This window comes from Delphinus delphis, chromosome 4 (genome assembly GCF_949987515.2).
Source record: "Delphinus delphis chromosome 4, mDelDel1.2, whole genome shotgun sequence".
NCBI lineage: Eukaryota > Metazoa > Chordata > Mammalia > Artiodactyla > Delphinidae > Delphinus > Delphinus delphis.
This window is the reverse complement of record NC_082686.1, coordinates 135920965-136065143: the sequence shown is the minus strand read 5'-3', so window position 1 is coordinate 136065143 and position 144179 is coordinate 135920965. Positions and strand designations below refer to the sequence as shown.

At 38.9% G+C, this 144179-nt stretch overlaps 1 pseudogene; it reads right to left on the bottom strand.

Moving 5' to 3' along the window:
- Positions 1 to 81139: 81139 nt before the first annotated feature.
- On the bottom strand, positions 81140 to 143511 carry LOC132424476 (actin, cytoplasmic 2-like; annotated as a pseudogene).
- Positions 143512 to 144179: the final 668 nt, after the last annotated feature.

Genomic DNA, 144179 nt, shown 5'->3' with positions numbered 1-144179 from the left:
ATATTTTAAAGGGGTTGAAGACAGAAAAATTTTACCGAACTGCAATAGATGGAATTGCACAGAAATACCCTGTGGATGGTACTTTTGTGGGGTTTTAGAGACTCCCATTGCCAGTGATCTGCATTTCCCTTGATAGCATCAAGGCCCCGTTAGCTGGTCATGTATGACCCTCTCCACTAGCCTCTGGGTGCTGGCAGCTGGCAGTTTATATCTCAGTTTGGACCACTTAACTCCTCTACACTGCTCTTTTGGGCAAAGTATTCAGGCCAGTCCCCGTTTATAAGGCCTAACTCTACCAACAGGAGACTCACTTATCAATTGTCCTGCCAAATTCAGGAAGTTCTGGCCACTCCCAGTACTTCTTGGTCTACTCTGCCATCCAGGGGCAACAAGCCAACCATAGCCTGTCACCTTTAGACAGGATTCAAAATGCCAATCCCTGTATCCTTCAGTCGTGACAGGAGACATACTGAGCTGCATGACATTCTCTCGAACCTCCACTCACTTTGAGATGAGGGGGAAGCTTTTCCTTCCCCTCCCCCTCTAGTTGGGGAGAAGGAGAAACAGCTCATTGATAACTTCATGAAAAGAGCTTCTCCCTCCCAGCCTTTCCAATTCCCAGTTTATTTTTTGACTATTCTTTGACAGACTGAAAGAGAGTGGTGGGTTAATTCTGGAAGAACAAGCTTCTCCCTCTAGTTCTGTAGAAATATTCCACCCCCCTAGCTTCTTGAGATGGGCCACCCATCACTTATTTTCAGAAACTCCAGGCCTCAAGAAAAGTTGAATTTAATATCTTCTTACCATTGCAAGCACAGGGCTGGGACAGAGTGAAGCATGCAGGCACCTAGGGCACACAAGTTAAGGAGGTTTCCCCCTTGGATACATGCAAGTGCAGTGTTCGCACCTCATGACCTTTGCATGACCCTTCTAAAATGTTGTGCCCCATGTGCCTCATTTGCCTCAACCTTGTTCCAATCTTGACAAGCAAACAGAGACCTACTAGAGTTAGCTGAAGCAGAAAAGGTATTTGTTAAAAAGACTTTCGTTTTGGTAACTCACAGAATCAAAGAGTGTTGGGGACATGGGTTTGGAGGCTATACTATGAAATAAATAAATCATGCCAAGGTTTCAGCAACAACATCCCAGACTGTACTGTTGGACAGACACACCCAGGCTTGGACTGTCTACCACTCTGTCTGGAACCGGATAGCAGACCAGTTCCATTATAACGATGGTCTTGCCATTTCTGGAAATGAATTTAACCACTGATGCTGCCATCACTCTCACCAATAACTATTCTAAGAGGTCCCTCCTTCATCACTTCACTACCTTCTAAGTCAGAGTGTGGGGCAAGTGATCTGAATGGCACAGTCTAGGTCATGTGTCCAAGGTGCAAAGAACTCTGAAAAAGTGAATATCTGCCATTTTCAACTTCTATACTGGAGGTAGGCTTAGATTCATAGGTGGGAGTATGTGTCTCCAAATACATGAAGGGAATTTAGATCCTGGGCACCCAAAACTAATGTCAAGTGGCCATCCATCAGTTAATCAATCCAGTAAAATAATTGGAAGTTGCACAAAGTTCTATGAAAGAAACAAAAATGAGGGTTAATAAAGAATGCAAGAGGAGGGATCTACTTGACATACAGTGAGGGACTTAAGCTGAGACTTAAAGATAAAAAGGATCTGGCTATGAAAAGACTGGTTACAGCAGGGGAGAGAACAGATGCAAAGATGCCTAGCGAGGGAAGGAGCTTGGTGTGATCCTGGAGCTAGTTATAGCCAGAGCATAAATGAGGGGTGGGGAGGGAGTTGGAGATGAGGATAAGAGTCAGATCACAAAGGGCCTTATAGGCTGGGGTTAGAGGTTTGTATCTGGAAAAGTCATTGTAAACTTGTAGGCAGGGGAATAAAATCATATAATTTCCATTATTTAAGAAAATCACTTTTGCTGCTATCTGAAGGAGTTGGTATGGGGTGAGTCAGATCAGAGAAGCAAAATGGGAGTCTGTGGAGATATACTAGGGGAGAGAAAATGACTCCAAATAAGGTAGTGACAGCAGAGCTGGAGATAAAATTCTGGATCTCATGTGTGTATTTGGAGACAGAATCAATGACTTGAATATGAGAAGTTAGGAAAAAAGAGGAAATCTGGATAACTGCTAGGTTTCTGGGTGGACTAATAGAATTTATGGTAACTTTTGCTAAAAGGGAGAAGTGGAAACCAGATATGGTGGTAAAAGTTCAAGAGTTCTATGGGGACACATTGTTTGCAACGTCAGTATGTCATCAAAGAGGCAGGACTTCGGCTCAAGCTGTTAAAATACCTCAAGAATTGCAACAAACTAATTTTCAAACATTTCAAGTAAAACTGGTATTAAACATTCCAGGACACTTGGAGTCCAGAACTATCATGCTGGCTTTTATCTTTGTTTTTTCCCCCTTATTTCTTAAAAATAATCAAGTGTTTCAAACATAAAGAAAAGTACAGGAATAAAAATTTAGGAGACACCTGTGTATCTGCCATCCAGATCTAACAAATGTTAACGTTTTACTATATTTGCTTCAGATCTTTTTTTTTTTAAATAAACAACACAGTACACACAGCTTGACTCCCTCGTCCCATTCCTCTTAACATATGATACCATTTATATAAAATTCTAAAACATTCAGAACAATTCTATGTATTTTTATGGATGGCTGCATATGCAGTAAAACTATAAAAACGAGCATGTGAGGACACGCCAACAGAAGAATATATTTTTTTGTTTTTCTAATTTACATTAAAAGTAGCTCAATCCCCACACATTAGGGGTTCCAAGAAATCACACCTCTGTTATTTTGGAGAGTGGTTTTCCCCCTCAGTTGAAATCTTACAAGAAACTTGCTATGGCAACTTAGGGACATTGGCGGGAACCTCTAGATTTCAGGTTATAAGGGTCACATGTAAGATGCTCATTGTCTGAATCTACCTAGACATCTTGAAAGCAGAAAGGCTGAATCTTTGCAGCGCCCACTCCCTTAAGCCAAATGTGCCTCTAGAATCTGTATCCCAGCTCCCAGTATCACCAACACTTCGTGTTCAGGCCCCCTCATCCGAGGTTCCAGAACCTTGGCACAATTGCATGGGCTCAAAGCAAAAGGCCTTCCCTACCCCTCAACCTCCCAGTTTCAGGAAATTTAATTCTTCCCATAGTTAGCCCTCACCTCGGCTCCTTCAGCGTTCTAAACCTCCAGCTTTGGAGCAACAGAATTCAGCCTCTCGCTTAACATAGGAAAGGCCTCATAACGTTCCCCCATGTTAAAGGAAGCTGGCATTCAGGACAATAAGCTCTATGACCCTTCAAAGAAAACAAAAATATCTGTCCTTCTTCCCCAGTGAGCTTATAGCCATGTTAGTAAGACACGGTTCATTTCTCAGACAGGTTATCTTGCTCCCCCTTGCGCTTGCCGATCATCCCCTCCTAAGGCTCTGGCCTGGGCTGTGCCTGGCGGCCACTTCCGGTGGGTTTTCTTCTGTGCCGCCATGTTTTTGCCCTCTGAAGGCATGGTGTCCAAATGCTGAGCCGCTGACATCTCATGGCTCACTTTTCACCACTCACTCCTCTAACTCCCACCACAGTCTCCCTTGAATGTCTGATCTCTTAAAACTCCAGTCAAGATCTCCCTTCTGTTCTTCATTCTCCTGCCATTCATTTCATTGATGAACCCCACAAATTAGCTGATTAATAAAAGGGGAGTTCTTCCAGTATACCAGGATTAGGAAAAGGAAAATAAAATACGTTTGGAAGTACTATACCTCTTACCCACTCATTCCTCCCCAAAAGAAACAGGAAACAAACAAATGCTCTAATTTATTCATGCCAGTGACAGAATCGAAAAATCCATCTCCAAATGTCTGCCAAAGCTATCTACACCTATATCCTCATGCCCTTCTTAATTAAACCTGCTTTTTTCAATAAAAGCCAAGCAAAAGAACATGGCTTCTTATTTAATTTCACTATGAAAATATTTCCATTTTACAAAAAAAAAAGTGTCCTCTTAATTCATTGAAAATCTGTATTGCAGGACTTCATGGAATAAATAGGGGACCTATCCACCACTTACAGCATTATTTCTCTGACACAATGAGTTTCCAGTTTCCACTTAGAAAGAAACTTTAACAATGTAACCCACTGGTGACTCCCTACACACGAAGTCAGGTGATAAAACAAAAATTCATACAATTCAGAAATATTTAAGGTTTCTGAAAATATTTTATTTATTTCAGCATAACTGTTTTATTTCCATTGTTAGAGAATTATGTAAGTGGCTTTCTTCCCATAACTCTTTTACTTACGGGGCAAACATTTCTTGAGTACATATTTAAGGCTCCCAGAACTAAATAAACAAGATAGGCAAAATTCCAGTGTTTTAGAGACTACTTTTCCCCCCTTTCGTTCTTGTTTTTATTTCCAAAGTTGCTAAATAATAAAAGTAGAATATTTAGTTCCTCTTAGACTGAGTTCATAAAAAGTTCATAACTACTAATATTACCACTTTTTAAAGCTTTTGAAAATAATATAAATTTATTTTCATATCTCTCATGCCTAGAATATGCACAACACACAATAGGCATGCAATAAATATTTGAGAATGGAAAATCATCTGTCTAGAATCCTTTTAGATCTAGCCCTACCTAAGGGAGAAAAAAGATAATTCACAATCTCTTCCAATCCTTAGATTGTATTTTCTCAGCAGCGTGGTGGTATTCCACGTTCCCTTTTTCCCACACTCTCCCAACCCCAAATCCCTAAAAGGCTGAATTCAGGAAGGCAGGACTGGACAAATCAAATTCCTCATTAAGAATGCCTGAAGAAATATGCCTAAAGATGAAATTATAGCTCTTAGGCCAGCATTCAAAACCCCGGAATAAAAGAAAAGAGAGAAGGAGGGAGCGAGGGCCAAATTATGCGATTTGACCAGTTACTTATCCAGCAAATGTTTCTGAAAGCTACTAACTACTAATTGTGGTAAAGGTTTTTAAGCCGGGACCCGGTGAGTCGCTCTCTCTTCCCCTGATGCTCTGTAATTCATGTGCAGTTTGGGGATGGCACTCTGTCTTAAATACAGTAATATTTTAGAGAAATTTGAACACTTTAAGTTAACAGGTATGCCATTTTGGAGCCATAAAAGAGATGCAACTCCAGAGATTTCAAATAATTTAATAAGGTGTAACCATTTTTCTAAAGTTCTGTGGTATTTTTTTCATCAGCCTAAAAGGCTCTACCATGTGGCCTAATTCAAGGCTGCAGGCAGGAGAAATTACTGACTTCATTATGCCTGCCTGGTGCTCTCCAGTAAAAGCGTTCTGCACCAGGCATTCTCATACTAGGAGGCTCTGTGGAAAGCTTTTGCCCTGACAGATCTCCTTTGGCTTCTTGTGAAAAGCAGCAGAAGGAAGGAGGTTATGTTCTATTGTGCACCAGGCCCAGAAGTTTGTGTCCCCCTCTTTCCTTTAGAAAAGGCCCACAGTGGGTCCTAGTCACACCTGAGTCATAATGGCCCTTGGGCCACTGAACACCATTCAGGGTTTGCTGAAGAGAGATTAATGTTTATTATTATTGCCATTAATGGTATTACTGTTATTGTTGTTATTATCCATTGCTTATTGGAAATGAGCATTCTGTGGTCTTTTGAAACATTCCACTGCTTTCCCTGCAGTGTGTAGAATAGCTAATGGCTTATCTACAAGAGAACAAAGAGTAAAAGTGAAGCCATCGCTTTTCCTTGACTTCTTTTGGTACAACTGGGCTTGTGTTTTTATTTACTAAGATGGATATGAAAGCAGGAAAGAATGGTGTATTAGCTAGAGTGAACCTGGCTTCTCTGAAAGAGTAAACTGCCAAATCTCAGTGGCTCAATGCAATGCAAGTTTGTTTGTCACTCATATATAGCCTAAGCTAGGTGTTACCCATGCGCAGAGAACAACCTTCTAAGCACTAAGAAAGGGACACAGGTGTCTTTCATTCTGAGGTCACCAAGTTCAGAGTGGAGGTTCCAAGCAGGTGAATGGGGGAAAGACCACACATGGGAGGTCTCAAAGCAGCACACACAACTTATGCTCACGTTCCATTGGTGGTCCTTAACAGCAAGGGAGTCTAGGAAATGCAATAGTGAGTAGTGAAGACAGGATTGGAACCAGAGCAAACTTACTTCAGAAATTTGTTCATCAAACATTGAGATGCTGTGTCAAAGTGTAGCAAGGCTCACTTACATATGGAATCTAAAAACAACTCATAGAAACTTCAGTAGAAAATTCTACTCATAGAGAGTAGACAAGTGGTTGTCAGAAGCTGGGGGTGGGGGAAATGGGGAGATATTGTCAAAGGGAACAAACTCTCAATTATAAGATGAAAAAGTTCTGGGATCTGAAGGTACAGCATGGGGACTATAGTTAACAACACTGTATTGCATATGTGAAAGTTGCTATGACAGTAGAGCTTTAATGTTCTCACCATAACACCAACAAAAAGAAAAAAAATGTAATTATGTAAGGGAAAGGATGTGTTCACTAAACTTAATGTGGTAAACATTTTATGATATATTCATGCATCAAATCATCACATTGTACATCTTAAGTTTACACAGTGTTATATGTCAATAATATCTCAATAAAGTTGAGGGGGAAAGTACATGGAAAGTTCTAGGTAACCTTCTCTGAGAACGTGACATTTGTGTGGATAGATACCACAATGGAAGCAAATCTAAGAGCTCTTTGCAAGTTGGACATACCTATAGTTTTTTAGTTTGTTATTGTTTCTGGAAGGTCTATATGAGTTCTACTAAAGGTAAGTTCCTCTTGAAGCAACTTTTACATTTCTAGAAGTGAATGGTACAGTGCTAGACCCAGAGAAGTCATTCAAATGCCATGTCTTCTATCTGGGGTATTGAATTTCTGAAGAGAGAAATTTCCAATATCTTATCTGAGGTAAACATCTGGCTGCTTGGGTTCTGTTTGCTGTACTGGGAGGTAAGGAGGTCAGCTCTCCAAATACAGACTTTCATCCAATTTCCTTCTGTTTTTATCACCACGGTGCACACCTGTGTGTCGCTTAATTGATGCATCTGAACTTGTAGTGCACATCATCTTTCCCATTATTCCCATGTATTTCTCTTTGCAAAAACCCTAACCTTGCCTTCCTCCACTCTACTTTATCAATTCCCACACTTCCATATACTTTCCATCTCCAGAATTTTTATTAAAACCTCTTACCTGAAAATGTCTCTCTCTCCCTCTTTGTTCTTGTGGGGATTTTTTTAACATTTTTATTGGAGTATAATTGCTTTACAATGGTGTGTTAATTTCTACTTTATAACAAAGTGAATCAGTTATATATATACATATATCCGCATATCTCTTCCCTCTTGCGTCTCCCTGCTTCCCACCCTCCCTATCCCACCCTTCTAAGTGGTCACAAAGCACTGAGCTGATCTCCCTGTGCTATGCGACTGCTTATGACTAGCTATCTATTTTACATTTGGTAGTATATATATGTCCATATATACACTACCACTCTCACTTCATCTCAGCTTACCCTTCCCCCTACCCGTGTCCTCAAGTCAATTCTCTAGTAGGTCTGCATCTTTATTGCTGTCTTGCCCCTAGGTTCTTCATGACATTTTTTTCTTTTTTTTTTTTTTAGATTCCATATATATGTGTTAGCATATGGTATTTGTTCTTCTCTTTCTGACTTACTTCACTCTGTATGACAGACTCTAGATCCAGCCACCTCACTACAAATAACTCAGTTTCATTTCTTTTTAGGGCTGAGTAATAGTCCATTGTATATATGTGCCACATCTTCTTTATCCATTCATCTGTCGATGGACACTTAGGTTGCTTCCATGTCCTGGCTACTGTAAATAGAGCTGCAATGAACATTGTGGTACATGACTCTTTTTGAATTATGGTTTTCTCAGGGTATATGCCCAGTAGTGGGAGTGCTGGGTCGTATGGCAGTTCTATTTTTAGTTTTTTAAGGAACCTCCATACTTTTCTCCATAGTGGCTGTATCAATTTACATTCCCACCAACAGTGTATAAGGGTTCCCTTTTCTCCACACCCACTCCAGCATTTATTGTTTGTAGATTTTTTGAGGATTGCCATTATGACTGGTGTGAGATGATATTGCATTGTAGCTTTGATTTGCATTTCTCAATGATTAATGATGTTGAGCATTCTTTCATGTGTTTGTTGCCAATCTATATATCTTCTTTGGAGAAATGTCTATTTAGGTATTCTGCCCATTTTTGGATTGGGTTTTTTTTTTTTTTTTTAATATTGAGCTGCATGAGCTGCTTGTAAATTCTGGAGATTAATCCTTTGTCAGTTGCTTCATTTGCAAATATTTTCTCCCATTCTGAGGGTTGACTTTTCGTCTTGTTTATGGATTCTATTGCTGTGCAAAAGCTTTGAAGTTTCATTAGGTCCCATTTGTTTATTTTTGTTTTTATTTCCATTTCTCTAGGAGGTGGGTCAAAAAGGATCTTGCTGTGATTTATGTCATAGAGTGTTCTGCCTATGTTTTCCTCTAAGAGTTTGATAGTGTCTGGCCTTACATTCAGGTCTACAATTCATTTTGAGTTTACTTTTGTGTATGGTGTTAGGGAGTGTTCTAATTTCATTCTTTTACATGTAGCTGTCCAGTTTTCCCAGCACCACTTATTGAAGAGGCTGTCTTTTCTCCATTGTATATTCTTTCCTCCTTTATCAAACATAAGTGACCATATGTGTGTCATAGATAGAAAGCCCATATCTCTGGGCTTTCTATCCTGTTCCATTGATCTATACTTCTGTTTTAGTGCCAGTACCATACTGTCTTAATTATTGTGGCTTTGTAGTATAGTCTGACGTCTGGGGGCCTGATTCCTTCAGCTCCGTTTTTCGTTCTCAAGATTGTTTTGGCTATTCAGGGTCTTTTGTGTTTCCATACAAATTGTGAAATTTTTTGTTCTAGTTCTGTGAAAAATGCCATTGGTAATTTCATAGCGATTGCATTGAATCTGTAGATTGCTTCAGGTAGTATAGTCATTTTCACAATGTTGATGCTTCCAATCCAAGAACATGGTATATCTCTCCATCTATTTGTATCATCTTTAATTGCTTTCATCAGTGTCTTATAGTTTTATGCATACAAGTCTTTTGTCTCCTTAGGTAGGTTTATTCCTAGGTATTTTCATCTTTTTGTTGCAGTGGTAAATGGGAGTGTTTTCTTAATTTCACTTTCAGATTTTTTGTCATTAGTGTATAGGAAGGCAAGAGATTTCTGTGCGTTTATTTTGTATCCTGCTAGTTCACCAAATTAATTGATTAGCTCTAGTAGTTTTCTGTTAGCATCTTTAGGATTCTCTGTGTATACTATCAGGTCATCTGCAAACAGTGACAGCTTTACTTCTTCTCTTCTGATTTGGATTCCTTTTATTTCTTTTTCTTCTCTGATTGCTGTGGCTAAAAGTTCCAAAACTATGTTGAATAATAGTGGTGAGAGTGGGCAACTTTGTTTTGTTCCTGATCTTAGTGGAAATGGTTTCAATTTTTCACCATTGAGGACGATGTTGGCTGTGGGTTTGTCATATATAGCCTTTATTATGTTGAGGAAAGTTCCCTCTATGCCTACTTTATGCAGGGTTTTTATCAGAAATGGGTGTTGAATTTTGTTGAAAGCTTTCTCTACATCTATTGAGATGATCATATGGTTTTTCTCCTTCAATTTGTTTAAATTGTGTATCACATTGATTGATTTGCATATATTGAAGAATCCTTGTATTCCTTGGATAAACCCAACTTGATCATGGTGTATGATCCTTTTAATGTGCTGTTGGATTCTGTTTGCTAGTATTTTGTTGAGGATTTTTGCATCTATGTTCATCAGTGATATGGTCTGTAGTCTTCTTTTTTTGTGACATCTTTGTCTGTTTTTGGGATCAGGGTGATGATGGCCTTGTAGAATGAGTTTAGGAGTGTTCCTTCCCTTGCTATATTTTGGAATAGTTTGAGAAGGATAGATTTTAGCTATTCTCTAAATGTTTGATAGAATTCACCTGTGAAGCCATCTGGTCCTGGGTTTTGTTTGTTGGAAGATTTTAAATCACAGTTTCAATATCAGTGCTTGTGATTGGTCTGTTCATATTTTCTATTTCTTCCTGGTTCAGTCTCAAATGCAGTTGTGCATTTCTAAGAATCTGTCCATTTCTTTCAGGTTGTCCATTTTATTGGCATATAGTTGCTTGTAGTAAACTCTCATGATCCTTTGTATTTCTGCAGTGTCAGTTGTTACTCCCCCCTTTTCATTTCTAATTCTACTGATTTGAGTCTTCTTCCTTTTTTTCTTGATGAGTCTGGCTAATGGTTTTTCAATTTTGTTTATCTGCTCAAAGAAAAAGGTGTCAGTTTTATTGACATTTGCTCTTGTTTCCTTCATTTCTTTTTCATTTATTTCTGATCTGTTCTTTATGATTTCTTTCCTTCTGCTAACTTTGGGGTATTTTTGTTCTTCTTTCTATAATTGCTTTAGGTGTAATGTTAGGTTGATTATTTGAGATGTTTCTTGTTTCTTAAGGTAGATTTTGTTGCTATAAACTTCCCTCTTAGAACTACTTTTGCTGCATCCTATAGGATTTGGGTCATCATGATTTCATTGTCATTTGTTTCTAGGTATTTTTTGATTTACTCTTGGATTTCTTGAGTGATCTCTTGGTTATTAAGCAGTGTGTTGTTTAGCCTCCATGTGTTTGTATTTTTTACAGATTTTTCCTTTAATTGATATCTAGTCTTATAGCGTTGTGGTAGGAAAAGATACTTGACACAATTTCAATTTTCTTAAATTTACCAAGGCTTGATTTGTGACCCAAGATATTATCTATCTTGGAGAATGTTCCATGAGCACTTGTGGAGAATGTGTATTCTGTTGTTTTTGGATGCAATGTCCTATAAATATCAATTAAGTCCATTTTGTTTAATGTATCATTTAAAGCCTGTGTTTCCTTATTTATTTTTATTTTGGATGATCTGTCCATTGGTGATAGTGGGGTGTTAACGTCCCCTACTATGATTCTGTTACTGTCAATTTCCCCTTTTATGGCTGTTAGTATTTGCCTTATGTATTGAGGTGCTCCTATGTTGGGTGCATAAATATTTACAATTGTTATATCTTCTTCTTGGATTGATCCCTTGATCATTATGTAGTGTCCTTGTTTTGTCTCTTCTAACAGTCTTTATTTTAAAGTGTATTTTGTCTGATATGAGAATTGCTATTCCAGGTTTCTTTTGATTTCCATTTGCATGGAATATCTTTTTCTATCCCCTCATATTCTGTCTGTATGTGTCCCTAGGTCTGAAGTGGGTCTCTTGTAGACAGCATGTATAAAGATCTTGTTTTTGTATCCATTCAGCCAGTCTATGTCTTTTGGTTGGAGCCTTTAATCCATTCACTTTTAAGGTAATTATCAATATGTATGTACCTATTACCATTTTCTGAATTGTTTTTGGTTTATTATTGTAAGTCTTTTTCTCCTCTTGTGTTTCCTGCCTAGAGAAGTTCCTTTACCTTTTGTTGTAAAGCTGGTTTGATGTTGCTGAATTCTCTTAGCTTTTGCTTGTCTGTAAAGGTTTTAATTTACCCATCAAATATGAATGAGATCCTTGCTGGATAGAGGAATCTTGGTTGTAGCTTTTTCCCTTTCATCACTTTGAATATGTCCTGCCACTCTCTTCTAGCTTGCAGAGTTTCTGCTGAAAGTTCAGCTATTAACCTTATGGGGATTCCCTTGTATGTTATTTGTTGTTGTTCCCTTGCTGCTTTTAATATTTTTTCTTTGTATTTAATTTTGATAGTTTCATTAATATATGTCTTGGCATGTTTTTCCTTAGATTTTTCCTGTGTGGGACTCTCTGTGCCTCCTGGACTTGATTGACTCTTTCCTTTTCCATAATAGGGAAGTTTTCAAGTATAACTTCTTCAAATATTTTCTTAGTCCCTTTCTTTTTCTCTTCTTCTTCTGGGACCCCTATAATTTGAATGTTGGTGCATTTAATGTTGTCCCAGAAGTCTCTGAGACTGTCCTCAATTCTTTTCATTCTGTTTTCTTTATTCTTCTCTGAAGTAGTTATTTCCACTATTTTATCTTCCAGGTCACTTATCTGTTCTTCTGCCTCAGTTATTCTGCTATAGATACCTTCTAGAGAATTTTTAATTTCATTTTTTGTGGTTTTCATTGTTGTTTGTTTGCTCTTTAGTTATTCTAGGTCCATGTTAAACGTTTCCTGTATATTTTCCATTCTATTTCCAAGATTTGGGATCATCTTAGCTATCATTACTCTGAAGTCTCTTTCAGGTAGACTGCCTATTTCCTCTTCCTTTGTTAAGTCTGGTGGGTGTTTACCTTGCTCCTTCATCTGCTGTGTGCTTCTTTGTCTTCTCATTTTGCTTAACTTACTGTGTTTGGGGTCTCCTTTTTGTAGGCTGCAGGTTCATAGTTCCCGTTGTTTTTGGTTTCTGCTCCCATTGGCTAAGGTTGGTTCAGTGGGTTGTGTAGGCTTCCTGGTGGAGGGGACTAGTGCCTGTGTTCTGGTGGATGAGGCTGGATGTTGTCTTTCTGGTGGGCAGGTCCACGTCTGGTGGTGTGTTTTGGGGTGTCTGTGACCTTATTATGATTTTAGGCAGCCTCTCTGCTAATGGGTGGGGTTGTGTTCCTGTCTTGCTAGTTGTTTGGCATAGTGTCCAGCACTGTAGCTTGCTATTCATTGAGTAGAGCTGGGTCTTGGCATTGAGATGGAGATCTCTGGGAGATTTTCCCCATTTGATGTTACGTGGAACTGGGAGGTCTCTGGTGGACCAGTGTCCTGAAGTTGTCTCTCCCACCTCAGAGGCACAGCCCTGTTGCCTGGCTGGAGCACCAAAAAGCCTGTCATCCAGATGGCTCAGAATAAAAGTAAGGAAAAAAGAAAGAAGAAGATAAAATAAAATAAATAAAAATTTATTAAAATAAAAAAATTATTTTAAAAAATTAAGTAATTTTAAAAAAAGATAGAATAGAACGCCAAAACCAAAATACAAATCCACCAATGATAACAATTGCTGAAAGCTATACGGAAATAAAGAAAACTGAAAAAGTGGACAGAGAGAACCCTAGGACAAATGGTAAATACAAAGCTATACAGACAAAATCATACACTGAAGCATACACATACACACTCATGAAAAGAGAAAAAGGAAAAAATATATATAAATATCATTGCCCCCAATGCCCACCTCCTCAATTTGGGATGATTTGTTGTCTATTCAGGTATTCCACAGATGCAGGGTACATCAAGTTGACTGTGGAGATTTAATCCACTGCTCCTGTGGCTGCTGGGAGAGATTTCCCTTTCTCTTCTTTGTTTGCAGAGCTCCTGGGATTCAGCTTTGGATTTGACCCCGCCTCTGTGTGTAGGTCACCTGAGGGCATCTGTTCTTTGCTCAGACAGGATGGGGTTAAAGGAGCAGCTGCTTCAGTGGCTCTGGCTCACTCAGGCCGGGGGAGGGAGGGGTACAGAGTGTGGGGTGAACCTGCGGTGGCAGAGGTCAGTGTGACGTTGCACCAGCCTGAGGCACATCGTGTGTTCTCCTGGGGAAGTTGTCCCTGGATCACGGGACCCTGGCAGTGGCGGGTTGCTCAGGCTCCCGGGAGGGGAGGTGTGGATAGTGATGTGTGCTGGCACACAGGCCTCTTGGTGGCTGCAGTAGCAGCCTTAGCATCTCATGCCCATCTCTGGGGTCCGCCCTGTTAGCCATGGCTCAAGCCCATCTCTGGAGCTCCTTTAAGTGGCACTCTTAATCCCCTCTCCTCATGCAACAGGAAACAGAGAGGCAAGAAAAAGTCTCTTGCCTCTTCAGCAGCTCCAGACCTTTTCCTGGACTCCCTCCTGGCTAGCTCTGGCACACTAGCCCCTTTCAGGCTGTGTTCATGCAGCGAACCCCAGTCCTCTCCCTGGGATCCGACTGAAGTCAGAGCCTCAGCGCCCCCCCTCACCCCCATCCTGGCGGGTGAGCAGACATGCCTCTCTGGCTGGTGAGTGCTGGTCGGCACCGATCCTCTGTGTGGAATCGCTCCACTTTGTCCTCTTCACTCCTGTTGCTGCACTCTCCTCCGCAGCTCCAAAGCTTCCCCCCTCCATCACCCGCAGTCTCCATCCGCGAAGGGACTTCCTAGTGTGTGAAAACCTTTCCTCCTTCATGGCTCCCTCCCACTGGTGCAGGTCCCATCCCTATTTTTTGTCTCTGTTTTTTCTTTTTTCTTTTGCCCTAACCAGGTATGTGGGGAATTTCTTGCCTTTTGGGATGTCTGAGGTCTTCTGCCAGAGTTCAGTAGGTGTTCTGTAGTAGTTGTTCCACATGTAGATGTATTTGTGATGTATTTGTGGGGAGGAAGGTGATCTCCACGTCTTACTCTTCTGCCATCTTGAAGCTCCTCTCTTCTTGTGGGTTTAAACAATATTCTTGAAAGGTTTTTAAAAATATATAGATTCCTTGACTTAATACTTGAAAATTCAAATAAATCTGAGTTAGAACTTATGTCTATCTTATATTATTAAAAACATTTAAATACACAGAAAATAGAAAGAATACAACAAACTGCATGTAGCCATCACCCAGATTTAATAATGATCAAGATTTCAGATATTTTTCCCCATGCTGAAGTATTTTAAGGCAATCCCAGACATTGTGTCACTTTGTCTCTAATAGCACAATATGTATCATTTACAATTAAAATATTTTCTTATATAGCCACAATCTCATGAAATTAACCATAGCTCTCTGGAGTCATCTAATGTTCAAGTCCATAATCTAATTTTCATGATTATTTCAAAACGTATTCATAACTTTTCAAAACATGAAAAAGGAAAGAAAATTTTCTATTTTTTTTACAGAGCAAGTATAACATTGATACCAAAGATGATGAGAGTTGCCCAATAAAAGAAAATTCATAGATCAATCTCGCTTATGAATATCAACTGACAAAGATGTCATGCAAACAGGAGCCATAAGAAAACTGAAGTGGTTATACTAATAATCAGATGAAACAGACTTTAATACAAATGTTGTTATAAAGAAGGACATTTTATAATAATAAAAGAGTCAATCATTAGGAATATATAACAATTTTAAACATATAGGCACTTAAAAATAGAGCCCCGAAAATGCATTAAGCGAAAACTGACAGAATTGAAAGGAGAAACAGACAATTTAACAATAATAGCTGGAGACTTTAATACCCACTTTCAATAATAGATAGATCAACTAGTCAATAAAACAACAAGAAAGCAGAAAACTTGAACTACTATAAATCAAATATCTAACAAACATTTATAGATCGCTTCACCCAATAACAGCAAAAATTACATTCTTCTCACACATGGAACATTGTCCAAGATAGAGAATATTCTAGGTCATAAGGCAAATTTCAATAAATTTAAAATGGTGTAAATCATATAAGTATGTTCCCCAAGCACAATGAAATAAATAACAGAAATAAATCAATAACAGAAAATTTGGGAAATTCACAAATATGTGGAAATGGAAACACAAACTCCTAAAAAAATGGGTCAGGAAAGAAATCACAAAGAAAATTTAAAAAATATTTTGAATGAAGAAAATTAAGATAAAACATAAGAAAACTTATGGAATGCAACTATGCAGTACCTATAGTCAATTGATAGCTGAAAATACCATATTAAAAAAGAAGAGAGATGTAAATAAATAAGATAATCTTTTACTTTAAAACATTAGAAAGAAGAAAAGAAAGCTAAACCTAAAGCAAGCAGAAGAAAGGAAATAAAGATTAGAGTAGAAATTAATGAAATAAAGAATAGAAAAACAATTGAGAAAAATCAATGAAACCAAAAATTTGTTTTTTGAAAAGATCAACATAGGGCTTCCCTGGTGGCACAGTGGTTGAGAGTCTGCCTGCCGATGTACGGGACACAGGTTTATGCCCCAGTCCAGGAAGATCCCACATGCTGTAGAGCGGCTGGGCCCGTGAGCCATGGCAGCTGAGCCTGCACATCCGGAGCCTGTGCTCTGCAACAGGAGAGGCCACATCAGTGAGAGGCCCGCGTATCGCAAAAAAAAAAAAAAAAAAAAAGAAAAAGGAAAAAGAAAAAGCAAAGATCAACATAATTAACAAATCTTTAGCTAAACTTTCCAAGAGAAAAAGAATGATGGTTAAAATCGCTAAAAACAGGAGTGGAAGAGGGGCATAACTACTGACCATAAAAACTACTGAAATTGATTCAAGAAGAAATAGATAACCTGAACAGAACAATAACAAGTGAGGAGATGTTATTAGTAGTCTAAAACTTTCCCACAAAGGAAAGCACAGACCCAGATTCCTTCACTGATGAATTGTACCAAATATTTGAAGAAAAATGTTACACTAGTTATGAACACTATGAATGTTATTTTTCCTGAATTTAATAACAGCAGTAAGATGACGTAAGAGAATGTTTTTGTTCTTGAGAAATATGCACACTGAAACTGTATTGATACTGAAAGAGAATTTTATAATTTGGGCATAGGGAAATTCTTCCTAACTATGACTTAAAATCTAAAAGCAACTAAAGATAGATAAATGTTATTATATACAAAAAAACTAGAGGCAAAACCAGCAAATATTAAAAAAAAATCCACTAGAAAATTTATGAAGTATTTTAAGCAATCCCAGACATTGTGGTTCTCTACTATACAAAGAACTCCTAAAATCTGAGGGGCAGAAGGAATATCCTAGTAGATAAATGAGGAAAAAACATGAAGAGGCAGCTCACAGAATAAAACATAAAATACTCCCTTTAACATATGAAACGATACTCAACATTACACCAAATCAGGGAAATAAAAATAATGCTACTTGAGGTTCTTCTTACCTACCAGGTTGGCAAAAGTCACAGTTCAACAAATACTCTGCTGACAAAACTGTGTGGATATAGGCAGTTTCTTACCTTATTGATGGAAATGTAAAAGACCAATGGAGAAAATTTTATTAATAACTAGAAAACTTATATATGCATTATCTTTCCAACCATGTACTCCACTTCTAAAAATCTATTCCTAAGTTAAGCTGGTAAAAATATATATATATCACAAAAAACAAAAAACCCTATTTATGTACAAAAGTCATTCCTTGCAGAAATTTTTTAAATATTGAAAGGTTATAAACAACCCAAATGTCCATTTTTGGGAGACATCCACACAATGGAATACTATACTAGGTAGTCATAAAAAGAAAGAAAAATCACTATATGCTGAATGCTGAGATGGAGTGATCTTCAGGACATATTTTTAGGTTAAAGAAGGTAAGAACCATTAAATATGCCACCTTTTATGTAAGAAAAATTATCTGTGAATACATGCAAATGTGAAAAATTGAAGGAGAATTGACATTTTAATCATGCTAAAGGAAGGTAAAGTGTGATTTCCAGTTAAACCTGGAGACATGGGAACATATGTGATTGTATTAGGGTTCTCTAGAGAAACAGAACCAAAAGGCTATAGATATAGATCTATCAAGAGAGAGATTTATTTTTAAGGAATTGACTCATGTAATTGTGGAGGTTGTCAAGTCTAAAATCTGCAGGGTAGGCTGGCAGACTAGAGACCCAGAGAAACATTGATGTTGCAATGCGAGTCCAAACGCAGTTTGTTGGCAGAGTTCCTGGTCTGTTTTCTTAAGACCTTCAGCTGACTGGATGAGGCCTACACACATTATGGAAGGTAATCTTCTTTACGCAACTTCTGCTGATTTAAATATTAATCCCACCTAAAAATACCTTCACAGAAACATCCAGACACGTTGGACAAAATATCTTGGTACCATGGCCTAGCCAAGTTAACACATCAAACCAACTCAGTGTCTGTCTCTGCTCCTTCCAGACACCAGACAAAATAATAGTAAAGGAGGAAATAATGATTACACGTGCTCAGGAGCGGGAGATGCTAAGAGTATGTGTTACAAGGTAGTGGCTTCTTTGGGAATCAAGGAAAAGAGCCAAAAATGAAGAGTTTGTAGAGAGAGATAAGGATGAGCAGGACTTCATTAGCAAATGGAAAGAGAAAGAGAGAATGAGCCAAAGGGCAACTTCTGCTCTCTCCTCAGCATATGGAACCAGGACAGGGCATTACTCTAGGGAAATGACAACGATATAACACAGTTTTCTTTTCTTTTTTTTTTTTTTTTAAGAACAATGATGAAGAATTTATCTTACTCAGTTCCCATGATAACCTAAAAGTCTCTGCTGAGTCTACGTGCAAGAATTAGTCCTCTGGTCTTCAAGGAGACCAGGAGAAAACAAACATGGACACTCAGTGTCTTTCCCAATGACTGCTTTCTTGCCAGCCCATGTGTATCCTTGGTGTGACCCCCCACCTCTACGCACTTGAGACACTCCTTTGAGTTTCTGCTCCTCTATCATTCTTCCCATCTACGAGTGTCACTGACATCTACTTCCCACGAGCAACACCTTCATCATTATTTCAAGGTTCACTTTTCATCAGGCTCAATGACTTGACTTATGAGATCTCCATGTTGAACTTGAGACTCTCGGTAGTATCCCAAACTCATGCTCACCCTGCTTTTCCTTTAAACAGGCCTGGATGTTTCTAGAAATGGAGACAAGTGTGTACTCTTTGCAAATGACAAACTTTAACATCTTACAGAAACTCAAATGACTCTTCAGAAAATTCTTCAGTATAACCTGAAAGATAAGAGGTGTAACATTTTAGTTCTTACTAACTATAAGATCATTTGAGGCATTACCACAGCATTGTCCTAATCATCTCTGTATTAGTGACTGTTCTGAACTGGGTCCTCTAGTACATGTTTTACTTGATAAAAGACATAAATTTCTCATTGATTTAGGGATATGTGACTTCTACCTTCAGCAGGAAACTCACCTGGGTATCTAGGAGTAAATATTAATGTGAACCAAGAAAGCCAATAATTTAAATTTTATTTAATTGTCACGAATGAAAAGTAACTGTTACTATAAACATTTGGCGAAACTATAAGAAGTACTCTAATATTTGGAGGAGAGTATTCTTAGTAGCCATTACATCACTATTTTCATTTCCCACCTTAATGATTGTATTCCATGTATCATAGTTATTATATTTGTTCGTTAGATTTTAGTCTAGCATAAAAAATCCATTACCAATAATATAGCTTGTACGTTTTATATTTCATCTTTGAGTTTTACTATCAGAGCTGTAAAAACTATTCAGTAACATTATAGCACTTTTTAAATATTAACTTGTTAGTTTTGTTTGTGTTTTTAAGGCACACAAGTAAAACTGACTCAACAGTGCTGTACACTGTTTTATTTAAAATTTGATATAATAAATAATCAATATAAAGCAGAATACAGAATACTGGTGAATATAGAAATGTTCTGGGCATAAACAGCAGCCATTGGGGGGGAGGGTCTTTGTCATCATACAATCCAGCACCTATAGCAGGGAAATATATGGAATAGGTAATTCTAAAATTTGTGGACCCCTCTCCTACATAGCATGCCTGCCTACCTGGCACTATCCTTAGCCTGGGTAAATCTTACCTGAAAAGGAGTCACTGAAGGCTTTAGAAGTTAAATGATCCTGTCCTCTCAATTACTAAAGTCCACTGCCTTGCCATAGCTTAAAACTTAGAAGATCTGAGTTGTCCAAGCACTCTGCCTGCATTGGAACTCACCACCTCCTTCAGAGCATTCTTGAGCTGCTCTGGACATACCATCTTTGCCCCTCAGGTCCATAGATCCTGGTCTGTGTCCCAGGAGGCTGAACTGTACAGGCTGTATCAACTGATTCCCTTGTCCTGACTTTCAGTTGAGTTTGACCAATAGGCATACCACGGGGAGATTGGAGTCCCTTGGCTCCATCCTTGTTGGGTCACCACAATTTTGTTTCATCCCTTTAACAAGCCACAGTTCTTCTCATGTAGACATTTTCTACCACCACACAAGCTGTCTCTGGGATCCCCTAACCATTTCCTCTATTTGTCCCTTAAGATCTAAGGGTAGCCGTGGCTTGCCAGCACTGCTAGTTCTTGGGTAGTCAACCCCTCACTGGTTTTCTTTAAACCTGCCCATACTGCCATAAAGAGTTCCTTTACTAAATGCTTCTCAGTTACCTTACTTGAGTGTACTCTATCTTGCTCAGATCCTGACTGAAACAGCACTGTTCCTGTCCCTCAGAGATTGAGGACTTAGGCTTGGGTCCAATCCTGGGAAGCCAGGAGGTCCAATGTAGGTGTTCACTGTCACAATACATTACACAGTGTCTTCCTCCTACCAGCATCTTGGGTTTCATAGTACAAATTATTGACTTTTCATGTTAGCATTTTTAAAATGTATATTTCTCGAAGTGCTGAAACCATGGCTAGTTAGGGACCATGATGTGAACAGATCATGACAGCATCCTGAGTTTCCTTTATGAACCTCTATTTCATGCTTGCAACTTTCTCTTATGTTGTTGGCCCAAACAAACATCTTTCTCACCAATCCGCATTTTCTCTGCTCTTATATTTCACCACATTGTCAGCCCCTCACTAAAAGGAAAGACATGCTTGTCAAGGTAACACTGGCATCCAAAAATGAAGAGATTTTAAGCAGCTAATTAATATTCACTGCCCATGCTCTGCTCGATTTCTCATAATAATTTAGCACCACATATGGTAGTTATGAATAAGCATCGATAAGAGGTTTCCTAATCTTTTCCACATGAGCCAGAAAAGAAAGATATTTAAAACTTGAGGGAGTCAATTAAGTTGAATGAGTCAATAAATACTAACAGTTCCAAACATGGGTCCAAAACTCTAACCAATAGAAATTTGGAGTTGAGGATTTGCTTTGCTGCAAAGTTATAGAGAAGTAATTATTGGTATTATTATATTACTGTCATTGTCAGCCTTTGGACATCCAAAGGATTCTTAGTGCTGAATGAACTGTCCAGAAAGGCAAGATAGATGATTACAAAGAGCTTTCATTCTGAAACGTCACAAACCAAATAAGAAGGGGAAAAGAAGAAAAAATTCTCCTTCACTGTTATTTTCTCATTTCCTCTTATCCCTTCTTATTACAGAGAACAGAGGCGGTAGGCAGAGAGCAAATAACTGGCATGTGTGCACAAATCCAGGGTGTCTGCAGTTCCTAAGCATTGACTAAGACGTGCCTCGTCTAAAACAATATTCCCAAACATGATGAAAACAGATACTAACCTGCTCAAAAATGCAATTAAACAGGTAACTTGAAATCCCAACAGAGGAGTTCATTTGAGAAATTTTGCTACAGCAAAAATCTCCAGAGGTCAGAAAGATTCCTCCAGATCTTTGGCTAAATGGTGCCCAAAAGGTAGCAAGAAAAACACAGTACTATCGTTTTTCTCATTTCAATCTTCAAATTTTCTTCTTTAAAATTCTCAAGCATTCAGAACTTATTTTAGCTGTAAATTTACTAAAGAGGGAACTCTTTAAAATACAGCCTACAAATGTATGTGCTATAGGGTTAAATACCTGAGGATTCGATGTTCACGTGAGGATGGATTTTAGTTTTACTAAGAAATGCAGGCACAAGAAAAAGAATAAAGCATCATGGTATGAAACAATTTATAGTGTTGGGAATGATACATTTATCTATAAACTATAATGCCAAATTATGTACCAGTTAAAGAAGAATGACTAATAATGTTTAGTAAACAATAAGAAAGACCCATCATATGGTGAAGGGAAACAGCTCCTACTTTTTCTTATTTTTTAAAATAAGCCACAGAGAAGGAATATTGTGTCACAAGGATTATTAATGTAACAGCATAAGAAATGGATTTTGGTCCTATATTTACCATGAACTAGTGGAAGGATCCTCCCTGAGCCCTCATTTTTGTCAACCTTAGAATCTGGAGGAAGAGCCGTGAGGGGGTAGACCAGATGATCTTTAAGAGTGCTTACGGTGCTAGAATCAAATGTATTCTAAATCTATTGTAAGTTCCATTTCACACATACACACACACAAAAGAGATAAAAATGTCAGTTGTTACCTTCTTCCTACGGCTTTGGTTTTGTTTCAGACCTTATTTTGGAAAGGGAAAAATAAAATCACAGATGAATCACTGCAAATTATGATACCATTCATGGATCTTATCAAAATCGGCGACTCATCCATTTTCAGCAGTGTTGCTAGCCATGGGGAAAATGTAATTTCTCTTCTTCTTCCAAAGGCCAAAGAAGCATGATCTCATCTTTTCTCAATCTATTAAAAAAAAAAAGTTATGACCATTCTTTTTTTTTCAACAAGAGTTTATGTGTTGAGCTGATAATTATTTTAAAAAATTTAAATGGATCTTTAAATTTTCAGAATCTTAAATGTAATTTTAACTCACAAAACTCAGAAAATGCAAACACCTTGTCATCTGCTGACATTACTAGTGTATTACTTAAAGAAAGAGTCAGAATCCCTCACAAGAAGGTCATAAAGCACAGTTGATATTCTTGATAGTCCTTGTTATTTTTCCAAAAAATTATCTTTTTGAGTTTTATTTTATTTATTTATTTTTTGTATAGCAGGTTCTTATTAGTTATCTATTTTATACATATTAGTGTATGCATGTCAATCCCAATCTTCCAATTCATTCCACCACCACCCCCGCCCCCACTCTCCCCCCTTGGTTGCTATGACCATTCTTTATTGGTTTGTATACTTTCATGCTTAGTCTATAAGAATAAAACTTCATGTCCATTTGAAGTCAGTCTTTCCAAAAGATTAATGTTCATGTCTGGATTTTCTAGCCTTGGAGAAGTAATATTTATTATAAAAATTATTATTTATTCTAATTTGTTATTACTATTATTTATTTAATGCCCAGTTTTATTTTGGTTCATAAAAATGTCAATTTTATGTAGCAGTAAGATGATCGAATTTTAAGTTAAGAACAGATATATTTGTGTCCATCTTTGCTACTTACAGCTGTGTGACCTTAGGCTTGCCATTTACATCATTTATCCTTAATTTATCACTGGTAAAATGAGGAAACTAATAAAATCTGTCAAATATACTTCCCAAGGTTATTGTAAAAATTAAGTAAAATAATTATGTAAAACCATTTAAAAATTGCTGAGCATAGTGTAACTAATATTTATAATAATTATTATTTTCCTAATTGTTTTGTTCTAAATGATTCTGTACTCCAAGGAGCACTGAAATTCTATACATATTTCAAGGTGAGATTAACTATTAATTTTAGAAATTTTGTGTATTTTTGGTTGTTCAGTTCTGCTTACACAGTCAAATTTTAAAGACTCAAAACATGTCTAGCTAAACGAGAACCAGTATTAATATAAAATGTGAAGAAATAGTCACACTGGCTCAGGTAACATGCTGATAGCTACAACACACCTTAATGTCCATGACTTATGGTTTGTTTAAATGTACAGTATAGAAATGTTCTCACAGAACTGAAATTTCAGTCAGAACTACTATAACTTAGTAGTAATTTAAAAAGAGAGTAAATTTAAAAAGAGAGTAAATTTTGGCAGTAATTTAAAAAGAGAGTAAATTTTCAAATCTAACCCTTAACCCAATTCTGTCCAAAACATCAATATTTTCCATTCAGCAAAGTGACTATTTTTTAAGTTTCCCTGGGCCTCCACAATGAAGGGAGTTTTTGGTTATCAGGTTCACTGCCAGGAAATAAACTGAGAATAGTGATTGCCATAGATCTATGGAGAGATTAAGAGTTTGCAAAAATGGTGGAAGATGCTATTGAAGTGCCAGTTCCATGTGCAGAAACACAGTGAGAAAGTTTCTTTTAGCTTTCTCAAAGAAAATCATTATAGTAATTTGGAAATTTAATAAAGTTCCTTGAATATAAACAGCCTGGGGAATTATTGGTTTTGAATTACTGGCAGCACTGAAGAGGGTTAAATACAGTTTCAGAATGAAAATCAGTTTTATTTTGTCAGGAAGTGAGTGAGCAAAGAGGTGCAAAGGCAAGAAAGAGAAAGAAAGAAGATCACTGGGGCTGATACCAAAAAGTACAACCTAAATTCAGAGATGACAGAGCAGGTGAAGATGTGCAGTGTGGCTACCACAATGTCACCTAGAGCTGAGAATCAGAGAGAGAGAGAGGGAAAGCCACAAAGCAAATGTGAAACAAATTCATGGCCATCCATCCACCTTACTACTTGAGTTCTGAATGAGATCTGATCTTTTCTCTCTCCCACCTCCTTTAATGCCCTCATCAGAAATAGTAGAAAAAGATAAAATCTTCAGAATTCATAGTTCCTTCCTTCCTCCCTGCAGAAAACTTTGTTGCAGTATAGTTTTAAAGAAAATTAGTTGTGAAAGTGTGGATCTAAGTTGAATGAAAACCTATAAGATTTCCTGATGAATTGAACATTAAGTGTGAAACATAGGCATAGAGGGATATCTCCAGATTCTGGGCTGGGTAACTGAGAAATTAGAATTGCCATTGGCTGAGATGGGGAAGGCTATGAGTTGAGCAAGTTTCAGGGCAGAGAGATCAGGAATTCAATTTAGGCATGACAATCCTCAGATGTCTATTATACGTAAAGGAAAGATGTCCAGTGGGTGGTTGGATCTATGAATATAAAGCTCAAAAAGGGGGTCTGGGTTGGGTGTTTCAATTCAGGAGTCATCAGCACTTAGAGATATCTAAAGCTGTGAGACTGGATGAGATCAACAGGCAAGTGAATGAAACTAAAAAGGGTCAGAAAACTAAAGACTAGGAAAACAGACCAGTTACCAGTGAGATGAGGGAAAGCCCAGGGAGCACACCTGGAAGCCAAGTCAAGAAAGAGTATCTAAAAGAAAGGAGTGATCAATGGTTACAAATGTTGCCAATATGTCATGTAAGCAGAAGACTGAGAACTAATTTGACAACATGAAGATCATGGCTAATTTGACAAGAGCAGTTTTGATGGAGTGGTGACAATGATGGAGGAAGCCTAACTATGCTGAGTTCAAGAGATAAGAGGAGAAATTTCTGATAGAGAATAGATGCTTCTGTTCAAGGAGTTTTGTGGTAAAGAGGAGAAAAGAAATAAAGTGGTAGCTGCTGCGAGAAGTGGGATTAATTGAAGGCTTTTTGTTATGGAAAAAATTGTAGCATGATTGAATATTGATGTTATGTGTGGCAAGCTCCTGGAACCAGGCTGTCACTTGGTAGCTGGTATTATCTGTATTTCCTATGAGCCCTTTCTTACACTAGGTAATCTGGGCTGTCAATATTTATCTATTGATATTTCCCAACTTCTAAGTACCTGTGAATATACGTGACAAGTTTAGCCTCTGCCCAAAAGACTACAAAGAAAACTCTTTCTCCGTTTGGGAGATCTCCTTTTTACTACATTCCAGGCAGCCAAACTATTTCAAGGAAAAACACCAAGTAGAGTTACCATGCTTGCCTCTAACCACTTTGGGTACATTGCCCCTGCACCAAGAGACCCATACTCTCCCAGAAATGCCACATTCCCTTCTCGATACAATGCCAACACCTTCTTCCCAGAGAAACAGTCATGGTGATGCTTATATGCTTAGCTTAAGACTTCCCACACACCTCAAATCTATGAAATTCTCATTACAGTTGAAATACAATGGAAAGGAGAAGAGAAAGACTGGAAGAAATGCTGTGACTAGAGGAATAGGAATGTGACTAAGTAAGTGAGAAGAAGAGTCCTAAATGTGTGACAGTAGGTGATTTACCTGAGTGGGAAGGAATCCGTTAACTCCATTGCAACTACTGAAGCTTACACAGGATTCAGTGATACAAAAAACATCTGTTGGTTTTGTCTACCCAGTGCCCAATCTCCATTTTCTCATAGTAGCCCCTTGGTTTTCACCTGGAAACTGTCACTCCATTGTCACCTACAGACTTGGTGGAATATAGATCTAGTTGTTTTGTCCTGCTCTTGGCATGCTGTAAGCAAAAATCCAAGGACGACTAATCAACTCTTCCTCTTGAAGGAAGCAACACCAGGAGGGGAAAGGGCTGTTTGCCATGGGAATTCCCTTAAGAGACCATCTAATGGATCCTGCCTCCCAGATTTCAGACCCATCTTCTCAGTATGCTCTACTACGACTGTACCTGTGCTTCACACATTCAGCCATTCCATTTCATCTGTATCCACGTTGTACCTGTTGCTAAGTACCTTGAGTACAACTTCCAGGTTGCCCTGGTCCCTGTCCATTCCAAGACTTGGATTTTTCAGCTCTTTCTTTATATCTATGAGTTATAACATGGCTTGAAAATTGATTCCTTTTCCCTCCTTTTATTCCTTTGGATTAAATTAAGCACAGCTACTGGCTATATATATATATATATATATATATATATATATATATATATATATATATATATATATAATTGCAGCCAAAGAATGCTAGAGAGGGTGGATTAGACTGGATACCTGATTACTACTGTTGACTTTCAAAACAATTTCTTTGAACATACCTCTTAGTAGTGTGGGATCTGCTCTTGTATACAACTCTAGGTCTCTCCATTACTTGTACTCACTGACTTGATATAATCTCTCGCTCTTGGATAACAATTGGAATCACCTGTGAATCAGGGACTGCTTGCCAAGCTCTCAATGACATGTCAGCAGATTAATGTTTTATACTCTGTTCCCTTATTTGCTCTTGGAACCAGTAATAGTTATAGAATAAACAGCACTGAAATACCTAATATAAGCATAGAAGGACTCTTGAAATCTATTATATATTCTAGACTGCCCTTTTGGGGTGGGGAGAGGTCCTTTGTCTATTAAAAATCCTTTTGAATATATAAAATAGAAATTAGTTATCTACATGCCACTCTTAAGAGCCTTTTGCTCTTGGCTATGAAACCTTCATTTGAAAACCCTTTCCTTTGAATTCTTTGCCACAGTTTTATGGGATGCTCATTGTAAACAGATGCCTCATATAAATTTCATTTTTATAGGTAGCTAATATACTAATATCCTACAGGGGTAATTTAAGCTTCCAGGTGTCCAGGTTTTAACTAGGCTACAAAGAAAATTTAGCCAAGGACAACAGAATGAAACACCTAAGCTAGAAATCTCATGGCTCTTTCATGAGGCACAAGGATTTCAACAAACTTCAAAATAATGGCACACAGAGAACAATCTGGCTAGGAAAGAGACTCCATTAACTGAGGTGAATCAAATTTATAGATTATGTTGGGGCAATTTAGAAGTAGGAAATCTTTGTGTCTATTATTTATAAACAGAGTTCCACATTGAAGCTTGGAGCAGTAAAATGTCCCATAATGAGATGGCGTCAAAACACCAACTCTTCCTACAAGGCTTACTATATTCTGAGACTATAGAAGAGGATTCATGATGTTAGAAAGTATATAATACAAAAATAGATTAACAATACTTATTATATGCACACACTAATTATATTTCTGCACATTCCTATTGAGATGAAATTTAAGCCTTTGCAGAAGAAGCCACCAGCCAAGCTTTATACCCATAAATTAGCTGGAAGAAGATCTTTGAGTCTTCTCTAAATACAAAAGTGGTCTTTGTTCAACCATATTCAAACATAAGGCTGGGAGTCCCCCCTTGTCCTGGTGCAGCAGATACTTTTACAGCTGCCTTCCCAACATACGTAGGATACTGAGCTCAGAATTGGGAAGGAGGTTGGTATAGTGGCTTAAAGGGCAAGAAGCTTTCTGGAAGAAAATAGTCCCTTCTCTCTGGAAATTGGGTATTGTAAGAACCTCTGCAAACGATTAGCTTAGCAACTGAGGTCTGTGAAAATGAAGGTGATAAAAATGAGATGTTAGACTAAGTGCTGAAATAATGTCTGGAATTAGGTGTCTTATGTGAAAATGCAGCATCTTTCTGCAGCTGGAGAATCCTTAGGCATAAAAGTGATGCTTTGGGGCAATGATCCAGCAGGTAAGTGTAAACTAAAAGAGCTGTAACCCCAATATGCAAGCATGGGATAGCACTGCACTGAAGTGGGAAGCAAGTGAAGGAGTTTTCAACTAGCAGACTGTGTGGCTGCAACAGAAGAAACATATCTGTTAAAAGAGAGACCAGGTAGAGGTCCAGAAGTCCTTCCCAGTGCTCTTCAAGGTGTGGTTTGGAAGCAAGATGAACTCCTTTGAGAGTGTAAGTCGCAGGAAGCTCTGACAATTTGGGGGAGCAGTTGGCCTGAAGAGCAATTGCTGGATTTTCTCCTAACCTGGTGTGATAGTGAATGTTATGTATCGACTGCTTTAGGCTATAGTGCCCAGCTGTTTGGTCAAACACCAGTCTAAGATGTCACTAGGAAGGTATTTTGTACATGCAATTAACATTTACAATCAGTTGACTTTAAGTAAACGAGATTACTCTCGAGAATCTGGGTGGGCCCATATCCCGTCTAATTAGTTGAAGGGCTTAAGAGCAAAACCTGACATTTCTTGGAGAATAAAGAATTCTGGTGCAAAACTCTAATATAGAAATCCTGCCTGAGTCTCCAGCATGCTAGCCTGCCCTACATATGGATTTCTGACCTGCCAACCCACAATCATGGGAGCCATTTCCTTAAAATCAATCTCTCTCTATTTCTCTCTGTCTTTCTCTGTCTTTCTATTTCATGTTTTTTTTTTTAAATGACTAGCCCTCTGTCCTCTCTTTTTGCATTCTAGAGTTCTCAGTTTCTGTACTCTATATATATATATATATATGTACACACACATCTATATATATAGTATGTAATTAGTTCTGTTTCTTTGGCGAATCCTGATATACCTGGGCAGGTGAGCTCTTGAATGATTTTTTGGAAAAATGCAAAATATATGACTATGTGTGTACCCCCAGCTGCTGAGACAGTCCATTTTGATTACAGATATACATAGCAGAGAAATATAGACTTATATTGTTCTATCCCTAGATCACTTAAACTTTAAGAACTCACAAGGAGTTAAAATAATTTACAAAGAGTACTACATTTTTTTGCTATAAGCATCACTCCTCTTTCATAACATGCCTCATCTCTCTCTTTTTAAGTACATTTTCTGTAAATTATCTTTGTAGCACTATTTTCTCCTCGAAATGAAACTACGAGAACGGGGAATCCCAATCAGGCTCTTCTTGTACCATATATTCAAGTAGCCCCAGGGTTTTGGCAGAATTCCTAAATTCCCTTCACGTTTCAGAGACAGGTAGACAGGTATCCAACAAAGTCTGGGGTTGAGTGAGTCTAGTGCACAACTGAGAACTCCAAGGCCCAAAGAGAAAAGAAAGAGGGCCCTTCCCCCGAAGAGACGGAAGAGCAGAAGTTCAAAACAAAGCGACCAGAGACCTTAAATCAAATTCATGCATTCATTCAAAACTTACGAAGCGCTTACTACACACAAGAGCCTCTCCTTGGTGTCACTAGGGGAAGGAGGAGAGATGACACAAAGCCTATGCCCTCAAGGGCACGAAGTAAAGAAAAACTGTAAAGCAAACTATAAAGTATGTATTCTGATCTCACTTTATACAGAAGAAAACTGAATATGAGAAAGACAAGGAATTCAACACTTCTAGAATGTACCTGTAAAGTAAGACAAGTATAAAAATAACTGTACACAAGATAGAAGCTATGAGGTCTCCTTCACCCCTGTGGAAGGGGGCAATGATGAAAGAGCCCACAGAGCTCAACTGCTCCGGAATCCCAAGATGCAGTGAGGCCTGCACACAGAAGATGGGCGTCCCCACACCAGAGCTGCGTGAAGATCGTTAGAGGCCCTCAGGCCCAAGGAGGTCACGGCAGTGACACCCAACTCCCTCCATCAGTACCACATATAATCAAAACAAAATCGTACTTAAATTTTTTAATTAAAGAAATCCAGCTAAGTTCTGATTGTTTCCTCCAAAAAATCATTTTATTGCTTTTCTTAAATTAACACATCCTTCCTTTCAAAAACAATTTTGGGGTTGTGCTTCTGTTTTACTGGTTCTTTAAATGCACTCTTAGTTTACACGTACCAGGATGCATAAAGTTTGATTGGCACACAGCCACTTTTACATCATCTGTGGCTGCTTTCTCACCCCCATGGCAGAGTTGAGGAGTTGCCCCAGAGACCGATGGCCCACAAACCCTAAAATATTCACCATCTGATCATTTATAGAAAAAATTTGCCAACTCTTTCTCAATAGAATAATTCAGCACAGGTAGAAATGCAAAAAAAAGGTGTGCAAGTGGTGAGTGCTTACCAGGGAAATAGGCTGACAATGTCCTAGGAAGCCTCACAGAGGGACCATTAGTCAGTTGGGTAGTTAGTTAAGTTAGTTAGTTTACCTTTATGGACACAACTTCAAATTCAGTCCACCCCCTGGGAGCAGATCACTCAAGGCTGGACTAAAGGTGATGAAATTGATGTGTATGCAAAGTATGTCCCATTTACCAGACCTCTGATCACATGATTATCCCGTCCCCACATCCACCCTATAGAGGCAATCATGGTCAAACTCACAGTCGGAACATTGCTTGATGACCACAGAATCAGAGGAAGGGCTGAAGTGAGCTGTAATGGCAGCAGGTGGAGAGAGCCTAATACAGGGATAGCCCTGTTGATGGAGCCAGAATTCCAGAGCTCTTGGGCTCCTCCACGGTGCATGCACAAATGGGCACTGCTAGCATTTACCTCTGTAATTGTCCTTTTACTGAGTTGCCAGCTTCTCTCCTTATGACACATCCTTTCTTTGGAAATCTGAACTTATTCAATGAGGTTGCAGTCAAGTTTTGAAGCCCAGTGTCTGGTCTATCCCATTTCTTTAGGTCAAGATTTGTTCTCATCAATTGCTTTTCTTTCTTAATGTTCAAGGGCATCTCTCTGTAGTCTTCAAGTTCAACTCAGAGGAGTTGATGGCATTTTTTGGCTTTTCATTCACACAAGTTGATAGTGGATTCAGCTTTCTTCATTGTCATGCACCTCACCATGCGAGTAATTACTTCCTCAGGAACTCATTTGGTGCCACAAGCATGTGCTCACCTATTCAGGAATGTAGACAAAGAGCTCATTTAGAGACCCTAAAACCTTATCAAATCCTGACTTATACAGGTAACCACATCAATAAACACATCAAAATCCTGCTGGGTAGTGACAGTCGGTAAATAAAACTGAATGTGTCTTTCCTCTGATTCTGACTTGGAATATACAACCCTCTTCCTTATACCTTTTACATTGTAGCACTTCTGCACCAGTGGCAAAGCCGTCAGCCCTGCTGACCACATCTATTCCACTTGGTAAGGCATATTACACCAGGATTATTGGGAGTTTTCAGCCATTTCCTCGTCCATGTGGTCAATAACTTAGCGTAACACAGACTATAACATTTATCAATTGCCTACTTCTTTTTATTATGTTGGCATGAGGCATTTTAGGCTAATGCTTGCTTTTTGAAGAAATATTTACAAGGCAGAAAGGTTAGTCATTTAAACCCCTTGAAAGATGGAAGAAAGAGAAAGAGAAATAACATTTTCAAATCTAATCATTGGGTTACATGTTTTCCACATAAAATATTTATTTTAAACCTCGAAGCACATACCTATTTCATAGATGAAAGTTGAGGATCAGATAAGTAACTTGTTCAAGTTCTCACAGTCAGTAAGTGCTGAATCCAGGAACACAAACTCAAATCCTCCTTCTTCCAAGGTCTGATCTCATTCTATCACACTGTGTTACCCTTTTTCAACATGTTAGCTAGTAGAATTGTCTGCTCTAGAAGCCATGGATGCATTATCATGAAAAGCATCTGGTTTAGACCCTGGTTTTGGTTTTAGATTTCATAAATTCACCATCACATGCACAGCTGTGTCAAATACTTACCAGAATAAGGCAAAGATCAACAACATAAATAAATGGACATTTCCATTATTTTCCCACAACCCTAACTCTCTAATACATACCAAGGACCACCAACTACAGTCCATATTCATTCAAGTAATACAACAAATATTTGTTGAGTACCTACTATGGGCCAACCATTTGTGCTGAGCTTCAGAAAAGATTCTTGCCATAGATTGACCCAAATGGCTAAACACTCTAACTACATAATGGCCAAGAAGCCCAATATAGGGAAGAACAAAATAAGAGTCTTGAAGATTTTGAAAAAAATATATTTTTTTAAATCACTGAGTTTTTTTTAATGTGTAGAAATAGCAGAAAGACACCAGAGTATGATTAAAACTCTTTTAACCAGCTGCAGCTGACACAAACCTGTCCCAAGAAATGCCGTTTGGGAGTGAATGCTCACGCTTACCAAATCACAGACACTCAACTATTTCCAGCCAAAAGATTCAATCAGACCCTGGTGGTGACATCAGCACTTGTTGACATCTCTGCTGCCCTTCTTGGAAGCTCTCTTTCTGTCTACTGACACGTGTCATGGGTATGGCAGCTAGTACCAACTACAGCATACCAGAATATAAAACAATTCAGATACCAAGTGGCAGTGTTGAATAGGAAGGGATTGGGAAGTTATTTGATCTCTGAACCTCAGTATCTTCTTCTAAAAAATGAGAATGGTACCCCTGTCTCAGAAGAGCATTAGAACATAAATGAAATAAGTTTGGTATGATGTTCATTCACTTAATAAAAAAATGATCAGACACTATAAACCAAGTACTGTGTCAGGCACTGGAGATACAAGAGTAAGCAAAACAGGCACTGCCTATGCTCTAATAGGTCTTTCTGTGTAGTGGGGCAAACAGACATTAAATGAATAGTCACAGAATGAGCTAAGCCATTGACATTTGTCAAATGTCATAAAAGATGCTATAAAGTGCAGAGTGCTTATAGGAAATATATAACAAAAGCTCCCTGTGGTAGGTTGAATAATACTGCCCCCCCCCAAAAAAAGGTGTCCATGTCTTAATCCTCTAAACCTGTGAATATGTTCATGGCCAGAGGGACTTTGCAGATGTGATTAAGTTAAAGATCTAGAGATGAAGAAATTATTGTGGCTTATTTAGGTGGGCTCAAATGTAATCACAAAGGTCTTTAAAAGTGTAAGAAGAAGGCAGAGGGATATTTGACTATAGAAGAGGAGGTTGGAGTGATATGATGAGAGGAGGATTCCATCTGCCATCACTGGCCCTGAGGATGGGGGAGAAGACCAGAACCTAAGAAATGCATGTGGCTTCTAGAAGCTGAAAGAGGTAAGTAAATGTGCCCCTAGAATCTGCAGAAATGAAAAATTGCTAAAATCTTGGCTTTAACCCAGTGAGGTCTGCGTCAGACTCTGGACTTACAGGGCAGTAATATGATAAGTTTCTATTATTTCTAGACACTAGATTTGTGGTAATATTTTGCAGCAGCCATTAGAGAACTAATAAAGTCCTAAACTTCATGGCAGGGAGAAGGGTCCCTGCCCTTCATGGCAAAGAGAAAGCCTCTTTGAGGAATTTAAATGAGACTTGACAGGTGAGTTGGAGTGCCTGGGCCACTCCCTCCTGCCCCTCCCTCCTCATGTCATATCCCTCAGCCTGGCACTGATGCCTAGGGTTTCCTCTGGTGGCTGTTGTGTTTTCCTGGGACAGCTGGTCTAGGAGGTCATATTCCTGACAGGCTCCATGAGACCAGGGGGCTCTGACTAGGACCTCTTCCCACCCTGCATCCCCAGTTCATCCTTTCATTCTTTCAATAAGAATTTATTGAGCACCGATGATGTGGCAGGTTCCATTCTAGGTGCTGGGTGTACAGTAGCAAACAAAAGACAGAGTCACACCCCAGTGTTCACAGCACCACTATTCACAATAGCCAAGACATGGAAGCAATCTAAGTGTCCATCACAGATGAATGGATAAAGAAGATGTGGTATATATACACAATGGAATACTCTTCAGCCATAAAAAAAAAATGAAATAATGCCATTTGCAGCAACATGGATGGACCTAGAGATTATCATACTAAGTGAATCAAGTCAGACAGAGAAAGGCAAATATCATATGATATCACTTATATATGGAATCCAAAATAATGATACAAATGAACTTATTTACAAAACAGAAATAGACTCACAGACATAGAGAAGAAACCTATGGTTACCAAAGTGGAAAGCGGGGGAGAGATAAATTGAGAATTTGGGATTAACAGATACAGACTACTGTATATAAAACAGATAAACAACAAAGACCTATACTATATAGCACAAGGAACTGTATTCAATATCTTGTAATAACCTATAATGGAAAAGAATCTGAAAAAGTATATACACACACACCTATACATATATGTATATGACTGAATCACTTTGCTGGATACTTGAAACACTGTAACTCAACTATACTTCAATTTAAAATTTTTAAAACTTAAGAAATAAAAAAGAGAGAGTCAGGGTTCTCAGTGGTGGAGTATAACTGGGGCTCATCTTTTTGCAAACTATTAACTCTACTTGACCATAATCATTTTTTAAAAGCAGATTCACACATGAAATAAGTTGATGTAACCTTAAAAAGTGCTTTAGTCTAATAACCAACAAGGACCTACTGTAGAGCACAGGGAACTATACTCAATACTTGTAGTAACCTATAAAGGAAGAGAATGTTAAAAAAAAGAATATATATATTTATATATATATAACTGAATCACTTTACTGTACAATTGAAACTAACACCACATTGTAAATCAACTACATTTCCATAAAAATTTTTTAAAAGTACTTTAGTCTTGAAAAATTCCAAGAAACAAGTAGTTGGGTCCAACTGAGGGCCCCATGAGAAATTTTCAAGCTCTAGTCTAGATGGCCAGAAGAGTCAATTGACCTGGCTGTATCCTGCTCCTGGCCACAATGTTTGCATGATGTTAAGAGAGAGAGTCACAACTCTGGCTCTAGGAATTGCCAATGCTAGACACACAATGAGCCCCTGGATTTAAGGATGGAGGAGGTCCTCCTCAAATCCTAGTGGTAAGGCATAAAAATACACTTTATTTTCAGTCTCAAAAGTGAGAAACTCATAGATGGTTGAAGAGATAACAAGCACAAGTGGCACCACCCCAAACAGTTGCACATAAACACAGTTCATGTACTGCACAAAGTGCAAATTAACAGGTGTTAATTTCCAACCCCTCATGCTTTTGGAGGGAGGAGTTGTTTTGATTTTTATTTATTTATTTTACTTTCAAATCATAAATAAATCAATCATGAACATAATACTAGCCCAGCCCAGCATAGGCATGTGTTTTACTAAATGGACCCTCCAAATGCCCACCCACATTTTAGGAAAGCATCCCACCCCACTCCAGAAAGCCGAGGACAACGGAGATCTTGGTGGAGCATGTCCTCATCAGACCTTTCCAAGCACATGACAATCATGCCTAAGAAGGAGAATTCTGAAGTAGCTTCAACTGCCTCTTGGTTTGAAAAGGTGACCTGCCAGTCCCTGGATATTTGGGTGGGAGACATTAATCAAGCGTTCCTTTGTCAGTGTTAGTTAAATATAGTTAAATGATCCTACCTACCGGGTCTGTTTAGACCTGTCAAAAGTAATCTGCCCCTTCCTGAGAATTGCCAAACAGGTTTGCATCCCAAGTGACTCAGTCATTTATTCCTGTTTAAATACAAAGCTTACTTACCTCTGTAAGTCCTGGCTCATCCTTAAAACTCCACATGTGTTTAACATGCCACACTGTATAAAGTGGTGAGAACTGTTACGGATTCTTCTCATTTCTCTGAAGACTACAAAGAATGTGGCTAAATCTTCCTCCGGAGAGTTAGGGAAAGTAGAAAGTAAATTGAGGGCAAACCACAGAGACAGCAGATAGGTGTTCTCAAGATTGACTTGGAAGCATAAACTTGAATGACATTTTACCCTTGTTCACCCAGAACCAACACCAGGAAAGCAGACATTATCCACGAATGTGCAAACGAAAGGTCAAAAGGCATAATTTTAAAATGTCTGGTTTGTACCCCATGATGAAGATCTACAATAGACAAGATAAAAAAGAAATCCCCTGGGTGAGCTGTGGCAAAATTGGAAGATTGAGATTGACATATACTCATTACTATATATAAAATAGATAACTAATAAGGACCTAGCGTATAGCACATGGACGTCAATACTCTGTAATTGCCTATATGGGAAAGGAATCTGGAAAAGAATGGATATATATATTTGTATGGCAGAGCCACTTTGCTGTACACCTGAAACTGGCACAACATTGTAAATCAATTATACCCCAATAAAAAATTTAAAAAAGGAAAAAAGAAATCCCTTTTCACAGGGACAAGTATTTTTAAAATTGGAACAAAGAGCTGTTCCCTTCCTTGTCACATGGGCACTGTTTGCTTTTTTTCAAACCACCAAATTGTTTTGACTATGTTTCCTCCTCTTTGGTGCCAGGATCTTTGCACAATGGGACTGCAGTGAGAGCCATCATCCCAGTTCCAGCAGCAGGAATTAACAACTTTCTACCAGAATTGCCTTCTAGATGTAAAAGCGTTAGAAAAGTTCACTCTTTAATCCACAATTTCTCTTGTAGGAATCTCTCCTAATAGACTGGCAATACAAAGAAAGATTTAGGTGCAAAGATGTTCATCCTTGTTTTGTTTATAATTGAAAGAAAAAATGAAATATAAAATAAAAGAACATGCCCACCTATTCAACAAAAAGTTGTTGGTTAAATTAATTACACTGCAGCCACAGAAAAAGAATATTCTGTAGCCATCAACAATTGTTTAGAGAAATGCAAATCAAAACTACAATGGGATATCACCTCACACCAGTCAGAATGGCCATCATCAAAAAATCTACAAGCAATAAATATTGGAGAGGGTGTGGAGAAAAGAGAACCCTCCTACACTGTGGTGGGAATGTAAGTTGGTACAGCCACTATGGAGAACAGCATGGAGGTTACTCAACAAGCTAAAAGTAGAATACATATGATCCAGCAATCCCATTCCTGGGACTATAGCTAGAGAAAAACATGGTTTGAAAGGATACATGCACCCCAATGTTCATTGCAATGCTGTCTACAATAGTCAAGACATGGAAGCAACTTAAAGGTCCATCGACAGAGGACCAGATAAAGAAGATGTGATATATTTATACAATACGATATTACTCGGCCATTAAAAAGAATGAAATAATGCCATTTTCAGCAACATGGATGGACCTAGAGATGATCATACTAAGTGAAGTAAGTCAGACAGATCAATAAAAATATCATATGATGTCGCTTATATGCAGAGTCTTTAAAAAATGATACAAATGAACTTATTTACAAAACAGAAACAGACTTACAGATTTAGCGAGTGAATTTATGGGTACCAGAGGGGAAGGGGGGAGGGATCAATTGGGAGTTTGGGATTGACATGTCCACACTGCTATATTTAAAACAGATAACCAACAAAGATCTACTGTACAGCAAGGAAACTGCTCAATATCCTGTAATAACCTAAATGGGAAAATAAGTTGAAAAACAATAGATACATGTACATGTATAACTGAATCACTTTGCTGTACATCTGAAACTAACACAACATTGTTAATTAACTATACTCCAATATAAAATAAAAATTTTAAAAGAACCCACAAGGAAATTCACACCTGTTAGGATTATTATTAAATAAATAAATAAATATTGGCAATGGTGTGGAAAAAATTGTTTATAAGAAGTTTTTAAGAACAAAACAAATTAGTTTTTACTCATTCCCACTTTTCTGTACTTCTTTCTAATTTTTTCACAATGATCATGATTTGTCTTGGTTATGAGGAGACAGAAAAATATCTGAAGCTGACCATGATAGTTTTGATACATAACACAATAGACAGCACTGAACAGGATTCTTTAAAAACAGTTACACCCGAGACTCAGTATTTCTTATTACCCAACCAATTCTTCATCATTCAATCAAATCTTTTATATCTGGTCACGTTTAAGAACTACCAAGTAGTATTGCCTCTCATTCTTTTACTTGTTCTCTGTTGGAAAAAGCTGATTGCCAATTTGTGTTATCCTCTTGGGGAAAAAATGATATTCTATAATTATTTTGTTAAACAAGTCCTTTACTTCCTTACTTTGACTTTGCACTGGAAGAGACCCTCTCATGAGTTGGTGCTCATATAAAAGGAAAAGTTGCATTTATAAATTCACTAAAATGCCTTTAAGCTGAGAATCTCCCCCAAAGCACCAGGTACAGACTGGGTTTCAGGCTTGTTCCAAATTCCTCAGGGATTGAGATTGTAATCATATAAGACTTGCATCCGAGACTTGGAATTTAGGAATATTTCCATTCCCCAAATTGAGGTAAGATGATGCCTTGTTTCAGCAGGAAGTAGCCAGAGTGGCCATTGCCCATTCCCTGAAAGATTTGGGAAAGATTGCAAGAAAAGTGGGGAAGTTGAAACCAAGTCCCCTTAAAACTGAGTTCCTCTGCTAAGTGTATGATTAACTTCTCTATCCAAAATATTATTCCCTTTTTTGTCCAACACCTGTTCTCCTCAAGATTGAGCAGTATCAAAGAAAAAGGGGGATTGAAACTGAGAAGGAGTCTGTGGCGCCCTCCTGGGTACAAACTCTTTCTGTGTCCCCTGTTTCTTATTTGCAGGAAAAAGGCTTCAGCCTCCTAGACATTCCTGAATACCAAAGAGCAGATTCAAATAGTTGCTAATCAGGTAAGTAAGGGAATGCAGAAACAAAGGAGGAACAATCAAGAAATTATTTAAACAGTTGTTTTTTTTTTTTACTGTAGTGGTTGTCATGCCTTTCCTAATAGATTATAAGCTCATACTGTCTAGAACAATATTTTAGAGTTGGTATGTTTCAATAAAGCCTGATGAACATATAAATTAAGATCTTATATCAGTGAGTTTTCATCTTTTCTTGCCTCAAAAAGCATTGCTTAAATTAAATATTATGCTGCACCCAAATATTTTAAATAAGTCAAAGAGGAGCTTGTCCGATTAAAGTGGAGGTGAGGAAGGACCAGGCTGACAATGACCATATAATTTATCACTCAAACTAGGACATTCTTGGGAGTGAGAGGAGACACTCTTAATAATTGCACTGAGGCAAAATATTTTACAAATCATTCCTTTCTGCTTTAGGAAAATTATAAGTTCAAACTTCCCAGAAGCAGTAAAGGAAATAATTGGAAATTGGCTACATAAAGTGGAAACTCCAATATGAGCGGGGTGGGGGCGGGGTGCAGGTACCTAACTGAAGTCCAGAGCCAAAGCATAAATTGGACAAAAAATATATTTGCAAAACACAGACAATGGGCTAATTTGGTCAATTTAGAAAGTACTTGAACAAACAATGATGAAAGGATGAACCTTCCCAAAATGTGAAAAGATAGCTGCATAGCCAGCTTATAGGGGAAAATATGCAAATGGCAATAATCAATAAAAATATCCCAAAAATCCTTATCATGCTCATAATGAAAGAAATGTTAATCAAAACAAAAAAGTTCAATCTAACAATAAGCTAATGTTAAAGTGTAAGAATGGCTGATATTAATTAGCCTACAGGGAAGCAGCATCATTCTTAACACTGACCATAAATGTATTAACAGGTTAAAACTTTTTAGATGGCCATTAGGCAATAGCTATTCAAATGAAACTATGTGTTGTTTTTGACCTGACAATTACAGAGCTAGAAATCATCTTGATTTTGCAAAAGCAAACCTATATACAAGTACCATGAACCACAGCCTGTCATAGCAAAACAGTAACCTGGAAACAACCTGTCTATCAATTACAGAAGGATTAAATATTTTATGGAATGGGATATCCATATGGTGGAATTCTGTGCAGCCTATAAAATAAAAACTGTGGTAGTTTTGTATGTTCTGATATGGAAAACCTCAAAGACATATCATTAAGGCCAAAAAATAAAAGCAGGGTTAGAACACTGTGTACATTATGGTTTTTATTTTATTCTATACATTGCTAAGAGGCAACTTGTAGATACTATGTAAGTATGGGTTTTTAAGCTCACATCAGAAACCATGACCAGTGTTTGTTTTTGTTAGAGGGATTGGGTAGAGGAGTGGGGGCGGGGTGTGTGTGTGTATTTACTCTCTGTTTTGTACCTTTTTGCCTTGTTTGAATTTTCTAAATATGTTCATGTGCTCCTATTATAAATGTTTAAAGTGTCAACAGAGGTTATCTGTGTGGTTGGATTACCATGATAAATATTATAAAAGGTGGAGAAAGCTATGTTTGCAGAAAACAAAATGGGAAGCCCAAGTCAAGAGGTATTCCAAGCTTACAAAATCATGCCACCGCCATTAACAATGAAAGAGTTTGAAACATAAATCCCTTCCTTTGCAAAATGTTTAGCATTTGAGCCATCCATTCACCTAAATGTTTGTTACAATATTGAAATTGCAGATGATGCCATCCCTTACCCTCTAGCAAGAGAATGAGAGACATACATATAAGGGGCTGTAGGAGCAGAGAACGCATCCATGATGGATGTCAACATATTCAAAGAAGAACCTAGAATATCCATCCCACACCCATCTGTATTCCTTGTCCTCAGTAAATGGGAGAGACCACTGCTTCTATGGAGCCTTTCCTGATCTCATTCTCTCAAAGCAGAAAAGCTACAATTTTGCATGAGACCAAAATATCAGTGCTTTGACCTGCCACATCCTTCAGAGAAGGTACATGGAGAGACTTTCTCCACTTACACAGTGAGGATCTTCTAGAAAGCTACCCTCATGGAAGCCAGTGTAGACTACCAGCAGCCCTCAATATACTCTGTTCCCAGTCAGGTAAAATATTTAATGTGGGAGGGAGGGAAGGACACATCCAAAACACTAGAGAGTAAAACTAAATGGACCACTCCTCTTTCCATATAAGTCCAGTTTCCTCTAGCCCAGTAGATATATGATGTATTATATATACAGAATTTTTGTCATCCTTCTGTTTAATTTTCCAACTGAACATTTTTTTCAGAAGCAAATTACTTGTATTTATGGTATCTTCTACAAAGTCTCATTCTCGCCCAATATTTTTTAACAAATAAAAATTCCTCAGCAGTCCGATGATGGACTTTGTTATTTCACAGAAAGAATGTTCACTAATATTAGGAATTAGGCAGCTACTATTGTCCAGCAGCATGCCAGATGCTTTACATAAACCATCATGCAGAATAGGTAATATTACACCCACTTTACAGATGAGGAGACTGGGGCTCAGAAGGGCTGAACACTTTGCACATGGTCATCCAACTGGTAAGTGGCTGAGTAATCTAACTGAATGTGTTATGGTTGCTATAAATATCAGCAAAGTTAAACTGAATAAAGATGAACGTTCCATAAGAGTTTGACTTCTCTTATCATCATGCATAAGTAAAAGACTGTATTCTACACAGTCGAGTGAATGTAAGAGTCAAAGAAAAGAACTCAGTTGCAGGTCCTTGCACATACAACTTTCTGCAGTGATGGAAATGTTTTATGCTGTGCTGTCTGATCGGGTAGCCATCAGCCACCTCTGGCTACTGATCACTTCTACGTGGCTTAGAATGAATGAGGAACTGCAATTTTTAAAAATTTGTTTTATTGAAGTATAGTTGATTTACAATGTGTTAATTTCTGCTGCACAGCGAAGTGATTCAGTTATACATATATAAACATTCTTTTTTATTTTCTTTCCCATTACGGTTTATCACGGGATATTGAATAGAGTTCTCTGTGCTATACAGTAGGACCTTGTTGTTTATCCATTCTATATATAATAGTTTCAATCTGCTAATCTTACACGCCATTCCTCCCCTCCCCTCTCCCCCTAGGAACAGCATTTTTCATTCTATCTATTTTAGTTAACTTAAATTTAAATAGACACATGGCTACCATATTGGACAGCACAGTTCTAGCCAAACCATATTGGACAGCACAGTTCTAGCCAAAGTCATTCAAGAAATATTTATTGGTAAATGGAATCAAAAAGAGAGGAGGCAGAAGGACAAGTAATGATATAAAATCACAAAATATTTAGATCTGGGAAGAACCTTTATGAGACCATCTCATCCAACCCAATCATTTTACACAGATGAGTAAATTGTGACCCAGATAGATGAAGCAATTCACTGAGGTCACACGAGCTAGCAAGGGGCCAGAGAGAAATCCCAACTTCTAATGAACGTGAAGCTTAGCCAATAGTGTTAAAACAATTGCACAGAATTGAGTTAAATGAAGGAATACAATAAAAGGATTTTCTTTGCACTCTTACCAAAGCTCTCCATATCAGTAAGAAATAATTTAAGGCAAAATTTCTACAAGACAGGGACGTAAGTAAGTATAAAGGTGACCTGCAAGTTAAATCCATGACTTCCTTATAGGGAAACACTGAGCACCTTGGAACTGTGTTTTGATGTTCCAATTCTGTTATAAAAAAAAAATATATGACTTCAAATTACAATTATTCCCTAAACTATGCCTTCCTTCCCAACCTGTACCCCCGAATGGGGAGAGTCCTGTATGTATACCTTCCTCACAGAGAAGCTCTTCTATTTAATTAGGTTAATAGGTTACAGATAGGTTAATTGGGTTAAATCCTGGGCAGAACGAAAGTGCTTTCTAATTGCTGCTGCCATTGCGTTACCTGAAGCTGAAATGGATCTTTCATATACACCGGTGTGTAACACGCTCACCAGAGATCTGCTTACACATGGAACAGGGGAGAAACTCACACACATGGCACTATCACCCCTAAACTATTCAGCAAAAGCATTTTGAAAAATATACTTTCTGCCTTATAAATGATCTCTTCCAGGTTTCCAGTGAAACAAGTCATTTAAAAAAAATTTTTTTTTGACAAATGATAGGGGGAAAAGTGCCTTTTCAAATCCAGGGCACTTGAAAGTTTCATTTTCCTGTTTTAATTTGTTTCAGCGTTTCAAGGGAATAATAATAGTTTTTTAATGCCAAAGGTGGCTTTCATCATTCAAAGCCCTCTAATTTCCTCCCATACTGCAAGTAATGTGTTAATAGTCCCCAAATGAAATATTACCTAAAACACAACTTGGTAATTTTCCTCAGAGTTCAAAGTTATTTGAAAAAGAAGCATCACCTTTTATAAATATTTACTTTGCAACAATGGAAGAAGCTGCAAATGATCTGCAATAGCTTCCATTCTGTTCTTCTTTGTGCCATCTTTGAATATTCTGTTGGGAAAAAAATAAAATAAATGGGAAAAAGAAAAAACCTGTCCCCTTTCCCCCCTTTCAGTTTCTAATACCAGGTTCCATTTAAGGACCTGAATTCTCCCTTTAAAATTAGATTATATTTATATGTGTGTGTGTGTGTGTGTGTGTGTGTGTGTGTGTGTGTGTATAGAGAGAGAGAGAGACAGAGAGACAGAGAGAGACAGAGAGAGAGACAGAGAGAAAATCTTGGTATCTGTGGTCTCATTACAGAATACACACACCAAAGAAAAGATGTGCACAGAGGCCATAGAGAATTTAAAAGATTTATTTATGATGTATTACTGTAATTTTTAATTTAGACATGCAAATTTTTTAATTTGCACCGACTGCTTTGCCTTAATGGTTTTGATTAATACTTGGAGGTAGTGTTTGTGAAAGAGATTTATACTGTGATTCATCTGCAAAATAATCAAATCATTACCAGCTAATGACAAAGCTGTGAAAAATGATACAGATATTGTGTAACTTCCAGCTATGGCTGAGCACGTGGAGGTACCCAATCCTTCCAGCAAATGTGAACTTGTGTTAATAACTGCTGGGAAGTTCGCTCTAGGTCCACTCTAATTTGGCAACAAAAAACATTGATCTTAATAAAGCTGTCTGATAAAAAGAACAGTGATTAACATCCTGAACCCTCTATTCTGCTCATGCCAAGGTCCCTTTTTTTTTTCCAGGAATAAAATTCCCCTGCACTTCCTGCTTATCGCTCTATCTCACCTCAGCCCTCTGTGGGTCTCCAGATAAGGCTACAGATGCCTAAGGAAGGGGAAGCAGTGCTGGTGGCAGCAGGTGGCAGTTGCCCAGGGAAGAAAGCACAGCACACGGGAGCCCCAGAGTCTACACCCCTGGCAGAGCCAACACCCACTCCTTCTAAAACTCAGAGGCAAGTCCTCTTCTAGTGGGTCCTTCCTGCCTGGATCCAGCCATTCAGGCCTGAGTGACTCTTGCAGTCTTGCTAATCCTGACAGAGTCAGCAAAGGTGGAGCAGAAAGCTCCAGAGCATGTCCAGAGTCAGCAGAACAAACTCTCAAAAGGTATCAGGAAACCAGAAGAGGGCAGGAAGCAGAAACCCACAGATAATCCCCATATCTCATTACTGCCGCTCCTTGTGACAAGTGTCTCCACCATATCACTTGCCCAAGAGGCTCATTTGAGCAAATTTGGATTTTACCTCTGTTCTGGCTGCTCCCCTCCAACCAAATAATAAAAATTAATGTTTCTCATAGTCTGTACTCTTTCCCGAAAACTCTTTCATTAATCCTCACCACAGACTTATGATGTAGGCATTATTAGTATTATTAGTCCCATTTTACAGATAAGTACATTTTACAGATAAGTAGTGCTCCCAAAGTTAATGAAAGAAAACTGGCATGGGATGGAGGCAAGACTTATTTCTGGTTTATTCTAGAACCCCACAAACCCCAGCTGTCAAAATGATGCCCTTATTTTCTACCGAAGAATGAAAATACCAAAAATGGGGGCAGGGCAGTCAGAAGAGAGATGGGATGAAGTGGAGCAAGAAGGTTAAAAGAAAGAAAAGAAAAGCTTGGATCAGCCCGAGTTAACACTGAAGCAATCATATTTTAACGCATTATCAAGAAATTCAGCTCCTTTCTTCATTTCGGTCCTCATAAAGGAAAAGCCCAGTGAGTTGATAACCATTAATATTTCATTGAAAACCGATCCATATTTTCTGTGATAGTGACATGGACATTCCACTTCATCAGGCAGCCATTGTACAAAATTTAAAAAAGCAAGGCACCATTCTGTAAAGCACAAGCCGAGACTATTTATCATTATTATTTATTACTTTTTGGGTGCCAACTGGGCCCCCATAGCAGAGAGGGAGTAACAGAAACATCATGCAGAAGCAGACGGTCCCTGTTCCCTGGGTCCACACTCCAATTTTGACCACATGGCTACAACGGATACTGAGTCTTTCATTACTGGTAACTGCAACTGCCGTGGAACCACAAAAGGAAGATCAGAACTTTCGATCACTTTTCTAGACATGAAGACAAATGAGAAGGGAGGCAATAAGTGTAATTAATTTCGATGAGAGCTGGAAGAGGAAAACTTTCAGCTGTGGTACCATACACAGCATTCATCAGGAGAGCTTTCCTCCCAGTAAAGCCAGAGCCACTGCTTCACAGATGGGAAATAGGCTGCCATTATGAAAAGAACCAGGAGAGGAAAATAAATGTCACGTGGCTTTCATAGCATTATTTTGGTTCAGAGTATCTATGAGAGAATTAGGCTTGCGATTTAATTGTGCATGTGGTCCAGGAAAAGCAGGAGGAGATAAGCCAATAAGTTCAAAGTAAAGTTAAAATTCAAGCCATTCAGAGCGAGCCAACAGAATAAGCCTTTGGACAGATGGGCATCTTGTGTGATTCAACACAAGATACAGTACAAGTAATGAGGCTGAAGTGCTGAAGGAAAGGGAAATGCACTCTCAGAGGTAAACTTGCTCTCAAGTCATCAGGACTTAGCTGAATAATTCCCTTAATGCTTAGACAAATAATGCTGCTGAATTCTTGGGAATCAAACCACGTCTCCACCCCTCAGCTTCCGGGTGCTTCTAAAGACTGGACTGAGCAAGTTGTAGGGAAAATTAAATCCAAAATATATTCATCATGATCGTTTTAGAGAAGGGAGATGCTCCCCTTCTATCTATAATGTGAGAACAGGAATGAAACTTGACTCTAAGCAACCTCAGATATTTTTGAGGAAGGCCGGAACCAGAGGATTATTGCATACAGATTTTAGAAGCGATGCTTCTACTGCCAACTGATGACAAATATCCTGGGATCCCGTCCCTATCCAGTTCCCACAGGCTCCCTCTTCTAACACCTTCCATGTTAGAGCTTTGGTCATCTCAAAGAATATCAGCTGCTTTTTTATGCAGTCTGTTTTCTGCTTCTGCAACTCTTCTGCAACATTCTGCAACTGTTCATGTTTATCTACAGTTGCACAGCAAAACTTTCTGAGATAAGAGAAATGCTCTATATCTGTACTGTCCAATATGGTAGCCACAAGCCACATGAGGCTAGTGCTACTGAGGAAATGGATTTGTAATTCTATTTAATTTTAATCAATCTGTATTTATAGAGCCACATACGGCTATTGACTGCCATACTGGGCAGTGCAGCTCTAAAGAGAGCAATGAGGCTTTTACTGAAGGTGCATTAACACAGATGGAGTTTCCATTGCACTTGCCACAAAACTCTCTTTCCCAGACTCCCTTGCAAGTAGGGGTGGCCATGTGACACAATTCTAGCCAATAAGAGGAGAGCTGAGGGACAATTCTTTTCCTTTTTGATATAGAATCCAATTTCTTATTTGTCCCTTTTTATGGCTGAGTAATATTCCATTGTATATATGTACCACATCTTTTTTTTTTTTTTCCTTTGAATCTTCAGAACAAGATCTTTATTTCAGGGACATTTAATTTTTAAATATACTGTTTAATTATAAAAAATCATGTTGACTTTTTATCTAGTACTATATATACATATTCTTTTTTGTTTATTAATTATTCTTTTTTAAAAATTTTTATTGGAGTATAGTTGATTTTCAATGTTTTGTTAGTTTCTCCTGTACAGCAAAGTGAATCGGTTATACATATACATATATCCACTTTTCTTTAGATTCTTTTCCCATATAGGTCATTACAGAGTATTGAGAAGAGTTCTCTGTGCTCTACAGTAGGTCCTTATTAGTTATCTATTATATATATAGTAGTGTGTATATGTCGAACATTTGTGCTTTTAATTCCAAACTTTCTCATCTCCTCTGGAACTATGCTCCACTAAGTATCACTTCTTTTGCCTCTATTGAGCTTTCTTACATTTTCAATCACTCGTTTAATTTCACCATCACTTGCAAATATGATTCACTTCTGTCTAAGAAACACAATCCCTCTATTTCTTTTTTGTTTTTTAACATCTTTATTGGAGTGTAATTGCTTTACAATGGTGTGTCAGTTTCTACTTTATAACAAAGTGAATCAGCTATGCATATACATATATCCCCATATCCCCTCCCTCTTTCTTCTCCCTCCCACCCTTTCTATCCCATCCCTCTAGGAGGTCACAAAGCACGGAGCTGATTTCCCTGTGCTATGTGGCTGCTTCCCACTATCTATTTTACATTTGGTAGTGTATATATTTCCATGCCACTCTCTCACTTCGTCACAGCTTACCCTTCCTCCTCTCCATGTCCTGAAGTTCATTCTCTACATCTGCACCTTTGTTCCTGTCCTGCACCTAGGTTCTTCAGAATCATTTTTTTTTTTAGATTCCATATATATGTGTTAGCATACGGTATTTGTTTTTCTCTTTCTGACTTAACTTCACTCTCTATGACAGCCTCTATGTCCATCCACCTCACTACAAATAACTCAATTTCATTTCTTTTTATGGCTGAGTAATTAATATTCCATTGTATATATGTGCCACATCTTCTTCATCCATTCATCTGTCGATGGACACTTAGGTTGCTTCCATGTCCTGGCTATTGTAAATAGTGCTGCAATGAACATTGTGGTACATGACTCTTTTTGAATTATGGTTTTCTCAGGGTGTATGCACAGTAGTGGGATTGCTGGGTCATTTTACCATTTCTTCTTTATCCATTCATCTGTTGATGAACATTTAGGTTGTTTCCATGTCTTGACTATTGTAAATAGTGCTGCTGTGAACATAGGGGAGCATGTATCTTTTCAAATTATAGTTTTGTCCAGATATAGTAGCAACCATCTTAAATGTAAATGGCCCAACATCAAGGTTGGCATGGCAGAAAGTTGGAAAGGGGGTGGGACCTTGAAAACTTCCTAGAACCATCACACTAGTCCTGGAGCACCAACCTGTGGATTTCTGTGACATGGGACAAATAAAGCCGTTACTCATTTAAACTACTCTTTCCTTGTTTTTCTATGCTTGGAGCCAAACTCATTAATGCTAACACATTTAACTAGATCTCATTAAAGAGGTTTGCCACATAATGAATATCTTGATATCTACAGAACTGATGTGAAGTCCAACTGTGATAGCCCTGCTTATCCACTGCCCCTGTCCATCCTCACTCCTCTGTGAGGCCAGCCCAAGGCAGTACTGTGAGAAGTGGATAGATTTCATCAGATGTCCCACCCTGTCTGTCCACTTCCCTTCTCTGTGTTCTGTTTCTCTGTGTTCCTGTCCTTATCTAATCCTTTGTATCTTTCCTCTCTCCCCTCAGCAGTGCTTCTGCTATCATTCATTACTCCTGGGATACCTCCTTAAAATTGGGAAGTGGAAGGAGGCCATAGGATAAAAGGATTTTCATCACAGGGAAGAAAAGGCGAAGAAGGTATCTGAACATAACGATGTTCCCTTTCAATAAAAATATTTTTGGTAAGTAATTTTCTCTACATGTCTAGAAAAAGGCTTTCTTGGTCTTAATTCTGAGATCTTTTTCACCCTTCTTTTTTCTTTTCGATGACTCTTAGTTGGGCATCTAGCATGCCCTAAGCCTCTGCTTGACCCTTACATGTATGTTGTTTCTTTTAATCCTCAGAACAACCCAAGAAGTAAACCTTGGGAAGACTCTTGGGGACAAGGGTGGGCTTTTGAAAGTTTTTCAGATCCACACACTGTATCTCTAGCTAGCCCTTCACTAAATTTGTTGAAAAGTCTTCCTCTTGTGTGTATCCCAGCAGCATCTACGATTTCCACTTTACAGATGAGGAACATGAGGCTCAGAGAGCATGAGTACTTGGTCATAATAAGTGACAGTGGCAGGACCACTTGTTGCAAGTTAGGTCTTTTTTCCAGTGGAAAAGAGAGAAGGTTTGAGGTTTCCTCTACCATGTGATCCTGTCTAGTTCCAACCACTGGACACAAGGGGCCAATTTCCTTCCTCAAAGGAGCTCCGTTGGAGGAGAAATGAAGAAAGGGCAAACTAGTGGGGGTCCCCCAATGATGAAAGAATCAGGAAGCCCATGCTTTGCCCTTGCCAGGATGCCTGGAAGAAAGGCATCCCTCTGCAGACATCTCCCAGGATGTCAAATGTAGTAATAAGCTTCCTCACCTCGTGGGCAAGTTGTGAGGATTAATTCTTGTTTAAAAGTAGTTTCTGATCTGGTGATGAAACATTCTCTTGTGTTCTTTTGTTCCCTCTGGTTCCTCTTTCCACAGAGATGACTCATGAAAAGAAGATGGAGCAAGAAGGATGGTGTAGTGGAACGTGGAGACAGCAGCTGAGAGCAAGTGGAAAGCAGAATAGAGTAGGATGAGAAGGGCAGCATCAGTGGTTCTAGAATTCATAGACTGTGACCAGGAACCACTGCAAGAAGATGTTCGGCTAATCTCCCTTTCCCTGGACAGTCAAAAATGCAACAGGGCTTTCTCTCACCCTGACAGGATCCCATCCCAAAGAGGAAAGTCAAGTGTTAACATTTGGTAAGTGCTCTCCAGAGGTTAAGTTTAGGTGAAGTCCTGCCTCCTACTTGTCTAAGCCTCTGCCCCTTGGTCCATCTCCCTCCAGGAAGATGAAGGGAAAGTCATTCAGTCCCTGGACATTTGGACATTTGGGCTTACATGAGTCCCTAAAGCTGAAATACTTTTTACAAAAACTTTCAGAAAGTTGCAGGTTTCCCTACACTTTTTTCCCTCCTTTTCTTTGTCTACCATGTTATCTAATTTCCCCTTTTCCTCTTTTTCTAATTTAAAAGAATGAGTGTGGAAACATAAGGGCAAACACTTTTCGGGGTCAACTCAGCGTTAGAGAAGCCCGAAGTCACTTCTAATGAAGGAATTTAAGGAAATGAGAGACCCTGAGGGAAAAAGGGCTTTGAGGGATTTTCAAATCCACACCGTGTAACTATTAATAGTCCTTCGCTGACGTTGCACAGAATTCATCCTCCTGTGTGTATACCAACTGCATCTCTATCTGCAACAGAGAATTGGTACCCTGCAGTCATAGACGGTGAAATAAATAATCTACCCTCCCAGACACTGGTGAAATGTACAAAGGATGGGGAAAAGGGAACACAACTGATTCAGAGGCTAAGGCTTTAAGACAGCAAGAACAGGAAGCCTAAAGCAGAGGCAACTTTCTCATCTGGGTGAGGAGAGTACACCCCAGGCTTTCCTTAGGGTCAGTGTGTACAGTTGCTCATTCCATGCACTGCACAAAAGGACTGGCCCAGCATGAGTGGGGGCCAGAATTTAGCTCCCTCTGCTTGCCAAACTGAGAGCCAGAGAGCCACGTCTGCCTAGGTGTGATGCCTTTTACTAATTCACACAAAGACAGGGTCTTTTGAGGCGGCCTTGTTTTCCTAGTTGAGAAAAAATGTCCCTGCTTCAGATTCACTGTTCATATGCAGTCATGATGATCAGGTGTGGCCCAGAAGAAAAGGGAATCACTTCAATACAGCTCTTTATCTAATTGGTGGATTAAATAAAATGTTGTGTCATTGATTTCTGAGCACTAAACTATCCAGAGATGTTGCCGGTGTCTATTTAATAGAACTGCCAAAAAACATTTAATTTTTTTATATAAAACACACCCAGAAAATTCAACAAATTTCATCAAAATGTTTAAGCGCCAGAAACGACTCCAATCTAATAAAACATTAAGGCCTTGCCTCGTCTGTATTGCACATGTGACAGACCTCCATTAATGACAGAGTTGGAACCTAGTTTTTAATTCTTTTGCACAAAATCACCAATTTAGCTTCTGCTGGGAAAGCTTTGGGAAGGGTCTCTTTGTAAATAAAACAACCAATTTCTTAAAATAACGTTGGCCAGGAGTGGCAGCTCCTCCATGGTCTGAGAGGCATCTTCACTGATCAAACGCTGAGGCAGTCCTGCACCATCAAGCTGTTGTAACAGAATCTGTTGGTGTCTGCTGGCGCGCTGAGTGACAGCAGTGTGTAATCAAAGAGACGCACAGATACACATCAGACGGCAGGAACACAGAAATAAGCAGCGAAATGGGAATATTTTGGAACCTAAATGGACCTTGGCACAAAACACTTTGAAACTGTCATTTTGCAGAGCCTGATCATTTTTGCTTGTTGCATTCGGAATCTGGAAAGAGAAGAGGAAGGAAGAGCAGAGTAGGAAGGTTAGTTTGTATGGGGTGCACCCTACGCTCCAGGCACAAAGGACTTTACATACATCATGGGATCTGACTGTCATACTCACAGTACGACATAGGATTATTACACTGATTACCAATAGGAAAACCACATCTTCAGAAGTACAATAACTCAAGGCTACACAGCTTATGAGTGACAGAGCCAGAACTGAAATCCAGGTCTCTAAAGCCCATAGCCTCCCCACGTCCTTTATTTCCAAGCTGTGGTGGAAATCAGGGGCCAACACTTCCTACCAGCCCAGCCTCAGATGCTCTCCTCATCTGGTTGTTTCTGAGTACACAAGAGGAGCTGCCCTAAGCAAGTGCCCTTCACCTGTCTGCACCATCTCTCAAGAAGAAGAATGCATCTTATTCAAAAAGTAAACTCCTGTGAAAAGCTAGACTGGGTTCATTTGGCAGATGATCCAGAAGCTTATTTTGCTAATCAAGTTTTGTGGACTGTGGGGTCAGAATACTGGGCTATGAAGTTCAAGAGCCTTGCTAGCCTCCCAGATAGGTGCCCTGGCAGTGGTCTGAGCAGAACCTTCTCCATATCCACGTTCAATGGGGGACCAGATTACATGGGAGCTCGTACGTCTGCCATCCCCAAAAGTATTCATCAGTGATGAAAGCCAGGCTCCCCCTCTGAGCAAGGGAGAAGATTTACAAGAAAGCAAGTGATGTTCCCTGAGGGGAGTAAACCCATTTTATGTAAACCTGAAAGATCAGTTAGAGTTCCCAGAATTCACCCCCAGCATGTGCCCCTCAACTCACAGAGAGAGGGACTGTGGGAAACACTGTGAATGGACTCAAAACAAAACAAGGCTCACCTGATTACGAGTTTCATTATGAACCTCGGGTTTTTTAGAGCTGGTGACATCATGTTGCTTTGAAATGTTGGGATGGGAGGAGGGGCTGGCATCTCAGCTTAATGCAAACGTGAACTTGGGGCACTGGCAGGCCTCTCCATTGACATCACACAGAACCTTGGCCCCACTTGGGCCCCATTCACTCTATGGGCCACCCCTATCCTTCTCCCTCTCCCAAGGTGGTTAGCTACCAAGGTGGATTTTTGTTGTCTTCAAAGGCAGCCTCAGATACCACCTGATAGTGCAGTCATTGTCAGAGAAGGTCAGCTGGAAGCTGTTGGCAGTCGGAAGAAAGCTCTGAGGTTGGTCTCAGCCTCCACCTACAATATGCCCTTTGAATTCGGGATCCATGCGAGCTTGGCTGCTCAAAGTATGGTCCACGGATGAGCAGAACAGGCCTCAACTGGGAGCTCGCAGAAACTACAGAATCCCCAGTCCCGTTCCAGACTGAGTGGATCAGACTCTGCAATTTTTACAGGATCCTGAGATGATTTGTACATGCATTGAAGTGTGAAAGTGCCGAAATAGAACAGTGGTTCTCCAAGGGTGTCTCCAGGACCAGCAAGATCAGCATCACCGGCAACTTATAAATGCAGAATCTCAGGTCTGCTGAATCTGAATTTCCATCTTAGTGAAACCACAGGTGATCTGCACCCACAGGAAAAGTGGGAAAGTACTGTTTCAGGGTCAGGAAGACCTGGGTTTCAGTCTCGGCATCACCAGTTACAAGGTGTTTGATTTTGGACAAAGTTACATAACTCTTGAAGTTTCAGTTTCTTCAACAGTAGAATAAAGCTAATAGATCCTTCTCTCAGGAAATTCACAGGGATTAAATGAGGTCATTGTAGGGAAAGCTCTTCTCACAAGGCTAATGCATATTAAGCACTTACTAAATAGTTGTTTTTAGCTTTCGCTGTTTGTTCCTCTTCCTCTTGTCTGTCATTCTCTACCCTAAAGATATTTCCATGAGGACTTTCTGGGTCTCTTCCAGCTTTAACATGCTCTGATTTGACAATCAGTTCATTTTTCTTAAAACTGCTGAGTAGCCACTAAACCAAACCCTGTAACTGTAATAGAAACAAAACCGGATTAAGAGTTAGTTCCTCATCTATGTCCAATGTTTTCTTGCCAAGTTGGGTTTTGTCTCTAATGTGGGACGAAAGCAGCAGGAGGGCAGAGACCACAGCATGTCCACTAAGTAATTTCCATGGGAAAAGTTCAGATACTAATACGAAGGGAAACAAAGCAATCACGGCCCCTATCCTCAGGTAGTTTGCTTATTGAACCAGGGAAAGCAACAAATAGATATATCATTGCAATAGAAGCTGTAAAAGTATTGTGAGGTGTTGTGAATAGAGCCATATGAGCAAGAATAGAAGGATAATCAAATCCTTTGGATGATGAAAGTGCAGTTAGGGATGTGAAGCTGCAGAAATGGCCTCTTGGAGAGAATGACATGCAAGCAGAGACGTGAAAAGGAAGAATAGGAGTTGATCAAGGGAAAGAGAACCCAGGCACAAGCATCGACAAATGCAATGGGCCTGAGGCAGAAAGGGCTTTGAGAAATCAAAGAACCAAAGAGAAGGTAGATGTGACCGGAGCCCAGTCGATAAGGGGGCTGGTTCCTGCCGAGGCTGTGGAGGTGGGTGGAGCCAGATCTGGGCTCCCAGGCAATTGGCTATTCTATAATTTCGGGACGGCAAGGCAAGACACCACTGTAGTAAGCTCGTGGACATAGGTGGCTACAACACGTCTCGTTACTAACAATCCACGCATGAGCTCCAGGCACCGAGGAGGAGCTCAATAATATTTGTGATAAGCACAAGTGCCTAAATGGATGATACATGCAAAGGAGAGGAACTGATGATATAATAGAGGTAAAAGTTACAGCCCAGGAAAAGAACCTTGCGAAAGAATGCAGGATATCGCTCCTCCAAGTGCCCCTTCTCTCTCCTGAATTTAAAATTTTTTCTTGAACTGCTAAATTTTCTTATCTATATACAAGTTTGCTATAATACCTCATGTCATTACTGCCTATGTCTCTAGTACCCTTTACAGCAAAACAAAGTTGTCAGTTCTTGTTATATCCACTTCCTGTGTTCTCATTTGCCTCTATTTGAAAAAAAAATCAAAAATACTCTTGACACACTAAAGAATATATGTCATGTACACATAGATCATAAAGCTTAATGATAAAAATGGATACCCCATGAGTGTTCCACCCAACTCAAATATTATTAGAACTACTAGAACCTTACCAATTCCATTGAAGTGATGATTTGTGTTATTGTTTTTCATTCCACCCACCGCCTCCACTAACCCAGGCAATAATAACCCTGAAATTTTATCTATCATTTCCTTTCTTTTGTACATGGTTTTGTCACAAATGCTTATACCCCTAAACAGCATATATTTAATTTTTACCTGACTTTTTGTCCTTTATAAAAATGGAAAATCAATCATGCAAAATCAAGTCCAAATGGAATAGCTGGTGGCAAAATATCCAAACTTTTAGAAGAAAATACTGAGCAATATCTTTATGATTTCCAGTTAGAGAAAGATGTTTTACATAAGACCTGAAAAGCACTCATGTTTAAAAGAGAAAAAGACTCCTTCCCTCTATATGTAAAAACCACCTTTCTTTCACTCCCTTCCAGATGTCACACTGCCAAGCAATTGAAGCATCAGTGATTCTTCCTTTTGAGTTAAACATACCCGAACGCTATGGAATTCCCTTAAAACACAGGTATCCTTCATGGACTGGTAATATATAAGCCTGGGACTCAGACTCTAAGACAAAAGTTAGCATGCAGAAATTATTAATATATTAAGGAGGGTTCTTAATGTCAACAACTGTGGGGGAAGAGAAGGAAGCAGGATTGAGACAGGGGGAAGTTGAGCTGGGATGCGGTCTCAAGGGAGATCTCAACCAAGGTCACAGGGCTCTGAAGCTGGGATGGCCCTTCATAGTTATTCTAAGTTGCAGCACAGAGGCTTTTATCCCCTCATCCACCAGTGTTGAATGCAGTTGACTTTGGGCAAGACAATTCTTCAGCCAAGGCAATTCCTTTAGAATGTTGACATTTGGGAGATCTCTGCTGGCAGTCCTTCCAGCATCTGGCAGCGTACATTCTCATTCCTGAATGGAAATCTGGGTGGCACACTACAATATGCACCAAAGTCCCTCACACCTTAGACTGACTGAGAATATTTAATGTCTTCTTGAGCCTGGGGAGACCTAATGGCAAAAGAACATTAGCTATGGGTGTGCTGATAAAGGAATATGAGAAGCAAATCAGCCCTGAAAGCAGCTTGGTATGGAGAGAGCTGGGAAGAGAAACTTTACTGAGTCATGGGTATTAAGTTAGGATTATGTAATGCGCCAAGTTCCTCTATAGCTTCAAAATGTTTTCCAGAACCCACCTTGATCCTTGCTTCTAATGAGGACTGAATCACCCAACTAGCAAACCAAAGTGTGTTCTTAGAAAACCAGCCCCACAGGAGAAACCATCCACCTACCCACCAAAAAAAGTTCGCTTTGGCAAACTTACCCAGAATTTTGTAATCAGAAAATCTACAAATAAACTATTTTCATTGTAATGTGAACAAAAGCGTTGAATCATTTCAAAGAATAGAATTTTATACTTTGTATTACCAGGTGGGAGAGTGGCACTGAGCCAGGGAAGGTAACTTGACCTTTCTAGGACTTTGGCTCCTTAATCTCTTAATTAGAGCCATGCTCGGCCATGCCTGAGCTTTAGGTAATAGGCAGCAAGAGCAGCTCCATAAGGTAGAAGCAGGCTTACAGTGGCCATAAAGGAACCCAGAGTCATCTGAACAAATAACACTGCAATTACCAAAATTCCCAGAGTTCTGCTTTGCAATTTTTCAGAAGGTGAGAAGATTTTCAGTATTTTTTTTTTAATGACCAAAAAGAAAGATAAAGCCATTAAGACATAGCCAGTCCTCCCTTTATTCTGACTTGGTATTGCTTCACTTGGGCTGAGCAAGTAGAAACAATTGCAGTGGAACCTGAACATGAAGAAGATGAAATGACTCATCTTAATTATTCTTGAAAATGACAGTGTTCAATAAGCAGCATTTCTGCAAGATATTTATAGGTTTCTCACTTAAAAGGGGGGCTGGGGAGCTCTTTCAAATGTTTTTGGGAAACGCTGCATATTGTATCTCTCTCCCTCATAGTTGCAGTTGCTTTTGAGAGATCTGAGAAGTTCTGCAGCCAAGAAACCTTCTCAAGCTTGTTGAAGTATGCAGTCCTTAAGAGTGAACCCCAGAACGCATGTTTCCTGGAATACCCATTCATATCTTGCCAAACTAGTATATGAAAAGCACGGTTTGGAAAATGTTGGCCTAACCCTAACTATTCTATTTACAGATAAGCATCTTGAGAATCATAAAGGAAAGGGGGCCTTCACAAGGTCACAGCACTTATCAGAGGCAGACACAGGGCAAGAACCCTAGCTCTAAAAACTTGCAACCAGTGTTCTCCTTCCAATCCACTGACTCATGGAAGAAAATTAAATTTGCTGTTTAATAAATGGTCTATTGATTGAGGGTTGATCTAAGAGATGGCTGTTGGATCCAACTTAAATAGAAAATTTTTCCATTTTTTTTCTTATTTGTAGGGTTATTATAAGATTTCTTATTTATAGAAAATAAGGGTTTTCTTATTCATAGGATACTTCTAACCCTGCTCTGGAACAGGGAGATGGAGACAAAGATAGTGTCCTTTCATGAAGGGCAGAGATACGAACCAGCCTTGGAGCAGCCTGCCTTGGTTTGGAGGGTAGAGCACAACAAAGAAGGCTGGAACTCCTTAAGGAAGTGGTGCTGGGAAGCCAGAGGAGCCAAAGGGGAATCTGGGTTAAGAGTTGGGAGTAAGAGCGCAGAAAGCAACTCCCTCTGTAAGCATCTTCCCCCACCCAAGAGCCCTCAGATATATTGGAGGAAGGACTGAACTTCTCTATCCAATGCAAGGTAGAGACTCAAATTAATTTATTTGGATATTTAGATGAAAGGTGAACCAGAAGGCCAAATGGGGCATTTAAGGTACACAATGAGATGGCACAAGGAATATCATGTGAGAAAATCACTCAACATGGCTCCTAATTTCTTCCAATTGGATTGATCACCACTGGCTTCCCATCACCTCCTAGTCACATAGTTTCAGCCTCCCTTGTTTTGCTTTGTGTGGTCCAGTGTGGACCCAGGCCCCCTTCATCCACTGAAGCAGTGTGTTGCAAGGCAGTACACACCACACACTGAGCCTGTCCTTCCTGCTCTCTGATGAAATACCCTTAGGATTGAATCACAAGACCAGTGAGGAACAGGCCTAGAGAAGACTAAGAAAACGTGCACATTCCATTTTCAAGATTAAAACGCTAAGGAGAAGTCAGAATTAAAAGTTTTTAAAATGCTAAGGCATCTAAAACAATCTCACACATACATATATATATATACTAATATATAAAAACTTCATGGCAACCACAAACCAAAAATCTATAGTAGATACACAACAAAAAAAGAAAAAGGAATCCAAACATAACACAGAAGATAGTCATCAAATCATAAGAGAACAAAAGAAGAAGAAAAAAAAGACCTACAAAAACAACCCGCAAACAATTAACAAAATGGCAATAAGACTATTCATATCAATAACTACCTTAAATGTAAATGGACTAAATGCTCCAACCAAAGGTCAAAGAGTGGCTGAATAGTTACAAAAACAAGACCTGTATATACACTGTCTAGAAGAGACTCTCTTCAGATCTAGAGACACACACAGACAGAAAGTGAGGAGATGGAAAAAGGTAATTCATGCAAATGAAAATCAAAAGAAAGCCAAGGTAGAAACACTTGTATCAGACAAAATAGACTTTAAAATAAAGACTGTTACAAGAAACAAAGAAGGACACTGTATAATGATCAAGGAATGAACCCAAGAAGGACATATAACAATTTTAAAAACATATGCACCCAACATAGGAGCACCTAAATATATAAAGCAAATATTAACAGACATAAAGGAAGAAATTGACAATAACACAATAATAGTAGGGGACTTTAATACCCATTTACATCAATGAACAGATCATCCAAATGGAAAATCAATAAAGAAACACTAGCTTTAAATAACACATTAGACCAGACAGGTTTAATTGATATATATAGGACATTCCATTGAAAATCAGCAGAATACAAATTCTTTTCAAGTTGCACATGGAACATTCTCCAGGATAGATCACATGCTAGGCCACAAAACAAGCCCATACATGACAAACCCACAGTTAACATCATATTCAACTATGAAAACCTGAAAGCATTTCCTCTAAGATCAGGAACAAGAGAAGGATGCCCCCTCTCACCACTTTTATTCAACATAGTATGGGAATTCCTACCCACAACAATCAGACAAGAAAAAGAGATAAATTGAATCCAAATTGGAAAGGAAGAAGTAAAATCATCACTGTTTGCAGATGACATCATACTATATATAGAAAATTCTAAAAACACCACCAGAAAATTACTAGAGCTCATCAATACATTCAGTAAAGTTGCAGGATACAAAATTAATATACAGAAATCTGTGTGTTTCTATACACTAACAATGAACATTCAGGAAGAGAAATTAAGGAAACAATCCCATTTACCATCACATCACAAAGAATAAAATACCTAGGAATAAACCTACCTAAAGGGGTAAAAGAACTGTACTCGGAAAACTACAAGATACTGATGAAATAAACTGAAGAAGACACAAGCAGATGGAAATATATACCATGTTCTTGGATTAGAAGAATCAATATTTTTAAAATGATCACACTACCCAAGGCAATCAACAGATTCAATGCAATCCATATCAAAATACCAATGGCGTTTTTCACAGAACTAGAACAAGTATTTTAAAATTTGTATGGAAGTACAAAAGACCCTGAATAACCTAAACAATCTGAAGAAAGAAGAACAGAGCTGGAGGAACAAAGCTACAGTAATCAAAACAGTATGGTACTGGCACAAAAACAGACATATAGATCAATGAAACAGAATACAGAGCAGAGAAATAAATAAATAGTTATGTTCAACTAATTTACATCAAAGGAGGCAAAAATACACAATGGAGAAAAGACAGTCTCTTCACTAAGTGGTGCTGGGAAAACAGGACAGCTACATGTAAAAGAATGAAATTAGAACATTCTCTAACACCATACACAAAAATACTCTCAAAATGGATTAAAGACCTACATGTAAGACTGGAAACCATAAAACTCCTAGAAAAAACAAAGGCAGAACACTCTTTGACATAAATTATAGCAATTTTCTTTTATTTATTTATTTTTTTAAGAATAGAAGAGTTTTATTTGAGTCAGACTGAGGACAAACCTCGAAGCCCACATCCCAGATGACTGAGAAACTGCTTTGGAGAAGCAGGGTTTTCAGTACAGTTTTATATCTTGTCAGGACAAAGAACATTAAACAAGTGATGGATCCATTGCTACAATGTTCAGACAAACAAACAAACAAACAAAAGGGCTTCCCTGGTGGCGCAGCTGTTGAGAGTCCGCCTGCCGATGATGCAGGGGATGTGGGTTCGTGCCCTGGTCCGGGAAGATCCCACATGCCACGGAGAGGCTAGGCCCATGAGCCACGGCCGCTGAGCCTGCGCGTCTGGAGCCTGTGCTCTGCAATGGGAGAGGCCACAACAGTGAGAGGCCCACGTACCGCAAAAAAAAAAAAAAAAAAAAAAAAAAAAGAGCAGACCAGCACTTACACAGCAAGCAGGATGGCTTTGGCACCTGGGAAGGCAGCCTTATCATTAAAAGAGGACCAGCATTGGTGTCCCAAGAAGAGGGGCATTTAATCTTCACTTTTAACATGGACATTCTTTACTTCTGGTCCATGAGCCCTTTTCTTTAATAATTAAAGCAGATGTTCAATGTATATTTGATAGACCACAAACAGGACATTTTAGTTAGCATCAAATTCAAATGAGCTCATGTATAAGACACAAAGACTTTCCTATATTTCAATATGTGAACATTTCTTATATCAGAACCCATGGTTGGCAATTTTTACTTTCATTTCTTCTTTAGCCCGAAAGTTATATTTGAGTGTTTTTTTTTTAACATCTTTATTGAAGTATAATTGCTTTACATTGTTGTGTTAGTTTCTGCTGTACAACAAAATGAATCAGCTATATGTAAACATATATCCCCATATCACCTCCCTCTTGCATCTCCCTCCCACACTCCCTATCCCATCCTTCTACGTGGTCACAAAACACTGAGCATATCTCCCTGTGCTATGTGGCTGCTTCCCACTAGCTATCTTTTTCACATTTGGTAATGTATATATATCCATGGCACTCTCTCACTTCATCTCAGCTTACCCTTCCCCCTCCCCGTGTTCTCGAGTCCATTCTCTACTTCTGCATCTTTATTCCTGTCCTGCCGCTAGGTTCTTCAGAACCATTTTTTAAATTATTTTTTAGATTCCATATATATGTGTTAGCATATGGTATTTGTTTTTCTCTTTCTGACTTATTTCATTCTGTATGACAGACTCTAGGTCCATCCACCTCATTACAAATAACTCAATTTCATTTCTTTTTATGACTGAGTAATATTCCATTGTATATATGTGTCACATCTTCTTTTTCTATTCATCTGTCAATGGACACTTACATTGCTTTCATGTCCTGGCTATTGTAAACAGAGCTGCAATGAACATTGTGGTACACGACTCTTTTTGAATTATGGTTTCCTCAGTGTATATGCCCAGTAGTGGGATTGCTGGGTCACATGGTAGTTTTATTTTTAGATTTTTAAGGAACCTCCATACTGTTCTCCATAGTGGCTGTATCAATTTACATTCCTACCAACAGTGTATGAGGGCTCTCTTTTCTCCACACCCGCTCCAGCATTTATTGTTTGTAGATTTTTTGATGATGGCCATTCTGACAGGTGTGAGGTGATACCTCATTGTAGTTTTGATTTGTATTTCTCTAATGATTAGTGATGTTGAGCATCCTTTCATGTGATGGTTGGCAATCTGTATATCTTCTTTGGAGAAATGTCTATTTAGGTCTTCTGCCTATTTTTGGATTGGGTTGTTTGTTTTTCTGATATTGAGCTGCATAAGCTGTTTGTAAATTTTGGAGATTAATCCCTCATCCTTTGCTTCATTTGCAAATATTGTCTCCCATTCTGAGGGTTGACTTTTCATCTTATTTATGGTTTCCTTTGTTGTGTGAAAGATTTCAAGTCCTGTTTTATTTTTTGTTTTTATTTCCATTTCTCTAGGAGGGGGGTCAAAAAGGATCTTGCTATGATTTATGCCATAGTGTTCTGTCTATGTTTTCCTCTAAGAGTTTTATAGTATCTGGCCTTACATTTAGGTCTTTAATCCATTTTGAGTTTATTTTTGTGTATGGTGTTAGGTAGTGTTCTAATTTCATTCTTTTACACATAGCTGTCCAGCTTTTCCAGCACCACTTATTGAAGAGGCTGTCTTTTCTCCATTGTATATTCTTGTCTCCTTTATTAAAGATAAGGTGACCATATGTGTGTGGGTTTATTTCTGGGCTTTCTATCCTGTTCCATTGATCTACATTTCTGTTTTTGTGCCAGTATCATACTGTCTTGATTACTGTAGCTTGGTAGTATAGTCTGAAGTCAGGGAGCCTGATTTCTCCAGCTCCGTTTTTTGTTCTCAAGATTGCTTTGGCTATTTGGGGTCTTTTGTGTTTCCATACGAACAGCAAAATTTTTTCTTCTAGTTCTGTGAAAAATGCCACTGTTAGTTTGAGAGGTATTGTATTGAATTTGTAGATTGCTTTGGTTAGTAGAGTCATTTTCACAATGTTGATTCTTCCAATCCAAGAACATGGTATATCTCTCTATCTGTTTGAATCATCTTTAATTTCTTTCATCAATGTCTTATAGTTTTTTGCATACAGATCTTTTGTCTCCTTAGGTAGGTTTATTCCTAGGTATTTTATTCTTTTTGTTGCAATAGTAAATGAGAGTGTTTCCTTAATTTCTCTTTCAGATTTTTCATCATTAGTGTATAGAAATGTGAGATTTCTGTGCATTAATTTTGTATCCTGCTACTTTACCAAATTCATTGATTAGCTCTAGTAGTTTTCTGGTAGCACCTTTAGGATTCTCTATGTATAGTATTGTGTCATCTGCAAACAGTGACAGCTTTACTTCTGCTCTTCTGATTTGGATTCCTTTTGTTTCTTTTTCTTCTCTGATGGCTGTGGCTAAAACTTCCAAAACTATGTTGAATAATAGTGGTGTGAGTGGGCAACTTTTTCTTGTTCCTGATCTTAGTGGAAATAGTTTCAGTTTTTGACCACTGACAACCATGTTGGCTGTGGGTTTGTCATATATGGCCTTTATTATGTTGAGGTAAGTTCTCTGTGTGCCTAGTTTCTGGAGGGGTTTTTTTTCATAAATGCGTGTTGAATTTTGTCAAAAGCTTTTTCTGTATCGATTGAGATTATCATATGGTTTTTATCCTTCAATTTGTTAATATGGTGTATCACATTGATTGATTTGCATATATTGAAGAATTTTTGTATTCCTGGGATAAACCCCACTTGATCATGATGTATGATCCTTTTCATGTGCTGTTGGATTCTGTTTGCTAGTATTTTATTGAGGATTTTTTGCATCTGTGTTAATCAGTGATATTGGCCTGTAGTTTTCTTTCTTTGTGACATCTTTGTCTGGTTTTGGTATCAGGGTGATGGTGGCCTCGTAGAATGACTTTGAGGGTGTCCCTCCCCCTGCTATATTTTGGAAGAGTTTGAGAAGGATTGGTGTTAGCTCTTTTCTAAATGTTTGGTAGAATTCGGCTGTGAAGCCATCTGGTCCTGGGCTTTTGTTTGTTGGAAGATTTTTAATTACAGTTTCAATTTCAGTGCTTGTGATTGGTCTGTGTATATTTTCTATTTCTTCCTTGTTCAGTCTTGGAAGTTTGTGCTATTCTAAGAACTTGTCCATTTCTTCCAGGTTTTCCATTTTATTGGCATAGAGTTGCTTGTAGTAATCTCTCACGATCCTTTGTATTTCTGCAGTGTCAGTTGTTACTTCTCCTTTTTCATTTCTAATTCTGTTCATTTGAGTCTTCTCTCTTTTTTTCTTGATGAATCTGCCAAATGGTTTCTCAATTCTGTATATCTTCTCAAAGAACAAGCTTTTAATTTTATTGATCTTTGCTATCATTTCCTTCATTTCTTTTTCATTTATTTCTGATCTGATCTTTATGATTTCTTTCCTTCTGCTCAGTTTGGGGTTTTTTGTTATTGTTGTTGTTCTTCTTTCTCTATTTGCTTTAGGTTAGGTTATTTAGTTGAGATATTTCTTGTTTCTTGAGGTAGGATTGTGTTGCTATAAACTTCCCTCTTAGAACTCCTTTTGCTGCATCCCATAGGTTTTGGGCTGTCATATTTTCATTGTCATTTGTTTATAGGTATTTTTAAATTTCCTGTTTGATTTATTTCTCTTTTTTTAATTTTTATTTTATTTATGTTTTTATACAGCAGGTTCTTATTAGTTTTCCATCTTTTGCATATTAGTGTATATATGTCAATCCCATTTGTTTCTATTTCTTACAGATTTTTTCCTGTAATTGATATCTAGTCTCATATCATTGTGGTCAGAAAAGATATTTGATATTACTTCAATTTTCTTAAATTTACCAAGGCTTGATTTGTGACCCAAGATATGATCTATCCTGGAGAATGTTCCATGAGCACTTGAGAAGAAAGTGTATTCTGTTGTTTTTGGATGGAATGTCCTGTAAATATCAATTAAGTCCATCTTGTTTAATGTATCATTTAAAGCTTGTGTTTCCTTATTTATTTTCATTTTGGATGATCTGTCCATTGGTAAAAGTTGGGTGTTAAAGTTCCCTACTATTACTGTGTTACTGTCAATTTCCCCTTTATGGTTGTTAACATTTGCCTTATGTATTGAGGTGCTCCTATGTTGGGTGAATAAATATTGTCAATTGTTATATGTTCTTCTTAAATTGATCACTTGATCATTATGTAGTGTCCTTCTTTGTCTCTTGTAATAGTCTTTAATTTAAAGTCTATTTTGTCTGATATGAGAATTGCTACTCCAGCTTTCTTTTCATTTCCATTTGCATATATCTTTTCCCATCCCCTCATTTTCAGTCTGTATGTATCCCTAGGTCTGAGATGGGTGTCTTGTAGACAGCATATATATGCGTTTTGTTTTTCTATCCATTCAGCCAGTCTATGTCTTTGGTTGGAGCATTTAATGCATTTACATTTAAGGTGATTTTTGATATGTATGTTCTATTACCATTTTCATAATTGTTCTGGGTTTTTTATTGTAGGTGTTTTCCTTCTCTTGTGTTTCCTGCCTATAGAAGTTCCTTTAGCATTTGTTGTAAAGCTCATTTGGTGGTGCTGAATTTTCTTAGTTTTTGCTTGTCTGTAAAGGTTTTAATTTCTCTGTGAAATCTGAATGAGATCCTTGCTGGGTAGAATAATCTTGGTTGTAGGTTTTTCCCTTTTATCATTTTAAATGTGTCCTGCCACTCCCTTCTCGCTTGCAGAGTTTCTGCTGAAGGAAGAGCTGTTAACCTTATGGGCATTCCCATGTATGTTATTTGTTGTTTTCCCCTTGCTGCTTTTAATATGCTTTCTTTATATTTAATTTTTGACAGTTTGATTAATATGTGTCTTGGCATATTTCTCCTTGGATTTATCCTTTATGTGACTCTCTGTGCTTCCTGAACTTATTTCCTTTCCCATATTAGGGAAGTTTTCAACTATAATCTCTTCCAATATTTTCTCAGTCCTTTTCTTTTTCTTTTCTTCTCCTGGGACCCCTATAATTTGAATGCTGGTACATTTAATGTTGTCCCAGAAGTCTCTGAGACTGTCCTCAGTTCTTTTCATTCTTTTTTCTTTATTTTTCTCTGCAGTAGTTATTTCCATTATTTTATCTTCTTGGTCACTTATGCATTCTTCTGCCTCAGTTAGTCTGTTATTGATTCCTTCTGGAGAATATTTCATTTCATTTATTGTGTTGTTCACCATTGTTTCTTTGCTCTTTAGTTCTTCTAGGTCCTTGTTAAACATTTCTTCTATTTTCTCCAATCTATTTCCAAGATTTTGGATCATTTTTACTATCATCATTCTGAATATTTTTTCAGGTAGACTGTCTATTTCCTCTTCATTTGTTTGGTCTGCTGGGTTTCTACCTTGCTCCTTCATCTGCTGAATACTTCTCTGTCTTTCCATTTTGCTTAACTTACTGTATTTGGGGTCTCGTTTGCACAGGCTGCAGGTTCATACTTCCCGTTGTTTTTGGTGTCTGCCCCAAGTGGGTGAAGTTGGTTCAGTGGCTTGTGTAGGCTTCCTGGTGGAGGGGACTGGTGTCTGTGTTCTGAGGTTGGTGGGCAGGATGGAGTCTAGTGGTGTGTTTTGGAGTGTCTTTGAACTTATTATGATTTTAGGCAGCCTCTCTGCTAATGGGTGGGGTTGTGTTCCTGTCTTGCTAGTTGTTTGGCATGGGGTGTTCAGCACTGAAACCTGCTGGTTGTTGAGTGGAGCTGGGTCTTAGTGTTGAGATGGAGATATCTGGGAGAGCTTTTGCCGTTTGATATTACGTGGAGCCGGGAGGTCTCTGGTGGTCCAATGCCTTGAAATCAGCTCTCCCACCTCTAAGGCACAGGCCTGACACCCGGCCAGAGAACCAAGACCCTGTCAGCCACAAGGCTCAGAAGAAAAGGGAGAAGAAAAAAGACAGAAAGGAAAAATAAATAAAATAAAGTTATTAAAATAAAAAGTTTAAAGAAATATTATTAAAATTAAAAAATAGTAATAAATAAAAAGAGAGCAACCAATCCAATAATCCACCAGTGATAACAAGCACTAAAAACTAAACTAAGGTAAACATATAAATCAGAAACTAGTCAGTCACAGACAGCAAACCCCTAGTCTACAGTTGTTCCCAAAGTCCACTGCCTCAATTTTGGAATGATTCATTGTCTATTCAGGTATTCCAGAGATGCAGCGTACATCAAGTTGATTGTGGAGATTTAATCCACTGCTCCTGAGGCTGCTGGGAGAGATTTCCCTTTCTCTTCTTTGTTCTCACAGCTCCTGTGGTTCAACTTTGGATTTGGCCCAGCCTCTGCTTGTAGGTCTCCTGAAGGCATCTGTTCTTCTCTCAGAGAGGACAAGGTTAAAGTAGCAGCTGATTAGGGGGCTCTGGCTCACTCAGGCTGGGGGGAGGAAGGGGTACAGAATGTGGGGTGAGCCTGCGGTGGCAGAGGCTGGTGTGATGTTGCAACAGCCTGAGGTGCACCGTGTGTTCTCCCGGGGAAGTTGTCCCTGGATCACAGGACCCTGGCAGTGGCAGTCTTCACAGGCTCCCGGGAGGGAAGGTGTGGAGAGTGACCTGTGCTTGCACACAGGCTTCTTGGTGGTGGCAGCAGCAGCCTTAGCGTTTCATACCTGTCTCTGCTGTCCGCGCTGATAGCTGTGGCTTGCGCCCGTCTCTGGAGCTGGTTTAGGTGGTGTACTGAGTCCCCTCTCCTTGCGCACCCCGAAACAATGGTCTCTTGCCTCTTAGGCAGGTCCAGGCTTTCTCCAGGACTCCCTCCCGGCTAGCTGTGGTGCACTAGCCCCCTTCAGGCTGTGTTCACGCAGCCAACCCCATTCCTCTCCCTGGGGTCTGACCTCCAAAGCCCGAGCCTCAGCTCCCAGCCTCCGCTCCCAGCCTCCATCTGCCTCAGCAGGGGAGCAGACAAGCTTCTTGGGCTGGTGAGTGCTGTTTGGCACCTATCCTCTGTGAGGGAATCCCTCTGCTTTGACCTCTGCACCACTGTTGCTGTGCTCTCCTCTGTGACTCTGAAGCTTCCCCCTCCCACCTCCCCCTGTCCCCCCCAGTGAAGGGGCTTCCTAGTGTGTTAAAACTTTTCCTCCTTCACAGCTCCCTCCCAGAGGTGCAGGTCCCATTTCTATTCTTTTGTCTCTGTTTATTCTTTTCTCTTTTGCCCTACCCAGGTATGTGGGAAGTTTCTTGTCTTTTGGGAAGTCTGAGGTCTTCTGCCAGCCATTCAGTAGGTGTCCTGTAGGAGTTGTTCCACATGTAGATGTATTTTTGATATATTTGTGGGGAAGATCTCCACGTCTTACTCCTCCGCCATCTTGAAAATCTATTTCTATAGCAATAGTTTTTGGATTTGTCTCTTAATGGAAATAAAAGCAAAAATAAACAAATGGTACCTAATTAAACATAAAAGCTTTTACACAGCAAAGGAAGCTATTGACAAAACAAAAACACAACCTACTAAATGGGAGAAAATATTTCCAAATGATATGACTGATAAAGTGTTAATATCCAAAATATATGAACAGCTCATACAAATCAACATCAGAAAAACAAACAACCCAACCAAAAAGTGAGCAGAAGACCTGAACAGAGATTTTTTCCAAAGAAGACATGCAGATGGACAACAGGCACTTGAAAAGATGCTCAACATCACTAATCATCAATGAAATGTAAATCAAAACCACAATGATATATCATCTCACACCTATTAGAATGACTATCATCAAAAAGAACACAAACACAAATAAATGTTCACAAGGATATAGATAAAAGGGAACCCTTGTACACTGTTGGTGTAGCCACTGTGGAAACCAGGTTTCTCAAAAAATTAAAATAGAACTACCATATGATATAGCAATTCCACTCCTGGGTATATGTCCAAAAAACACAAAAACACTAATTTGAAAAGATACATTCACCCTAATGTTCATAGCAGCATTGCTTACAATTGCCAAGATATAGAAACCACCTAAGTGTCCATCAACAGATGAATGGTTAAAGAATATGTGGTGCGTATATACCCACACACATAATGATATACTACTCAGCCATTAAAAAGAGTGAAAATTTGCCATCTGCAACAACATGTATGGACTTAGAGGGTATTGCACCAAGTGAAATAAGTCAGACAGAGACAGACAAATACTGTATGATATCACTTATATGTGCAACATAAAAAATAAAAGAAACTAGTGAATATAACAACAACAACAGAAAAAACACTGGACTCACAGATGTAGAAAGCAAACTAATGCTTATCAGTGGGGAGAGAGAAAGGGGGAGGGGTAATATAGGGGTAGGGAATTAAGAGGTACAAACTATTATGTATAAAATAAGCTACAAGGGTATATTTTACAACACATATATATATATCCTGGAATATAGCCAGGATTTTACAATAACTACAAATTGAGTATAACCTTTAAAAATTGTGAATCACTACATTGTGCACCTATAACTTATACAATATTGTACATCAATTATAATTCAATTTAAAAGAAATAATATGTAACAATCTTCTAATTGGCCTGACACCCCACAATGCAGCATGCCAGTTCTGATAGAAATTTTAATTCCAAGTAGCCCTAGAATTGCTTAAACCACTACCTTTCTCTACTTTCAGCATTTTTTAAACAAACTTAGTCAAATCAGGATGGCAGTTTAAATTGGTTGCTTCCTGGTAATGGCTCACACAACTAGGAACATTTAAACCCCTTTGTCTGCTGACAAGATGGGCTTGGTTCTCCTGTAATGGGTACAGCCAAGTTCCTCCTCCTTGTCAATACTCAATATCCTTGAATACAACTTTGCAGCTGCCTGATGTTCAGATTCATTCTTTCCTGAGAATTTGTTTTCTCAATTATCACTCTTATTGTTTCAAATGGTGTCTGCCTTCTCCCCCAAGTGAGCCAGTCAGCTGGAACGAAGCATGGATGAGGTTCCCATGGCATGGGCTGTGCCCTTCCCAGACTGCAGAAGTTCTTGCTGGGGGTAATTTTGGTGGTTATTCCCGCCTGGCCCTTTCTAAGCAGCCAGGCTTAGAACTATTCTAAACAGCATTTACCCAAGAAAACTGCTCATCAAGGAAATAAATCCAAATGATATCTTCAAACTCAGGTGCCACTACCCCATGCATTCCAACAAGACAGCCCATCTGCGATGGTTACTGCACTGCATTCCCTGTATAAGCAAAGCTGTTCCAGAGTGCATGTCACAGAGTTTACTCAGGAAACCAGATGCCTGGATCTGTATCTTGTGCTTCAAGGGCCACTTACTTTCTCCCACCAGCAAGGCTAGGAGGACTTCATCCGAAAAATGACATTGCTGTACTCAACCGTCCTTTGTGGAAGAGTCTCTAGCTCTTGTAGAAACAATTCTGCCACATCTCTCATCATGTGCATTTTAGATGAGAAAGGTTAAAGCAGCTAACCAGATTTTGTTAAAATATGTGGACAAACATGCTCAAAATCCTGATACTGGACAGAGGAAATGATTTAATTGTTTAATATTATAAGTGAACATGTGTGATTAATTTTATTATTATTAAGGAGTTGATTCAGGGAGCAGTTTCTAGGCTGCATTGCTAAAGGGTGTGTCTGTCAAGAAGTTTTGCAATTTAGCCAAATTAGATAACATAACACATTGTTTCTTCTCTAGTTAGAAAAGCAAGGACAATATACTAAGCTATAGGTCTGAAGGATGATTAAACATTGAGAAAAATGAGGAGGAAATATGGATCCATCAGAAGCCATTTTCCAACTTCCCACAGTTGCAAAAAGAGAATCTTTCTCTTAGAAAGTGGTGAAAAAAAATTGTATTGGGTACGATAGAGGCTGTAAAGACTAAAACTTGTTCACATTCTGAGGATTTTTTTTTCTTGTTTTAATTAGTCTTTTACAATTAAAGAAAACATTTCTAGACCAACACATCATAAATCCACTAGACCAGGATTTGACAAACTTTTTCTCCAAAGAATCAGATAGTAAGTAGTTTAGACTTTTGGGCTGGACCCAAAAGTCTAAACTCTGCTCAACTCTCCCACTGCAGCAGGTAAGAACCACAGACACTATGCTTAACAAAGGCACAGGGCTGCCTTCCAGCAAAACTTTATTTATAAAAGCAAAGAGCTGGATTTATCCGACACATGGTAGTTAGCTAACCCCTGCCCCAGACTCTAAGTTTGTTGATGGCAAGGACCTGTATTCCCAAGGCCTGGTACTCAATAAATATTTGTGAATGATATTTTTAAAAATTGGAACTTTGGACCTCATTCTACCATTGTGTGACCTTGACCAAGTCATTTCGTCTTCTAGAGCCTCAGTTTTTGGAACTATAAAATGGAAAAAGTAATGTTGCTTCTACCTGTTTATAACAACAAAAATCACCAACATTCTCTATAAAAGTACCATATGAAGTTGTGTTTTACATGTGTGTCCTCATTTAATCCTCCCAACAACTCTACATTATCTCCATTTTGTCAGGTAAAGAAACAAAGAACACAGAGAGTTTAAATTGTTTCAGGTCACATAGTAAATGATAGAACTGAGACTCAAACTCTGGAGTCTGCTCAGTTAATCACTTCCCACTGCTTTATTTTCCCTAAGCTTAGAAACGAAAATGAGCTATTACAAAGAGTTGTTTGTTTTTCTGTATTTTGTAAATCGTGGAACTGTCTTGATCTGTAGGACCAACAACTTTTTATACTTAGCTGTCTAATCCTCTTGAGCTCATATGATTGTTCAGCCACCGTCACCAGGGAAGAGAAGGGAATAGGGGATAAATCATGTAAGGTCTTTTGGTGGCAAGCAAATGCTGCTGAACTAATGCAAAAGGTCGGAGATGGGGGCAAGATTTATTAGAAAAATATTACGTAGCTCATGGACTGAGGAAGAGCTGAACAAGGCCTTGTGTGGAAGACTGTACAACAGGAACTTGGGGACATTGACCATGAAACAATAGGTTGAAAACACCTCCTGCCTCTAAGAATCTCAGCTCATGTTTCAAATTCCTGGGAAAGAGAATCTCTCCTGTCCAGCTACATCAGGCATTTCTACCCTTACGTTAATCGACTCTGGCCAAGGAACAAAACTGGCGGCAATGTTACAACCATAGATGGAACCAGAAAACCCTCCATCAGTAATTCTACCATAAGTGGAAAGCCAAACTTCCACACCATGTTCTGTTTCCACCTGACTCTACCTGCTTCACATTGCTCTGTTGTGACATTTTGGCTTGAAAATAAGAGCATTAGACACTTAATGTTTCCTCTAATCCTCTGTTAAAGGCCCCCAAACCCACAAAGGTGTTGTTAAAGTTCCAAATGCTTCCACTCTCCCATATTTGACCTTCTACTGCTTCCACCTATATCCTCCATACACTGCTTCTTGCGACCATCATTAATCTTTTGATCAGATGATCTGTTGATGCCAGTAATCTTTGATCAGCCCTGTTCACCTCTCCCATTATCACATATAAACATGTTGATAACAAAACCATCATGCTTGCTTGTTTCTAGGTTACCCACAGCAATGAAATTAATTCCCAAGACTCCAGTTTTGTATAAATCTCTGTGTTTTACAATTTCTATGGTTAAAAATGTAGCCTTAGTGTCATGACTATATTTTAGCACAAAATGGGATCATTCTTCTTATTTGTTTTTGTTTTACAAATGAATTCTTTTTTTTTTATCCTGTGTCAATATCTTTTTTTTTAACATCTTTATTGGAGTATAACTGCTTTACAATGTTGTGTTAGTTTCTGCTGTATAACAAAGTGACTCAGCTATATGCATACATATATCCCCATATCTCCTCCCTCTTGCATCCCCCTCCCACCCTCCTTACCCCACCCCTCTAGGTGGTCACAAAGCACTGAGCTGATCTCCCCTGCGATGCAGCTGCTTCCCACTAGCTATCTATTTTACATTACAAATGAATTCTTAACTTAATTATTTCGACAATAATTGTTAGCACTCGAGCACTAATTTCCGATCCGCACAATAACAGAATGCCTGTTGGACAGATGACTGCCCTTCTTGGGTCAAGCGTGGTTTTGTTTCCATCACACTGGGAGTCTGAATCTTTGGGAAAGTATTTAGATACATGTGAACTATGGAAGGTTGGAAAATCTGTTTTAACTGCCGCTTCTCCCTTTTCCTGAATTTGTAGTTGCATTTCTGCCCCTCTGTACTTCACTCCTCAGCCCAGAACAACCTGTTCCTTTCTACAAGCCAACAGCTTCCGCATTCCACCAGGAAACAGGGCCTGGAATCCAGGGGGAGCATAGAGCCTTGTGCCACAGAATATCTGGAAGGATTTTAAAGAGTCTGGGGACATTTCAATCCTTGGTGTTCTGTACAGTTCAGCTGTTGGTATTTTTTCCTTCAGACCTTTAAATTATTATGCCAAAAATGAAGATATTTCTAACTAATAATAATCACTTCAGTGTATGATCTTAAACTAGGCACTTTGCTGAGGACTTGACAAGCATTATCTCATTTGATTCTTACTAAAACCCTAGGTTCACATTATAGATGAGGAAACCAAGGTTTACAGAGGTTAGTAACTTGCTACATCACACAGCTAATAAGAGGGCGGTATGAGATTTGAATCCAGATTTGATGCCAATGCCTGAATTCCAAATCCTCTGCAGTTTCTTCATTCTTCCTTTGTGACTTGCTTTGACAATTACCATTATAAAATGTCATTTTAAAAAATGGCTTACAGGGAATTCCCCAATGGTCCAGTGGTTAGGACTCTGTGCTTTCACTGCCATGGTGCGGGGTTCAATCCCTGGTCGGGGAACTAAGATCCCGCAAGCCCCATGATGCCACCAAAAAAATAAATAATAAATAAATAAAATTAAAAATGACATCATAATTTTCTATCTTTTCCCCCAGAAGATTATTACGCTTAATTCTATAGCTACCTTCCTACATCCAGACAAAAATCATATCTCTAATTTCACCATGGAAATCAATGAATAAGTAGAATTAATTCTTTTATTCAATTTGTATTTATTGATTTCTTGTTATGTGCCAGGTCCTGTGCTAGGCTCTATGACAAAGATAGGAATAAATGATCTCTTTCTTCAATTTGGAGGGCAAGGCACTAGAAAAGAGAGAGAAGATGAGAGAGAAAAAAATGAAAGAGACTAAGAATTGATTAAAAAAAATTGTTAGCGTTACTATTCAAAAAAATTTAATCAAATTTTACTCTGCAGACCACTTTTCAAGGTTGATTTTAGTCTTTAAAGGTTATCCTGTAAGTATAGAAATACCTTGCATTCTTACTGTACAGGCCTTTCTGAGATACTGGTTTCTGCAAAGAAATGTAGATTCTTTTCAACAAAATGTCATAGCGTACCCTCTGTAATTCATTCATCACTATTAACCAATTGAAAACTGCCCCATTGTTATAAATTCTTACAAATTTTGATGGACAAAGGAATGGAATTGACTTATAGACAAGGCAAGTGTACAGACTATTAAAAGCTAAAGAAAATGAATTTTGAAAAAAAATAAAATGCATGATAAAAAGCACATGAAATGAATGAAAAAGAAAAAAAATGAATTTTGTCTTCAAGACTGGGGTTAGTGTGGGAAATTACAGCGGTATTAACCTAAGAAATATCAACACCATATCCTCAGAAACCTAGACTTGCTTAATACTAACAGAGGGTCAAAGTTCATTACAGCCAATATCACAGTAAAATTTTCAGAATGACACCAAGAATTTGACTGCTTTTCTTTTTTCAATAATAGGGACACATTAAATTCTGCAGACAGAATCTAGGGTAGAAGTTAGTCCTCTGTATTTTAACATGAGTAACAGAGGAACAAAGTACTTAAGGACATTTTTAAATCTTCCTTTTTTCCCTTATGTTTATAATTGAGCAAAATAATTATGCAAAATAACAAAGTCTAAGCCAGCTAGGATTTTTAGGCTCTCTCCCAGAGTTAATTTTAGTTAAAATTATTTTTTTAGCTTCTAGATGGGGTTTTTCCCCCCCTTGTTTGTTTGACTTTTGTTTTCTTTTCTTTAAATTTATGTTCCCTTTGCACATTCCACTTATGCCAGGTTTGGGAGGGGAAAACACCTCCCAATAATTCTGCAAGATGGTTGATTGCTGTCTTTGGTTGATCAGGATGAGTTTCCAGTAAAGCATCCAAAGATGTTGGATGCCTCTCAGTAAAACCTTCAAATCCTCAGAGGTGTTCCTCATCGCTAAAACAACAGACCATAAAGTTTGCTTTATGCAAGTAGATTTATGTCTTTCTTTGTACTCAAACACAACCATAAAGGTTTATCTTCTGATCAGAGGGGAAAAAAATAAACAAAGCAACAAAGTTCTCCCCAAACGAGAGTGTATGAGCCAAACTAACAAGGCTTTTGTTCTTTCCAGGTTAACAAGAAATAGGAAGAAAGAAAAAAAGTAGGTCTAGGACGCAAGGAGCCTCCACGCTTTTTTATGTGACTTTGATTCCTGATCAGAAAACTTCAGTGTGTGTTATAAATCTTGAGGATTTATATTATTAACCCAACAAGAATTTTTACAATCAGGGAACGTTTGTCTGGCTTCCCCCTCACCTCCTCCCTCCCCACCCATCCCCCCAACCAGCACACACAATTTTTGTAGAATATTTTGTTGGCTATAATTAAACTATGTGTGTTAATTAGGATTAGATTTTAAATGCACTGCTTGGGAAGTTGAAAAATACAGGATCTGAATGAGCCCAAATTGAGATGACACTTGAATTTTCGCAGATGTTTCCATAATCCTAATTTCAAATTGATTGTACTTCCTGAACAGTGAGAAGCCATTTTCAGTTATTTATTCAGACGTGTGCACTACTTTTCCCTCTGCCAGTGGGTAGAAAATATCTAGCACTTTCATTAACTCCTTCAAATAAACTGATTTCTGAGGCAGGTTTTAATGGGAGTGGCGCCAAATCAGACCCATCTGCTCCTAGGGTCACCCCAGAGCCCACGTAAGGGGCCCAAGCAGAAATCTGGAGCCCAGCAATTTCCCTCCTGCCTTCCCCCTCATGATGGGTTCAGCTGGCTTCTGACTGTCGTGGCCCACTAGGCCAGGGAAAAAGCAGAGAGAGGAAAAAAGCACTTCCCAAATTATTGGCTACCAGCAGCCCATAATACGTGCGTGACACTTGATTCAGCCGCAAAGATGTGCAGCATACTATGCTACATAAGCCCAGGGTTTGGACCCAGAAACAGGGCCACCTGTAAAACACATTCCCAAATAAATGGCCCATAAAAAAGATAAGCCCCCGCCAAATCTGAATGTGTCGGTACCAAGTGGCATTTCAGTGAAAGCTGAAAACCCACCACCAGACTTGCAATATACCTGAAAGAAAGCATTGTCTTCTCTGTCTATGTGGGTTTGTTGCAGTTTCTCTCTACCTTTTATTTTTTGTTCAACCCAGAATCCAGAAAGGCTTCAGAAATCCTGCCTTGGAAGCAACTCCATTCCCCTGACAAGTCTACTATTTGATTATAATTCCTCGCAGATTTCCTGTTAGGGGGGCCTCTGCTGAATTAGAAGCATCTTGCCTTCTTCCACCTGTAACGATTTCCCACTCAACTGTAAGACAATGGCCATGATTGATCTAATGAGGGACTGGAAAATCCAGCTGATTGCTATAAATAGTTGAAAGCAAAAACTTGTGCTTGGCTTCCCAAAGAATTTCTCATCAACTCTGGTACCCTAACCTAAGTAGGTAAGCAGCCTCCTGGCAAATTAGGTGAGACACTTAAGCTTTATCTTGGTGGGAGTTTATCCAGAGGGCAAGGCAGAATTCAAGCCGAGAGAGATGACTGACAGAACATTCACGTTTTAAAGCAACAATCATATGTCATCCTATATGTCTCATGAAGGCAAAATTCATTTTTTTAAACAGAAAACAGTTTGAATAAATGCAAGTGTGCATGAGACCAAACTGAGTTTTTTTAATGGCTGTTGTTTTTTAAATATTTGAAGTCCAGTGGAAAGTCTTTGTGCATTCATTTGTTAAAGAAAATAGCATGCTGTAAAGGTACGTTAAAGTAATTCACATAAAGTCCCCTGGAAATCATATAATTTTTTCCCTCCTTCCGTCTTTTAGGACTGTGTTTCTCTTTTTTTTGTTTGTTTTAAGGAGTTGATTTCTTTTTTATTTATTTATTTATTTTTGGCTGCATTGGGTCTTTGTTGCGGTGTGCAGGCTTCTCATTGTAGTGGCTTCTCTTGTTGCGGAACACGGGCTGTAGGCACGCGGGCTTCAGTAGTTGTGGTACGTGGGCTCAGTGGTTGTGGCTTGCAGGCTCAGTAGTTGTGGTGCACGGGCTTAGTTGCTCCGCAGCATGTGGGATCTTCCCGGAGCAGGGCTCCAACCCATGTCCCCTGCATTGGCAGGCGGATTCTTAACCACTGAGCCACCAGGGAAGCCCGAGACTGTGTTTCTTAATCGAAGTTGCATGTTAGAATCATCTGATGCCAAGCCATTCCCCAGATCAATTACATCAAAGTACAGGGCTTGGAATCCAGGAATCACTTTTTTAACTTCCAGGTGATTCTAATGGGCATCCAAGTTTGAGAACCAGTTATTGTACTAGAGAGTCTCCAATAATAGCATGGAGAAATGTTTTCCTCCTGGCCGATGTGCAGTAGAAAAAGGGTCAAGTAAAACTGTCCCTACCTCCCTACCTCTTGCCCGGGAGTTAACTGGGGATTAAGAGTTCATCATATGCATGCCTGGCCTCACTCTTGGTCGCTGCTAGAGCCTCTGGGGGTCACTTCCACCCCTTGGATATGGCCCCAGAGTGTTTAAGTAACTTGCCTTAAGACCACTAGCCAGTAAGTGGCACAACCAGATTTCAGATCAGGCCAATGCTGGCCCCAGAGTCCATGCTTTTTATCATTCCCAAAACAAAGGTGGAATGCTGGGAGTCCATGAGCCATATCTAGCCCAAGACATGCTTTATTTCGCTCACACAGAAGTCTAAAAGTGTTTAAATGTGTGTGCCTATATGGTGAATGTGTGATCTTCAGTTTGTTTTAATCCCATCTACTCCCGACTTTCTTCCCCTTGAGCATATTTTAATCATTTAACAGCTTGGCCTCTGTTGGCATTTGATTTCACATTCCTGGGCTAAGACAAGAGGGACATTTAAAACTATAGTGAAGTCACGAAAACGTGAATGCTGCCACATACTTCCCTCCATTACACGTTGATTGATAAAGACTAAAGTCACCCATTCCTATCTGGAACTGATGCTCCTTACCAGTGCATTCAGTTGTTCACTTGTTCATTCGCTTATTCGCTTCCCGCTAGGTAGAAGACACTTTGTAAGGAGTAGTAATCTAAAAGGACAGGAATGAACATGTATGTTCCATTAAGTTCCAGGCATTTAGCTGGGCATTTTACAGACATTTTTTCAGCTAACATTTGATCCATTCAGCAACCCATCTGATACTACTAGTATGAATATTTTACTGATACAGCGAACTGAGAGTATGAGAAGCTGAGGCATTTTCATTCCTTTATTTAATAAATATGAACGAGCAACCGCCTCATGTCACTGTTCTAGATGATGGTGACCCGAGTTTGAACAAAACCGTTCATTGCTGATTCTCCATCAGCTGGAGCCATCTCGTATCAGCTTGCAAGAGCTGATTATTAGAATTTCAAGAATTTTGCAAGCCAGTTGTTAAGTTACAGGTAACTTAAAATCAGTCACATCAGAAGTATCTACATCATGGAAAGCAAGTAAAACTATAAATCAGGACTTTTATTTTTTTGAGAGCCAGTCTACAATAATTTATGAACTCTCAGAGTTTGAAATCAGAATCTAGACCTGAGTGCCTCTGAAACCAGGGCCATTTCTATTCTGTAGCTGAATAAGGAAGTCTCCACGTTCAAGAAGGCTACAACAGGGAGAGGGAAACACATCAACCTCACGAACCCACACTCTGGTGTAGATGCCTGGATTTGAATCCCACCAGCTACTTACCAGCTGTGTGACCTTGAGGATGTAAGTTAATATCTCTTTGCCTGTTTCCTTCTCTACTAAGCAGGATAATAACAGTTACTTCACTGGGTTGTGTGAAGATTAGTCTTTATACTAATATATGCACTTTAGTGTATATATTACACTTTATATATAGTGTATATTTACACTTTATATATATAATTATAAATATAGTGTATATTTATAATATATATTTATAAATATAACATACATTTATACTTTATATATCCCCTACATATAATATAAAGGGGATAAAACATTGCCTATCACTTGGTAAGAATTGTGTAAATGTTAGTTATTATTATTTAAAACAATAAAAACAGCAAATGAACATTTGTATTTGTACAAGTGTTTGTACCTGAGAGAGGAAAAGAGAAGATTTTGAGTGTATGTGGGAGAGAATGCTTTCTCTCATTCCCTTCCACTTTGTTAAATTGTATTAAAAGCTCTTACAACTTTTGAAAAATTGCAGGAACCAACTGATTTGACTATGACTTTTCCATTGAAGTGGTCAAAGAGAAAACTGCCTTGTCCGGCTGGAGACTCATTCAAATCCAATTTACACTGTATTCAATTTACATTGCTACATGCTAGCACAGGCTCACCAAGACTCCCAGAGAGTTGGAGAAACACAGAAGCTGGTGCCTTCTCTCTATCCACTGGCCTGACCATGCAAATCAGTCCATTTTTCATTCCACTTTTCTCTCATTCTTTGAAAGCAGGTATTTTGAGTATTTAAAAATGTTAAAAACTTATAATCAACAGTAGTGTGTCATTTTTTTTCTTTTTTTTTATGTGATTTTTGTTTGTTGATTATACCAGCACTTTTTTTTTTTTTTAAAAAAAGAACCATGTTGTTACAGGCCACTGAAATATATAAATATTGCTATTCAAAGCCATTCATCTGATGGGAACAATTCTTATATAAAGAGAGTTGAGAAGGGGAGAGAGGATCCAAGGAAAGGAGAGACATTTAGTCATCTATCAAGATGTGAATCCCTGAACACAACTGATAACAGGCATGTTTGTTTCAATGAAAATTCAACAAGAAATAAGCTTTTATTTTAAAAATCAGAGTTATGATAGGTTAATAATAAGAAAGACTTGAGCAATCTTTCCAGAAGTGGCCACATAATTTGGCAACTGAAGATTGAAAGTCTTGCTGTTGCTAATAAAGTAACTCAATCTTATATCCACAAAGATCAGCAAAAATGGCAACTTGGACTGTCCCAGAATTTAAGTCCATAAAGGGTGAGTGTGTCATATTTAGTGTTGTTTATTTCCTTAGATTTCAGATTAAGCAGTCATTAATTTAATCAAAATACTTAATATTATTACTTCATATAAAATGCTCCATAGCCTCTGTACACATCAAAGTGTATAATTTACACAAAAATCATTACTTGCCAATATTTGGGAAACTTGATAGTAAATCAAGATGCTATCTAGTCTAGCCAGCTAGAATGAAATTTCTTTTCTTCCTTCTCTGGGAACTGCTTTCTCTCAGCCTTTGTCAAAGACTTTGTCAAAATTTTAGGCAAGGTAGATGCACAGTATATACTAATGATGTAGAATAACTTATTCTGAATGCTGTAATATCCCAATGTCCAACTGTTCTGAAACTTTCTGCCTAGAATCTTAATGATATGATTCAACTCAGAGTCCAAACGAAGGGAAAGTTATTGAAAAATGTACAAAAAAGATTTAAACTAAAAGTTGGAGAAAGTTACATAGAACGAAATAAATTCTTGAACTGATAAGAGAATTAATGGTAACTTCTAAAGGAAGCAGGTTGAAAGTTTCTCTCTCTTCTTTCTCATAATCTCTTATTCTTTCTTTTGAAACTTTGAGCCATTTGGAGGGTTTTTTGAAGACTAAAATTTTAAGGATTTGTTTTAGTTATTTTTTTAATCTTAAGAGTGACAAAATTTTGTGTGGTTCACCTCTACCCGAACCATCAACTGAATTTGTTGTTGTTGTTTACTGCAGTACTTTTATTTCCCTCACAATGACCAAATGTTGCTGGGACCAAAAGTTCTCACGTGACAGTAGAAAACCAACATTTGTTGTCATCTCTTAAAGAATTGGGAATTGCATACAAAAACCTTACATAAATTCAAAGGATGAACACATTTATAGGTGTAAATGCAAACCATTTTCCATCTCAAGGGAAGTAACAACCACCAGGTATTCTGGCAGGAAATTGTGAGGTAAGAAAGGAAAGTGGGTTCTAAGGTTGGGACCTTCCCAACCCTGTCAGACACCAAAGACAAATGCCAGCTGGCTCAGGACTCTTGCCAGCCTCTAAAGAAATCCTGGAATAAGCAGCTCTTACACACGAGTACCCTGCACAGGTCAAGAAACTCATGGGCTCGCAAATTCTCATCAGGACCATGGGTCTTTCTTCCACAAACATGTTCTCACCTCAGCCAGATAGTGACGGAGCTGCATGTATTGGGGGTTTAAATCAAAGATATGTACAGGATATTAAACATAGACCAAAGGAACAGTTAACGTAAACAGAAGGTCAAAATCAGCAAGTTGTACAATCCAGGGCTGATAGCAGATACAAACTTCAAGGGCAAATTTCTTTTCAAAGGCTTATTCCAGTTTCATGAGGCTAGCATGAGGTGTGCACAGTTGCCAGGGCAAATTTATACTCTTGAACGAACTTATGCAGCAGTGGACGATGGAGGGGGCGGGCCTTGTCATACTCCTGCTTGCGGATCCACATCAACTGGAAAGCCAGGATGGAGCCCCCGATCTGCACCTAGTACTTGTGTTCAGGAGGAGGGTTGCTCTTTTTTTTTTTTTTTTTTTTTTTTTTTTTTGCGGTACGCGGGCCTCTCACTGTTGTGGCCTCTCTCGTTGTGGAGCACAGGCTCTGGACGCGCAGGCTCAGCGGCCATGGATCATGGGCCCAGCCGCTCCGCGGCATGTGGGATCTTTCCAGACCGGGGCACGAAACCGTGTCCCCTCCATCGGCGGGCGGACTCTCAACCACTGCGCCACCAGGGAAGCCCAGGAGGGTTGATCTTGATCTTGATCTTGATCCTGCTGGGAGGCAGTGCAAATGATCTCCCTCTGCATCCTGCGGGCATTGTGGGGTACATGATGGTCTCCCCAGACGTCACCCTTCAGGATGCGGTTGAAGGTGATCTCCCGGATGCCACAGGACTCCGTACCCAGGAGGAGGGCTGGAAGAGCACCTCTGGACTCCAGAACTGTTTACTGTGGATGCTGATCACCTGACGGTCGGGCAACTCGCAGCTGTTCACCAGGGAGGAGGAGGAAACAGCCGTGGCCATCTCCTGCTCCAACTCCAGGGCAACGTGGCAGAGCTGCCCCTTGATGTCACGCATGATTTCCCACCGGGCGGTGATGGTGAAACAGCGGTCACACTTCGGGAGCATCTTCACGAGGTAGTCGTTCAGGTCCCGGCCACCGTAGTCCAGACGCAGGATGGCATGGGGCGGGGGGGAGGCACGTACTCCTAGCAGATGGGCACAGTGTGGGTGACCCCGTCTCCAGAGTCCAGGACAGTACCAGTGGTGCGGCCAGAGGCTACAGGGACAGCACAGCCTGTACGGTCATGCACACGGCCGGAGTGTTGAAGGTCTCGAAGGAGATCTGAGTCATCTTCTCAGGATGGGCCTCAGGGTTCAGGGGGACCTCGGTCAGCAGCAGGAGGTGCTCCTTGGGGACCACACGCAGCTCATTGTAGAAGCTGTGGTTGGTGCCTATCTTCTCCATACCACGTCGTCCCAGTTGGTGATGATGCCGTGCTCCATGGGGCACTTGAGGGTCAGGATGCTGAGCTTTGCTCTGGGCTCATCGCCCACGTGACTGTCCCAAGCCTACCGTGACACCCTGTTGTCAGGGGTGGCCGATGATGGACGGAAACTCACTTCCCCGAGAGGCGTCATCCCCAGTAAAGCCAGCTTTGCACGTGCCAGAGCGATCGCGGATGAGGGGCATAGAGATTTCTTCTTTGCTAGTGATGGGCCGAGGCAGCAGCAGCGTGGAGCAGCCAGAGGACCAGCAGAGGCTGTCTGGTGTGGCGAGTCTTCAACTAAATCTAACTGAGCTGGAATGCCTAGGCTGTGTGGGATGTTTATGAGCCAGGGTCATACCTTCCAGAAGATTAGATGCTGACAGACACAGATACAGGCATCTTCTACTTAGGAATGAAGGACACTGAGAATAACCGAATTAACATCTCTGAAGAACAGATTCTGTTGTTTCTATGTTCATTTTTTTTCTGGTGATAAATGATTATAGAAAACCTGGAAAATTCGGAAAAGTCCTCCAAACACTAGAAACCCTCACCTACCCGCTGCCCCCCCGCCAGATAATCACCCCAGATGTTTTTGTTTGTTTGTTTGTTTTCCCAGATGTAAATATAGTCTGCTAACCTGAAAGAGATATGAACAAGGAAAGTTAAGCATGAAAACTGTGTTAAAGGCAGAGCTGATAACATTTGACAACTGATTGAATGTGCTGAGAAGGGAGTCATCAAGAATAACCATAATTTTTGGGCTTCCCTGGTGGCGCAGTGGTTGAGAGTCCGCCTGCCGATGCGCGGGACGCGGGTTTGTGCCCCGGTCCGGGAAGATCCCACATGCCGCGGAGTGGCTGGGCCCGTGAGCCATGGCCGCTGAGCCTGCGCGTCCGGAGCCTGTGCTCGGCAACAGGAGAGGCCGCAACCGTGAGAGGCCCACATACCGCAATAAAATAAAATAAAATAAGATAAATAAAAAGAATAACCATAATTTTCAAAACTAAGCAACTTGGTGCACAGTGATGGAATAAACCACATAAGTAACTTGAGAAGAGCAGAAGGCTTCCAGGAAAGGAGAGGTGTCAGTTGAACTATTTGAAGTGGATGTAACAGCAGTAGAGTCACATGGAAATCCTAATAGATGGTTGGTTAGGTAGAATAAATACTACCAGTAATATTCTTAAGGTATTCATATTTAAGTTGGCCATTGAAATCTATTTTTAAAGATCACTCTAAACTATACATCACAAACTCTGAATTGTGCTGAGAATTAAAGACACTGAAATTATATTTTGAGCCTGATCATCAGCTCAGATGAATACATTTTATATATATATATAGTGACCCTACCATTATCTTTGGTATAAAGTTATAAGAGATATGCAATGAATATTCCTCATTCATAAATAATTCTCACTAATGTTTACCAATAATTTCCAATCTCAAGCACCTATGAAAATATCAATTTATTAAAACTCCAAGCTCATGGGCCTTGTTCTGTTCTACAAATGAGACAACAATGTCACCAAGAACTGAAAGGTCTTAACAGTGAAAACAAGTCATATCGCTAGAACTGACACTTCGAAGCCTGGAGCCTAAACCACCCAAAAAATGCTTACTGAGCCACTGTGGCTACCAGTTTAAACAGGAAAGTTTGATAAGTATCCAGTCGCACTCTTTTTCTTTTTTCAGACCCTTAAGGACTTTCTTTCTGCAGACTCAGTCGACTAGGATCCTATGCAAATAAATAAGTACTAGATACCATTGGTTATCTACTCAATTTTCATTTTCCCTTGTTCCTTGCTATCAGTTTCCTGTTTTGTTCCTGTAGACCAGGACTTCAGACCTGGTGGATAACTTTTGATTGGCCTAAACCAATGAAGATAATTCACTTCATTTTGCTGATCATTGGTCTAGGTGAAGGCATGTGATACAATTCTGGTCAATGAGATGTAAGAGGAGTTATGTTTCTGGGTTCTGGAAGTGTTTGCCTCCTCAATAAAAAAGCATTGAGAGTAGAAATACCATTTGCCCCCCACCTCTCTCCATCCCTCTGGGGACACGATTATTTTGATCTTCAGCAGCCATTTTCAACCATATGAAAAAAAAAATCAGAAATATGATGAGGATAGCAGTACAACAAAAATCAGAAAGTCATAGATCTTTTACGACATCTCTAGAATGAGCTACCAACCCTGGAATTTATACCGCCAAACTTTCTGTTATGCTTAACCATTAATTGACTTTATACTTGAAGCTATTGTCAGCTATAGCTTGCAGTGAAGAGCAATCCTAATACTGTTTGTAAAGCACCTTGTATAGCGGAGGCACTCAACAGATTTTAATTTAAATAAAATTAATAGGCAATACAAAGATCACTAGGCTCAGAGGCACATTGTAGAGCTCAGACTTAGTCTAGCTGAAGAGTATGTCTGGGATAGGGACCCAAGTCCCAAAGTCCAGCATCCTTCGCGTAACACCAGCTTGCTCATTATCTATATCAGGGTGTTGGCTTTTGTTTTTAGATTTGTTCTTCAAGTGGTTGGATGCATGCCTTGAAACAGCCCAGGTTGCTGAGTTCCTGCAAGCTCCGCCCCCCCCCCTTCTACATGACTGGACACTCTTCATCAGACTAATTTTCACTCCTCTGAGCATCATTATGTACCATCATTCACCACTACATCTTCTCTTCCTGCTTCTTTCTATGGCCTTAAGAACAACCATGTTGGAGTGGAATAAACCGGAGCCTAGCAGGGTAAGAGAAATGGAAAAGGAACAGAGGCCTGAATAGTCCATCAGCTGACTAATCCATCTGTGAATAGTTCATAAACTGACTAATCTGACCCTACCACCCTGCCTATATATCTAGTAAAAAAGAAAGGAGCCTTCAGGCAGCTAGCCTTTTCACTTCTTCCAACGAGTTCCAATATCTCAGGGCAAAGCCAAGAACTGTTCCCACCACCACCACATCCACGGGGCATGGAAGAGACAGACATTCAGTTATATGGTCTTCTCTGTGGTTTCACTGGTGACAGTAAAATACTTCAGGCAGAGGAAACAAAACATCAAAGGATTCAAAGGAAATGAGGTCATCAGAATCAAGTCCCCAGTGTTCCCAGGAAGAGAATATTCATGGTTGAGAAAAAAGACACAAAAACAAAACATTTATTTAAAAATCTGATTCTAGATCTTCCTTCCTTCTCAAGGACAAAAGTATGCATTTCTCAGTCCCCTCTGTGGGCTCACAGAATAGAGATCCCAAGTCATAGAAAAGGAAAACAAGACTGCAACTTTTTGTTAACCTGGTTTGGAAAGATAGGTAAACACCAGTGTTATCTGTTATTGATGTGCTATCTGTCTTTGATATGGGAAGTCTATATTCTAGGGAGAAAAAGGTTTGATCCATAGAATGTCCCCAGGTAGCTGATAATGGGACAGTGACATAAGTGAGATTTTTTTTAAATTTGGTGAGATTGGGAATCAGGTAACCAGCATCCACATCAAAACTTTGAAGAGGAAGATCTCTGTCACTCCATGTAATTATCTGTTGAGTGTTTTTAACCTGAGATGTTTTCCCCCTTGAATGAGAAAGAAAACTCTAATGGAATAAAAGCAGGTATGTGCTAAATGCTTTTAGCATTTATTCTTTCATTCTCCACACCTTCAATCTTTTGCTAAAGTTTCACCTCTCTGCTGGGCACAGGGGCTCATAGAAGAATCGGGCAAAGCCTCTGCCCACAAGAGTTTGCAGATTTGGGGACAAAATTATTCATCTAGAAGCCTTGAATTAATTATATCTGGGCACTACTACTTGCCTTAATAAAGCACATAGAATTCCATAGAACGTGGCAGCCAGAAGAAAGCTTAGGGAGCTGTCCGTGAAGGGGAGAAAGAAGGTAAGGAAAAGTTTGAGTGGCCCATCGTCTGCTTTAACCTTCTCTGAATAATTAAAAGCCTGGCTACTCCTAACTGGCCCCTCCAAACGAGAGCCCACCACTTAGTAGAGGTGCTCAATAATATTTATTAAAGGGATAAATGAGCCCTTTCTGTATTCAAATACATAAAAAGGCAACTCCATCTCTGAGAGGTGACAGTTCAGACGGTGAAGTCTCCCAATCTCTAGTTCATAGCTTTGTCAGACACAATGCCATACAAGGGAAAATAAACCTTTTATCATTGATCTAGACCTCTCTTTGTCATTCACGCTGGCGGCTCATCATTCTTTGACCCGCTTCATAAATTTTCATAGAGATTTTTTAAGTAAATATTTTACTGACACGTAACACGCAAACAGAAAAGTGCACAAATGGTAATGGTACAGCACAAAGGATTTTTGCCACGTGATCATACCTGGTTAACCAGCATCTGGATTAAGAAGCAGAGATTACTAGCACCCAGATTCTTCCCTCATGACTCTGCCTTTACCTGCTCCTCTTCTTCACTCCCACCAACACACACATACACACACAAAAGTAGCAGCTCTTCTGATTTTTATCACTATAGATTATTTCTGATTGTTTTTAGTTTTATATAAATAAATTATTAATGGGGTATCTTTTTGAAACTAGTTTCTTTCACTCAATATTTGTGGGACTCTTTCCTGTGGTAGTGTGTATTTATTACTGCCTCATATTCCACCTGGTGTATACACATACATTCATGTGCCCACCTAAATAACAATTTATTCATGCTTCTACCACTGAAGGACAGTTAGGTTACTCTCATTTTGAGCTCTTAAGAATGTAGCTGAAAAACCATTCTAATTCATATTTTTTGGTGCATATATGTACCTATTTCTCCTCAATATATACCAAGAAGTGAAATTGCTGGTTTAATTATAAGTATATGTTAAACTTTATTAGAAACTGCCAGTTTTCCAAAGTGGTTTCACTAATTTACATTTCTATTAGCAGAGAACGAGCATGCCAGTTTGTGCTTGCCAACACTTAGGATTGTCAGTTTTTGTTTTGTTTTGTTGTTTTTAGCCATTCTGGTGGATACATGGTATCCCACCATGGTTTTAATTTGCTTTTCCTGATGACAAATTGTATTGAACACTTTTTCATATGTATGTTGGGCCATTTCGATAGATAATTTCTTCTATAAAGTGTCTTCAAATCTTTTGCTATTTTTAAAATTGGGTTATTGCTCTTTTTTGTTGATGAATACAATTTCTTTATGTATTTAGGATATGAGTCCTTTGTCATACTTTTGCACTGCAACTTTGCATTACCTTTTGATTTTCTTAATGATGTCTTCTAGTGAGCATAAATTCTTCATTTTAATGAAGTTCAGTGTATCAGTCTTCCTCCTTTACATTCGTCCTCATGTCCTGTTTAAGAAATCTTTGCCTACCCCAGACTCATGAAGATCTTGTTGTGTGTTATCTTCTAGACCTGTGCCATCCATTAGGGTTGCCACTAGCCAGATGTGACTATTTAAAATTAGATGAATGAAAACTAAATAAAATTCAAAGCTAATTTCCTCAGTTGAACAAGCTGTATTTCAAGTGGTCAATAGCATTATGTGGCTAGTGGACAAGGACTTTTCCATCTTCATGGAAAGTTCTATTGGACAGCACTGGTCTAGAAGTTCTGTTGTTTTAACTTTCACATGGTTATCCACAATCCACCTGGAACTAATTTTTTTGTATAATGTGAGGTAGGGACATTTAATCTTTTATTGGACCCACTGATGGGATATTTGGCAATCAGGATTGTTTGCCTGAGAATAGAAATACACTTTCATTGTGTTACACCACTGAGATTTTAGTGTTTGTTTTAGCAGCTAGTGTTGCTTACATTAATAAATAGAATCTACAATGTCACTGATCTCCATCTTCCACCTCTTTTTTTTTTTTTTTTTTTTTTTGATGAGGACCATTTTTAAAGTCTTATTGAATTTGTTACAATATTGCTCCTGTTCTTTGTTTTGGCCTTTTGGCCATGAGACATATGGGATCCTAGCCCCCCAACCAGGGATCAAACTCGCACCCTCTGCATTGGAAGGCGAAGTCTTAGCCACAGGACCACCAGGGAAGTCCCTTCCACCCTTTCTTAACCTTAGGTTTCAGTGCATGCTTTCTTTTGGGTTAGGACTTCTAATTCCTATCCTACTTTTTCTTCCTTCTCACCAATTCAATTTAGATGTCTTGGGACCCAATTTGTAGAACTCCCTCCCTTCTTTCGATCATTGAAATGAGGGGCACATATATTGATACACACACAGGATAAGATATTCTTTATTGAGCATCTGCCATGTTTGAATTGCTCTTCACCAATGTCTAACTCTTCCTCACCAGATTTCATAAGAATACTATCCCACACCTCCCTAATCTGATTGGTTCCACCAGAATATAACCTGATCATTGTGGACATGTTCATGCTTCCCACGGACTTTACAGGTTGGAGAACAAGTCCAAGACCTGCCTCTGATAGATACCTCTTTAATCAAAAGCTGCCATGAACTAAAGGCTTACCGTGCAGTATATAAAATGGAGAACCCTATGGAAAGAGAAGTCCCATATCCCTTGAGGGGGCTGGATCAGACGCCTCAGGAGGGTAGAGGCTGGTCACTTGGGCCAATGTTAGAGCAGAGCTCTGGGGGCTCTTTGGAGCCCAATAATTACATGAAGTTGACACCAGCAGTTGGATCACAAATGCAAGGCAAAGGAGAGGTGTTGTCAGTCAAATATGGAAAGCTAAATTTATCTTCCGTTGTCCTAGGTTGAGTTCTCCAGAAGTAGTAATTCAGAAACAGCCCATGAAGGAGCCAAAGAGTCCAGCCTTTGTTGTTACTGGGTGATCCTGAGCATGACTGAGTTTGTCTGGGCTACAGGTACAGAATCAGAACAGACTAATTGGATGATTTGATCTGTGTGACTACATTATGTAAATTCCCAAGTAATTGTGCTTCTGCATGAGAGTTCTACAATCTAACAACCACATCCTTCCTTCATTCTCAAATGTTTTTGCATATCACCATGGGTCAGACACTGCCTGAAGAATGAAATGAACGAGACTGACATTGTCTCCACCTTCATGGACTTACAATTTAGTAGGAAGAAATGAAAGTTCAGAGAGGTAAAGGAACTTGCCTTAAGCTACATAGCTAGAGAGAGGCAGAGCTAGCATCTCAATCCAGGTAACCAGATCCCACACCAGGTACTTTTAACCTAGTTGTCTCCCTGAAGATATCAACAATCAAGTCATGCATGGCAATATAGAAGCAATGGCCACATTTTTCTCCCTCCCTAAAAAGCCTTCTTGGGAAGGTGGGAGAGAAAAGTCAAATGAATTTAATTATTTTTTTAGCAATTTTGAGAGAGGTGTTACTTTTCCATTAAAACACAATTATAAAAACTGAGCAAAAATTTTAAATCAAATCCAACCTTTGTGTAGAGAGCACCAGACCAAAAGACCGTCCTTTCCCTTTTATAAACAACTTTTGCAGGATGTGAAAAGACTTGGTGATAAGTGTATAATTTTACTGATCCTTTAGAAGCAGCTGAAATGTAGAAAAAACAGAGAGCTGGCTTAGAACAGATCCCCTGCCTTGGCTTCAGCTGCCTAAATGTGGTCATTTCAAGAGAGATTCCCAAAATTAATTATGTTTTCCTGTAAAATGTAGCATTAATTGTAAGTGTAGAGTATTAAAATGGAATGTATAATACACTACTCAGATGGTTTGTTGTTGTTTTATTCCAAATAAGTGTACTGCACATGATGTCCCTGTAATCGTATTAATTATTTATCACTCTATGTGGAGAAAATATCAGTTATAATAAAGTGTAAAAGGGTTATTAGCATTTCTGAACAATAAATAAAGTGGAAGTTTTTAGATCAATATGATGAATATATTAAGTTAAAATTCTTTTTTGCCATAACAGTTGATAGGATTTTATGGACCAATCTCGTGAAAGTGTTAACGAAGATTTAAAAAGAAATATATTAAATAAAAATAAAGTCTATTAAAGAAGGTAATTTTAAATATTTGATAATATAATTAAGTCTTATTAATGTAACATTCTTTATTTTTCAGCTTAAAAATGCACAGGATTGTCACGTCTTTTATTTTAATCAGACATCATGCCTGTTGTAATTATTTGTTATGTATTTTCATTAATGTTTGATGAATATTAACTGTTCGAGATAAAAAATATTTTTTTTTTAGCTATGATGACTAACGGGGGCCACTTCACAGCTGGCAGATAGAGAGCCTGAAAGGAAATGGGGGAGCTGTACCCCCAGCTCTCCTGGGCCAAGGGCAGGACACCATCAAAAAGGCCTTAAAGTTTCACCTTCTGCTTCCAAATGTACAGGACCATGGCTTTGCCATGCCTGGGAAAGCCAGTCTTACCATCATCTGAGAAGCACAGGGTTCAGAGCAGAATAGCACTGGATTCAAACTCAGCTTCTGATCCTTACCCTCTTTTATTTTGGGGCAAGTTGCTAATACCCGGAGCCTCAGTTTCTTGATCTATAAAATGAGAATCATAACACCTTTTTTTGCAGGTTAGCTGTGAGAATAAGAAAGAGTAAATATATAGCTCCTGACTCAGAGGAGATGCTGAATAAGGAAAAAAGATAACAATTTGATGCTCGAGTACTTAAAATAATGGGAAAGAAGGCATTAGTGTGGGTTCTGATTCAGTTTAGCTGGAGAAAGAAGAAAGTAATATTGTATATCCGATGACACAGTTCTTTTTCAAAGAGCATGCATTAAAAATGAGTGAGAACCCGTATGCTATACCATTAGGAAAATTAAAAGACAAGGCACAGACTGGAAGAAAATATTTGCAAATCATATTTCTGATAAATGACTGTATTCAGAATATATCAAGAACTCTTACAACTCAATAAAGAGACAAAACCTTCATTAAAAAGTAGGCAAAATGTTTGAATAGACGTTTCAACTAAGAAGACACACGAATGGCCAAAATGCATGTGAAAACATGCACAGCAGCATCATTAAGAAAATGCTAATTAAAACCACATTGAGTCTTTTATACCCACACTGCACACTAAAACAACTAGCAGAAAGAATGACAATACCCAGTGTCGGTGAGGATGTGGAGAAATTGGAAACCTCATGTATTTCTGGAGGGAATGTTAAATGGTGCAGCCACTTTGGAAAACAGTTTGGCAATTTGTTGAAACTCACCATATGACCCAGCAATTCCACTCCTAGGAATCTACCCAAGAGAATTCTACCTGTCCTCCTCCAATTGCAGCATCTGTCATCGTACCTTTAGTGTTTTTTCACATCTATTCACTCCAAATTCCCTAGAGCCCCAGAGAAAGAGGTTTAAAAAAATGGGTGGATTTACATACTAATGACAAATAAGAAGACTTCAATGAAGAGCTAAGACAGTTTTAACCCATCAGCTAAATTATTTCCAATTTACTGTCCCTTCATATGTCAAATCTGTTTAAGGATTAAATTACAGAATTTTCCCCTTTTACAGGCACAATGAATGTTCCACACCCAAGAAAATACACAGGAAACTTAACATCTATTGATCATGATACAATACAGAGATAAGTGAGGTCGTGACCTTGACACTAGTCTAAAGGGATGAACTGTCTTTCTGGCTAACTGCATGTTGAACTTTTGGTAAACTCCATATTTAAATGACAGCGAGCTTAGTGCTTTAAACTTCATAAGTGCCTTAACTTTCATAATTTATTTCTCAAAAAAATTGTACAAATAAAGTTACTTAACTGAGCTTTAGGTTACTCATTAAGAAAAAAGCACATGCCAGAAAGTTCAGTGTTAAGCCTTGGTTGTTTGTGTTTGTCATTAGAAATTGTGTAGGTTTCATTAAGTGAATTGATACGTGTAAGAAAAATGTGTATGCATTGTATACAAGGGGGGAGGGAGTGGAAGGAGGTAAGTGTTGTCTTATCATTGACACCTTTGTACAACGCGTATCACAGCTTTCCAAGAACCTTCACACTGAATCAAATTTACAATACAGTCCCCAAATGCAACTTTGGTTCAAGGGACTTACCAGAGAATGAGAGAATGAGTTAGCAGCTAATACTTTCTGAGACCAATAAAGATGGTGTACCAAGGGAGTACAGAAGGTGATAAATGCTACCCAGATAAAAGAGAGAGACATATTAAGACTGCCTGCCTCATCTTTGAAATGTTGCAATGGTATGATTCTCTATCTGTGAGCATAATTCTACTAATAGCCTCCGTATCAAAAGATATTTCTACCCCCTGAATATCTGTGAAAGACCTCATGGGAGGAAAGCATAAAGATGGAGTGAGGAGAGAAAGAATAACAACAAACCCTGAACAGAGGCAAACCGAACTACATCCTGCCAATATTGTTTACACAAAACACAGTGGCACTGGATCATTTTTTAAAGACTTGGTTTTGTCTCCTTTTTAATTATGAAGGATAAAATAAAATTGAATGACTGAGAGGAATAAATAGATAATGATGTATCAAGGGTTTTTATATAGAAGCTCCTTATTAAAATGACTGTCTCCTTCAACTGTTTAATCTAATTTCTGCAAGGCAGGTTTTCACTTGTTCTGCTCATATAAATGCACAGGTATTAGAGGTATTATTAAGACACTATGTAGTTCACACCCAGAGCTCGAAGAACTACTTTAACCCTTTAAGTGCTCAGTGCATCAACTCTCCACTGTTGGTGTTCTATTTTTTCTCTTTTTATTCCCTCCCTTCCAGGGAAACTTACAATATCTGGCTGACTTCTGGACTGTATTTTAACACTATGTATAAGGCTTACTTGTAATCTCCTCGATGTAATATGTAATTCCAATCCATAACAGATCTTTATTTTAGCACCCTCTCTAACCAGTGTATTGGTCTAGGTTTTAGAGAATACAAGAAAGTTCATTCTTAGTTTCCGTCTTCAGGATACTTAAAGCCACAGGTCTATGATTAAAAAACTCATCCCACCCAATTTCTCAGTATATCAAGCAACCATACAATTTATTGTCCAAACCAGGACATTTTAAAAGTGAAAGCAGATACTATTAATTACACAAGGACAACAGGCATACACTGGAGTGTCTTGTACAAACCTGGACAAATGGTCACCCTATTTATGGGTATACAGACCAAAAAATCTATAGAGGTTTAGAGGACAGAGATTTTCCCATTGGTTGGAACCCCCTTTCCAATCTTGATGTCTTTATTATATATATGACTCCTGAGTCATAAAGTTTCCAGATGGAGTCCTCATTTCAATAAACATGGATTGTGTGTGGGGTTATAATATTTTGTAGAGGACATCATGTGAGGTCAGGTACACAGGTTTAATTTGAAACTCAAACAAATTGTTTTCACTGTTTTTCATGAGGATTTTGTTTATCCTCACTTCATGTTGTCCTTCTTCCAGTTATGTCTTTCCTTGACATTTTCTTCAGGGTCCCAATCAGATGCTTCTCTTACACAAAGCATTTTCTTGTTGGCTAAAACAACTTTTCCCCATGCGGTGCTGAATCTGCACCTTCACTTGGTGGTCTTATCCCATTCCATCTTTGAATACAGTTATTTACTAGTGGATGTATCACTCTTCTTAAACTTCAGTTTCCACATCATGGTAGCCAACCTCTAAATGGCACCAGTATTCACACCTCTTGTATAGTTCTTTCCTCACCAGACACACACTAAATAGAGCTGACATGTGGAACCAATGAGATATTTCAGAAATAGCAGACTGTGACTTCCCAGACTGGGTCATAAAAGGCACTGAAGCTTCCTTCCTACTCTCTGTTGGATCACTGGCTCTGGGAGAAGCCAGGTGCCATGTCATGAGGACAGTCAAACATCCTTATGGAGAAGCCCATATGGGGTAGAAATGAAACCTCCTGACAACTTGTCAGGAGTATCGTGAGCCACCCTGGAAGTAGATCTAACTTCACTTATGCCTTCAGATGGCTTCAGATGGCTTCAGATGCCTTCAGATGGCTTCAGATGGCTGTAGCCACAGCAGACATTCTGACTGAAAACTCGTGAGAGATCCTGAACCAGAAGTACCATCAACAAAGCCACTCCTGAATATCTGACTCACAGAAACTGTGAGATAATCAATGTTTATTTAAGGCACTGAGTTTGGGGGTAATTTGTTATTCAGCAATAGATAACTAATATGACAGTTGAAAATATTTAGATATCTGCCTAGCATTAAACATGGTCTCCAGCAGAGTGGACATGTTATAAATATTTGTTGGATTGGATTGAGTTAAACAGATTTATGCTCTAGAGTTGAGCACTCAGTTTATACATGACAAAGCCTCTTAGGAGAGCAGACACTTTCCTGACCTGACATGCCCTGGGTGAGCTTTCAGGGACAATCCACTCATGTAGGAGTAGATATTAATACCTAATAATAGCTAAGATTTTTAAAACAGTTCTTAGATGCAAAACATTGTGAAATATATTAGTCTCACTTTATCTTCGCAAAATCCCTATGAGTTAGATATTACTGTCCCCACTTGACAACGAGAAAATTGAGACAAATTATAATCGGTACCCTGCCCATGATCACCTAGCCTAGCAAACAGTGAGACTAGGAGTTGAACTCGAACAAAGACTTCAAAGATCATGCCCTTAACATTACATCATCTTGCCTATCAGAAAAATCAATCAATCAGTCAGACCTCTGAATTGTCCTAGTAACAATCTCATAGTAACGTTTCTTAACTTTTGGGGCATTGTCGATAAACCAAACTCTAGACAAGTTGTTCTCAAAGTGCGGAGTCCAGACCAGCAGCATCAACATTATTTGGTTGTTAGAAATGCAAGTTCCTAATGGAAAACAATATAAAAAAGAATGTGTGTGTATGTGTGTGCGTGTGTGTGTGTGTGTGTGTGTGTGTGTGTGTGTGTGTGTATATATATATATATATATATATATATATATATATATACACAAAAAAGTGAATCACTTTCCTGTACAGCAGAAATTAACACAGCATTGTAAATCAACTATACATCAATAAAAAAAATAAAATAAACCAAAGTAAATAAAAGAAACGTAATTTGACAAGCCCATCCCATATCCCCTGACTCAGAAACATGGGGAGTGGGACCCAGCAATACTGTCTTAATAAACCCTCCAGGGGATTCTTGATACAGGCTCAACTTTGAGAATCACTTCTCTAGATTGCCTGAATGTCAAAGGCTGCTGGACCTGTGAAAGAAAAGGGGAAACATGCAGCATGAGCCTGGCACTTTTATCCTGACTTTGGCCCTTCCCCGACTATTGCCCTGAATCAGTCATTTAACCCTTAATAAGCTGAGTGACTGGGCTGCTCAACCTGTGGGCAACTCGCACAAATTGGCAGGATGCCACTGAAAAATATATGCAAATAGGGAGTTTGAGCAAACTTTGATGACACTTTCTATATTCTTTGTTGAATTAGCAAAGCCTTTCAGCGGGTAAGGGACTGTCCCCAGCTCTGGGAATTCCCAAGTAAGAGATAGGACCCTTTCTACCTTGGAAAACCCAAGTCTTAGTGAGGCTGATAGAGTTCCTGAAGAGATTACTCACAAAGATTGGATCCAAAGGAGGCTCATCATAAAAACACAGACATGCATGCAAACACACATACACACACCCCTAAAAACCAACTCATTTAGAGTAGGAATTCTACTAAACCTTTGACTACATAGTGATATTGCTCTTTTATTTAAACAATAATCATAATTATTATAATATAAATAACAAATATGCCCAACTTAATGGATTGTCACAATAAACTCTTGGTTTGAATTATGTGTGTTACATGGAAAATGATTACTTTTGAATACTTAATAAATCCTGGTTAAATTTAGATAAGCTTTGTTTGTATCTCTTTCCACACTTTCACATAGCTGTGGCTTTGTGTTTTTCTTCTCCAGTTACTGTGAATAACACACTCTCCTGCCTCATTCTTTATTTTTTTAATGAAAAAGAAAAAATTAAAAATTAAGTTAAAATGAAAAGCACTTCAATATGCAATTGAAAGATTGGAAACATAACAGCACAAATTCTAGGAAATGCAAGGCTTTGCTTACACTGCACACACATTATTCTTTTGTTAATATTTAAATACTTAAAAGTACAGTATAAGCCAAAAATAACTCAAACATTATGACAATGTTTCAGTAACAAATACCACATCAGGGCTCCACTGAGAAACTTCCACAAAGGGCCCAGTGTCACTTGCTTTGCTTTTATTTATACCAAGCAAAATCAGAGAGGGCCAAACTCAAGTCACCCTGGAAACTTAGTGACAATTCATTGAGAAATATCATCTCTCCTAGTTAGGAGAGTAGGGTTGCTTTTGAGGCTGCCTCTTAAGAGTCATTGTTGTAGTGGGTATGAAATACCACTCAAGAATATACTCTAACCCAATGCTTCTAAACTTTTAAAGTACATAGGAATTGCCTGGGGTCTTGTGAATATGCAGATCCTAATTCTGTACACCTGGGGCAGGGCCTGAGCTTTTGTATTGCCAGCCAGCTTCCAAGTGATGTCAATGCTCCTGGTCCCTGGACCACACTTTGAGTAGCAAAACACTATTCCAGCTATTATCCCCAGGACAGACAACCTCTTCTCCAGGAAAAACCTGACAATGAGAAGGACCTCTCCTAAAATTACTTCTTCATTCTTAAAAGGCAAGATAAACCAGAAATTACTAGAGCTTATCAATGAATTGAGTAAAATTGCAGGATGCAAACTGTACGGAAATCTGTTGCATTTCTGTACACTAAAAACAAACATTCAGAAAGAGAAATTAAGGAAACAATCTCATTTACCATCACATCACAAAGAATAAAATACCTAGGAATAAACCTACCTACGGAGGTAAAAGACCTTTACTCCAAACACTATAAGATGCTGATGAAAAAAACTGAAGACAACACAAAGAGATGGAAAGATATACTATATTTGGCAGAATTAATATTGTTAAAATAACCGCACTACCCAAGGCAATCTATAGATTCAATGCAACCTCTATAAAAATACTAATGGCATTTTTCACAGATCTGGAAAAGATAATTTTTAAATTTATATGGAAACACAAAAGACCCCAAATAGCCAAAACAATCTTTAGAAAGAAGAAGAAAGCTGAAGGAATCACACTCCCTGACTTCAGACTATACTACAAAGCTACAGTAATCAAAACAATATGGTACTAGTACAAAAACAGACATAGAGATAAATGGAACAGGATGGAAAGCCCAGAAATAAACCCACGCACTTATGGTCAATTAATCTATGACAAAAGAGGCAAGAATATACAATGGAAAAAAGACAATCTCTTAAGTGGTGCTGTGGAAACTGGATAGCTAATGTAAAAGAATGAAATTGGAACATTTCTAATACCATATACAAAAATAAACTCAAAATAGGTTAAAAATCTAAATGTAAGACCAGTAACCATAAAACTCCTAAAGGAAAACATAGGCAAAACACTCTTTGACATAAATTGTAGCAATATTTTTTGGATCTGTCTCCTAAGACAAATGAAATAAAAGCAAATAAACTTAAAAGCTTTTGCACAGCAAAGGAAACCATCAACAAAATAAAAAGACAACCTACAGAATGGGAGAAAATATTTGCAAATGATATGACTGATAAGGGGTTAATAACCAAAATATATAAACAGCTCATACAACTCAACATCACAAAAACAAACAACCTGTTTTAAAAATGGGCAGAAGATCTGAACAGGTGTTTTTCCAAAGAAGAAATGCAGGTGGCTGACAGGTACATGAGAAGATGCTCACATCATTAATCATCAAAGAAATGCAAATGAAAACCCCTACGAGACACCACCTCACACCTGTCAGAATGACCATCATCAAAAATAACAAAAATACAAATGTTGGCGAGGAAGTGAAGAATTCGGAACCCTCATATACTGTTGGAGGGAATGTAAATTGGTGAAGCCACTGTAGAAAACAGTATGGAGTTTTCTCAAAAAATTAAAAATAGAACTATGATATGACCCAGCAATTCCACTCCCAGCTGTATACCCCCCAAAAAAAACACCTATTCAAAAAGATACATGCACCCCAATGTTCATAGCAGCATTATTTACAATTGCCAAGATATGGAAGCAACCAAAATGTCTATCAACAAATTAATGGATAAAGAAGATGTGGTATATATATATATATATACAATGGAATATACTCAGCCATAAAAAAGAATGAAATTTTGCCATTTGCAACAACATGGATGGACTTGGAGGATATCATGATAAGTTAAATAAGTCAGACAGAGAAATACAAATTCTGTATGATATCACTTATATGTGGAATCTAAAAAATGTATCAGACTAGTGAATATAACAACAACAAAAAAAAAAGCAGACTCACAGATACAGAGAAGAAACTAGTGGTTACCAGAAGGGAAAGGAAAGCAGGGAGGGGCAACATAGGGGTAGGGGTTTCAGAGGTACAAACTATTATGTATAAAATAAGCTACAAGGATATGTTGTACAACATGGGGAATATAGCCAGTATTTTATAACTGTAAATGGAGTATGAACTTTAAAAATTATGAATATTGTACACCTGTAAAGTATAATAAGGTACATTAACTATACTTCAAGTAAATAAAATAAAATAAAATAAAGGCAATATAAAATAATTCCATTATATTCCTCACTATTATTTTTAAAATTTGATATTAGGCCTTCATTTCTTGAGGGAAGACTCCCAGGCAATATAGTAGAGCTTATTTTCTGTGTAATCTTGGATAAGATTCCTAACTCTTTGAGCCTCATCCATTTAATTAATATTTAGTGAACTCCATCAGGTTCCAGTCCATGTGCTATACCCTAGAGATAAAACTGGTGGACTCACAGTCTAGAGAAGATGCATTTGGAAGCAGGTGATTTCAGAGCCTGTGATAAATGCTTTCATAGCGATTAGCCCAGTAGGTCACAGAAGCCCAGAAAGGGAGCTGCTACCCATTGAGACAAATTTGGCAAATACGCATTCACCAAGTGAAAGGGAAGAACATTTCCATGTGCCTATTATAATATCAGTGGCCTTCAATGAATCATGACTCTCTGTGTCGCCACCCCTTTGCAATGTGATGCTGCTGCTTCTTCTATCAAGCAATAGAATCAACTTTTCCCCTGAATCTAAACTGTGACTTGCTCTGACCACTGAGATATGGAGGAAATGACATGCAGAAATTCTGGAGCTTTAAGAGACCTTTCAATTCCCATTCCTGCCTCTCGTAACACAGCCATCACGTAAAGAAGCGTGGACTAGATGGCTGAAGGATAAGAGACCATGTGGAGAGACATCCCAACCTTCTTGCCATCTTTACCAAGGCCACAACGTGTAGGTGGCGCCATTTTAGACACTCCAGTTCCAGCTGCCCATCAGAAGAATGAATCCACGTAAGAAGGCCCAGGCAAGACTGGCAGAACACCCAGCCAACCCACAGAATCATGAGAGATAATAAATCATTGCTATTTTGAGTTACTAAGTGTTGGGATCGTTGGTTATACAGCAATAGATAACTGAAACACCAAGTGAATGAGAGAGAGAGAGAAGTGCATGGAGAAATTTCAAAAACTCAGTATGTCTGGACATTGCTGTGTGAAAGGGCAGCAGTATGAATTGGGCTTGCTGAGGAAGGAAAGAAACAAGTCTGTGAAGGGCTTTGTAGAGTGTTTAAATCTTATTCTTAGGCAATTCAGAGCCATAGAAGTGATTAAAGAAGATTGGGGGGCGGATATTGTCAGATTACTCACTTGTAAAAGGGAATGTTAATACTAGTTGCTAACTCCTTCCAGCAGTTTTTAGTTTAGTGAAAATTCAATGAGATATAATGGTAAAAAACACCCTGGTGGGGGGGAGGGTCTCTGCTGAGAGTCCGGACGATGATGGCAAAATAAGAGGTCCCTGAAGTTCCTTCCTCCCATGAACATTCTGAATATACAGCTACACACAGAACAATTCCTTCTGAGAGAAATGCAGAAACTAGTTGTGTGACTCCTACCTATCAGGTGACTGAAAAAATACCCACATGAAAATAGGGAGGAAAGGCTGAGACACACTCTTGCCATAAACCCCACCCCAGTACGGTGCCAGCTATCTACTGCTGTGTAACAGTGTAGCAGCATTCAATCAGGAGGGAAACTTCAACTCCCAGGTTCTCCCTGAGGAGTGACACTCCCACACTTAGTGCCCCACCTTTTAAGGCTGCCACCCAAGGGATGGGCCCCCAAATCACATAGTTCAGAAAGCCAGCAGGACTTGCATTCACAAGTCCCACAGGAATAAGCAAAAAAAGAAGGAGTTCTTAACAGACATGTGAACACTTGCTTGCAGCTATTTCTACAGGGCTCAGTGCAGAAGCAGCAGGTGCAAACACCCATATCCCAGTTTCTCCCTGGAAGGAGTTTGACTACATGCTTCCAACTGCTACCTGGGAGTTCAGCTTCTAATCAGTCTGTGCTAACTGCAATCCTCCCCTTTGAGATGGATGGGTCTTGGCACACATTGAACTGCTAGGAGTCACCAAGAACAAAGACTGCAGCTTGGACAATCCCAAAGGTTTGAGAGACAACTAAGAGCTAGAGCAGGGTTGAAGGATAAGGTTCATCTCCTACACAAGATCACTCCTTCAAGGCTGGGAGTGAAAATAGTTTGACTTACAGAACACATTAAGCTGACTAATCCATGTATTATGGGGATACCAGAAGGAAATGAAAGAATTAAATCACTATAAATGTATATGCACCCAATATTAGAGCACCTAAATCTATAAAGCAAATATTAACAGTTTTGAAGGGAAAAATAGACAGCAATACAATAATAGTAGGGTACTTCAATACTCTACTTTCAACAATAGATAGATCTTCTCAACATAAAATTAATAAGGGAAAACTGGACTTAAATTACACTGTAAACCAGTTGGGCCTAACAGACATACAGAATATTTCATCCAAAAGCAGCAGAATACATATTCTTCTCAAGCACACATAAAACATTCTCTGGATAGTTCATATGGTAGGCCACAAAACAAGTCTAAATGAATTTAAGATGTTTGAAATCATGCCAAGCATTGTTTCTAATCCCAACGGTATGAAACTTGAAATAAATTACAAAAGGAAAACTGAAAACTTTACAAATATGTGATAATTAAATAACATGCTTCTGAACAAACAATAAGTCAAAGAAAAACAAAAAGGAAAATTTTTAAATTACCTTGATACAAATGAAAATGAAAATACCACATACCAAAACTGAGATGCAGCAAAAGCAGTTCTAAGAGGGAAGTATATGGCAATAAATGCCTACATTAAGAAAAAAAAGAAAGATACAAAATAAACAACCTAGCTATACACCTCAATGAACTAGAAAAAGAACAAACTAAGCCCAAAATTAGTAGAAGGAAGGAAATGAATTAAATAGAGACTAGAAAGATAATAGTAAAGATCAGTAAAACTAAGAGATGGTTTTTAAAAAGACTAACAAAACTGACAAACTTTTAACTAGACTAACTATGAAAAAAAGAGAGAAAACTCAAATAAATAAAATAAAAAATGAAAGACAAGACATTACAACTGATAACACAGAAATACTAACAATCATAACAAACTACTAGGAACAACTAAACACCAATAAATTAGATAACTTATAAGAAGTGGATAAACTTGTAGAAACATACAACCTACCAACACTGAATTATGAAGAAAGAGAAAATCCAAACAAATTAATCACTGGTAAGAAAATTAAATCAGTAATCATAAACTTCTGAACAAAATCAGTTCAGAACCAGATGGCTCCACTTCAAACATTTAAAGAAGAATTAATACCAATACTCCTCAAACTCTTCCAAAAAATGGAATAGGAGGGAACACATCCAAATTCATTTTACAAGGCCTGTATTACCCTGATAGAAACCCAGACAAGGACATTACAAGAAAAGAAAATTACAGGCCAACAACATCCCTGATGAACATAGATGCAAAAATTCATCAACAAAATATTAACAAACCAAATTCAACAGCACATTGAAAGGATCATACACTATGATTAAGTGGAATTTATTCCTGGGATGCAAGGATGGCACAACATACATGAAGCAGTAAACATGATACACCATTATAACTAAATGAAGGATAAAAATCATATAACAATCTCAGCAGATGCAGAAGAAACATTTGACAAAATTTAACATCATTTGATGGTACAAATTCTCAATGAATTGGTTATAGAAGGAATCTACCTCAACATAATAAAGGCCATTTATGACAAGCCCACAGCTAACATCATACTCACTGGTGTTCCTCTACAATCAGGACCAAGACAAGGATGCCCACCCTCACCACTCCTATTCAGCATAATACTAGAATCCTATACAGAGAAATTAGGCAAAAAAAAATAAATAGGCATCCAAATTAGAAAGGAAGCAGTAAAATTTTCTCTGCAGATGACATGGTATTATATGGAGAAAACCCTGAAGACTCCAAAAATAAAACCCGAACCTGTTAGAACTAATAAATGAATTCAGTACAGTACAGTTATAGGATACAAAATCAATACACAAAATCAATAGTGTTTCTATACACTAACAACAAACTTTCAGAACAAGAAATCAGAGAAACAATCTCATTTATAATAGCATCAAAAAGAATCAAATACTTAGGAATAAATTTAACCAAGGAGGTAGAAAAAAGCTATATGTTGAAACCAGAAGACATTAATGAAAGAAATTCATGAAGACACAAATAAATGCAAAGATATTTCACATTCAGGGATTGGAAGAATTAATATTGTTAAAATGTCCATACTGCTCAAAGCAGCCTACAGATTCAGTGCAATCCCTATCAAAATCCCAATCGTAGTTTTTACAGAAATAGAACCAAAAAAATCTACAATGTGTATGGAACCACAGAAGACCCTGAACAGCCAAAGCAATTTTGAAAAACAAAGTTGAAGGCATCACACTTCCTGATCTCAAACTACAAAGTTATAGTAATCAAAACAGTATGATATGGGCATAAAAACAGATATATTGTTCAGTGGAACAGAAAAGAGAATGCAGAGATAAACCCACACATGTGTAGTCAATTAATTTTTGACAAAGGAACCAGGAATTACAATAGGTAAAGCATAGTCTCCTCAATAAATGGTGCTGGGAAAACTGGATATCCACACACAAAAGAATGAGACTGGACTCCCTACCTTAAGTGTAAGATACAAAAATTTTTCTGTACACAAAAATCAACTCAAAAGGGATTAAAGACTTGAATATAAGACCTGAAACCTTAAAACTCCTAGAAGAAAACCTAGGCAGTAATCTTGACGTTGGTCTCGGCAAAGATTTTTTTGATTTGATACCAAAAGCAAAAGCAACAAAAGCAAAAATAAGCAAGTGGGGCTACATCAAACTAAAAAGCTTCTGCATTGTAAAGGAAACCCTCAACAAAATGAAAAGGCAACCTACAGAATGGGAGAAAACATATGCAAACCACATGTCTGATAAGAAGTTATTATCCAAAATATACAAGGAACTCATTCAATTCAATAGCAAAAAAAATGAATAAATAAATTTTAAAATGAGCAAAGGACCTGAATAGATATTTTTCCAAAGAAGATATACAAAGTGGCCAATAAGTACATGAAAAGGTGGTCAACGCCACTAATCATCAGGGAAATGAAGATCAAAACCACAATGAGTTATAATCTCAGAGCTATTAGGGTATTTATTTATTTATTTATTTATTTTTCATTGTGAAAATGCTTTAATGGTGGTACCTGTACAGCATGTGATGTCAAGACAAAAAGAAGAGCAAATACACACACATATTAAGTATTTATTACCAAAAAGGCAAGAGAACAAATGCTGGAGAGGATGTGGAGAAAAGGGAACCCTCTTGCACTGTTGGTGGGAATGTAAACTGATACAGCTACTATGGAAACGATAAGGAGGTTCCTCAAAAGATTAAAAACAGAACTAACTTATGATTTAGAAATCCCACTTCTGGGTATATATATATATATTCAGAGGAAACAAAAATCACTATCTTGAAGGGATATGCATTCCCATGTTTCCTGCAGCATTATTCACAACAGCCAAGGAATGGAAACAACTTAAGCGTCTGTTGATGGAAGAATGGATAAAGAAAATGTTACATACATATATGGAGAGAATTATGCTACGTGAAATAAGCCAGACAGAGAAAATCAAATGCTGCATGATATCACTTATATGTGGAATCTAAAAAAAAAAGGAACAAATTTTTTAAAAATGATGGGACTCAATGAAACAGAGAATAGAATGAGTAGAAAGGTGGTTGCCAGGGGCTGGATGTGGGGGGAATAGGAAGGGGTTGGTAAAAGGGTACAAGCTTTAACTTAGAAGGTGAACAATGTCTGAGGATCTAATGTATAACATGGTCCCTATAGCTGATTACACTGTATTGTATAACTGAAATTTGGTAAGAGAGTAGAACTTAAGTGTTCTTATCAAGAGAAAAAATGTAAATATGTGAGGTGATGGACGTGTTAGTTAACTTGATGAGGGGAATCCTTTCACAAGGTATGCATATACCAAATTATATCCTTGTACATTTTATGAATGTTACAATTTTATTTGTCAATTGTACCTCAATAAAACTGAAAAAAATACCATTAAGGGAGGAGTCATGATTCCCAGAGCTGGTAAAAATTTGGCCCTGCTTCTTTCTTCTTTCTCCACTCTTCTATGTCCCTTGCTGACTCAGTGTCCCCTATCCTAGCCTGTCAAGAATTTGAAGAGAGGGTAGCAGCTCTGGCAAGAAGATGAAGATGTATGTGACAGCAAGAAAAATGTGTAAGTGCCAAGGAAATGGATCTTGGAGGTCCCACCTGGGTACTTGCCACTGGCATGGGATTTTTCTCTTCTCATTTCTCATGAATTTTCTAAAAGAGAAGCCTATAACTTGGAGGATCACTTAATCTTGATCCTCCACAATAAATGTAGTTTGTCAACTAATAAATTTACCTTTGAGTGCAGTGACTCAGCCCTGGAGGACTTAAACTACCTCTACAGAAAAGAAAACTGTTCCCAGTATGTTCTCTGTCCTCTAATGCCTGGGGTGGTGGTGTAAAATCCAGTGCAGCTTTGGTAACAGAGCTCTGAGAAATTGAGGAGTTGCTTTTCCGAGAAGCTGAGGACCAAATATAAACAAAGTGTTGGGTTTTTTTTTTTAATGTTTTCAGGAGTTTGGGAAGGTGTAGGGTTCAAGAACCAAAAGCCGGATTCCCTGTCTGTCCACCACGTGATCCCATCCTTGACTTAATAGAATACAATTCAGTCCCTATTTATAAGATACCATGTAAGATACATACTATCAGCTTCTGATGATTCTTAAAATGCCATCATTGTCTATCAGAAGAGTCTACTTACTCTGGAGACTATTCTGTCAGGGCACTAATACCTCCCAGTCCCCTGGCCAATCTTTCCCAACACAGTTACTTACCTGGAAGATGACACCAGAGGAAAGTGCCCCCGGAACGTGTTCTCTTATACTCTCAAGGGTGTGTAAAATGCAGCTCGTGGGTTTAATTAGAATTAACTCAGAAAAATCTCATTTCCCCTGCCAACAAGAAACATTAAGTGGACCAAGTGATATTAGAATATAAAACTCAGAAGGAGAATTCTCTGCAGGCTGGACCATTCTGTGCAGATAAGATTATTCTTTGGGAAAAAAATGCTTGGCCTGGAGCCACTGGGGGAGCTTGACATGGCTCCTGCATGTCACATTTATAAGCAGATTATATGGCCAAACTGAAAACAGAGAGAGATTTATGAAAGAGTGTGATGCCACGGAAGGCTTCCAAAGATTTGATGGAAGAAGGTTTTGTTCAGGGTGTTAGAGAAGAATATCTGTGTGTTGGAGGGTGGAGCTTTTTATAGCTGAATTTATGCAAAAGAGTATGAAGTTTCTTTTCCTACAACTAAGAGAACCCTATCCTTTTCCCCCAGTAGCTTTCTGTTCAAGCCCAAGCTTGGTAGAAAAGTGCTAATCTGGGGGTCTTGACTTATTGATGGGCTGCATGATTGTAGGGTGTGTTGTAAGTAATTTGCTATTAATGCCACTTAGAGAATGGAAATGTGCGGTTGGTTTGTTTTTTAAATTCATATATATTGGAGCAGATTCAAAGTCACTGTAAGAATTAAGTCTAGGCACAATTGCATCTAGGGCTTGGGATTAAAGACAGCATAGGACACAACCAAGGGAATGCACAGTTCTAGCCTGGACCACTCACTCTGTGCATCACATCAGGAAAAAGGTTAGAAACTTTTTGCCTAGTTCCAATAGATGCTGTGTACATTCTTGAAAGTCCCCATCCTTAGTTTATCCTTAAGATAAACTGATTCTCTTCCTACTCAAGGGGTGCATTCAGTCATATCTTCAACAATCCTAGAGGTGTCACTGTATCAAAATCCAGTCCAATAATTAATACCAATAAGGATGGTGTATGAAGCATAGAAAAAATTAATAATGACTGTACCTGTGATAGATAAACTCCACAGATCTCAAAAGCTGACTTCTCATTCACACAAAAGCCCAAGGCTGGAATTCAGCTGGCCGTCAACTCTGTATTCAGAGTTCTAGGTTTCTTCCAATTTGGGGCCCCATAGTCTTCAATACAAGGTCCTACAGAAGAGGAAAGAGAAAGCGAAAAAGGCACACCAATCCTTAACCACATCAGCCAGAAGTGACACTGTCATTTCCATTTCTATTCCATTCATCTAAATGCAAGGTGGCCTGGGAAATACAGACTCTGTCCAGGAAATGATCAAAAACAACTCTACACTGTGGATAGAGAACACACGTATTTGTGAGCCTCTCCCTATCTCTGCCATATGGGAAGAGAAGTCTCTGAATACTAAAGAAGATGAGGAAGCCAGACATTCCTTTTCTCAGCTTTCCTGAAAATCATAGGACCATGGTGAAGTTTAAATCAATCAGATGGACCTCAGCAGGATTCTGAATCTGGAACTGGCAGAGCAAGAAAGAAGAAAGAGGGAATTATTTCTGGCCACAGTGGCAGTGGCAGCCACATACATAGTGCCACTGGCAGCAGCCAGGGTACATCGCTGATGATGTCAGCGGTGGAAGCTGTGACAGCCCACACTCAGTCGTGCTTTCACAAAACTGGGTCACAGGAATTATTTGGGTTGCACTTCTGACTGCATGGATGCCCTTTGTATCTGCCTAGCTGAAAACTCATTTCTCTAATATTCTCAGAAATTCTATGAGCTCCCCAATTTTCTACCAAGAAATTCTTTTTCTGCTTACACCAGTAAGAGTTTCTGTTGCTTGCAGCTCAAAATCCCGACTGACATAATAATAAATGATGCTATTCTGCATAGAAAGGTGTGGGGAGATGGAACATTAAAATAATATTGGTTTTATTAGGCCCCTCTTAAGATGACAACAAGTGAAAATCCAATTAAACGAAGCTCCAAAAACATTTCAAGAAATTGGCAGCAATTGTTGGAGTAAATGCCAAGTATTCCAAGGTGATTATATTGAGAGAGATTGTGCTGCTTGGATAGACATGTAAAAGGGGACACGTGGTGATAAGTTTTTAAATCATATGTGGCACATAATGATGGAAAGTTTAGCCTGCACAAATGAGGCATATTAGATTAATGGTTTAAGAGTGATCAGCAAATGTAATCAGTATATGTGTACATATGGCTTTATAAATGTTCAGGTTTATATATTATTGCCTTTTCCTATATTGTATGTATTGCCTTTACAAATAAGTAAGGCTACGTGTCTGCAAAAAGTACACAGCACTCACAGAATGTTTCTCAATGTTTTTCATTTTTAGCTGTTGTATAATAAATAATTAATCTGCTGACAATGAGATAAAGTGTCATCTCTTCCATAAAGCCTCCTTCCTTCCTTCCTTCCTTCCTTTCTTTCTTTCTTTCTTTCTTTCTTTCTTTCTTTCTTTCTTTCTTTTTCTTTCTTTTCTTTCATTCTTTCCTTTACTGTTTTTTGGGGGGTTTAAGAAACATCACTGACATACTGATCTTTTTTTAAGAGTTAATGGTTAGGAAGTTCAAAGTTTTATTTGAAATCCATCTCTACCTTTACCCAATACGTGACCTTGTTCAAGTCACTTATCTATTCTGACTTCTGATTCATGGGAAGGTTACATAGTTAGATGTAGGTTATTATCAAGATTTCACTTTGTTTTGTTTGACGCTTGTGCAAGTACTGCTTACATACTTTAAATAATTAATTAACCAACTGCATAACTAAATCAAACTGAGCCATACAAAGACCAAATATAAGAATGTATAATGAACCAAGGATCTTGAATTATCCAATACTGTGTAACTGAGACCTCCCTGCATGACACACCATTGCAAAATGTTGTCAGGTAACCAAGTTAAATAAGTGACCTGTCCTCTTGGGAAAACAGAAGAATCATTCGCTTACAAAGTGAATTCGCTAAACAGAGTTCCCACGTCTACTATTCATAGTACATGTATATTGAAAGAGTCTGCTTTCTATCCCAGATCTAAAGAGATCAACTGAGCACAAGGTAGTGACTTCAAATGTATCTGCTCTGTTCAGAAATGCACCATCCATTGTAAAACAAACGTTATTTAGAGGCTTCAATTTACTATCTGGAACAGAAATAGAATGGATGGTGTTAATTGAAGTATCTGAGTTGTCATTTTATGAATATTTTAGTTCCATTATAAATTACTCACTTGTTCAGATATGTCAGCTTTCCTCCCCCCACCCTTCTAAGCCCTAGAACATCTCTAGTCTAGTAAATAATTAAACGGTTATCAGAAAAAGTCAAAAGGAATTTGACATGAGAATATCTCATGATAGATAGTGTTAAAGTTAGCCACAAATAATGTGTCTCTTAATTAACTACTCTAGAAGAATCACCTGCCAGGGCCTGTCAGTGAAGACTTGGTCTCAACCCCCTCTCCACTTGTGATGTCGTGGTGTGGTCAGAGCCACCATCTCATAATTCTCATGTGAGACAGGGGGCTCGAAAAGTCTTTGTTTGGAAGGCCACTTGCTTAGACTATGTGGTCTCTGACTTCTACCCTCCTAAGTCTTCAAGACTTGGTCCAAAGACCATGCCGCTCATGAAAAACACAGCTATTAACTCTGCTAATCCCAGTTCGCCACTCTAGTCCTGCCCTCCAGGCCAGCTGAGCTAAAACAAGCCAGCAAAAAACTAAATAAAGATTTTTCCATATGTCAACAAAGGTGGCAAAAAACAAAAGAAGACAAGGACAGAAAAAATTCAGCCAAATGGGAAAGAACCCTGAGAGAAAAACCAACCAGTGATGGCTGAGAGAACTCAACTCTTTTATGTTCACAACTGTGAACATTCATAGATGAGTATTCATAAAATAAATTTTAAAAATAAAAATTTAAAAAGCATTCAAATAAATGAAGTGAAAATATGCTCTTAATAAATAAGTCTGCATTAATAAAAGCAAGTGGCTGGAAAGAATCCTGTGTCAGCTCTGATATACAACTGTTACACCGCAGACAGCTTGAATTACTTTGCTAAAGATATTTTTTTAATAGATGCCCATTTGTCTGATTCTGGTGCTGTTGGAAAATAGCATAGGCAAGAGTTGTATATATATATATCAGGATAAGCCAATGGTTTATCAAATCATTTAACAGCAACATGTTTTTGTGTAATGTTACAAATACGGTGAAAACAATAGTATAGATGAGAACTTCTTTTATCTATCAATAAGCAATATAAAAAGACAAACCACACAGTATCTACTGTCCTGTCTCATGGAAACCCCCTAAGAATACATTGAGTTAGAGACTATTTATTGAACATCCAGCAACTATTCTATGCAACCAATCATGGTTTTGAAATTAAGAAGTCTTTTTTCTCCACTTCAATAACGTAAACTTCATAAAGAATCAGAAAATCTTAATCTACGGACAAATTGATTTGAGCCAAAATTTAGAGCATTTTATACCCAGCCATTTTTATTTTAAGGATTCATCTTTTGTTGCAATCAGAAAGAAGTTGTTGTACATTGTTTGGGATTTGGATGTTATTACAATACTTCTGTTGGCAATTTCAATTTTTTCTTTAATATTTTTTCTTTTTTATCTTGTATTTAAAGCTCTACTTTTCACTTTTTTTCACCAGTCATAAGTTTCTTTCGAGTCATATTGAGATTTTATTGACATATGACATACATAAGTTTAAGGTGTACAATGTGATGATTTGATATACCTATATGTTGCAAAATGAATACCCAATAAGGTTAGTTAACACCTCCATCCTCTCACATAATTACCATTCTGTGTGTGTGTGGTGATAACATTTAAAATCTACTCTCTTAACTTTCAAGTTTATAATAGAGTATTGTTAATTATAGTCACCATGCTGTACATTAGATCCCCAGGGTTTATTCAACTTATAGGTGGGAGTTTGTACCCTTTAACCAACATCTTCCCATTTCCCCCATCCCTCCACCCCTGGTAACCACCATTCTATTGCCTGTTTATATGATTTTGGCTTTTTAAGACTCCACATATAGGTGAGTGCATACAATGTTTGTCTTTCTCTGTCTGGCTTTTTTCATCTTGTATAATGCCCTCAAGTTGCATCCACGTTGTTGCAAAAGGCAGGATTCCCTTCTTTTCTATGGCTGAGTAGTATTTCAGTAGTATACATACACCACAATTTCTTCATCCATTCATCTGTTGATGGACACTTAGTACTTTCCACTTTCTTGTGGGATTCGGTGACTGAGAATGATTCGTTCTGACAAGAAGTTTGAGTAACAAGGAGAATCTGAGTTGGCACCAACACCCCAGTGCAAATAGATTAACAGCAGCCATATCTACCCACAGTGGACTCAGCCCGGGCTGCTCCCTATCTGTCTATGATGTCTTAGAAGTCAAGTTCCATGGAGGCTTTAACACACTGTCTTCTCTGCAGTCACATTCCCATTCAAAGTGTGTATCAAGCACATTAATGCTCTTTTCCCCGTGCTTGGTCCAATTAGACAGTGTTGCTCCAAACAATAAATGCTCATAAAAATGAGAAACATATTATATAGGAAGGTTATTATTGCCCTGTGGCCTAGAAATTAGATTGGTCCACACATGTTTCCAATAGAATCTTTAATTAAGATGCCTTTCTTATCAATGTGCTTTAGCAATTACTTGTATTGATGATGGGCCATTATTTTCCTGGCAAGGTAATAGAGAATCTCACTGGGGTGTCTTAACAAGTGACTTCTAGAATACTTTCTGCCTTTTGATTCTTTTTCTGTGACAAATTTACCTAAATGACTTGGTACTTATCAACTCCTTTCTTAAATAAGAATGAATTGGAGCGTACACTTGAAAAATGTTTAAGGATAAATGTAGTTGGGCTAAAGACTTCTATTCCTTAAGAACTCAGTAGAGCCATTCATTCATCCATTCATTCAGTCATTCAGCAGAAAAATGCTGAGGGCCTAATAAACATCAGTCATGGTGCTCAGATGTTGATGATAAGATTGTTTGTCTGTTAAACTTCAAAGTTAAGGTGACAGATGTGGGCCTGCTTGCATGGGACCCAGCCTGAGACTAAAAAATAATAATGAAAAAAACTCATTTTTAGTGGAGGCACTAAGCAGTTGAGGGTCTGGCTGAGTCAACATGGCAAGAGACAAGGGCCCAGGCATGTACAAGTGAGGTCTACCAAGGAGGTCTGAACCTGAAGTACAGGAGCTGTTGCTGTCTCTCAGGAGTAGCTATAGCACCAAGGGTGCTCCCATTCTACCAAATCAGCATGAGGAGACCACTGTGCCCAAGCTGTGCCAATACAGAGAAAAGAACCCAAAGCCTACCAGGAGCAGCTTTCAGCAGTAGATACCAGCAGGATGGAACCAGCTACACCTCAGCGGTCATTATCCCAGCAAAAGTGTAAGATGACCAAACAAAGTCCTGAGAATGTATTTCCTCACCACCATGAGAAGGTCGTAAGTCCCTGTTCCACAACCACGTGTTCTGTTCGGGGTAAAATGGTTTGGTTTCTGAGGACTGGAGAAGAGTTTGAAAAAAAACACCATCTCCGTTAGACCAGGTTACGTAACGAAAATGTCCAGATTAGGGATTCGTTAATGATAACCCCCCAAAACTGATATTTGGTAGGTGGGCACTCATGAGAAAGATCATATAAGTAACAGGGAAATGTTAAAAGCTGTGTTTCCTTTGCACTCAAGATGAAAGTCAGTCTGAGTGTTTTGGTGACCCGACTCCCTTTGCCTTTTGTACCCCCAGCAGCTGTGAAAGCAAATCTCTCTTGCCTTGAAAATGTGTAGGTACAGGAAAGCAGGATGTCCCATACCCAGTGCTCTGGGGGCAGCCAAATAGAGGAGTCTCTCTCTGCTTAACTTCCAAACCTCTTCCACAATTTACTTACAATTTACTTGCTGCCTCGTGAAGAATTGACTAAACAAGTTTTAAAATATTGTCTCTTGCCCCGTTCACACCAGCACCCATGGGACTGTAGACTCTTTTCCTCTGACATTTGAAAGCATTAAAACAGCTCTGGGGCTGAAGGAAATGTTTTCCCTGTAATCTCTGAAAAGTTTAGTTGCCAAGGAGACAGAGGCCATAGAGACGAGGTAAGAAAGCTTCTGCAGTATACTCACTTGGTTATTCAGTATAGAGGCAGGAAAGCAAGGGATGATTGGAGGGAAGAAACAGGGTTTCCCAGCATCTTATACCTAGAGTCTCTTTTTTTATGTAATCAGAGGAAACCCAAGCTTCAAAAATGGTAACATTTTTTGAAAAAATTGCAATTTAGTCTCTGTGCCACCTTGATTTAGTATCACCAGGTTGAAATGCAAACACCATCCTCAGAACAGCTACTTTCCAGAGAAGAAGAGGTCTGAGAGGAGCAAGTTTTATATGATGAGAGGATAAATGACAGCCACCCAGCAAGACACTCTACTTTCAAGGAAGGACATAAAATCATCTCTCTATAGTGGAGCTAGGAAAGACGTGAAGTGAATACAATTCTGAGATTTAAAAAAAAGAGGTTGATGAGTAGATGGAACAAAAATATGAGAACAGTTCAAGTTTTTCAAAGTACATCCACCAAATCTCATGTGCACTTACTGAGTGGCTTCTGCTTGCTCATGTTCTTTTCATTCTACCATCAAAGAGTCGGTCAGAGTACGTGAAGGTGCAGGAAATCCCCTCAGAAAGCACCACAGGCTGTTCCTAGCTGACTTCTTTCTGATATTAGAGGGAGAAAAAAGAGGGTTGCAAAGGAGCTGAGAGAAGATTCACTATCAGGCAACATTCTCAATTAGCCTAAATTTGACCATACTTTAATATGGGATGAACAAGACTGGATCTTTTGTCGAATGAATTCTAAATTGGGGCAAAGAAATTGATGGAATATTGCATATTCTGACAGGTGGTTTTCTATATCAACCACTAACAGAGCCCTACTATTTTACCCTGTATAACTGAACTTAGCACACCAAGGTTTGAAGGCAGAAAAGACTCCTCGTCTTATCTGGCCTGCTTGAAATGCTTTCTCCTGACACAGTGAGTATTTTAAATCCAAGAAAACCGAAATGCCAGGACTTCCCTGGCAGTCCAGTGGTTAAGACTTTGCCTTCCAATGCAGGGGGTGAGGGTTCGATCCCTGGTCGGGGAGCTAAGATCCTACATGCCTTGCAGCCAAAAAACCAAAACCATTTTTAAAAAGAAGCAGTACTGTAACAAATTCAATAAAGACTTTAAAAAATGGTCCACATCAAAAAAAAAAATCTTAAAAAAAAAAGAAAGAAAACCAAAATGCCAAACTCACAAGAAAGGAGAATTCTACCTCCTGGCCATAAATTCATTGAACCAGAAGCCAGAAATGGTTGTCTTCATAACATACAGCCTTTTGTCCTTTTCTTTTCTTTTGACTCCAAACTTTCTTAACTGATTAGCAAAGAATCATTCTAATAATTAGCTCATGAGGAATTCTGCGGTCATGCGACTATACCTATCAGAAGAACAAAATTTACTGAATACGAATTTCAGTCCCTTTTTAAGATAAAACTCCAGCCACAATTCATAGGCATGCCATTACCTTTTTTTTCTTTCTTTCTTTCTTTTTGGCCACACCATGCAGCATGCGGGATCTTATCTCCCTGACCAGGGATCGAACCCGTGTCCCCTGCATTGGGAGCGCAGAGTCTTAACCACTGGACTGCCAGGGAAGTCCCAGAATACCATTATTATTTTTTAAAATTTATTTATATTTGGCTGCGTTGGGTCTTTGTTGCTGTGCGTGAGCTTTCTCTAGTTGTGGTGAGCAGGGGCTACTCTTCATTGTGGTGCACGGGCTTCTCATTGTGGTGGCTTCTCTTGTTGCAGAGCACAGGCTCTAGGAACGCAGGTTTCAGTAGTTATGGCACACGGGCTCAGTAGTTGTGGCTCACAGGCTTAGTTGCTCTGCGGCCTGCGGAATCTTCCTGCACCAGGGCTCAAACCTGTGTCCCCTGTATTGGCAGGCAGATTCTTAACCACTGTGCTACCAGGGAAGTCTATCATTATTTTTAAATCAAACTGTTAAGCAGTAGAACCTGTAGTTGATATATATTTTCTTGCCTATATTGCCCTCATAATTATTTATTCAATTAGAGTTCCAAAAGACATGGGTTTTGGGTTCCAAGGCTACAGTTGGTTTTCCTGAAAATCTGTGCACACAAGGGAATTATGAGTACAGTGGACACAAGGAAATCCTTGGATTTTTTCTAGCAAGAATTAATGAAGCAGCAATAGAAAATAAGATTATACACATAGTAGACACTTAATTAAATCAATTAAGTAATGAGTAATTGATAAATATATATAAAAACAAGGCAGTTTTCCACCATGTGATTTTAGCTATTATATCACAAGGTTGTTTTGAAATTTTTTTAATGTATTAATTTTTTTAAAGAATTTTATCCTATATCATTAGCCTAGAAAATATCAATATGCTTTTTCCGTGAGATAAATATGAAAACAGCCATGTTTATTCCAATTCCTATAGGTAAAAGGCCACATGAAGAAGGTAAAATGACCCATAAAAGGCCATGGAAAGACTAAAATAATGACAATATTTTATACTTTGTATTAGGAATTAACATGGAGTAATATTTTCCCAATAGAATAATTCCAGAAGCAAAAGTTTTGGGTTAACTGGGTAACTGAAACAATTTTAACATTTGACATCTGACCTTTGACTCTCCTGAAGGCTCTGTGGTCAGAGGAATTTAGACTTTTTTGCCCAAGATGCTGGCCCAATATAAGTATTCCCATAATGTCAGGAATCCTTTTTACACAACATTCCCTTTCCCTCATATAGATCAGAATTTTTCAATTAAACTCCTATTTAATTTATCTCTTCCCTTTAGAATACTAAACGGGATATTGTTTTCTGATTCTTCTTAATTGTTCTCCTTTTTCTGATCCAAATCAATTGGAACATCATAACAGTTTCAAAATTAATTACACAATTTCCCCTCTGCTTGGATAGATACGTACGCATCTCAGAGTGTGATGACTGCATTCACGTTACTAATTACTCACAAAACCCTTTAATGTCTGTGTGTCTGCACTGGCCCAAGTGAAACAGCCCAACTTTAGTTGGGAGTTGCTTTGTTTAGGGAAAAAAAAACCAAAAAACCACGGTGGAAAGGCATTGAACAGAATCTACTCCACCTTTTGCCTTACCGGCTCAATTTGTGCTTTTTTTTTTTTTTTTTTTTTGACTCTACTTTGCATAAAGAGAAGCCAAACATTTGACTCTAGAGACCAATTTTTTTCTGGAAGGGAATGCTGAACTGTTTCCATCCAATTAGGGAGGTAAGACCTGACTTTCAATAGCCCTAAGATCTATAATGAGGGGAATCTAGAGTCACTGGAAATTACTCCAAAAGCCCCTCTTCATTGTTTCACTTTTTTTCCCTTGCATGAAGTGCAAAATCCATGAAAAATGAACTTTAAAGAGAAAACATTTTAGAGCATTCGGATCAATTTGAAATTTTTTGTTGATTTGTTTGTGTGAGACAGAACGTGGTTACCTAACAAACAAAGGAGAAAGAATATTTTGAGAAGTATTTTAGAGACAACAAGTCATTCTTTTTCATTGTCCCTAAAGTAAGTATCAAAGGGCTGCCTCAGAAGGCTGGACAGCTTGTACCCTGCACAAGTCCAGTGGGAACTGTATTCAGAGGTCTGTACACACAAGTTACTCTGTGGGGTTGTGCAACATGTAACATGGTGCACAGATATTTGTCCAAATGAGGTTTGGGGGTGTTTTTTAATCTATTTTTTTCATGAGGACTTTATTATTTTAAGATGAGTCAAAAATTAATCTCCCCCAAGGGGAAAAATTATTCTTTGTAGCCCCCATACTATCTAGTTCTAGGTACTCTAGATAGTATAAATATAAATATTTGTTGAAAGAATAAATGATTGAGATACCATATCTTTGGTTTTCCTCTTTTTAGACTTTTTCCCAACTCCTGCAATCATTTTCTAACAAAGCACCTGAACATAAAATGTAGTGAGAGAAAGTAATAAAATTAGAAGACATTTTTGCAAGAGGCAATGTGGTAGGACTCCTCATTTTGAAATCTGAATTCTCTTTCTCAGTTGAAAGTCCTTTTTTGGGTGGAGGGGAAGAAGAGTCCTTGGCAAACTAGAGCACATGGTATTGATCAGTTGTTGACTAATTATAAATTTAGTTAACTCCCAAAGAACTCCCAAGCCAACCAGAAGGGTTATTTTAGTCTTCAAACAAATCCCTACCCCACTATCACCTTATGCTCAAACCAGAAGCTCTATAATGTTCCTCTGGTGCTATCAGCTCATTAATGCCTAATTTTCCAGTAACTGGGACATCATTTTCCAATTCCAATCAAGATGAGGTTTTAAGTGTAAATATGCTTCAGAAAAGCAACATGGATTTATGTTTATACTTCCAATAGCTGATAGTAGATTGTTCCCTAAGAATCTTGCATAAAAGATAAGAGGGAGAGAAAGTAAGGCAATAGGTGCCTGATATGAGGGGATGGATGGATGAAAAGAAGGAAAGAGAAGATTCAGAAAAAAAACAAGTCTAGAACATTCAAAATAGACTTGCTTTGCAGACTGTATTTTGCCTGCATTCAGTCTTTGTATCACAGAACGAACTCAAACCTGAAATAAGGCCACACACACACCAAGAAAAAAATAAATTAAATAAACAAGTTTAATTAGGAATGAACCATTGGTATTCTACTTCTGCCAAGTATTTGGGTGGTTTCCCATAGTACACAGCTGTATCATTGCTATGAAATTGCTAAGTGTAGAAGGAAACTACCATTATCCATCCCACAATAATACACTCCTTTACAATTCTCCCAAAATGGGTACAAATGTCCTTTGAGTGTAATAACCTTCTCGTTCTTCATCAGACCTATAATTCTTCAGCCTCCAAAATAAATATTTGTGCTCACTCCTGAAACTTAGTGCTCAGCCCAAGAAAAGAATTAATTAAAACTAGCCCAATAGATTGTCAATGAACAATATAGTTCATAAACCTGGGATAGAAAATCTATTTGTAACAACAGATGGCTGAGTTATAAAACTTTGTTTTTGTTGTTGTCATCATCTAAACTTATATTTTGGACAATGATTGAGGAAAGTCAACAAAACGAACAGTAATTGAAAGCTTTCACCTACTCAAAAGGACTTTCCAGTTTTACCTCTGTATATTTTAAATGACTATGTTATAGTTCATGCTACAAATCACAGGGGTTCAATATCTGCCAGAACCACTGATTATTCCTCTGAGCCATGCAATCTTGAGAACCCATGATTAGGAGACGAGGGGAAGATGGCGGAAGAGTAAGACGCAGAGATCACCTTCCTCCCCACAGATACACCAGAAATACATCTACACGTGGAACAACTCCTACAGAACACCTACTGAACGCTGAGAAGACCTCAGACCTCCCAAAAGGCAAGAAACTCCCCACGTACCTGGGTAGGGCAAAAGAAAAAAGAAAAAACAGAGACAAAATGATAGGGACGGGACCTGCACCCGTGAGACGGAGCTGTGAAGGAGGAAAGGTTTCCACACACTAGGAAGCCCCTTCGTGGGCGGAGACTGTGGGTGGCAGAGTGGGGGAGCTTCAGATCCGCGGAGGAGAGCACAGCAACAGGGGTGTGGAGGGCAAAGCGGAGAGATTCCCACACAGAGGATCAGGGCCGACCGGCACTCACCAGACCGAGAGACTTGTCTGCTCACCCGTCGGGCCAGGCGGGGCTGGGAGCTGAGGCTCTGGCTTCGGTCAGAGCGCAGGGAGAGGACTGGGATTGGCGGCGTGACACAGCCTACAGGGGGCTAGTGCGCCACTGATAGCTGGGAGGGAGTCCAGGGAAAAGTCTAGAACTGCCGAAGAGGCAAGAGACTTTTTCTTGCCTCTTTGTTTCCTCGTGCGAGGGGAGAGGGGATTAAGAGCGCTGCTTAAAGGAGCTCCAGAGACGGACGCGAGTCGCGGCTAAAAGCGCGGTCCCCAGAGACGGGCGTGAGATGCTAAGGCTGCTGCTGCCGCCACCAAGAAGCCTGTGTGCGAGCACAGGTCACTATCCACACCCCCCTTACGGGGAGCCTGTGCAGCCCGCCACTGCCGGGGTCCCGGGATCCAGGGTCAACTCCTCCAGGAGAACGCACGGCGCGCCTCAGGCTGGTGCAACGTCCCGCCGGCCTCTGCCGCCACGGGCTCGCCCCGCACTCCGTACCCCTACCTCCACCCAGTCTGAGTGAGCCAGAGCCCCTGAATCAGCGGCTCCTTTAACCCCGTCCTGTCTGAGCGAAGAGCAGACACCCTCCGGTGACCTACACGCAGAGGCGGGGCCAAATCCAAAGCTGAGCCCCTGGGAGCTGTGAGAACAAAGAAGAAAGAGAAATCTCTCCCAGCAGCCTCAGAAGCAGCGGATTAAAGCTCCACAATCAACTTGATGTACCTGCATCTGTGGAATACATGAATAGACAACGAATCATCCCTAATTGAGAAGGTGGACGTTGAGAGCAAGATTTATGATTTTTTCCCCTTTTCCTCTTTTTGTGAGTGTGTATGTGTATGCTTCTGTGTGAGATTTTGTCTGTATAACTTTGCTTCCACCATTTGTCCGAGGGTTCTATCTGTCCATTTTGTTTTTGTTTTTTTTCTTAATATTTTTTATTTTAATAACTTTATTTTATTTTATCTTACTTTATTTTATCTTCTTTCTTTCTTTCTTTCTTCCTTCCTTCTTTCCTTCCTTCCTTCCTTCCTTTCTTTCTTTCTTTCTTTCTTTCTTTCTTTCTTTCTTTCTTTCTTTCTTTCCTTCTTTCTTTCTTTCTACTTTTTCTACCTTTTATTCTGAGCCGTGTGGATGAAAGACTCTTGATGCTGCAGCCAGGAGTCAGTGCTGTGCCTCTGAGGTGGGAGAGCCAACTTCAGGACACTGGTCCACAAGAGACCTCCCAGCTCCACATAATATCAAATGGCGAAAATCTCCCAGAGATCTCCATCTCAATGCCAGCACCCAGCTTCACTCAACGACCAGCAAGCTACAGTGCTGGACCCTATGCCAAACAACTAGCAAGACAGGAACACAACACAACCCATTAGCAGAGAGGCTGCCTAAAATCATAATAAGTCCACAGACACCCCAAAACACACCACCAGACGTGGACCTGCCCACCAGCAAGATAACATCCAGCCTCACCCACCAGAACACAGACACTAGTCCCCTCCACCAGGAAGCCTACACAACCCACTGAACCAACTTTAGCCACTGGGGACAGACACCAAAAACAACGGGAACTATGAACCTGCAGCCTGCAAAAAGGAGACCCCAAACACAGTAAGATAAGCAAAATGAGAAGACAGAAAAACACACAGCAGATGAAGGAGCAAGATAAAAATCCACCAGATCTAGCAAACTAAGAGGAAATAGGCAGTCTACCTGAAAAAGAATTCAGAATAATGATAGTAAAGATGATCCAAAATCTTGGAAATAGAATAGACAAAATGCAAGAAACATTTAAAAAGGACCTAGAAGAAATAAAGATGAAACAAGCAATGATGAACAACAAAATAAATGAAATTAAAAATACTCTAGATGGGATCAATAGCAGAATAACTGAGGCAGAAGAATGGATAAGTGACCCAGAAGGTAAAATAGTGGAAATAACTACTGCAGAGCAGAATAAAGAAAAAAGAATGAAAAGAGCTGAGGACAGTCTCAGAGACCTCTGGGACAACATTAAACGCACCAACATTCGAATTATAGGGGTTCCAGAAGAAGAGAAAAAAAAAAGGACTGAGAGAATATTTGAAGAGATTATAGTTGAAAACTTCCCTAATATGGGAAAGGAAATAGTTAATCAAGTCCAGGAAGCACAGAGAGTCCCATATAGGATAAATCAGAGGAGAAATACACCAAGACACATATTAATCAAACTGTCAAAAATTAAATACAAAGAAAACATATTAAAAGCAGCAAGCAAAAAACAACAAATAACACACAAGGGAATCCCCATAGGGTTAACAGCACATCTTTCAGCAGAAACTCTGCAAGCCAGAAGGGACTGGCAGGACATATTTAAAGTGATGAAGGAGAAAAACCTACAACCAATATTACTCTACCCAGCAAGGACCTCATTCAGATTTGATGGAGAAATTAAAACCTTTACAGACAAGCAAAAGCTGAGAGAGTTCAGTACCACCAAACCAGCTTTACAACAAATGCTAAAGGAACTTCTCTAGGCAAGAAACACAAGAGAAGGAAAAGACCTACAATAATGAACCCAAAACAATTAAGAAAATGGGAATAGGAATATACATATCAATAATTACCTTAAATGTAAATGGACTAAATCCTCCCTCCAAAAGACACAGATTGGCTGAATGGATACAAAAACAAGACCCATATATGTGCTGTCTACAAGAGACCCACTTCAGACCTAGAGACACATACAGACTGAAAGTAAGGGGATGGAAAAAGATATTCCATGCAAATGGAAACCAAAAGAAAGCTGGAGTAGCAATTCTCATATCAGACAAAATAGACTTTAAAATAAAGACTATTAGAAGAGACAAAGAAGGACACCACATAATGATCAAGGGATCGATCCAAGAAGAAGATATAACAATTGTAAATATTTATGCACCCAACATAGGAGCACCTCAATACATAAGGCAAATACTAACAGCCATAAAAGGGGAAATTGACAGCAACACACGCATAGTAGGGGACTTTAACACTCCACTTTCACCCATGGACAGATCATCCAAAATGAAAATACATAAGGAAACACAAGCTTTAAATGATACATTAAACAAGATGGACTTAATTGATATTTATAGGACATTCCATCCAAAAACAAAAGAATACACATTTTTCTCAAGTGCTCACGGAACATTCTCCAGGATAGATCATATCTTGGATCACAAATCAAGCCTTGGTAAATTTAAGAAAATTGAAATTGTATCAAGTATCTTTTCCAACCACAATGCTATGAGACTAGATATCAATTACAGGAAAAGATCTGTAAAAAATACAAACACATGGAGGCAAAACAATACAATACATAATAACGAAGTGATCACTGAAGAAATCAAAGAGGAAATAAAAAAATACCTAGAAACAAATGACAATGGAGACACAGCAAACCAAAACCTATGGGATGCAGCAAAAGCATTTCTAAGAGGGAAGTTTATAGCAATACAATCCTACCTGAAGAAACAGGAAACATCTCAAATAAACGACCTAACCTTGCACCTAAAGCAATTAGAGAAAGAAGAACAAAAGAAACCCAAAGTTAGCAGAAGGAAATAAATCATAAAAATCATATCAGAAATAAATGAAAAAGAAATGAAGGAAATGATAGCAAAGATCAATAAAACTAAAAGCTGGTCCTTTGAGAAGATAAACAAAATTGATTAGCCAGACTCATCAAGAAAAAAAGGGAGAAGACTCAATAGAATTAGAAATGAAAAAGGAGAAGTAACAACTGACACTGCAGAAACACAAAAGATCATGAGAGATTACTACAAGCAACTCTATGCCAATAAAATGGACAACCTGGAAGAAATGGACAAATTCTGAGAAATGCACAACCTGCCAAGACTGAATCATAGAAAATATGGACAGACCAATCACAAGCACTGAAATTGAAACTGTGATTAAAAATCTTCCAGCAAACAAAAGCCCAGGATCAGATGGCTTCACAGGCGAATTTTATCAAACATTTAGAGAAGAGCTAACACCTATCCTTCTCAAACTCTTCTAAAATATAGCAGAGGGAGGAACACTCCCAAACTCATTCTATGAGGCCACCATCACCCTGATACCAAAACTACAAAAGGATGTCACAAAGAAAGAAAACTACAGGCCAATATCACTGGTGAACATAGACGCAAAAATCCTCAATAAAATACTAGCAAACATAATCCAACAGCACATTAAAAGGATCATGCACCATGATCAAGTGGGGTTTATTCCAGGAATGCAAGGATTCTTCAATATACGCAATTCAATCAACGTGATACACCATATTAACAAAATGAAGGAGAAAAACCATATGATCATCTCAATAGATGAAGAAAAAGCTTTCGACAAAATTCAACACCTATTTATGATAAAAACCCTGCAGAAAGTAGCCATTGAGGGAACTTTCCTCTACATAATAAAGGCCATATATGACAAACCCACAGCCAACATCGTCCTCAATGGTGAAAAACTGAAAACATTTCCATTAAGATCAGGAAGAAGACAAGGTTGCCCACTCTCACCACTCTTATTCAACATAGTTTTGGAAGTTTTAGCCACAGCAATCAGAGAAGAAAAGGAAATAAAAGGAATCTAACTCGTAAAAGAAGAAGTAAAGCTGTCACTGTTTGCAGATGACATGATACTATACATAGAGAATCCTAAAAATGCTACCAGAAAACTACTAGAGCTAATCAATGAATTTGGTAAAGTAGCAGGATACAAAATTAATGCACCAAAATCTCTGGCATTCCTATACACTAATGATGAAAAATCTGAAAGTGAAATCAAGAAAACACTCCCATTTACCATTGCAACAAAAAGAATAAAATATCTAGGAATAAACCTACCTAAGGAGACAAAAGACCTGTATGCAGAAAATTATAAGACACTGATGAAAGAAATTAAAGATGATACAAATAGATGGAGAGATATACCATGTTCTTGGATTGGAAGAATCAACATTGTGAAAATGACTCTACTACCCAAAGCAATCTACAGATTCAATGCAATCCCTATCAAACTATCACTGGCATTTTTCACAGAACTAGAACAAAAAATTTCACAATTTGTATGGAAACACAAAAGTCCCCGAATAGCCAAAGCAATCTTGAGAAAGAAAAATGGAGCTGGAGGAATCAGGCTCCCTGACTTCAGACTATACTACAAAGCTACAGTAATCAAGAGAGTATGGTACTGGCACAAAAAACAGAAAGATAGATCAATGGAACAGGTTAGAAAGCCCAGAGATAAACCCATGCACATATGGTCACCTTATCTTTGATAAAGGAGGCAGGAATACAGTGGAGAAAGGACAGCCTCTTCAATAAGTGGTGCTGGGAAAACTGGACAGGTACATGTAAAAGTATGAGATTAGATCACTCCCTAACACCATACACAAAAATAAGCTCAAAATGGATTAAAGACCTAAATGTAAGGCCAGAAACTATCAAACTCTTGGCGGAAAACATAGGCAGAACACTCTATGACATAAATCACAGCAAGATCCTTTTTGACCCACCTCCTAGAGAAATGGAAATAAAAACAATAATAAACAAATAGGACCTAATGAAACTTCAAAGTTTTTGCACAACAAAGGAAACCATAAAGAAGACCAAAAGACAACCCTCAGAATGAGAGAAAATATTTGCAAATGAAGCAACTGACAAAGGGTAATCTCCAAAATTTATAAGCAGCTCATGCAGCTCAATAACAAAAAAACAAACAACTCAATCCAAAAATGGGCAGAAGACTTAAATAGACATTTCTCCAAAGAAGATATACAGACTGCCAACAAACACATGAAAGAATGCTCAACATCATTAATCATTAGAGAAATGCAAATCAAAACTACAATGAGATATCATCTCACACCTGTCAGAATGGCCATCATCAAAAAACCTAGAAACAATAAATGCTGGAGAGGGTGTGGAGAAAAGGGAACACTCTTGCACTGCTGGTGGGAATGTGAATTGGTACAGCCACTGTGGAGAACAGTATGGAGGTTCCTTTAAAAACTACAAAGAGAACTACCATATGCCCCAGCAATCCCACTACTGGGCATTTACCCTGAGAAAACCATAATTCAAAAAGAGTCATGTACCAAAATGTTCATTGCAGCTCTATTTACAATAACCTGGAGATGGAAACAACCTAAGTGTCCATCATCGGATGAATGGATAAAGAAGATGTGGCACATATATACAATGGAATATTACTCAGCCATAAAAAGAAACAAAATTGAGCTATTTGTAATGAGGTGGATGGACCTAGAGTCTGTCATACAGAGTGAAGTAAGTCAGAAAGAGAAAGACAAATACCGTATGCTAACACATATATATGGAATTTAAGAAAAAATAATGTCATGAAGAACCTAGGGGTAAGACAGGAATAAAGACACAGACCTACTAGAGCATGGACTTGAGGATATGGGGAGGGGGAAGGGTAAGCTGTGACAAAGCGAGAGAGTGGCATGGGCATATATACACTACCAAACGTAAGGTAGATAGCTAGTGGGAAGCAGCCGCATAGCACAGGGAGATCAGCTCGGTGCTTTGTGACTGCCTGGAGGGGTGGGATAGGAAGGGTGGGAGGGAGGGAGATGCAAGAGGGAAGAGACATGGGAACATATGTATATGTTTAACTGATTCATTTTGTTATAAAGCAGAAACTAATGCACCATTGTAAAGCAATTAGACTCCAATAAAGATGTAAATAAATAAATAAAAGAGCCCATGACTAGAATAGACCCCCTAATAAGAGTGTCTCCTGGTTTCTTCTCTTCAAAGTGTGGTCTATGAACCAGCAACCTGTGCACCACCTGGAAGCTTGTTAAAAATTCAGATTCCCTGGGCCACACCCCATTGTTGGTCAATCTAAGTTTTATCAAGAAGGATCAAGAACAGTTAGAAATCAAAGTTGTGCCCAAAAGGGAGTGGAAAAGGAGCAGCTGTCGGAGAGAACATGCAAAGGCCATGGTGGAAATTTTTCAACTCTGAAGTCCTTCAGGGTCTCTCACGTTACTAAGGCTGAGTTCTGAGGTAGGGTCTTGTCTTTTCTATTTGGTTTAGTTGTTGTTTTGTTTGTTGGCTTGTTTTTTTAACTTTTTATTTTATATTGGACTACAGTTGATTAACAATGTTGTGTTACTTTCAGGTGTCCAGCCAAGTGATTCAGTTATACATATACATGTATCTATTCTTTTCCAAATGCTTTTCCCATTTGTGTTGTTACATAATATTGAGCAGAGCTCCCTGTGCTATACAGTAAGTCCTTGTATGGAGTTCCCTGGTGGGCCAGTGGTTAGGACTCCACAATTTCACTGCCGAGGGCACAGGTTTAATCCCTGGTTGTGGAACTAACATCCCACAAGCTGAGCAGTATGCATGCCCCCCACCCCCAAAAAAAGTTTGTTTTTATTTAGATAGTTTGACCTGCCCCAGCTAGATTTTTGACCCTAGGAGTCAGAGAAGCCTATCACGGGAATCGAAGGAAGGTGAGTTCCGAGGAAGAAAAAATTTAAGTGCTATGACGGAAGCAAAAAGGATTTTCATTAGAAGATTCATGCTGCTTAATAGGTGCTCAATGAATAGTCACTAATATTCCACTTGCCAGCAATAACATTACACTTTCTGAAAGAAAAGAGGCTAAAAAAAAAATAGATTTCCATCCATTAAGTATCTACTATGTTCCAAACACTGTACTGGACATTTTTAGTTCTTTTTAAAAATTCTATTTATTTGTAAGAAGTGGCCCCATTGAATGTTCTTGCCTGTTTGAACTCCACTGTACCACATGCTGTATTCCTTTGACCAGAATGGGGCAGGTCAGCCCCTCAGTGGGGTACCTGGCCTGCCTGCCCCCTTGGCTTTGTCCTGATCACTGCAGCTACATTCTCCATGTTTGTATAACTTCTTATCCGTAACACTCTCCACTTCTAGTGCTAATCTTGTGTATTAAAATAAAATAGCAAATATGCTGAGTGGAGCACACAGTACAAAATGATACTTGTAATATCAAGCACTTTCCAAAGTGTATAATATTTGCATTAGGTCATCAAATATATTCCCTACTGTGGAAGAGAGCTTTTGTTCTCTGCTTTCCCCTAACATGTTTCATCTCTCACAAGTGAAAATATCCTTATCTCTACTAAGCCATTCTTATGTAATCTTCTCCCTGCATCTGTTACTATTCATAGGGGAAAATAATATCACTCTATATGAGCAGAGATAAATCCTAAGCAAAACATATTACAACTGCGTTTGTCTGGAGCAGTGTTCCCTGTAAACATGGAGGGTGCAAGCCTTCAAATTCCTTCATTGTTTACAGGTCCAAAAGTAGGATTCCTACTAGAATCAGGACGCTCAAAATTGAAAATTAAAAGGCACACTCTGAGTCTAGCTGGATATCTTCCACCATGCTACTTTAAAGAATATAGAAAAGAGAAGGGAAAGGCAGGTGGTACATTTTTAACTGGCAGCTGAACATTTGCTTGGCTTAAAGTCAAATGAAATAACATAATGCTAACTGACTGGTATACTTTTCCCTGATCCTTTTAAATTCCTCTTTCTCAAATTCTTTGTGACATTTAAATATCCTACAAATTAATCAATGTTATGAAACAATGAGATGGTTGTGAATGAAGACATTTAGCAGCAATAATCATAATAAGATGGCGACCTTTTCCTGAGTATTTAGGATGTTCTTTGACTTTACCTGAATCATCATCCAGTCTCATGAAAACTTTAAGAGATATAATAGTACTCCCATTTTATAGATGAAGAAACTGAGGCTGAGAGAAATGAAACAATTTGCCCAAGGTCCCAGAGATAAATAGAGGGAAGACAAATTCAAACTCAGTTTTGTCTGTTTGTATGTTTGTTTTGCTCCAAAGCCAATGTTCTCTTTACCTTGGTCCCCAATAATCATGTTATCTACAGCCTCTTTCCTTATTTCTATATCTCTATAGAGCGCTCCCTAAAACTTTTTCAGGTTTTCTTGCTGGGAAGAAACGCCAATGAGAGTACCACTGGGAAAGGACTCTTTCCGACTCCGCTGTTCACAGGCTGACTCCCACGTGGTTGGTGCTCAGTCAGTGTTAAATAATAACAGTTCAAACCCCGTAATGATCAAGCCGGAAGTGCCTCCCTCTTTAAACTTTTTAATGACTTCATAAGGTTCTTTTCTGTGAATTGTTTAATCACAAATTTCAGTTAGTGCTATTTACATGCTCTTTTTCAACTTTTGAATACAGACATTTCTATTTTGCCAAGCTTTTGGAAATGCCAAATTAGAAACAAGCTTATTGTCTTCCACACAACTTTTGCAGTGTGAAGAATGAAAAATGCCACCAGAGTGCCTGCGTGCCTAAGAGGGAAAAAGAAAGGGAAAGAATCCATGTTAAGTCATCTGAAGAACGCCACCTTAGATGAAATGCTTCAAAGGTGGAAAGCCGTTCTTTCCATATTGAAAAACACCCGCCATGCCACCTGAAGAGCACTAACAGACAAACCAAGGTAGAAACTCCAGGGGAAGCAAGGGGTCATTGAATGACATAAAACTGGCAGGCTTTTGTGCAGGGGTGAGTGAGTGAGTGACTTGCTCTTTAAAGGAATAATCAGTCTCCGGCACTAAAATGTGAGATTAGAAAACAAAAATTTCTCTTTGCCCTGGAGGATTAAGAGGAAGATACGTACATGAAGTTTGAGCTTGGTGTTGTCACTATTTTATGATAAACCATCTGTACAGACACTATCACAGAAAGCATTAGACAGGCTCTCTGCCCGAAAACATTTGAACTGGAAGTTCACCTCCAGGAAGTTGAATTCTTTTTTTTTTTAATTGAAGTGTAGTTGATATACAATGTTTTAGGTGTACGGCAAAGTGATTCAGTTATACATACACCTATATATCTATTATTTTTCAGATTCTTTTCCATTATAGTTTATTATAAGGTATTGAATAGAGTTCCCTGTGCTATACAGATTTTTGTTGTTTATCTATTTTATATAGTGTGTCTGTTAATTCCAAATTGCAAATTTGTCCCTCCTCCTGAAGTTGAATTCTTGAACCGTCACCCAAACTGAGAAATGTATGTCCTTCTCGCAAAACCTTTCTGATGTTTTGGGAAATTCAAACATGACAGGGAATTCCCTGGCGGTACTGTGGTTAGGACTCCGTGCTTTCACTGCAGAGGGCTTGGGTTCAATAGCTTGCTGGGGAACTAAGATCCCAAAGGCTTCGCAGCCAAAAAAAAGGCAAATCATTTACTCCCAATGGCTACTAATTATACAAACTTTGCTACTGTTTACAATGGCATAGGTACTCAGGGTATGAAAAGCCTTAAAAGAAAGCTTAAGGAAATCCAACAGAAAGCCTTCAATATGTATTGTCAAAGGTGATTCCATTTGTTTCTGAGGATGCCTTTGAGCTCTTAAACCTAGCAATATCCAAGGAGTAAAGGGATTATTAGATGAATAAGAAGGGAGTAAAAGATATAAAACAGAGGCTTACAACTGGCCAGGCCCTCTGAAAACTTTTATTTGGCTCACGCAATGCTTCTTAACATTTTATATATTTTTCCCCACACTTAAAAGTTAGAAAATTCTACGTAAAATCCAGATTAGACCTCCTTTAAATAGCAGAAGATCTGGAAAAGTTAGCACATGGTTCCGCAGGGCAGTAAGCAGCAGGGCTGAGAACAGTTTGCTCCCCCCTTCCACTTTCGTAGAAAGGGCCCCTGTTCTTCAGTTTTTCACAACTCCCTGGAAACAACACCCAACCTGGTTGATTTATTTCTATGATCTCTCTGGCTCCTGTGAGCATTTAAGCATTTACAATCTTTGTTGCAAGCATTAGTGAGGGAATACAAGTGGTGTGTATCTGAGAACTCTTTGACTTAAAGATTTTAGGATATTTATTGGTATATATGAGCACAGTGATAGACTAAAAAGCTCCCATATTCGGAGTTAAATGACATGGCTTTGATTCTACTTCTACCCTTAATTAGCTGAGTGCTCTGAAGCAAATTATTTTAACCTCTTGGACTTGGATTTCTTCGTTAGTAAAACAAAGTTATTGTGTTACCTTTAGGGTCCCTGCAGGTCTAGAAGCCTGTACCTGTTATGTGGCTAAACCATAAGAGCCAGGGGTCAAGTTGAGGTCTAAGTCACCTCTTACTATCCTAATGACACCTTGTACATGCTGAGAGAAGAATGATTTTAGCTTCCTCTAAATAGTAAAATTCTAAGGGAAAGGAGTACAGAAGTCATAGTTCCTTTAGAATACCACCAAAAAATGAGAGATTTAATTCAATCCTATCCAATCTCACTCAAAAGATAATTTAATATACAAATAATAACAATTCTGTCTGACAGAGATCCATCTATTATGGGTTGAATTGTCCCCAACCCCCTATAAAAAAAGGTATAAGTCCAACCCCTAGTGTTTCAGAATGACCTAATTTGGAAATTGGGTATTTACAGAGGTAATTAAGTTAAAGTGAGGTCTAGTGGGCCCTAATCCAATATGACTGGTGTCCTTATAAAAAGAGGAAAGTTGGACACAGACAGACACACATACAGATGTGAAGAAACATGGAGAACACCATCTACAGGCCAAGGAATGTCCAAGGCTATTAGAACGTAGGAGAAAGATACGGAACAAATTCTCTCTCACAGCCCTCAGAAGGAACCAACCCTGTCTTAAACTTGGACTTTCAGCCTCCAGAACTATGAAACAATAAATTTCTGTGTAAGCCATCCAGTGTGTGGTACAGGCATACCTCAGAGATATTGCAATTCAGTTCCAGACCACTGCAATAGAGAGTGTCACACAATATTTTTTTTTGGTTTCCCAGCACATATAAAAGTTATATTTACACTATACTGTAGTCTATTAAGTCTTCAATAGCATTATATCTAAAAACATTTATATACCTTAATTAAAAAACATTTTATTGATAAAAATGCTAACCCTCATCTGACCCTTCAGTGAGTCGTAATCTTTTTGCAATAGTAACATCAAAGATTCACTGGTCACAGATCATCATCACAAATATAATAATAATGAAAAAGTTTGAAATATTATGAGACAGTGACACAGAGACACAAAGTGATAAAATGCCGTTGGAAAAATGACACCAATAGACTTACTCAATGCAGGGTTGCCACAAACTTTCAATTAAAAGAAATGAAATATCTGCAAAGAGCCGTAAAGCGAAGCACAATGAAATGAGGTATGCCTGTACTTTGTTATAGCAGCCCTAACAAACTAATATACCATCTTACATCCATCTACCCCCAGCTGACAAGAGACATAGCTGTTCCTGGGGTGGGGGCGGGGGGGGGGAAGACCCAGGACAGAAAGGAAATAGCATCCTTGTAACCTCTGCAGAAACATAATGCAGACCACCTTGGCTTTTCCAATTGTTAATCTCCAGGTTATGAACAAGGGCTGGTATGTACTGGTTCCTAGTAACTCTTCTGAATCTTGAAACTGCTTCTTAAACTGGATCCAAGACCAGCTACATAATCTGCAGAACCCAGAGAAAAATGAAGATGCAGGGCCTCCTGTTAGAAAATTATTAAAAATTTCAAGATGGTGATCGGAACGCATTGAAACATGCATGGAGCACTATCTGACGCACGGGTTGCACACCTAGGAAGCCGGCCATGACTGGGTCCCTTCAAGCATTTGAGAAAGCCACTAACATCTTCACTCTCCTTTCTTTGCTGGGTAATTCTGGAATGTATCTTGCCTCTTTGTAGAGCATTTTTGACTTGCTCATGGTTGGTCAAGTCCAAGTTTTCTAGCAAATTATCATCTCTTTCCACAAGTACATTTATTTGCCAATTGTGCTGAATCCATTCAATGTCTCAGCTACTGTGCTAGCTCCAAAAAAAGTCACATGGAACCTCGTCTGAAATCATGTATAAGTTAGAGGCAGAAATAACTGCAACATAAGGAAATGTGTGATTAGTAAAATAGAAATAAGATTGCACTCTAGATGTTCAAAGAGGAAGAGTTTACTTCCAGATAGAAGAGGCAATATTGGATGGACCCTTAAGAGAATGGATTGGATTTTGTTACACATTTATGAAGACAATCCAGGTAGAAGAACTAGTACATACAAAAGCACAGAGATGGTGCACAATGAAATACATTTGAGGAATATGGGCATTTTGGTGTAAGTGGAAACATTATGGAGCCATTTGGGGGTAAACCCAGAAAAATGGGGTAGGAGTAGGTCAGGAGGGCTTTTCCTGTCTAGGAAGCTAATGGTGCATGAGAACTGATTAATTAAACTTCAAATTAAGTTTATGTCTGACAATGATGGCATCAACCTTGCAGGTGTACATAAGTCTATCCTACCAATTTTTGCTGAACACTACTATTTTATTCCCATGGGGGGGGGGAACTTTATAAAAAAATCTTGGGCCCTCCTAAAACAGAGGAAATCCCACCATCTTTGGGTTCTTCTGATAAGCTGATGCCCACCTAAATGTGTCCTATCAGGTCACATCATACTAGGTTGCAATTACTTGGTTACAAGTCCATCTTCCCCACTAGACTATGAGTTCCTCAAATTCAGAGACTGTGTCTTATAATCCTTTTCTACTCCTACATTTGGCAAAATGCCTAGTACATGATGAATGTTTAGTAAATATTTGTTAAATGACTAAACAGAGATTGCTGCTATATGTGTTTGCCCCCATCTAAACAATCCCCTTCGATCTGCTCATAAGTGAAAGGTATTAAATAAGAAATTGGAATGAAAAGGCTCTCATCTAGCTCTAGCTGTGAACAATAGCTAATTGTTTTACTTTCTAGTACATTCTGTTTCCCATACCTATGATGCTTTGCCTTCCGGTCTGGTTTCATCATCCTTCAGTGTCCTCCTGGTGCCTGGTTGCCGAGTTACATGGTACCATTGTTTTCCTACACTTGGCACTGGGAAGTCACCTCTGTGGAGATGAAGATGAGGGACTCCAGGTGTGTTTAGCTACATCAAGGACAGCCTTAGTGTGAGTATAACATCCGTTTCCTGTACAAAATGGCCCCCTGATGTTCAGTTCAAGATTCAACTTTGGAAGGCCATAAGCTTGAAAGGTAATATGGAACAGAGGCAATCTGATATCACCCTACTGCCTCAGGAATTCCTCTTCTGTGTAATACTAAAAAGTCATTTTAATGTGTCCTCCTGCTATTCTGTCTTGCTTGTGGCGTCTTTGTTAATTTATTTTTTCTGAGAGAGCGTTTGATGGTGTTTTACCTTAGGGCTCACTTCAGGTGTGGAAGTAGGGAGAAAATTCCTCTGCTGGAAGACTTTATTTGGTTTTCGAATGGAAGGCTCTGTGACATAAAGAGTGTTAACTGTCTCTTTTGATAAAAACTGCCTGCAACACAGGCTGGTAGGTAGGAAGTTTTCAGATGGTGTCATGATGTGAGACACTTACTGTGACATCCGAGGACCCAGTGGTGTCCCCACCACTGCATACTGGGCCTCACGCCACTTACAAGGAACAATTTTAAATCACTTTGATTTTAAAGCAATTTGAAATCAGAGTGAACATCAGAACACAGTTTTATCATTTTTAAAAGTGTGCATGGTGTAGTCCCTGAGTTAGGCAGTCAAGGGAAGAAAAAACACATCTTTGGAAAGATAGTGAAGCAGACTTGGAATGAAGGGGGATGTCTCAGGCTCCCTGGATCTGGAGCCTAGCAAAGTGCTTAGTTTCCAGGGTTCAGCATCCTCATCTTTAAAACAAGACAATAAAAATGACTACCTTATGGGTAGTTCAACAAAACAGCACTCAACAAATTACTTGATGCTAAGCACATATTAATTACTCAAATTATTATCATACTTAGCATTGGTTGTGGAGTCTGGCATCTTGAGTGATTTGAATCCATTTTGCTCCACATCTACTGATCATATAGCCTTGAGCATAACTTCTCTTTACCTCAGTTTCCACTTCTATCACATTGGATAGAACGTTCTTTTAGGACTGGGGTGAGTATGAAATGAGTGGATGTCTATGTAAAGTATTTGGCAGAGTGCCTGGTATGTAGCAAGCACTCAATAAATGTAAACTACTATTGTTACTATTACTGTTACTGCTAAGATCATTCAAAAGGCAGGATCAATATTCCCAGAGAAAAGGAAAATGGCCTGTTGTAGGCATTTTGAAGACTCTTCTGAGGACCAAGAAGCAAAGAGCTGACAATTAGATGATACCAAAGGTACAAAACTTCAAAAAATATTATATTCCTTAAAAAAAACACATTATTTTGAAACAATTTTATATTTGCAGAAGATTTGCAAAGATAGTATAGAATTGCCCTGTATATCTTTCACCCAGCTTCCCCTAACATTAGCATTTACATAATCATGATACAGTGATCTAAAGAAATTAACACTGGTACAATACCATTAACTACATTACAAACTTTATTCTGATTTCACCAGTTTTCCACTAATGTCCTTTTTTCCATTCCAAGGTCCAATCCAGGATCCACATTGTACTAGATTCTCTGTCTCCTTCGTCTCCTCTAATCTAACTGACATTCCCTCAGTTTATCATTGTCTTTCATGACCTTGACCTTTTGAAAAATAAAGGTCAGATAATTTGTAGATTGTCCCTAGATTTGGGTTTGTCTGGTGTTTGCTCATGATTGACAGGGATGATGAAATTTTGGGAAGAATACCACAGAGGTGGGGTGCTTCCTCAGCTCATCAGATCAGAAGGCACCTGATATATGCTTTGTTACTGGTGATGCAGTAGCTAGGGCCAGCCCTCACCCAAGGGGAGAAGACATAATCTCTGCCTTGTGGAGGGCAATGTATCAAAGAATTCATGAACATATAAATAAAACCAGCACAGTAATTAATACATATTTTGAGGAAAAATCATTTGTGGTGATGCTAAAGTTTCTTCTTAAACTTTTACCCACTAATTTTTAGCATTCATCATTATAGCTTGCCTGCAGCAACTTTCGCTATAATGTTCTAGTGATAATTTTCTATGTCCCTCATTCTGTCTATATTTATTCATTGGAATTTCTCTGAAAGGAAGAAGTGACCTATCTTATTTATTTACACAAGCATGGATTCATCAGTGTGTATTTTATCTTTTGGGCTATAATCCACTACTATATTATTTTTTTGCTCAAATTGTTATAGCTTTGGTCATTGGGAAATTTTTTAAGTTGCTTTTCCTTTTCTCATTTTCTTACTTTTTGAAACAACAAGATGCTCTGGTCTCATCTTATACTTTTCCCTGCCCTCAACCTTTTCTTCAAGGAGACCTGATTCCTTCTGTTGGAGAATGCTTTTTAGAAACCAAGTTCTGGGTGTTAAATAGGGTGTCACTGCTAAGAGGCCTTCTCAGGGAATATATGTATGTATACTAACCAATGAATACACATACACACTTATATGCATCCAAATTTATTTTCATATCTAACTATATATATCTAACTGTATAGATATTAAAATAAACATGAGTTCATACTGATGTCCCTGAATCTCACCTAGAACCACAGGGTTCATTCTAACCTTCCCACTGATTATTTGTAAACTCCTTTCTGGCAATGAGAAATCTGGCATTTGTTTTCTACAATATAGGTATTTATTTGTTCAATCCTAGTTTCAGAATTGCTAATCCATACCCCTGTGAGAAACAAATTTATCAACTAGAGTAAAGAGTTCATGTACAGTTTGGGTCTTCAGGCTTACCCCATCTAGTTAAAATATTGTTTTCCAAAGTTACATAGGTCAACTCCTTTCTTTCCTTGTCACTTTTAGTAATTATATCATGTATTTATTTATCACAGTCTGTATTCCTTCTTGACTTCCACTGACATCCTGGTTATTTTATTCAATTTACATAAGTAAAACTTGTTCTTTGTGACGTCCATGTCTATGAATTTTGACAAATGCATAGAATTATACATCTACCATCATGATACCTTTCAGAAAATCACCCCCCCCCCGCAAACTCCCTCCTGCTGCTCTTTCGAGTCAACCCCTCCCCCACTCACCCACCACCAGTCTGCTTTCCATTTCCATAATTTTTCCTTTTCCAGAATGTCATATAGGTAGAATCACACAACATATAGACTATTATTATCTGGCTTCTTTCATTTAAGAAAATGCATTTAAAATTCATTCATGCTGTTCATTCATGAATCAATAGTTGGTTCCTTTTTACTGCTAAGTAGTATTCCATCTTATGGATACACACAGCTTGTTTACCCATTCTCCTGTTGAAGGACATCTGGGTTGTCTCCAGTTCTTAGCAACTATGTATCAAGTCTTTATAAATGTTCACATACATGTTTTTGTGTGATTATAAGTTTTCAGTTCACTTGACTAGACACCTAAAAGTAGGATTGGTAAATCATTTGGCAGGTGCATGTTTAACTTTATAAGAAACTGCCGTGCTTCCCAATGTGGCTGTACCATCCTGCACTCCACTAGAACTAGAGGGCCCGTTGCCCTGCATCCTTATCAGCATTTGAAATTGTTGGTGTGGTTTTGTTTTATCTATTCTAATGTAATGGTATCCCATTGTGATCTTAATGTGCATTTCCCTAAAAACGAACTTCAATGTTTAACGTATTATCATAGGCTTATTTGCCCTCTATGTATGCCCTTTGGTAAAGTGCCAGTTCAGATTTGGCCCATTTTTTAAGTGGGTTGTTTGTTTTTATATTTTTGAGTTTTAAGATTTCTTTATATATTCTGGTTGTAAGTGTCTTGTAAGATATGTATTTTGCAAATGTTTTACCCCATTCTCTGGCCTTTCTTTCCATTCTCTGTTACCAAATGCAGGAAGTTCATGTGCCTGACACACACTGAGGTCAAACAAACTGAAACGTTGGAGTTTGGAGCCGAGAAAGGTGTATTGCAGAGCCAAGCAAGGAGAATGGGTGGCTTATGCTCAAAACCCCAAACACCCCAATAGTTTTCAGGGAGACGTTTTTATAGGCAAAATTTGGGGTGAGGGCTGCAAGGTATGTGACTTTCTTCTGATTGGAGGGTGGTAAGGTAACAGGGCTGTGTTCCAGGAATCTTGTGCTCAGCCTGAAGTTACCATCCTCCACCTGGATGGGGACCTTGGTTCTGCAGAACTCAGAGATAGTGTTATGTGTATCCCTTGAGGAGGAACCAGGACCTGCCCCAAGGCTGCACTATTGTCTCTTGGCTGCTCCTCCTCTGTTTCTGCATTCCCTCACTTCTCTGATTAGTAAGAGTTTGAATCTGCTCTTTGGTGTTCAGGAAGGTCTAGGATGCTGAAGACTTTATCCTGCAAATAAGAAACCAGGGACTCTTTGTACCTGCGAGGACCCCATAGTGTCCTGCTCAGTTTATTATCAGCATCTTTCACAGAGTAGAATTTATAATTTTGATAAAGTTCAATTTATCAAATGCTTTTCTTTTTCAGATTGTGCTTTTGCTTTCATCACTAAAAAACTCTCTGCCAAACCCAAGGTCACGCCCATTTTCTTCTAGCAGTTTCATAGTTTTATACCTTACGTTTAAGTCAATGATCCATTTTTGAGTTATTTTCATATAATGTTGGAGCTATGTCAAGCTTCCTTTTACTTTATTTTATTTTTGCGTGCGGACGTCAAGTTATTTCCTCACCATTTGTTGAAAAGACCATCTTCTCTCCATTAAACTGCCTTTGCATATTTGTGCAAAAATGTGTTGACTATATTTATGTGAGTCTATCTCTGAGCTTCCTATTTAGTTTCCTGGTCTGCTGTGTGTCTTTTTGCCAATAGCACAGTGTCTATGTTATATCTGAGTCTGGTTCCGATGACTGACTTCTCTCTTTGGAGTGACTTTACTTGCCTTTGTATGTGTCTCATAATTCTGTTGAAAGTTGTTCATCTAGTGTAATATAGTAAATACTGAGGTAAATATTCTTTGAGCCTGTGTTAGGGGATCCACTGACCAAAACTACCCTCCCTGGCCGGGGACCATAGTAACCACTTGCTTGAGTTTTCTTACAATTGCTTGAGGTCCTGGTAAGGAATGTGGAACTAACAAGCTACCATCAACCAGAAGAATTTGGGAAAGGCCAAAAGGAGGGAGGAGACGCCAGTTCCTATGTCCTTCCAACCTCCCAGAATCCTTTTTGCTGGAATCCTTCTCGACTGAGCGATGTGCGTGCCACCAGGAAGGACCCTGAGTCAGAATGATTGGCCAGAGACAACCGGGAAACTAACACCATCACCATAAAACCCAAGACTGTGAGCCACGTGGCAGAGCAGTTCTGGGTTCCCTTACCCTCCTGCTCTCCGCCTGGGCGCCCCTTCCCAATAAAGTCTCCTGCTTTGTCAGCACATGTGTCTCCTCGGACAATTCATTTCCAAGTGTTAGACAAGAGCCCCTTGGGTTAGACACTTGGAGATGAGCACAGCTTTCCTTCTGTGAGGCCTTTAGTGTCAGATGTTTGTGAGACCTATTCAGGAGTTTTGCTGTTGCTGTGGTTACTCTCATCCCACCTCAGGCTTCATATCTTCTCTTCAGGCTGGGGCTGGCTGCCAGAGGTTATTTTCTCAGTGTCCACTTCCCTCTTGGATCTGGGTCTGCCCTTTGTGATGACCTCAAAGAAAATATGACCCTTGAAGCTCCCCCAGGTTTAGCCTGGTGTTGAAGGGTAGAGGATAGAGGGCATTTTCTGATGCTCTGATTAATCCTCAATTCCAGGCAGGCCCAGTGTCCCTCGTTCTGGTGGGAGATGGGGAGAAGAGAAGATGTACAAAGTCCCCTGCCCCTCCCGCAGCTGGCTGCTGGGCCCAGGGTGCACACATGCCCCTCCCCCAGAGGTAGAGGGGTTTTTCTCTTCTCTTCCCTCAGTTGCCATGAGAGTCCAGCAGTACATTAAGGTACCACTTTTGGCTGCCGTGCCTCAGATTAAGGCTTTTGTTCTTTAGGGAGACGGTTCTGGGGCAAGTTTCTGTTGTGGCTGCTGCTCCCCTCTCCCAGACACTCCCGCAAAGGAAGCTTTGAATGAACAACAGAGAGATGGAAACATTGGGAAGGTTTTCAATATAGGATCTGAGACAAGAGCAAGTGTACATTTCAGAAACACACAGAGACTGGTTTGGAGGGGGACAGGATGTGAAAAGGCCAGATACAAAGCTCTTGAAATAGTACAATATAGCAGGGTAAAAGGAAAATCAATTATCTTTAGAGCTGGTATCAAACTTCCTCTTAGGGAGGGAACTGTCTCTGTTCAGGAAAATCCCTTGGCAAGTCATTTAGTTATGAAAAGATAGACCCTCAGAAAAGAAGAGGAGAACAAAAGCTCTGCTGAATTTCTCGATGGAATCAAATGAAGTAAAATTTGAACTTGATTTGCTGAAATTGATGAGAATGGGAAAGAGAGGCAGGAAAGCGGATCAACACAGTGATTACAGAGCACCTTGTAGGGAGCTGAGAAGAGTGATATACCTGGGGGAGAGGATTATCTAAATGACATTTATGTATAAGGATTTCTAAAGTGCTAGTGTAAGGTGGTTTCTGTGATGTAAATGCCCTCTTTTGCCCTGAATCTTCAATAAAGTCAGCCAACACACAACAAAGGGAGTGTTCTAGGGAATTGTGATTGTGGTGGGGTATGGGGTGTCTCGGTAGAGGCTGTTTCCATTCATTGCCTAATGGCAGTGGTCAAGAAGGAGGGCCAGAGAAGCCCCTAAAGTGAACAGATTCAGGGAAAGTAAGAACTCCACACCTGACACAAGCACAACAATTGAAGCTCCCAAAGGCAGGCACTGAACTTTTCACACATCAAAGATTTGGGCATTTGAGACAGGGTGATCTCAGTGAGCCCTTCAGCTCATAGTCAGAAGTGCATTCCCAAGGCCAGGAGTAGGATAACACTCAGGGATGGAGTATACAACTGGTGCATCTGTTGTATATATTATCTAATTTAAAATAATTTATATATATATATATATATATATATATATATATATATATACACACACACACACACACATATAGTTTAATAAAGGCACAGCAAATTGAGTGTATCAAAATAAGCTGTTTTGGTCTCCAACTTGTACTATCAAGAGAAAGCACCAGTTAAGTCAACGTATTCAAACCACTTGGAATTATTTAAGAATGTCATTGTATATCTGTAAAAGAGAAAATACAGTTGAGGTTACTGTCAGAGAACGTTACTCTGGGAGAAGATAACACATAATTGTGAATTATGTTTAAAGTGGCATCAGTCTACTCCAGCAGGAAAATTGGGCATTTTCATAGGATGAAAGTAGAGATGGGAAATGGGAAAATCCAGGAGGACTGGGATTATGGCCATGCTTGGAACCACTGCTCCCAATATGAGTCTTACAAAGACACTTAAGTCCCACTGCACATAACATATCACTTGCAACAGGCAAATTGGGCATAAAATGCCAATTATTTTGCACCTGAGACACAAAAGCAAGACATATTACAAACAAGTGTATTTTGGGAGATTCTTTCAAAACAGTTAATCACTAACTTTGGCTCATAGTCTGTTGTATGAACTTCAGTACCAAACAAGAGGCAGTTGGAGTTACTGTCAACAACAGAAGCACTACATAAGAGAGTCAAAATTTTAAAAGAAAACCTCCTGTACATTTATACTGTAGGAATATGTCTTATAAACAAGGGAGAAAATGTCACTAAAAACTCAAGGTATTCTTGGAAATATTCATGTTCACATTGTCTTGGGTTTTTTTGTCTCCAAAATATCTCATGTCCTTTACTGAAACTAACATAGAGAATTATACTCCCCTGAATTCCCTTGAATTCGGTCTGTAATAGGGATACAACACCATTACCAATCCAAGCACATTGGAAAGTGAGCATTTTTTAAATTAATCCTGATAGACTTAATATTCTTTAGTGTCTGTGTTGATTTGGTTCCCTCAGAAGCAGACCCTGACATGAGGATTTGAGTGCAAGAAGAACACTTGGAACACGATCCCAGGAAACTCTGGTAAGGGAATGGGGAAGTGAGACAAAAAGGAGGTAAAAGACAATAAAGTGTGCCTTATCAAGGAGATAATCGCTGTGGACAACAGAGACTCCATGCTCCTGGAGAGCACTGAGAGACAGTGTAGAACACACCTCAGTGTTATCCCAACGGAGGGGCCTGAGGTCAGATGTATATCTGCCAACACCTCATGTGTCTGCTGAGGGTTGACTCTAGGGATATTAACTGCAATTTGCCCTGTGACTGGGCCACCCATCCTCCAGGGACCAGAAGAGCCCTTTGGAGAGAGTTGAAAGTGCTTGCCTAAGCAGCTTTGGGAGCTTGTAGAGGTAAATACTGAGAGGATGTACGTAGGGCACCCACGGCATCCTTGATGTCACTTGCGCGTCACTCACAAATGAATCGCAGAACTGTGGAATGAAAGGGATGTCCAAATCATAAGGAATCAAGTTCTTTCTACAGGTGGTTCTGCTGCTGCCTACCTGGTATAGGCCTCTATGCTTCTGTAGTAAGCACCTTATATTCTTTTCAGGGATGGAGAAAAGGAAGACTTACAAATGTGCTGCTGGTATTCCAGCTGAGCCCGTATGAAATTCATGCAGTTGTGTCTCAGGAAATGAGGGAAGGAGAGTGTGGCATGGTAGTGAATTCTGATACAAAGGGTAGCAGAAATGAGAAGTTGTGGAAACAGAGTCGATATTGTGCAGTCTGCTCCCCCCCCCCGGCCCCAAGGACTCATTCCCTGTTTGGCGGTTATATGAGAAACGGTGCCACAGTGAGAAAGGGAGGCTTCTTGGTTTTTCTGGCAAGAGCACAGTGTGGTCCTGAGGCTGTGAGGACCACTGGGAATCCATCACTTTGACAGGCTGGGTGCGGGCTTGCAGATATGAGAGCTGGGGGGCAGCCCCCTCAGGGCAAGCATCGGTAATTCAGGGGGAGGGGACAAAGTACCAGCCTCTGTGGCCAGAGCAAGGCACCCCTCGCATGTGACTTCACAGGCCACGTACCACCGAGGGGGCAGCGTTTAACATGTGGGAGTGTAATAGGGAAGAACATTTTGTATCCTATTACAAGTTAATCACTAAAGTGATGTTGCCTATAAGCTTAAATTATACATCATGGCCCATCTCTGGGAACCCTGCTTCCTGGGTAATGAGCATTAAGCTAAAATACCTTTGTTAAGCTCACAGGAAACATCCTGACCAGGTCCACCTGTGAATGACTGCCGGCAGGAAGAAATTAACACGTGCCCTCCCAGAGGCTGATGGGAACCAAGAAGTGCTTGGCTTTACTCCCTCTCCTTTTAGTATAAAAGGAGGCTAAATTCTAATTCAGGCAAGATGGTTCTTTGGGGGCAGGAGCCCACTATCTCCTCGGTCAGCTGGCTTTCTGAATAAAGTCGTTATGCTTTGCCCCAACAGCTCGTCTCTCAATTGTTGCCCTGTCATGCAGGGAGCAGTACGAGCTGAGACTCGGTAATGGGAGAAATGTTCATGGACACCAGAGATACTGTCAACCACTCTTGGGAATAAATAGAGAAGCCTCGGAGACGGGATTGGGGTTACACTGGAGCTGGGTAGAGAAATGGGTGGGGTATCACCATGGAGTGAGGAACGACAAGGCTCAGATATTGGTTGTGGATTGTGGTGGGACTCCATGGTGGATCAGAGTTGGAGTGAAGTTCATGGATGAGAGAATCAGGACACGAGTGAGAAACCCAGTGGGGCTCTGGAATGGATATGGAGCAAGGATTTATTCCTTCAACAGATGTTGATTGAGCTTTTAACACTTGTCAGACATTGTTCCACACGCTGGGGATACATCACAAGAGAGAATGTTCCTGTTCTTATGGAGCTTACAGTTTAATGCAGCAGTAGTACTACATGTGCATGCTACTAGACAACTTTTTCTACTGTTTTAAGACATCTTTTAATGGTTAAACAATAATTATCTTTTAAAGTTATTCTCTTAGGATCAGATGTGGATTTTGCATACTGGAATGTTCAAGGATGAAAATTTTTGTGTTGAAATTTAAGATGCACAATGTCTCCATTAGTCTAAGCTGTTCTTGGTAATTCCATTCCTTGGCATGTGATACAACCTGGCCATTGTAACTTAAAGGGGAGTTTGCTAACGAGCTTCTGGAAAATGTTTTCCTTCTTGACAAAAAGACACTTAAGGAGAAATGTCCGCTTTTCTATCTCTCTACCTGGTTGTGTGAGAACATGGCATCTAGGACCACAGAGACCATCTTGTTTCTGTGAGGAAACAAACGGAGGGGAAATGCCAATAAACTGAGGATGGAGAATGGACAGATAGAAAGAACCTGGGTCATTAGGATCATCTTTTGGCCACTGATTAATATATCCTGGAATTGCACCCGTTTTTGAACATATAAATTCTTCTCACAGTTTAATTCATTTTTAATGGCATATTCTGTTACTTACAGCCAGAAGCACACTAAGTGATGGACTTAGTGAGTTTACCAAAGAGTTAGTCATCTTTTAAGCATCAGTACCAAATGTTCAAAACTGCCTGGGTTTATATCACTGAAAACAGAAATGTGTTTCTTCACCTAAAGTAAATCTGTTTATATCAAAGTATTCCACAGACTGATTTTACTTGCTTTATTCTCATTCCTCTTGAAAGAGAAGGCTTGTAGTTTTCTCCATTGAGTTAAAAAAGTATAGATTGGATATACTAAATGTGCCCATTGATATATTTTTAATAATGCAGAAAAATAATAGTACTCAAGCCTAACTATTATAATAAACAGCTATCCAAATTCCCCATGAGGAATTTGTCATTTTTAGTAATTTGTTTAGTACTCAGGACACACCATCCTTTATCATACACTTTTAAGGTGCAGAGAATACCCTTTACATGTGTCTGCCACACCTCTCCTTCAACATGGTTGCCCCACTAGCCACTTACGCCATGGAAAAAAATATATATATATCTGCCAGAGTCACTAAATGTAGGAAGCATCCCAAGGCAGTAAGAAAACTTCCAATTATACCCTGATGTAACTTCTTTTACAGTGTCTTTATATTCCCATAAATCAAAACAGGTGAATACTTAACACTCTCTTTGAAAAGTTATATTTTTAAAAAAAGGAAAGAATCAGTTTCTCTCACTGTGAGATTTTTACCGTTATCTTGTGAAGACCTTTCAAGACTTTTTCAGTATAAACTATGTCGGGAGAAATCTCAAAATATACGATCTGAATTGCAGATGACAAATGGCCTGGGTTTCCCATCATTCCAATGTTGTCAATTTGGTCTTCCTCTTCATTGACTCAGGACAGACAGTGGGACTCCAGACTCAGGTCTGCATTAAGTATTACATCCAGTAAATGAATTTATTTCCTTTACTAATATCATTGCATCAGGGAAACGTGGGGGAACACTGGCTTGGAAGAACATTCCTGGTAGCTGCAAACAGTTCCATTTCCTTCCTGTAGTCCCAATAAAGATGAAAAAAGAAAGAAAGAAACAATGAAGACAGAAGGAATACAACTTCATCTGTTTTAGAGTTCCCCTCCACAGTTTCACACCAACCCACTGCATGATAAAAATTGAACACTTAAAAGAGTGGGACGGTGTGGAGCCAGCAAGCCCTCCACCTCCACCTGCATACCTTTCTCAGAACCACAGAGTTCACAGGTGTCACCCAGCGAGGTGTCTCTGATACTGGGTGCCAGCCCCCAATCTAATTTATTCCCTTCCCTAAAGCTTCCTTCCTCAGATGTGACAATCACACCTCCTCACCTTCCTCCTCCAAGAGCTTCCCTGATTTATTTTCCCCTGCTTAAATCATCTGAAACCTGCCACGGCGTCGTAGTACCTCGCAGAAGAACAGATGCAGTTGGGTGCACCTGGGGACAGCTGCGGTCTGGACTCCGGGCCCCCATCAATTATCACCCCC